Source organism: Columba livia, chromosome 2, assembly GCF_036013475.1.
Source record: "Columba livia isolate bColLiv1 breed racing homer chromosome 2, bColLiv1.pat.W.v2, whole genome shotgun sequence".
Classification (NCBI taxonomy): domain Eukaryota; kingdom Metazoa; phylum Chordata; class Aves; order Columbiformes; family Columbidae; genus Columba; species Columba livia.
The window spans coordinates 39,032,675-39,149,496 of record NC_088603.1 but is presented as its reverse complement, the minus strand read 5'-3'; the positions used below and the strand labels follow the sequence as shown (position 1 = coordinate 39,149,496).

At 39.6% G+C, this 116,822-nt stretch overlaps 1 protein-coding gene and 2 long non-coding RNA genes across 17 annotated transcripts; 1 reads left to right on the top strand and 2 right to left on the bottom strand.

The window, feature by feature from the left end:
• The first annotated feature begins 16,598 nt into the window (after positions 1-16,598).
• SATB1 (SATB homeobox 1) lies at positions 16,599-110,038 on the top strand. Of its 14 annotated transcripts, XM_065051517.1 has the most exons (13): positions 33,952-35,792; positions 35,885-35,954; positions 38,679-38,914; positions 42,688-42,864; positions 43,680-43,806; positions 44,528-44,651; positions 62,664-62,775; positions 65,388-65,842; positions 74,184-74,396; positions 82,727-82,882; positions 104,927-105,130; positions 105,630-105,725; positions 108,313-110,038. In XM_065051517.1, exons 3-13 carry the CDS (start codon positions 38,704-38,706, stop codon positions 108,802-108,804), a joined length of 2,367 nt encoding a protein of 788 aa, XP_064907589.1. In that variant the 5' UTR covers positions 33,952-35,792; positions 35,885-35,954; positions 38,679-38,703; the 3' UTR covers positions 108,805-110,038. The 14 variants fall into 14 exon arrangements, with proteins under 14 accessions (XP_064907590.1, XP_064907587.1, XP_064907595.1 ...); XM_065051518.1 differs by lacking the exons at positions 33,952-35,792; positions 35,885-35,954 and adding an exon at positions 16,599-16,775 and having other exon boundaries at positions 108,316-110,038; XM_065051515.1 differs by lacking the exons at positions 33,952-35,792; positions 35,885-35,954 and adding an exon at positions 16,599-16,775.
• Positions 17,081-34,051, bottom strand: LOC135578466 (uncharacterized). Of its 2 annotated transcripts, none has more exons than XR_010470107.1 (3): positions 33,922-34,051; positions 26,523-26,576; positions 17,081-17,686 (listed from the first exon to the last, which is right to left on the bottom strand). It is a non-coding gene; the product is annotated as an uncharacterized LOC135578466 (long non-coding RNA). The 2 variants fall into 2 exon arrangements; XR_010470106.1 differs by having other exon boundaries at positions 33,906-34,043.
• On the bottom strand, positions 88,930-89,769 carry LOC135578467 (uncharacterized). Its single transcript, XR_010470108.1, has 2 exons — positions 89,345-89,769; positions 88,930-89,244 (listed from the first exon to the last, which is right to left on the bottom strand). It is a non-coding gene; the product is annotated as an uncharacterized LOC135578467 (long non-coding RNA).
• Positions 110,039-116,822: the final 6,784 nt, after the last annotated feature.

Sequence of the window (116,822 nt, the reverse complement as noted above, 5' to 3'; positions counted from 1 at the left end):
TTTGAGAGATTCTTCTCAATACTGATTATTAGAATATTATTTATTCCTGCTTGCTGAGGGTGTCCTCTCAAACCAACTGGAATCAAAGGCATATCAATGCAAACTTCCCCCCATATTTTCCAGGGCGGCCATGGAGAACTGCAAGACCCTCTGCTGGCAGGAGACGATCTAATCCCTGGTGGTGCCTACACCTGTTGGTTATTGTCGCAGGAGCGAGTGAGGGTCCCAGGAGGCCGCACAGACATCTCTGCCACCCTGGTACAGGAGCCACCGAGATCCACATGCCGACTGTGCGTGTTGCTGAGCCCTGGAGTAGCTGAGGTGGCCAGGTAGTGGCTCATCACCATTGTCCGCAGAGAGAAGAGATGGAAGAAGATGCCTGAGCAGTTCCCAGGGCGAAATCAAAGAGAGGAGCAGGGGCCAGGGCTCTGGAGGAAGGCAGAGGCACAGGTGTCCGCAGCCGGAGCGCCGGAGGGAGGGTCACCTCGCCAGCGTGGGCCCAGATGGCACTGCACATGGCTCTCCCCTGGCCAGAGCCGTGACCACTGAGGCAGCACCTAAGGTCATGGCAAGGCTTGGCAGAGACTTGATAGAGCTCCCTCTCCCCACATAGTCACTTGTATTTGGAAGGCCGGTGAATTTGCAAATGTCAAGCTGCTCTCCTCTGATCCAGGGAGGGCTGCCTGGTAACCTTCCAGAAGATGGTGCCCACCAGCCTTTGCCCTGGTATGGACGACCTGCCTGCTCCAGGCAAAAAAAGCAAAAGCAAAACAAAACACAGTGGTGCTCTTCCACTTACCCCAAAACTGCAGGCGCAGGGTCAGTCATTCCTTGCCTGAGAGGCCACTGCAGCATTGTTTGGCTGGTGATAAATACCCATGGCAGCTGAGAAACATCAGACCTGGACTCAAGGTGCAGGTCTCACCAGCCAGGCACTGCATGCCAGTCATGGTGTTAATCTGGTGCTTGTCAGAAGTCCTTGGCTGGTAGATATGACACCTGGTCAACCGGTTTTGATGCTCCAAACAGAACTGGTGCTTTCTACCTCATGCTTGAACATTATGTTCTTCCCCAGCCACTTGAGTTGCCTGCAACATATCTTCTGCAGTTCATATTGGTGGACAGGGACTCTGGTGCTGGGCCACGTGTGGGACCAAGGGTTAGAAGGACTTTGCCAGGAATACCACAGCAACTGTGGGAGTGGGGACAAGTCCAACAGCATGTCACACAGTATGACCCAGGGACAAGATTGGGACACTCCAGGGATACTGTAAGGGTACCTCTGTCATGAAGATATGACAGGTGTCAGAGGAGATGTTCCTTTTGGGGTCATCCATAGTTAAGGAAGCCTTGAGAGTGACATAAAGTGGCAGGATAGTCAAACACCTGCCCAGGACCACAAACTCCAGGAATCTTGTGACTTATACATAGTTTCTGTGGTTTTTTTTACAAGTTCCAAGAGCATGAAAACATGACCTAAATATAATGAATACAGTTACAACTATATTCACTCTGCCTGAAGCAAGAGAGAGGGTGGACTGTGCTATGCATCTCAGTAAAGTGTACCAGCTCAGCTAATAAAACATTCTTCGTTCTTACCCTTGTGTTTAATTTGTTGTTGCAGCACATGCCAAAGGTTGAGCATTTCAGCTCATTTAAGAAGTTATGACCCAGCACTGTGCCAGAGCTACCGTATTCCAAAAGACTGAACATCGCTGTTAATCACACCTTTCTAGCAGATCCAAAGAGGGAATACCATAAAATTGCTTAGTAACAAGTGCATCTGCATTGAATAAAGACAAAAGCTCCATTTGAAATATTTGAAAGAAACTTTTAAAGGAAAAGGTGTGAATTCTTATGACACTTTTCCATAAAGGTCTTTTCTGCTGCTATTACAGTGTACCTTCCTGGGATAAATGTGTGGCATCAACATTACAATGTATAACTTTTAGCACTCACACTTTATGCCCTAACACATGCACAGACACATTTTTTTTCTCCTAGATCTTCTTTTGGATTTCTTAAGGCTTGTCTACATAGGGGAAGTTAAGCAGCATAGCAATTCTGGGATAACTACTCTGTGATAGCTCCCTGTGGACACTTCATTGCAATAAAAAAAAAGACTTTATTTGGAAATAATTACTCTGCATTGTGAGTGGAATAATTATTCTAGAATAAAAATCAGCCTGATTTCAAGATAAAGTTTATAAACCCATGCAGGACTTTTTGTCTGTTTCGGGTTTGGGGTTTTTACCCCAGAATATGAATATTGTACAAGAATAGCTGGAACTTTTTTTTCCCCTGGAATAGCTATGTTAGACCATCTTTCTTTACAGATAAAGTTGTTATATCTAGTTCAATAAAATGCCCATCACCTGGATTCTTGTTAGTTTCAAGTGCAGTTCTTCTCAGTCCAAAATATTTGTATTGGCAGCCAGTAAAGGTTGATGGGCCTTTCCTTGACATGGTTTTTCTGTTCCTTAGTAAAAAGGGACTTGTCCTCTTCAGCATATTCTTCAAACAGGGAATCTGTAGCTGGAAGCAAAAGTTTTATGGATTTCATTTTGTGGGATCATGCTTGAAAGTATCTTCTTTTTTTGTACATCTCTAGCAAAAGAGAGCAATTGTCTCTGGCCCTTAAATCCAGAAAAGTCAAATCACGGCTGGCAAACTCTTACCTAATAGTGTTTTGTCTCTCTCCCCAGATGCAACTGGCTATTTATTTTAAGCAGTTAGGTAACAGACAAAGATCAGAGAAGGCTGTGATGGTTTGCCTATTAAGCAAAGCTGAGATAGCTCTCCACCTGGCCAAGACACAGACCAACTACAGACAACTCTCCTGGTCTTTTATCATTGATCATTCTCCAAGTTCACTCAAGCATCCCTTACCTCCTGTATTTATGACCTCTCCTGCCTTTGTATTTTAACTGGCTCTGCTCTCGGGCTGTGGGTGGAGTGAAATGTGTAAAACCACCTGCCCATGATGCTGTGTTTCCATTCAGCTTCAGGAAAAAAAAGGTTTATTCAGTAATTAAAAACTCTTCTTCTGCCTTTAGATGTGTCTAAGTGTTTCTAGCAGAAACATAAGTCATGCAAACAAATCCATTCCTCATTCATCTTGCTGGCTCGCCTTTCTCTTTTAAAGACATATAATTCTGTTTGAAGGTGATCTTCAGGGTCCTTAGTCCTTTCATAATATGGCCTTTCATTTCCCTCCTTACCCTTTAGCATTTTTAAGGAGATCTGGCAGCAAAGGCTGTCTCAGATACAGAATGCGTTCATGATACTAATAGTGTTTAATGCATAGTCCAGTGGAGCTATTTAAAGCATCACATGAACCATAAGGAGTTAAATTCAACTGACTTCAATATGAATCAGTTTTATGCGCAAATAAATTGCCAGGAAAAGAGCAAACTGCAAATGTTGCTCCTGATTCTGTGTACACCAGCATTTTTGGTAATTTTTAAACATTCTATATTATCTTTTAAACAACAGATGGTGTTAATAAAATTATAAACCACACCCCATAAAAAGGCAAACAGCAATAGCATTTTCCACGGAAATAATACAAGGTATAGGATTTCTGCATTTATAAAAAGCTGAGCGTGAAAAACATTCACATTGAAAAAGATAAGACCCAAAATACTCCTTTTAATTTCTTTTTAATGCAGCTTCAGCATTTTAATTAGTATCAATTACTATGAATAGAGTTTTGGATGTGTTTTAACTTGTTCAAAAGTTTCAAAAAAAGAAAGTTTTTTATTTGTTTTGTATTAGTCTCTCACTGCAAGTTCAGATGTGCAATGCAATGTAAAAAAAAAACAAAACAAATCTACTTTAAGAAATGTGGAGTTTGCTTTGAATCAGTTAAAATGAAAGAGATGGATAGTATGTTAAGTTTTCTGCAAGCTCTGTGTATTAAATTACTTAATAAAGAAAAGTTAAATTTGGCAACGCTGGGTAAGTAATCAAAAAATAATGAAAACACTCTTAAATAGGTGACAAGTCAAAGCTCTATCAAGGGCCAATTCTTATTCCAGGAAAGCTCCCATTAACTTGGATTGAAGTGAGAGCTTTTGGTACTTCCACAGATGGAAAAGAACACAGACTAGTTCACGTAGAGATCTTTATTCTACCGACATTTTTCAGAAGTTTATAAACTAGATGGAAACAGACTGGCTTTCCCCTTCAGAGTAAACTTCCAGTCTGAATATCATGCCGGGAGAATGCTATGGTAGTTTCTCAGCTACAGTATGAAGACATATGGACAAAACAAGTGTCTTCGGTACACGCAGGAGAATGCCACCAAGCCTGTCATCACTTGGGTCACTCAGCACTTCCTCTGCCTATTTTGAGCCCAGCCTGCTGCCTTATCACATTATGCTGGAGGGAGAATCTGTTTCTTCTCTTCTCCATCTCTCTTTTTAATATTCACGAGGCAGTCTTCTTCCCCCCAAAAAGCCCAATTATCATGGCAGCCCTGCTACTTTTCTTAAGGAAACGAAAGCGAAGTGTGTTTGTTAGAGAGCTGGGCAAGAAGTCTGGTATTGAGAATCTGAGCATAGCTAGACTGCAGCATGATGAAGTGTGAACCCAGTCAGACTCTGCACTTAATTATGGAAAGCAGTGATTATGCAGGATGAAAGTCCCGTCTCAGCCAACTGCTGCCAGGTCTACCTGTCTTAAGGAGTTTCAGCAAGGCGTGTGGCTAAATCTTCATAGCTCCACCCTTCTTTTGCAGCCTCCTGTGGCATGTGTGCGTCTTCATCTTGTAGTCTTCAGGGCTAGTCCTCTGAGTGCAGTTTATATGAGTCAAGAGACTCACACTTGCATTACCAAGATCGGGATCTAGCCATTTGTATGTCTGAGCACATATTCTTGAAACAAGTTTGTGGTAGTATATTCAGGAATGTTTCACACTTGGGTTCAGATCTGGTTCCAGCTGGAGTTCCCTTGTAATGTTCCAAATCTCATTAAGTTAATGAGAGGGTTTTTTTTTTTCCAGCAATTTCAACGGGATTCCCTGTTTCTGTGCCCACATCCTCGGCTCAGCCTTGCATACGGGAAGCCAGAGCAAGTGTCAGGAAAGAGGAGGTCACGCTCCATCCCTGCTGCTCCCTTTGCAGCAGGACACTGAGCAGGGCCATCAGGGTGGACATGTCAGAGGTGACCAGTAGCCACTTTCACCTGCCTCCCTCATACCTTGTCTTTCCCTGTTCCCCAGTTTTCTCTGTGTTCTGGTATGGTCAGAGATTTGGATTTAGGAACTGGAGCAAGGAAAGTTGGACAAGTAAAGAAAAATTTAAAATTAAACAGGAATTGTGTCTGTGTTACCAAGCTTGGGGACTGCATGCTGACATTACAGTGATGGGCAACAGTGTGACTCCCACCTATAGGTCAAGTTCAATCATTTAACACATGCTTTCTTCCTTTTCAAGTATATTATCAAATTGACCTCTCGCATCTGGCTGCCCTGCTGGCCACCCAAAAAGAAAAGAAAAAAAAAAGAGAGACTGCAGACAGAAGAGAATGGCCTCAGATGAACTGAGGGATGGCTGGAAACCTTGCATAGCTGGTGACAAAGCTGCAGCAATCAGGACAGTCAAACCAGTATCTTTAATGAGAACCAGAGTCACCCACACAAACAAGTTGTATAGACTCAAAGATAGGTATCTTCTCATATCCAAATCATATACTTCCTATTAGCACTACAATTATTATATAGACTCACTAAGAGAAGACTATTTTCCTAAATATTTATTTAGTGTTGATAGAATTGCTTACAAAACCTCTCTCTCATTCTGAGACTCTCTTACAAGACTCCCTTGTTCCCAACTTCATTATAGCTACTTATATTATTACTGTAAATCTTTCTAATGCCTCAAATGTTTGGCTCTGAAGAACATTTTTATAATGAGGGTGGGGCAATGCAAAACTTTTCCTCTCCTAATTCATTGCTAAATTGTATTTGCAAGTTCAAATGCCAGAGTGATGAAATCACAATATTATTCATTGGATTTTGTTTGATTATTTGGTAGTGTTGTAGGAATGTATCTATAAAACTACATGAAAAGCAAAGCAACAGAGCTTTAGGGGTTTTCCGGAACTTCTCTTCCGCACACATCAATTTTACTGTATGACTGTCCTGAAAGATTTATGCTTTGTGTTTTGAGGGCCAGGTTTTAAATGGCTTCACAGAATAAAAATATTAAAATTTAAATGCAACTTTAAAAATGTGTGTTGGACCTTTGGGCCTTCTGAAGAGGTCAAGTTCAAGACACTTATAAAAAGACCATTCCCAGAGAGACTGCATGGGAAAGCCTATTAACATTACTGCTTTCCCTTTATTTCCCCTTTGATCATAAAATAAGGTTATGGGTGGCAAAAGCTGTAATGGTGGGAAGATCCCAAATAGGATAGTATGATTTAATCTACTGAATATAAAAAAAAACCAAACCACCAACAACAATGTGGTGGGGTACCAAGCAAGACTATGACTACAAAGTGCTTTGCTAAGGAGAAACAAAACCAAAACCAAAACCAAAACACATGAAAAAAAGCCCTGCACAACTCCACAATAGGAATGATTTTTTTTCCTTTTTTTTTTTTTTTTCAAAAAAGGGAGATGAAAAAAGCATTTACATTCTACTTCTCATTCTTTAATTAAATCTCATTTTGTCCGTATGATCAAAAACATAACTTTTTTTAAGATGAGTTCCTAAATCCTGAGTAAAAATAAACAAGCTCCACATCTGGCTTAAGAAATAACAAAGGACAATTATCTGTTTATGTTAGGGACATGCCTCGAAATCTCCATATTCCATAAGGAGAATATCAAAGCCCTCCTTTTCCTACTAATAGTGACAGTGACTGATTTAGGGGAAGAGAGAGAGAATATACAAGTATGCACGAGCAGTTCTGGTCCCAAATAAACTGGCTTTTGACTTGTTATATATATTTTATTCTAAAAGCTGAGGACTTTTTCTCAGTTTTAATGTGTGAGGTAAAATTCAGAAAATATACTATACAAACTGTCTTCCATTCCTGCTAAGGCCATTTTTTACTTACTATGTGGGTATCAAAAGGTCTCTAGCATGGAACAGGCACAATCTCATTGATTTTAAATAGTCCCATATAAATAAAAGCAAAATTTGGCTCTGAAGACCTCTAGCAGAAAACTCTGTTACTGTCATGAATATCTTAAATGTAATCGTTTTTCTTTTAATTAACATTCTAAAGAGAAGAGGAAGTTGGAAATCCAGATAAATGTGTTATGAGTCAATTAAGAAGCCAGGATTAGCATATGCAATCAAGATGGGTGAAGCAAGATTTCATGGAAGAGTTCATGAGGAAGCAACCAGGATGCAGCATTTGCATGGGCAACCTCCTTGGTTTGTGTTCTTCTCAACCTCAGTATTGTTGACTTGACTCACTGCATGAATATTGCCAAGCAGTAGCAAACCACAATTTCATTTTCCTGCTTGCACAGATACAGCTTACCTTGTCATGTGGTTTTAAAGAAGACAAATCGTACGAACTATGGCAAACAGTAGAGGTCCTTTTCTTCTTTCTGCAGATACCCTTTTTTTAATAAAATATCTTTCTAAACCCCAGTTGTATGAATATCATCAGTAGATACTGCAAACTGTCCTACTGTTCCTTGATCAGGTAGATCATATTGAATAGCCCTCAGGGACTAGAATTGGGGTACTTCACACATAGGTCACCTGGGCAAGTGAAGCCTTTATCAGGGGGTGACTAGTGGGAGATACAAAAGGAGGTGATGAACTCACACCAGTTACTGTCAGAGATGACCATTTATATTCTAAAACCAAAGTCAAATTTACAAGAGAATACAGATTTTTTTTTTTTTTTTTTTGTAGTAAAACAAAAAAATAAATTACCTTTATGGGTACAAAGCCTGAAATCTTCAACGTTTTTGAGCTGATCATTCTAGAGATGGGTCATCATGGACAGTCTTACAAATCTACTATTCATAGTGTATCTCTTCTACAAATAAACTGAAGGCGTGAGTCTCCTGGGATGAAAAGCTAATGTTTTCCTAACTTCACATTTCACAGAAAGAAGAATTCAAGGCTTTTAAAATATGATACTTGATGAAAATAAAAATAAGTTATTATGTATCTGTGATCTCAACTGTCCTGAAAAAAACTGTCCATGGCACTGCAGAACAATGCAAATTTAGCATAGCTGCTGAAGTACAGTCACTACTGAACTCATTTCCAACATATGGCATGGTTTTGCTTAGATCTACAGACTGAATATACCAATGTATATGAACAAATTAGGATAGAAGGGTGTGTTTCAGAAGCTTTTCAATGTGTGCACACTATTAAAATCTGTCTGAGATCTGTTTGGAGAAAGCAACAATTATATTTCTTATTAAAGAATATGCAATTACAGCCCTCTTTACACTTCCTGCTTCCTTCAACAATGAAGACCTGTCTGCATTGAAGATTACAAAGTCCTGCACTGTTTCACCAGGTCACCAGACTAAACAGGCCAATCCACTTTCACAGCAATTTATTCCAGATTTTCTCTTTTGGGCCAACTTCTTCTATAATAAAACTGGGCCTATATGGAGATTGACAACATTGTTACTGTAGGAGAGTGAGCCAATGTAAAATTAAATAAAATGCTCTTTAAACTTAAACAACAAAAGATTTTGTGAGGTCTCTAATGTATTAGTCTCATGTCTATTATCTTTAAAACCTTCATCAGACACTGAAAAATATGATCCTCAGCATTCCCAGTTTTCCATAAAAGTTACCACAGTCATAGCTGGTGCAAACACTCTATGTACTAACCATTATTTTAGTTCCTTTTTGTTTATGGTATTTGTCTGTCATCAGAAAAACCAGAAAGTCTACAGTTCAGATTTCTCAGGATCATAAATGGTTTGATTAAACTACAGATGTTAATTAAGACCCAAATCTGTATCTTCATGCATAGCCAGAATAACCAGCTTGTTAGCTAGGGAAAGCCCATGATATTTAGAATATTCCATATTGTAGGATGCAGATCACAAGTGGAAGGGTTCCAGGGCAGCTTTGTAACCTCCTCTTCAGTTGTATCAAGCAGGTTTGGGGAAGGAAACATGCATGGGACAGACTGTTTGAACTGTGCCCATACATCCTATACGTGTCAAAAGCTGTCAGCTATGCTGTGGCAGGGGAAATCTGTGCACTGGACTGCTGTCATGCTGTTACCTTTTTTTGGAGGAAAATATTGTCCCCTGATTTTGAAAGTTTGCAAGTAGGTAAAATGAAATTATTTTTAAAGGAGAAATATGCATCTCTTCCTAAAAAAGGTCAATTTTTTTTTGTATGTATTTTCATTTTAATTTACTTAAATTCCATAATTCTAACCTTGTATCCCACAGGACTCAAACCAATATGAGTGTCTAGCCATGCTAACCATTACAGCTTCTAATGGGAAACACAATAAGAATTTTCATTATAATATGCAACCAAACAGTTTCCTGTGCTGTCCTTTGCAATACAAAATAGAAATGGACCAGAAACTCTCTTGAGAGAAGAGTTACCAGCAGATACTAATACTGGTGTTAAAGTGAAACCAACAGTTATGAATAAACAGACACTGATTTATATGGTTTATGGCCTAATCCTATAAAGGATTCTGGTGCGGCAAAAACTTTGGTGCTCCAACATCGAATTTTTTGGCCCGTGGTCCCCTACCTGGTATCCAGAATCATACTTTAAAAGTGTGACTTTCCTGCGGTGTACATGGAGAGATACCTGGACAGCCTGGAAATCAGCCAGCACAGCGTGCCTTGACCTCAACATAAGCTGACTGGAATTAACCACGGAAAAAAGGAACTTTGTCCCAAATCTAAAATCTTGCTTCCCTCTAAAGCCAGGCCTCTACCTGAGGGTTACTTCTGAAGACAGGGCTCTACCCAGGGTTGTCTGAGAGATGCCTCCATCCACTCACTATCTACACCCTGATTCTTTTTATGAAAATAGGTTCCTGTGATCTTTCCTTCAAAACTTATGTTTTATTAAAACATAGCTGGAGGAGAAGGTAGCTTCCCATCTCCCTCTACATAACAACTCTGTGATTAGAGCACTCACGCAATCATGGGATTCATCTCTCCTGCCCTGAAAGGCCCCAATTCACAACTCCTTTCACCCCAGGGAGGACTCTGACCAACAGGCTGATGGTTATTTCAGAAAAGGCAGTCTCGACCCTTTTGCTGAAACAGTGCCCTTGAGCACAAGCAAAATCAAGATTCCTTAGATGATAATGTCATGTTTAGGTTATTCCCAAGGCTGGGACACACACTGAGTTTTCTTGGGATTATTTCTGTCTTTGCTTTAATTGTCAAATTCACACACCACCACTCCGCAAAACACTTTGCCAAGAAGCCAGTCATGTCAAGGAGTCTAGGGCATGTCCAGAAGTGGCCAGGAGGTCAAAGCCGACCAGGACACTTGGGTGGAGGAATGTCATGGTCCTGGGGGCCAGAGGAGTAGGGCATGAGCACTCCTGAAAGGCCACTTGGAAGTCCCAGGTGGAAAAGGAACTAACTCCAAGGTATGAATCATGAGAAGCAAAAGCAGTGCTTTGAGGTTTAGGCAACTGCTTAGCAGACATTTTCTGAATCACACCTGTTTGCTCACACGCTTAAGTTCCTCCAGTCTCACATTTCACACCATCTAGACCCTCTTATTGCCTGAAACACAAGTATTGACAGAGACATCTTTGTGCACAACAAAATATCTTTTTATTTGTGAAAAAACAGCACCAGTTGCCAAAGACAGTTATCATTGAACACATTGAGTTGCTACTTCCACAGCATAATCCTTGTCATAGCTCATCTGACAGATTGATTATTCAAGGTACAGTGTACCTACAGTTGGGAATCATATTGCAAGGCTTATGGCTTTACACTGTAACTGCCCTGTCTATAGATAAACCCTAAAGGAAAAATTGTGCTAAATACTATTTTCACTTCACAATATTCCTGAAGTGAAAATACATTTTCGCAGAAGTAAAAAACTTATTTTGACATTGTAACTGTCCCTCCTTGCCTGACAGAAGCATTAGAGGAAGACGTTACTAACAAGATGAGGTAAATACCAGACCAAAGACACATTTCTTTAAAACTTCCTCATTCTTGGCATGTTCTGTTTAGGTCTTTATAAAATCTCTAGATTTCTAGTAACAAGATATACGTGTGTTGCTAAACAGCTCAGTGCTCAGGGGTTTATATTATGACCTATAGCAGGAAAAGCCCTTCCAGTGGACTTACCAGGAACACAAGAAAAAAAGATTTTTTCTCTCATTTCTTATGTTTCCATAAGCCTATTTCCTAAGATCTAGTAGCACACCTTGTAACTCCTAGTTAGGTATTCAGAATAGCAACAGGACTGTAAGTTAAATATAATTTGTGAAATACATGCCGTATTTGATAAAAAATGCATGTAGTCAGAATCATATGATGACTTAATTTGCATAGATGTAAAACCTGAATTCATTATACACAACCTATATTCATAAAAGTAGACAGTCACCTGGTTTCTCTTCACTGGTTTAACCTGGCAGTCCCTCACTAGAGGCAACAGAATTTTTAAAAGCAGCCAAGACGAACCAGACACCAAGGGGAAGGAGAAAAGAAGAGCAGACAACATGCAGGAAAAGTGGTTCACACAAATATTAACACAACCCCCTCAACCCTTTCAAAAATTAAAATTTTAGACTGAGAAAAGGTGGAGAGAACAGTCACGCAAAGAGAAATCAATCTGATGCCATTGATGCACCTGCAACAAGCTGATCTTCTTTTCTATAATGCATAAGTTTTAAGGGGAAATCTACAGGATGCAGTTTAGGTTTTTAGCTAATCAAAAGATCTCCTGTAACAGAGATGTAGAACAGAAAGGAGTTACCATCTTGGAGAGAAGCTGAATGGATGCAGGTACTGTGTAGGGGCCTGGAAACGTGAACCTCTGATGAATGATTGGTAGAAACTTAAGCCAGCTTGGAGATGGATAGATGAAATTGTTATTACTGACATGATGCTCATTTCAGCAAACAAATTTTCAAGACAGACATTCAGGTAGTGAGGTGGCATAGGCCTAAGCCCAGGAGTTTGGTGACTAACCAGCGAAGAGTAGAATAGTCAAAAGACTGCAGAAATACACTGAAAGCAGCAGCCACGTTCAGAAAAAGTCATATGAGTGTCTTCCACTGAGTTACCAGTGAGATGAAACATCAGACAAGGTTATGGTACAGCTCATAATGGCCACTTGCATTTAAAGTATGCACAGAAGGCCACTCCAGCATGCTTGCATTTATTCACCATCATTTTCATCTACGACAGATAATGCTAATACCAGTTGGAACATAGTTACTCAAACCAAATCTTAACATTTCATCGAGCTGCTGAGAAAGCTACACGTAGACCATGCTAGTAAGCGGGTTTTATTGCTGTTTCACAAGTACTAACACACAAATAGATTACAAAACTTAGGCTGCTGTTTTTGTATGTTAAAAGAGAAAAAAAGACTCAAACATGTTATTTTCAGTTTCTGATGTGCTTAGCTTAAAGCAAGCCATGAAAAAGCAAGCAGTCACAAGAAGTGCCAGGTGGCATGTAGTGTTTCCACTGCTATAGCATTAGCCATACAGTACAAGTTGGAAACAAACCATACTTGGTAAGGTACATATTACTTGGGAACTACATAAGTATCTGAGCATTACTGAGAGTTCTGTTGATCATCTGCAATTTCAGGCAGATGATGGCCTTCTCAATCAACCATGGGTCAACATAACTCTCAAGTATTCATAAGTTCATGCAGCGTTTCTTCTTAATATTGAACATTTCGTGTCAAGCCCCAGCTAACATCGGATACTGAAAAGAAACCCACATGTATTTATTTGGTTCCCTAGATGCTTTGAACCCCACTCCACTCCTGGCTCTACTTCACTTCCCATCCCTCTCTACTCATGTCTAAACATGAAGATATTTACATGTCTGAAAGGAACTGGAAAGCATCTGTGATATTTCCCAGAGGATCCAATAGCTCTTCCCACACAAAAGCGTATTTCCACACCATTATGTCACAGTGGCACTTCAATAAGGGGCACCTCAGGAAGGACGCCTGACAGAGTTCCCATCAGCAGATTCACCACTTTCACTACCTCACTTGAAAGATTTGAACAGAAATCTTTTCAGTTAATATTGTCCTTCACTTGAATCAGTTATGTCTGCAGTCCTTATAGGATGGTTTATCTGGATAAAGGTACTTTTATACATTGTTTGAAGTCCCTAAAACTCATAGGACTTTGAAATCGTGGATTTCTGGCATATCTTGGCAGGTTCTAAATCCACAAATTCATGAGTAGCTTATTGTGATTCATATGCCACTTTCATTTTTGGCAGGTAATGCTAATGGTATTGGAGAATGATTATATGATGATCTGCAGCCACTTCCCTCAAATCTGGAGTGTAAAAAAGCTCAGAATGTAGCTGTCAGCATAAATACACAAAAATATACGTGAAAACATATACGCTTATTCTGTATAGGGTTTTGACTGTACAATTCCAGGCATCAAGGATGAGCAGGATGAGCAGGACTTTCTGCAGGTCCTGTAGAACACTGGGCAAGCAAACATCTGGAGGTGGACAATGAGGAAGAGGAAATATATACGTGTCAGTAATAAGAAAGTTACATTGTACACCTGCTTTTTAGGCATGCCATCTGTGCTCAGTCATACCATAATTCAGCTTTGATGACATGCCACAGCTAAAGGGCAGTCAATATACGTCTTGCTTCATTGACATGAATGACACAACTTGGTAAAACTCACTGCTTAGTGAGATACAGTATATGGTTGTCCTGTATGTTTTTCAATGTTTAGACACATGCTAAGTATTTTGATACTGATAGCACTGAAGAAGCATTATGGTGAAAACTGATGCACACTAGGTAAGCAATAGCAACTTAGCTATACCAATGCTGGACTTCTCATTATATTTTTTGGCCTGTAACTACATCGTAACATCCAGCAAACATTGTTTACAGTAACCTAATAACAAGTAATTCTGTTCCCATTACTGCTCGCAATCTCATATCAAATGTTGCTTGTTTCCAAAGTAAACTGCCCTATGTAGTTGAAAGGTATCACCACACGTTTTAAAAAGCTGGATAAATCTTATCTTTAGAAAAGTAAATGCTATCTGAAAAAAAGTGTGTGTATTTTGAATAACATACAAAATTAGTGAAAAATAAGGCTTATATTACATTTCTCTTTCAAAGAGGCATTTTCCACAGTGCACTTCAGGATCTTTAAGAGGGAGCTTGGTCTAAATTCCATTCCAGTCCTGCATCTACTCTTAAATCCATGTGTGGCCTCAGGCAAACATGTTAATTTTCCTGTTTCAGTTTCTCTGCCTTTAAAGTCAGGACAACACGACTAGACCAAATAGCTTAGCTGCAATTTGTGAGAGTAACTCAATTATTAGATTTCTGAGACATGAAACATGATTATTATTAGGATTCACTGACCAGCCAGTCAGAAGAGTGTGATACAAATAAAGGATACAGGTCTTTGACAACAGAGGGATGTTGGTTAGTCAGTCAGTCAGGCTGAGCAGCTGTGCAGGGAAGCAGCTCCAGGGAGCGGACAGTTTGACCTATGAAAGTGAGAATGCTCTCTTTGTACTGACTTTTTATTTATTACCCTGTGGTAACTAAGGTCCATAAAAAGCTAAGTCCTTTCTGATAAATAAATAGGTCCAAAGCATTACAACAAATCAGCTGCAGGCAAATAAATTTTTATCTGTGTAAGAGAGCTCAATGTTATTTTCTAGTGGAAATGTCGGAGTTGATTAAAGACTTAGCATTTCTATTTAAAATGAGAGAGTAGTGGATGATATATTCTAAAGGAAAAAAAAAAAAGGCGGAGTTCTGATAACATGGAGATAATGGGGTAAATAAATTTCTGGTGTTGCTGCAGTGACTTGGTACTCAACATACTGGGTCCGAATTTACACCACTGTACATAGTATACATAGCAGTGCCTTTTAGTAACTATGACAAAAATACTCTCCCCACTGGCAAGGTCAATATTATTAATTGTTATTCCTATTATTAACCTTTGATCTTGTGTATCCTCCACGGATTAATGATTATTCAATAATTGTGCTACAAGGTTACAGTTTCTAATAGCAATTAATAGTAGGGTGTACCACTGGTTAACTAGGAAAAGCATTGACATATCAACTGCATGGTCTTGGTCTTGTTTCTGAGACTTGCAAAGGTGCCTACAGGAATTGTACTTGTCAGTTCCCAGAACTGAAAGAGGAAATCTTCCTCAAAGTCAAAACAAATAAAAAACGGAGATTGGGCTGGCATCCAGGGTCCCCGCTCTTCTCAGTCTCCTAGGGAATAAGAAGCAGCCTCAGCTTTCAGGGAAACCTGCACTCATTGCCAGGTTCACTCTCCAGGAACTCCACTTTCAAACCCTGCGTCAGCGAAGATGGCAAAGAAGGTCTTAAAAACAAAAGAAGAGAGAACAAGTCCCTCCCCAAGGAAAAGTTACACGAATAAAGGCATTTCTCACCGTTTTTGAGCGGCACATGGTGCCAGTGAAGCACCAGGCGAGAGAAACAGAGGTGACGCGCAGCGGGACCCGGCCCCGCTACCAGCCCCGACGGGGCAGAGCGGCTGCCAGGCGGCGGCGGGCGGTCGGACAGCGACCCCGGGGGATGCCTGCCCTCACCTCGGGCATCCCCGGCCCGCGGGGTCTGCCAGCGCGGCCGCGGAGCGGCTGCCTCAGCTGCCCTAAATCGCTAGTGGCCGTGGGGAGCTGCCTGCCCGAACGGGGCCGACCGCCGGGGCGCAGGGAAATAAGCGGCGGGGGGCAAGTGTAGAAATAAAGGAGCGGGAGAGGGATGGAGAGAAGGGGAAACGCGGGGGAGCGGGGCAGACGCTGAGAAGCGCTGTGCCCGGGGAAGGCAACACGGGGGTGGCTTCTGGACCCTCTCGCAGGGCGGGGAGTGAGGGCGGCAAGAAGGGACACACACACCCCCCCGACACTTCCACCAAGTCAGCCCCACCGCCAAGCGTGGCCGGGAGCGGGCGGAGAGGAGAAGACGCCGCGCACACACACATACACACACAGCCGCCGTGTTCCAGCCGCCGCTCGGTCCCCCAACCTCCGCAGCCCCCCGCCGCCACGCAGGCAAGAAGCAGCAGGCGTGGAGCGGGCGACGGTGCAGGGCGCAGAGCCTCCCCACCCCCCACGGACGTAACCGGCCTCCCGCCGCCGTGCTGCCCCGACGGCACCGCCGCCCCTTCCCCGGGGGCAGCGCGCACCTCCCCGCCCGAAGAGGCTGTACGAGGCAACGGGCGGGGGGGGCGCAGGCACACACAGACACACGCACACACCGAGGCAGGGCTACCCCACGCCGGTACCTTGCTGCCCTGGTGTTTTCCGTCCGGGCTCCTCCTTGCTGAGGCAGCTCGGGAGCGGAGCCGAGCGGGCGGGTGTGTGTGTGCGTGTGTGCGCGCGCGCGCGTGTGTGTGTGCGTGTGTGTGTGTGTGTGTGTGCGCGAAAGCGATCGAGCGAGAGAGACTCTCCCCCCTCCCCCTCCTCCTCCTCGCTCTCCTTCCTTTAAACGCCCACTCCTGATGGGTGAAAAGACAACTTGAACTTCAGTGCAATTAACTTCGCCGGCGCCTCGGAAGCCGGAGGTGTCGCCGGCCTCGCCCGCCACGCTCCCATGAGTGAGTCGGTCCCGCTCCTTCGGCGTCGCTCCTCGGGGACTGGGGAGGGGGGGACGGGGCCATGCCGGGGGCAGCCGCCGTGGTGATTTACGAAGGCCGACGGTGCCGACCCGTGCGGGGGGAGGCGCGGTGCGGGGGGCTCCGCTGAACGCTGCCTCTGCCGGAGCCTCCTGGCCGGCACGGGCTCACACCTGCCGCCGCGCCGCTGGCGGCCGCCGGCCCCGCTCCGCTCCCCTGCCCGCCGCCGCCTCGCCCGCCACCGACACGGCGGGAACAGGAGGGTGGAGGCAGAAGTGGAGGGGAAAAAAAAGGCAAGAAAAAACCTAAAAGTTTGGCAAACTTCTTCCCGGCTCCGCGCGACTCCCGGCAGCGGCGGGCACTGGGAGACGAGGCGGCGGGACCCCCGACGGCGGGGGGCGCGGGGCGAAGTGGCGGGTCGGAGTGGGCATGGGGGGAGCAGGGCGAGGGGGGCTGGTGGGGTGGCGCTTCCGCGGGGCTCGGGGAGTGCGCGGGCGGCCGAGCAGCGGCGGCGGATCGACCCGCCGGGGGCGTCCCCGTGGCGGCGGGTGGCGCGTCCCCCCGCCCGGCCGCGGAACGGCCCGGCGCTGCCGCTGTCACAGGGAGAAGCGCCAGAAACTCGCCTCTGTCCTCTAGGATTTTATTTTTGATTTTTCCGCTTCGTCTCCAAACCGTCGTCCTTTTGTCGCCGTCTCCGCTCGGTGCTCGTGGGAGCTCCCCTGACAGGCACCTGCCCGGTCCCGGGTTTCCCTCCAGGCTTCTCTGGCTGCGAGAGAAACTTCGCTAAAATGCAAGTTCGGTGAAATACTTTGCATGAGTTCCTAAGCTGAGATGAGTTTAACCTGACGAAAGCTCTCCGCTGGTTTTAGTCAGTCCAACTGAGCGCAGCGCTTCTGTGAAAATAATACACAAATTCAGACCCAGAGACTCCAGGGCGTCTGATCTGGTAGTGCCCTTTCATTCTGGTCCATGCTACTTGTGTGCGAGTTAGCAGCAGTCCCTTATTTCTACTTTATATTATTTTGGTACAGTGCATTCATATATTTGTCTGCTGTAGTCTGCTGGCAAACATTAGCATTCAAGCTTACATTTTTGACAAATGTGCAGACAGGAATAGCATGAATAGGCATCTTAAATATTAACAACCTAAGCATCTGTTGTGAAACAAATATAATATATTTACTCTGTTTTTCTCACATTGTTAGAAAAGGTTACAATAAGTGTAAAATTTCAGCTGTAGTTAGCACAAGGAATGCTTGGATATTTCACTATCTCTTCAAGCACTTAACACAATCACCAGATAAAAATGTGTCAAATCAGGCGCACTATTCAAAAACAACTTGAAACAGCGTAAAGACATGAATGTAGGATGTTCTCTGCAATTTGTATTTTCTAATTACTCTGCAGCACTATTTGTAGAATTCTAGAGTGCTCAAGTGTATTCCTATATGCTCTTTAATACATTTATACATATACTCATTTTCTAATTCATTTTCTGTTTGAGAATGTTATTGGATATTACCTTGCTTTTCAAGTCGAAGGAATGGTTTGCACAGAAATGTGTAATGACATAGAGTAGATAACAAAACAAGCTGGCAGAAAATGTAACGTGTTCACGTATAAACGTGCATCTAAACAGAGAGCACATACACATAATAAGGCAATAGAAGAGAAATTAAAGTCACTGGCTGGTATGCTATGTATGCCCACTCTTGAATACAAACAGCTAGTGGAAAAGAAACAACTGACTCCAAGGAATTCCTCCGTCCCTGGAATAAAACTGTTCCGGGTAGAACAAGAGCACAGAAGAGTGAAGTCTCCAAAAAGACTGTAGAGTTATTTCAGGAATCAGTGCATTCCTTCCCTTTTTCCCACAAGTTCAAATATGTAATAAATAAGTCCTTTGTATGCAAAAGAGTTTACTGGAACCAAAAATATTTAAATGGAATGCTTTTTTTGTGCATACACTTTGCAAAACTGGCCGTTTCCTTTTTATATTCTTTGTTCTTAATACTTTTAAACAGGAAGGTAACTCTCGCAGTTTCTCCTCTCCTGTTATTTTAGCAATAATGCGTGAATCCTGACCTGCTGCTGTGCACCCCCAAGAAAGCACTGTAAAGCAGACAAAGTCGATATGGGACTCACTGATGGGATGTTCTGCTTTGGCAGAACAAGGGGCAGAGAGGAGGTTGCCCTGGCAGCCCGAGCGTGCAGGGGAACAGGGCACCTTTTCGGTTTGCAGCGTAGGCCCAGTGGGTCAGCTGATGAGCACCTGCCCTCTCCTTGCTGTCATTCCCAAGGCAGGGCAGACAGCGCCGGCCCTGCCTGCACCCCTGCCTGCAGCCCTGCCAGCATCCCACGGGCAGCCCCACGTTCAGTCCTGAAGGGAACGTGGGCTCATCCACCCCTTCAGCACAAAAACCTCTTTGAGAGTAGGAAAGTCCTGAATAAGCACTAACTCATGCTGCATTTCAGGTCTGAGGTAGAGAGGAGTTTGAATGTGTGCAACTGCCGTTTAGAAGATGATCAGCTGAAGACTAGTGTTGGAAAAAAAAAAAAACACCAAATCTTTTAATTGTATGAGCTACTCAATTTTTGGAAGTATTGTCACCTGCTTATTGTCACCTATTTTTAATCTAAGCATTGTCTGGTAAATTTCCTTCTTAAGGTTTCCAGCTGTATTTGGAAAAAAAAAAAAAAGTAATATTATTAATGAAATAGCTTCTGATATATAGAAAAATATATTAAAAGTAGATTTTCTGAATTAAGACTGGAGGAAATAAGACTTCTGAAATGTTTTAGTCATATCTCTAGAATTATGCTATTTTAACAGATACTACTGAAGGATTTTATTGCCCTCTTGTACATAACTGCCGTTGCTCTCTGTAGATATATTTAATATATATCCAATGAAGCCACAGACTTTCCTTCTACAACAGTTTAAACACATCTGGAACATTTTACTTTCTTATAATTTATGTTAATAGATGTAGAGTGTATATACAATCTTCTCAGAAATCATTGCTTTTTCCAAAGGGGATTTTTTTTAGTTTCAGTCAGGGAATATATTTATAAGAACAAAATAAGTCAAAGTATAGGCAATTCTATATATCATTTTATTTTCTGTTATATTAGGTTGATTATATAAAGCTTTCATTTAGAGCAATGGGATGATGAAATTACAGAGGAGTGATTGGCTTTTCTTTTTCCAAATGGTTCAAGTTGAGGGCTGCAAAAATGAATGGTTTTGGTAAAGTTCTTTGAGTATGTAATATTTTTCATAGAATTCTGACAAATTAATTTAATAGAAAAGCCACAAGTCTCTTAACACGGGAGGCTATATTTTCGGGTAAAATGGAAGTTCTGCTTTTGCCATTATAGGCATCAAGCTTCAGTAATCTGCTCCTCTTGTGGAATGAACACTTTCTACTTAAAGCTATCATGCACCTACTGTTTATTTACGCTGCATTAAACTGACAGCACAGCAATCAGAGGAAAAATATGACTTACTTTCCTGAAGTAAACACCAGTTTATAGGTTAGTGCATACATTTATATTCCTGTCGCCACTAAATAATGACTGTCTCCATTTAAATATCTACCTGTGGTGTTTTCCAGGGCAGCTGGCTCTTCCTTGTTTAAAATGAGCAAAAAAAGAAGGGGGGATGTGGGGGGGTGTGGGGGTGGTGAACAAGAAAAGAAAGTTTTGTTATCATTCCACTCCAAGAGGAACTTAATAGAAAAGTGATTCCGTATTCCTTTCTGTGGCATGCAGAAGCCAGTTTTAAAGACATAGTATTCAGTTTTACTTGATATATTTGAATTGCATCTCAAACAGGGAAAACAGAATTCCTTAACAGTATTTGTCTATCCAAGTCACTGAATTTGTATATTCAGGCAATGGCAGATTAAGGGCAGAAGCATTTTATTAATAACTGAAAGCACATATGTGTGTGTGATGAAAAATGTTCTGCAAATCTGTCACTATGCAATCAAGTGCATTTTTTAAACTTTAGTTGTCACAAAGTTGCTACTGATTCTAAAAAAAAAAAATAAAAAATAAAACAGTTTGACGGTTAAAGAGTAACTTACAGTTCTTATTGCTTGTTATACTGAAATTTTGCAACTTTATGAAGTCCATGTCAGAAAACTCCATTGATGTTACTTTTAATCTTGGACTAATGTATCCAAATAGCTGGTTTTTGAACTGAAGATAACCATGGAGAGAATAACCCACAGTTTGCAGAAGGCTTCCCTAAATTCTCCACCAGGGGATTCCATTAATAACCTCTATGCGAGAGGTCAATTTTTTCCTCAAATTCTGAAATTGTTACATTTAACATTAAGTTAGTTTATATGTCAGTTCCCATGTGAGCAGTGTAATGAACTCTCAGCAGCCCAGACCCCGACACGTAACTGTTACTTCAAAAAGGATATACTATAATGTTCCCTTCAAAGTGTAGGTATTTTCAAACATTTCCCATCCTGTGCCATTTAAGTTTACCATGGTTATCACCAGCACTTCATTACTTAATTGATAACCATTTTGTTGCGTTGCAAATATTGACTTTCTAATGGTATCTGCACTGTATTGCTCTCAGCAGGTATAAATCTTGACAGAGATTAGTTTTAAAGAGACTTGCCAGTACTTTTTGTGTCCATATGTTCTGATCTGGTCCTCGTACCCTGTACGGTCTGTAATCTACTCTTAATCTGAGTAATCTGGTGCAATATAGTAGGAATGACATAGTAATAGTAGAGTACAGTGTAGTAACATACCTCAGGCACTGTCTGAATTGTAAATAATCTCCTTTTAAACTTGCTGGGCTTGACTTTCCTCCCATGCACACTGGTGGATCACTGCAGAGGCTGGTAGACCTTCATTTTTACAGTTCTGATGAGGGATTGGTGTTAGGTGTTCAGACGGGTTGAGGGACACAGTAACACTTACTATTTATGCCAAGATCACTTTTATCCATTTATTTAGAATACCAATGTACAGCCATTTCTTTGGAGATCAATTTTCTTGTGAGACTATGTGCATTTGTGTATGCTGGGATTAGGACAGGCTGTATGAAGGCTTTCTTTCACTGGAGCATGGCTAGCTCCTCGCTCAGAGCAGTTGTAAAACATAGTTGGAAACACATTTCCACAGCTGTAGGTTCACAAGAGATAGCTCTCACCACCTTGTGCTTTTCTGTTCTGAACTGCAGGTTAGACAGGCAGAAGCATCTGCTCGCCTGCAGATGGACCTCAGTCACCCCAGCTGCACCTGGGTGCAGAACATCAGGATGGGCCACATCTATCAGCTGTGTTGGCCTTGCATAACTCCCAGCGACTATCTTCTCTATCTCTTTGCCTTGGCACATTATGACATGATATGACCTGAGGAGATGAGGGAGGTGCTTTAAACCTCGAGTGCATCTCATCTTCCCAGGATCCTGCTCTGACAGGATTTATTTGGCCAGCAGCAATCATTTGTATGTCATTCCACTTGCTGCTCGCTAGAAGTGGTGATGCACTCAGATCATATATACCTGGAGGATTGTCTCGTAATCTTGTCTGGAGTTCTGGTTCTGGTTTCAGCCCTGACAAAAACGTGCAGTCTTGCTTAAATAACTGACCATGCCGCATTTGTAGTGCTTAACGCCTTAAGCCTGATTTTGAAAATGCTCAGCACTCGCAACTTCATATGAAAGAGGAGGAAGCTCCAGCACACAATCCTTCTACAAATGAAGCCTTAATATGCTCCTGGTTTATTTACCCAGCTATAAAATCAGTAATATATATGTTTCATAGAACACTGAAGGATTAATTAATTTTTTATACTTGTAAATCAGTCCTAGAGTGGAAAACATTGTACAACACAAGTGCAAAGAATTGCTGCTCTGAGCTCAAACCCACATGCAAAGGTACGACAAAGGTATTTCCTTTTCAGTAACTGCACTTAGAATACATGTCTGCTTGTAACAGCCAGGTAATTAAAAACATTTGCAATGAACAGGATAAAATTCTAAATATCCTGCACTCCCTGTATTCCCAATTCTAATATGTTAAATAAAAGACAGAAAGAGAGGAGGGAAGAAAGTGAACAAGAGAGTGTACGTGCATGGAAAGTCATGGAAGAACCAAAGCCAAAAAATGAAGAGAAATTGCAGAGCGAGTTTTAAAATGTTTGTAATCAAAGATTAAATTAATATTTTTGCGGAGAGCTATATTAGAAAGATTTCAAATCATTAACGCTTTTCATCATAGGTGGGCTTCCTTGATAAATGTAAGAAGTCTCAAGAATAATTAAAGGCATCTTAAAACTTAAAAAATGACAGTTTTAGCTTCTAAGGATTCATTGTAGTATAATAATACTGTATGCTTTTTAGTGTTACATCTGCACTAGACATTTAATTACAGTCTTTGTGAGACATGTTATCTGTATAGTAACCAGTGCAGAAAAAGAATTATATATATACTTTTACATACAAGCTCTTGCTTGCCAGCTTTCTTTTTTAAGATTGTAGATTAAGATCTCAAATCCAGAATGTTTATGTCTTTAATGTAAACAGCTTAATTTTACACAATTTTGGGGAGGAATGGGGTATTTGTTGTAATAGTATTTCTTCTGTAGTTACACTTCTTTTTGCAACAATGCTGGAACTGTTGTTTAGTAGGGTTTTGTTGGTTTGGTTTTGTGTGTGTGTGTCGTTTTTTTTGGTGTTTTGTTGTTGCTGTTTGTTGGTTTTTTTTCTGTATATGGACCCAAACTCAGCATTTATTTGCTTTTTCAGATGATAGATTTTAGAATACCAAATGAAAAAGCATGTTTAAGTTGTAAATTGAGAAGAAAGATTCAAAAAAATCTAAGAGTAGTTTGGTAGGTTTTTCACGTGTACAGCTTAATGTTTAGAGGAAATGAGAAGCTTGCCTTTCCCATGTCAGATATTGAATATTGTCTGAAACATGTTCTGGATAACATCAATTTGTGGGATTCATAACTTGGTCCACACATTGCTGTGAAAAAAGTGAGTACATTTGCAAGAAAGATCAGGTGCATAAAATGAGATTTTTTTTCTTTCAATACATTTGCAGATTCCTGTGATTGTGCAGCTTGTGGAAAGTGCTTCTTCACATACTGAACTTCCCACAGTTCCCCCAGTTTTGCTCTGCAGTCATTGCAGGACAAGGCACAAGGGGAACCACATGCAAACATTTTAGAGCAGAGCTTTTCAATCAATCATATGTACATCTTCCTTCGGGTTTTGTTTTTCACTTCTCAACTAGCAGTGCTGTGCAGGAACGGTACAATATTCGTGTTGAGCCCCTAGTTTCAGTATGCTTTATAAGAAAATTTCACAGTAAAATCAGTCAATCAATCAGTCAATCAATCAATCTCTGTCCCATTGACTGTATTTTATTGACTTATTTCTCTTTCTTATTTTTCTTCACTTGACTTGCTGAATACCATAATCCTATTGGCCACTCTTAAAGAATTTTATTATCATTTTTTCAAGATAAGGGATGTAATAATTTTATAATAACATTTTAATCTTTGAAAGTTGTAATTCCACTACTTTCTTTATTTGGACTGCATGTCCTACAAGAAGCTGACTTCTGCATTGCCACTTGAAATGACAATTAGGATATTCCTAGGTATAGTTATTATTTTCTAAACATTCCAGGAGACTTTTATAGATACCATGCAAGAAAATTGAACCAGTGGAATCTTTTTGAATATGTGGCATGATGACAGATATGCCTTAAAAAGCATTATACTGTCTGATAAATTGCATTTTCAAGCAGTATTTCATATGGGTTCTGTCTCTTTAAAAATGCAGTCTCCTCTATTTGCCCTATTAATTGTTGATATGTTGCCATCCACGAGACAAAAATTAGAGCTGTAATTAAATAATCATGTGATGCTCCTTAGTGCCAGTGAGAGCAAACTCATTTTTCCAGGCCCTGATGGTCACTGATTATTGTATTACTACTGGCTTGCTTTATTTTTTTTTAATGGCTCTATATTGCTGGGTTACCTAACCACTGCCCTTCTTTTAAAATTAAAGGAATTGAAGAACATTAAGTCACTTAATTGGCCAGTGGTCTGTGGGGACACAAAGTAGTCATACCTTCTCTGCTTTTTGGTCACTCAATTGGTTCTACTGGGAGAACTACATCAGTGGTGTGGTTGCGTGCCATTTAATTTACACTGGTGTTTTGGCTGGAATGGATGCATATAGGGAATGCCAGGAGAATTACAAAAGGAGCAGGGTATTAAAATTCAGAAATGATTAAAATTGAAATAAAAGGATGCTGCTTCTTTGCCAGTACTCTGGCAGTCATAATGACACATAGAGATTAGTTTCCACCTTCATCTTTTCCTTCTTTCTCATTTCCTCTTGTTTATTGTTGACACATTTTCCTTATGTCTCTGCTTCTCAGTGCTTTTTTTTTACTGTTACATATTCCTACTTTTTCTCTTTCCTTAAGCATGGAGAAGCTTACTTAACCTTATTATAACAATAACAGAATAGGTTATTAATATTTAATATGCACATGATTAAAATTTCCCTCTTAAACATAGGTCAGCTCTATTATTAACTGACATGTTATTTTTCATTAAAAATTTTTTATTCTGCCCTTACGGTTTCTCAAACACCCTTTACTTTGGTGGTGATTTAACACATAATGTTTAGAAAACTGTGTTAGGCTAGTGAAAAAAAAGAACTTACCAGTCATGGATAATCAATTATGCATGAATTCAGATATAACAGATGGAAACTGGTGAGTTAAAGTTTCTCTTTAGCTTCGTGATTTTTTTTGTTTTGTTTTTGTGACACCTGTCTCTTATGTATAGATAAACATCTAACATAGCATACTGCTTTTCATGCATCTTTGTGTTTTTTGCTTGTTGGGTTTGGGCTTTTTTTGTTTCTTTTTGGTTTTGTCAGTGAGGCATAAACTCATTTTCTCCTGTTTCTAACTTAACTATTTTTAATCTGTTTGTCCAGTAGCTTTTCTATATTGCCTTCCTTTTCTAGAGTTAAATTGTCCTGTGATTAAGCCAGCATTTAATCTTCTAATAAATTACACAGTGTCATTTAACCTTAAAATTATGTCAGCATAATGTTTTAAATTATATGAGTTCACATCTGCCTTCACCTGCTCATGGCCTATAGTGTTGCGACATTAAAGCAACAGGGTAGACTGTGGTTGTACATGTACATTCATATGTGTGTATACGCACATTCTTATGATTGTGATACTTACATAGGCATTCCCTCCAAAGGCATTAATTAAATTTCTTTCAATAATCTCACAATGCAGCAGATTGCTTTACTGCTTTTTATTAAGAAGTTCAGTATGGACTGGGCATGATATTTCATTTGGTCATGGAAAGATTTTCACAAACCTGAATTAAGCAAAAAAGACGATAACCCTTTGCAATATGCCCACAGCAACAACCAATTGGTATTAAGTAAAAGAAGAGCTAAATATGTTTTCTCTCTCCTTACACAAACAAACAAACAAACAAAAATAAACTTAAAACCCCCACAAAATATCTTTAAGCATGGGCTTGGATACAATATGACACGGTTTTTGTGTAGTTGATTCATGGCAGTGTATTCTTGTATTTGAAGGCATCCCGTGTTTCAGAAACATGGGGATGAGTTGATTTGGACATTACTTTTCTATGACTGCAATAATTTGGAGTATTTCTTTGCCTGGCTCCACCCACCTTTGAAGCGGCACATTTTCAGATGAGGCGCAGAGAGAATTTTCATCTGTATACCTGTAAAAGAAAAACTAGTTGAGAGAATGCACCGCATCTCTTTCATGATCAGAATATTTCAAAATTTTTCATGAGCATCTTACCAACATTTCTGAAGAAAAAAATCTATACTACAGGAAGGAGTTTGTAGTATAACCTTCCAGAAACAAATTATATGGAAGAAATCCTAAGGAAATGAACATGGATCCTGCAAAAATAATTAGTTTTAAATGATATTTTATCACAGCTGAAGCTCTTCTAGAAAAATTCACATGTATGCCTCAGTTTCTTCTTATTTAGTTATTCTTATGTCAACATAAAATACAAACTTTTACCCAAAATATTTGTATTTAGTGCAGGAACTAATTTTTACACATTCATTCAGGCATTTCCTTCTAGTGCTTGCATGAGTATAAATAAACTATTGTAAATATTAACCTTATTTTGTCCTAAAAATATTGTATTCTACTGGGTTCCCAACTGCTGCTCTTCATCTCTGTTTCCACTGTAGTTACTTCAAAGAAAATCTAGAAATGCAGTTGTTTTAGCAAATAAATACAGTAAATAATTGAATATGTTTTTGTTAATTTCTCCCTTTTTGCTGTTTTTCTAAATCAGGATAAGTATTTTGGACATTTGCAGGGTACTTGGAGTCACATTTTGAAGTGACTTGTTTTTGCCTTATGTTGTTTGCATTTAAACCAAGCATACTCTGACACATGTATAAATGACCTTTATCTTTGTGACACTGCATATGCTAAACCTTGCACCTGAATGTTACCAGATACCTTGTTTCTTAAAAGAACTGTGAATATTAAGAGCTAATTGTTCCTGAAAAGAGCTGTGAAAAACTCATTCATTTAGTCTTTGTTATTGTGGAATCATCTGAGTTTGAGATTGGAAGGAGCCCTAGAAGAAAAAGCTAGTATGGCCAAAACCACCGACTTTCAATTTGTTTTCAACCAAAACCACACATTTTGCACATACTTTATGTACAATGAATATTGACTCCTGTCAAGTTTGTCCGTACTTAGACGCACAGTTTTACTTTAAAGGTTTTGAATCTTACGAAAAGTGTAGCAGAACCTGAGCGGAGTTCTGAGTTAACAATGAAACTGGAAACAGGACATTTCATGTGGTTTTGGGTTTCATAATGAAAGTTTGACATAGTTCAAGTCATCAATCAGTTCTAACCATTTCCTTAGACTTAAACTCTTCCATGTTTTCAATTTTTATCAGTAGATTTTATTCATACTGTCAGGTTAAAGAAAAAGATGATTGCTTGTCCTGGCGATGAAGTATTCATAAGTAACAAGTCGCTGCGGTTTGAGCTCAACAGTGCGAGTAGCTGAGCTATAGCTAATAATGCCTGAAAAATCCTTTTATAGTGCTAACCGCAATGGTTCAGGCTGTTTTCTGCCTTAATGTGCAGCTTTGCTTGGGCTGTGTGAAGTTCATCCTCATCTAGAATTGTTAAACTTATGTATTCCTACAAGCATCCTTTTTTTTTTTTCTTTTTGACTGTGAGAGAAATGCAGTGATAGGAAGCAGTCAGGAAAGGGAAGTGGAATCAGTTGACAATATTGCAAAACATTTCAGAGATAACTTGGCGTTACTTTGCTTTTAACAAGTAAGAATAACTGGAGCTCTACTGATTTATATGTCTGGGGATCATGGTTTACATACCATCAAATTAATAGAACTTCTATTCAGACACATCCCTAAAATAACTGCTTATCAACTGACTATTCTTTCAGGTAACAATTATATGCCTGTCTCATGCCTAGGAGTTATCTAGTACTTTAATGATCAGGGTTTTAACAGGAAACACTTTTTTTTTCCATCTCTCCATGTCCCATATTGAACATCTTCACATGACAGGCATATAAATTATACCTCTGGAGAGAAAACTGTGAAATTAGCGACCTGCTGAACTTACAACATAGGTAACTCGGTTGATCCTAAGATGCCAACTTTCCTCCTTTCTTCCAGCTGCCTAATTGCATTAAATATTATTATATAAAGTTCTATTACTTTTTTGTTGTTGTTCTTTTTCATGGAAGCAGTTGGCTGTAGCTGCCACATGGAAATTATGAGCATGACTCATCAAGGATCTAGTCTACTGTTATGGATGGAAGAGGATATGGTCCACAAAATGCCCTTTTTTTAAGCTGAAACTTTTTATTTGAAGTAGTTCTGAAATCCATAGTCATAAAAATATTGGCTTATATTAAATAATATATAGACAGTGTTTGTGGAAGTTGCAATGCTGATACAGTTAGGAAGTGGACTCAGCTTGTTCCACATAGCAAGTGGAGACTATGAAACTACAGAGTAAGATTTATGTGATTAATCCATTAATATGAACTTTTACAGTAAAAGGAACACCTGTCTGTTACAATTTCATCCATTTCAGGATTTCTCGTGGCAACCAGAGGTGAAAGACTTGCTGTTCTCATTAGTGGTCATGTCCATACTTCACTTCATCATGCAAAACAGTTTAGTTATGTTTTATTCCATAATTTTCTTCCAGCATTGTGCCTCTCTGTGACTCCTTTGGCATCAAGGGGCAAACTGAAATGACTGTCAGGGCCACATCAGCAAGTATATGTATGTACTTCAGTTGTGCAAGCATCTTAAGTCAAAATAGATGTGCAGCTATGAAAAGGACTTATGCAGAATGGTGTGGTAGTCTGACTAAAAGGAACTTGTTTCATTTAAACCCAAATTTTGCATATTCTTATTCAACTCTATTTTAAAAGAAGATTGCGTGATTGAAATACACTGCAGAAACTGTTTGCAGGAGTAAATGAGCCTCGTCACAGAGGCAATCAATAGGGAGATGTCTGTTTGTATATGATTTTACATATCTGCAAGCTAGCTGAGACATCCAACTACAAAATACTGCACCATGGGACACTGTGTAGATATCTGATACTTTCCAAGGGATTTGGGGTCTGTAAACTAATGAATGCACTACATGTAGCCATATATGTAGGTTTTTCACCTCTGACAAATATGGTAAGGATAATTTACTTCACTTAATAAGCAATTAAATGCAGTTCAATACAGCTGACTATTGTAAGTTAAATATTCATTTTACGTAACTGTTTCAGGACATCGTGTGTGAGAGAACACAAACGAGCAGAAATGGCTCATGCAAAATGTGAGAGGGGACGACAGCTTGTGTGTGATGCCTTTCAGTGCTATGAATTTCATTTCATAGCACTTTTGCTTCTTGACAGGCATCCTATCCAGGCTGGGGCAGGTTGCAGTAAAAAAAAAATCTAGGTTGGTATGTAACTTTTGAGTTCAGCGTGGGGGATGTCGCAGAATGCTGTGATTCACATCGGTGCGCGTCGGATACTTGGGTTGTATGTAAATCAAGATTGCCTCGATGAGGTTGGTTAAAGTGTCTGAGTGGTGTCAGGCAAGGATTATTGTTCAGGGCAAAATGGAAGGGAAGTCAGTCAGAGGAGACTGAAAAACAACTTCAATCCGAGGTACAAAACTTGTATGGCCGCAGGACTGTGTCTACACGGCAGTGGTGGCTGTGCCAAGTAGAGGTGGGAAAAGGACAGTAGGGCGCATCCTTCCCCTTAACCCACACTTCTAACCCATGCAGCAATTAGGCACAAGCCCATGGGGAATCGTCTACCTTTCGGCCATAGATGTTGACCTTCAGAAGGCCATGGATTGGTATTTTCATTGCCTTGCTGTCTAGCTGTTATCGTTAGCTGTAAACGAACATGCATCACCCCTTGCAGTGGGGAAAACGCATTCAAATCCCCACCGAAGTGAGTTTTCTGGCAGTCCCGCTGCCGCTGCACAGCTCTGTGTCACCCCTAGCCCAGGCTGGTACTTACGAGTCACCCAAGTGGCCACAGAGTTGTCAGAAGTATGTATGTATGTATGTATGTATAAAATGCAATCAGCCTGATCTTCCCCAAAGAAATCTGATAAAAGAGAATACACGGCCGTGTTGGTTTTGTCCTGCTGCCAGGTCAATTCTGTTTGCGTTGCACAAGAGCCAAGCCTCAAGATTTGGGCCCATATTCCCCAATTTATTTTGAACAAGAAAAGATTGGAATAGGGACCTTAGGAGGCACTGAAGCAGCATGCCACACTGGAGAATTTGTTTTGTTTTGCGGCTACTGAGACTGCTGCTCGAGAGTTAATTCACTGTGGGGTTGAAAAAACACAGTCCAACTTCTTAAGTATTTGTCTTATTTCAACACAACCTAGTGCAAAATGCATTTATATATCATAAACACAGCACTACAACTTTATTAAGGATTAGTAAGCTTTATTAAGCCTATATTTGTCTGTTGTATGTTGACTAGAAGCTATGAAAAATGTGGTTACTGTTGCCGCATGTTTAAATGATTGCCTGCAAATGTATCCATGACAATATATATTCATCTTCTGTTCTTTATATATGTTTTTATTATAAATATCTTTATTCTAGTGGAGCATTTCAATATCAAAGTTGACACAGTGCAGTGCAAATTGGAATAGGTCAAATGAAAATCAGATATCTGTATCTTGAATTTATTCCAAGTAGTTTGGTATTGATAAGAGAAATCTGATTGTTGCCTATATGTCAAGACATACCAGCCTTCAGTAATTCATGCATTCTAGTCAAAGCAAGGGCTCCATGCTCAGCCTTCCAAGCCTGTAGTAAATACCAGCATAAGTGATGTATGAGAATTAGATTAATCCATGTTGTAGGGAGTTTATAAGGTTTAGTACATATATACAGTTTCAAGAAGAGAGTTATTTTCCATAATTATTTATCTCAAGCATAGGAAGCATATGCATGATTATATAATTAACAGAATATTTGTTTGTCAGTGTTTGGTTAGTGTGCATAATAATATCATTATTAGGCCTTCTGTGCTCCTGTATGATCAGATTGTTATCTCCCTGCTCCTTTAATTCACTGTCTCTGCTTTTTAGATTAATCACTTTGTTTTAATCTGAACATTTTAAGGTTTTTTTGACCATGAAGGGAATGGTTTGTGAACACTAAAGCAAAACTTACTTCAGTACAGATTTTAACCCTTTTGGTTGATGTTAATGTTACATCTGCTAGTCGTTTTTTTAGTCCGAAATCTTGTTTCAAATCGTGTTTTTAAATATCTGCTCTAATCAGGTCTGCATCTCTCAAATTATCTTCACTGTGCTTTTCCTCCATCATACTGCAAGCAGCATACTGCCAGCTGAAACTCTCATCCTTCATGATTTTCTTCTTTAGCAGTCAGTCTTGCTCACTGCTAAAGTTTCCAGTATCAGGCTTTCCTGAAAAAGGATTAAGAATGATACAATGTTGATATTTTCCATTGTGCTCGCAAAGTTTCAATTTAACTAGTTAACACTGTTTTTCCTCCAAGTATTCAATCAAACATATTGGGAAATAATAATCTTTTTTTTTTCTTTTTTCTTTTTAATAATAGTCAATCTAGCTTGTTGCAAAAGGATTGGTTTCTAAACAAACAACCCGCTGGACAGTTATCAATTGATCATATGCTATGGTAGAGGTCATCTACATTTTCCCTTGTTTTTCTTTGTGAAACGTTTCTTGTTTCTTTTTTTTCCTTTTCAGTACTCTGGGTAACAATCTCAGTAACCTTTTTCAGGACATGCAACATATGTACAACTCTTCATGTTTCCTGTGTGTTCCACCTCCACATTCTCTGCTTTGAAAAATAGCATTATGCAACACCGCATTCATTTTCGAGCATTGCATTTCTTTGCTTCTGAGATTATAATCTATTTTGTGCATTGGTGAATATGATACATATTTTATGTATTTCACCCCATTACCATTTTCTTTTTCCTGCATGCCCTATATACTCTTTGTGCTTATTTCAGTAAACGTCAGCTTGTTTCTTTATCAAGTCTCAAATGCATTCCTCTTGTTTTATAGTAAGTAATATACAAGTAGTGATAATTCTGCTCTTCATAGATTTATTGATTGGCCTTTTCTTTGTTCAGAGGCCATGCTATTTTGTTTATTACAGAACTGGTAATAGTTGCCTACTTTTGCTGCTGCTTCAAGTTTGTATGTGCAGTTTGGTGTGGGTTTTTTTGTTGTTGTTTGGTTTTGGTTTTTAAAGTCGCTATCCTAAATATTTTGGCTATGTATCTGCCTGTGCAGTAATTCATGTTTGCTTTGGTTGATGATGCAACTTTCCTTTTAGACACACTATTCAAACACTACGCATTTTATCAATAAAGAAGTTTAATTTTTCTCTTATCTCACAGCTTGTACAAACTTGTTGCTTTCAAGTTTGTCTAGTTGGGTTACTTTTTCCCAACTGCATTGTGGGAAAAAGTTATGCCCGTCTCGCAGTTATTTATTTTGTCAGGATGTTACCACCTTTTAGTCTTCACCTTTTACAGGTGGCTTTCGATTCTGATCTGCACACACGATACAGGGACAGTTTGGCGACGTCCCGCATCGCGGTGGGGCCGTAGTATTTCACCGTTATGAGCATGGAGTGATTGATGACAGTGACCCGGGATACGCTGGTAGATGATTTAGGCGGCCACGGCGCCCACCGCCTCACCCTTATCGTGCCGATGATGCCCTCCACCGCACAGGGACTCTGTCACCAGCCTTTGCCGCCTTTTAAAAACCTGTCTGGTGCTTTTCTTTTACCTCCGCTGATATAAGGGAGAGGAAAAACTTCTTTCTCCCCAGGCGGCCTGCGGGCTTCTCGGGGGCTGCGCCCGCGGCGCGCCCCCACCTGCGGGTACGCGGGGCCGAGCGCCGCGGCTGCACCCCCCTCTCTCCACCCCGGCGCGGAAACTCCGCTCCCCAGCGCGCTCCCGTCGCCCTGGTGCACCTGCCCGCCGCGGCCCGACCCGCGCAGCCTCCGCGCGGAGGGGCGGGTGCTGCGCTAGTTGCGGCGCCCTCGGCATCGGCGGCAGGATATTGTTCAGCCTTCACGCCTGCTCCTCCTCCTCTTCCTCCCCCCCCTCCCCTTCCCCCGATTCCCCCCACACCCCGCTGCCGCCGGCTCGCCCCCTCCGCCGCAGGCCCCCATCTGCCATGTGCGTGCGTGCGCGCAGGGGGCGCGCTGCCTGCGCGGGGCGGCGGGCATTGTGCGCGGCGCAGGCAGGGCCGCCTCACCCGCACCCAGCTGGCTGCAAATTCGTGCGCGGCCGGAAGCCGCACGCCCTCTTCCCCCGGCTTCCCCCCCCCCGCTCACCTACCGGCGGCGGCTGCCACCCCCTCAACCCCCCCCGGCCCGGCGCCCCCTCCCCGCCCCTGGCTGCGGTCCCCTCTGCCACCTCTCTTCTCCCGACCCACCCCCCCAACTGCCGGCCTCCCCTCCCCCACACCTCTCTCCTTCACCACCTCCTCCTCCTCATCCTCCTCCTCTGCCACTTTCTCTCTCTCTCTCCCAGGACGCGTCGGATGATCCGGGGCCGCCGGGAAAGGGCTCCGGGCAGCAGCAGGGAGGCTGCGTCCTCCTCCCGTCTCGGGCTGTTTTAAAAAAAAAAAAAAAAAAAGGCAAAAAAAAAAAAAAAAAAAAGCCGGTGGCCTCGGTGTTATTTTGTATTAAAATGAGGAGGAGGAAGAAGCAGCAGCGGCAGCAGCAGCAGCGGCAGCGAGCGGTAGCGGAGAGGAGGCTGTGAGCAGGGGACGGCGGCGGCAGCAGCAGCGGGAGGAGGAGGAGTGATGAGTCAACTAATAATTTAATGGGGACAGAAACAGAGAGAGAGAGAGAGAAGGGGGGTGGGGGGGGGGGGGAAGAGAGCAGAGCAAGGCAGCTCCGTCCGGGGACCCGCACACATACACACACATACATATATCCGTGTAACATCCAGCAACAACCATCAAACCGGCCTAAATAACAACCATACTCAGCCAGCCAGGGGAAACGAGAATTAAAAAAAAAAAAAAAAGACAAAAAACCAAAGCCTACCATTATTATTCTTTTTCAATTATTATTGTTTTCTTTGCTGGCTTGGTTTTTGTTGTTGTTGGCTTTTTGCAACCTTTCTATTTTATATTTTTTTACCCCTTCTTGGGAGTAACTCTTCTCGGAGTTCCCAGATTTTCTTTTTTTTTTTTTTTTCTTTACAGAAGCAGAACCAGTTTTTTGTCGTTTGTTTTTTGGTTTTTGGGTTGTTTTTTTTATTTTTTTTTTTTGAGAGAGAGAGGGTTGGGTTGTGTGGGTTTTTTTTTTTTTTTTTTAATTATAATTTCTCCCGGTTTTGGACTCGGAGGGAGCGAAACCTCGTCACTTTTTGTAGTGGTGGTGTGTGCCTTGTTGTGTGTGTTTCCTTCCTCCCCTCTGTTCTTTTTCTCTCTCCCCTCCTCTCTCGCTCCCTCTCTCCCCCCTCACTCGCACAACAGCCCCCGGTAAATGAGAGGAGACAGGTCCTCTCTGCCTTTTTTTTTTTTCCTTTTTTTCTCCCCGGACCGCAAAGGCGAGATTAAAAGTGGCATTTTAGTGCCTTTTCCTGCAATTTTCTCTACACTTTTTTTTTTTTTTTTTTTTTATCTCCACTAGCGATCTCTGGGGCTGAGGTTTCTACAGAAAGTTTGGGGGCTGTTACGGTGTGTATTTTTGCGGAGGGGGAGGGGAGCGGGCTCCTTCTGTGTGTGCTGCTCCTCTGGGTGCCTATTGGAGAATAATAGTGTAAGTGACAACCTAGAAGTAGACTTTCTGCTCTTCACACTGGATAGAAAAGCTGCCTGCTTTTTTTTCTTTGCCTTTTTTTTTTTTTTTTAATAACCCCTTTTCTCACTTGCTTCTGTACGCATTGGTTTTATTTTTTAAAAGATAGCTAGACTTAAGTCACCCTCCACCTCAATTTAAACCTGCTACTTCATTTTTTTAATATTATTATGAATTCCTCGCTTTGAGCGTTACACTTGTCTGATCAATTTGATCTTCCTTCTGTTGCTAAACATCGAAAACTGTCTCTCTCGAAAGATATTTAATCTGTATTTTTTGTCCATTGCCATTTTTGCTCATGGCTACTCTGTTTCTCGCTATCTATTTTTGCCCCTCCCCGCCTAGGGGAAAATAGCAACAAGAAAAAAAGAGAAAAAATAAGAGAATATTAGGGGAAGTAGTCCTCAGGTCTGCTGCCCCCCCTCCAAAAAGGGGGGGACCTAGAAAACATCAGTCTTGAACTTCTTCCTCTTCAAGAGCTCGGGCTGCAAAGGAAACCTCCTTTGTTTTTATTATTTATATGCTGTCAAGTTTTGAAGTGGTGAGTTTCGGGTCGGTTTTGCTAATTTCACTCAGAAAACTGCAGTGTTTCTGTTTCTAGATAAGTACTTTGCTTCTTTGTCTCTTTAAAAGGTCACAGGGAAAGCTTGGCCTGGATTGTGAGAGCCATATGGAACGGATAAGTGCGGAGCCTCTCTCAAATGTGATTATGGGGTTTTATGGGGGAGGGAGGGAGGGAAGAGGAGGGGAAAGGCATGGGGAGGGGGCTGATTCAGGAGGAGAGAAAGAAATAATCTAATACCGGCGGCGTTACATCGCGACAAAAGGAGATACCGCACCGACTCTCATTCAGAAATTGCGCGGTGTGCCCGTACGTGTACGCTGTCTCTGGGAAACTGTGCCTTGAAATTGTGCTGTTCTCTCAGTGCCTGTGATGAAAACTTGTAGTTGTGAAAGATGCCTAAATGCGAAACCCGGGGAAACTCTTGGCCTGGAACCGGCGGAGATGATAGTTCTTCCCTGCAACCCTCTCCCTGGGCAGGCCACGCTGGTTCTTGCTCATCACTATTCCAAACTGAGGTTTCAGTGAACTTTAGCCTTGGGCATAGAGTTTAAATGAGTAAATTAGGTGTTTTATGTGCATGTAATTTTGCTTTGTAACATAAAGCTTTTTACAAGATGACTAAGCGGTGAAAGGATGCCGATGGGTGGGTATTCTCAGGCCAAGCGAAAATGACCCATTTGGTGTTTTGGTTATAGTCAGTGTATTAACTAAACTGCGATCTATCACTTTTATTCACTGTACATGATGTAGTGCAATTCTGACTCATGATGACTAGATACTTTTTGTAGCAAAGAACCTCGGTGCCTTAGAGTACTTCTGAAGTTGCCAAAAGTGACAAGGATTTTCTTGTTTCAGGCTTTTCTTAAAAACAAACAAACAAACAAACAAACAAAAAAACAACCCAAACCTGTTCCCCCCCCCCTTTATTTTTTTTTCTTTTTTTTTGTTAATCCTCTTGTTCTTGAGAGAGACCAGTCTCAAAAAAGCAGCCCTATTGTATGTTAGCATCACGAGAAACATCGGAAGATGTTAATGGTTTGAGTCTGTATTTCTTTTCTTAGATTGCAGTTAATACAGTAAAAAAAAAAAAAAAAAAAGATCTCTTTGAAAAGTGGCTAAAATAGGCAGGTTTACTGTTAAGGAGACACACGACCTAAAACAGGTGGGATCAAGATGAATGGTAAACCTTAGCCTGTCACCTTGCAGCATAAGGAAAAATAACGATTTTCTGAACTTTAGCTATTCAGTGGCATTCTTGAGGTTGCTTGTAAACATTCAGATTAATATATTACCTCTTTCTTCACCATACCGGGAAGAGCAGCACGGTGTTCAAACAGGAAAAAAATAGTTTACAGAATTGTCATTGGCATATATACCAACAACATAGCAGTACATAAAAAAATCCCAAGATGTTTAGGCTTTAATAGCTTTCCTATGAAATGTGCAGAAAATGTATTGAATTACTAGGCAACTGAAAGAAAGTAGCAATTATCAGATTCACAGTAGTCTTTCTAAATATGACTTCCCCAGTATTAGTGTTTGTGCTTGCTAATGTAAATAGTATTTCATAAATTAATGTCTAGTCACCTGTCCTTAGTGATTATATTACATATATAATTGTCAGTGTAGTCACACCTTTCTTAGTCAGAGAAAGGTAAAGTAAAATACTTAACAGTCTGAACAATATTGATGAATGAAATCACGTCTCTGTTCTTTGCAACTGATTTTTTTTTTTTAATGTACTTTGCAAAACATTCTGACGAGTGACAAAAAACTTCAAAACTTACTCCATTATGTGAGTAGAAAGGCTTTGGGAGATTTTTAGTGATTTAACTGGTATGGACAGAGGTTTCTAAAGTTTATAAAAAGGGAAATATAAGCATGCTAACACACACCTTTGCTTAATTTGCTATTGAAATTACTTCTGTGGGGTTTTTTGGTTCCAAATAGCTGTGCCAGAATGTAACTTAGCATCATCCAGGTTGTTTTTATATATGTATTTAAGGGCTTCAAAAGTACTGTAGAAATTGTGGGGTCTTTTTCCAGCATTATGTTTTGCGAGATGCTACATTCTCCTTTCATTTTTTTTCCCTTAATTGAATAAATTTTTCCACTCTTAAAGCTTAATATCTGAAAATTTTTGTATGCATATTTTCAACTTTGCAAAAGTTGATAGACTCTTTGTATAACATTGGTTAGGAAACTCAAAAGCAACCATCTCCCGCCACTGCTTTCTGAAGTTAAATGTTAAATTCTCTTCCAACTTTTATTCCTAAAGGGGGAGGAATTGTAAGGGGACAATATTCCACATCTCTAATAAATCTGTTGCTCCCTCAACTGAAGTTTTAACTATCTCTGTCATTATGCATCCATTTTTAAAATCAAGTAGATTGAGAAATGTTTCACTAGAATATTTTTCTCTGTCCATCTTTCTTTTAATACAATAAAAAATCCCGGGATTAATAACAAACCTGTGAGATTTGTAACAGTTGCTGTGTTGGAGAACGTACCTTGGCAATCACCATAATTTATACAAGTCTTAGTCTCTCTTAGATTTAGCAGAATATCTCTGAAGATTATTTTTTTTTTTAAAGGGATATTCCAGTTAGCTTTTAAAAAATAATTCCACCAGATTATGATGCGATCTCTCTATAAACTGGGGTGTGAGGTAATTTTTGAAGAATAAGTTTGTTTATTTTATGAAAGGCATCATCTTTCCAGTTAAAATAGTTATTTAATCTTCTTTATGAGCTTACGATACATATATATCTCCCTCTATACATGTGCGGGCTGTGTACGTATACATATGCGCACACGTGTACAACATATATATATATTTATTTTTTTTTTGAATCATGGCAGGTGATCTTTAGAGGCGGGACTGAGTATGGATCATTTGAACGAGGCAACTCAGGGGAAAGAACACTCAGAAATGTCTAACAATGTAAGCGATCCGAAGGGTCCACCAGCCAAAATTGCGCGCTTGGAACAGAATGGGAGCCCATTAGGAAGAGGAAGACTTGGAAGTACGGGAACTAAAATGCAAGGAGTGCCTTTGAAACACTCTGGACACCTGATGAAAACTAATATTAGAAAAGGTAATACTTTTGATAATTCTGAATTAAAGGAATGTGTTTCCTAATATTTGGGGAAGGGAAGGCAAACTTTTGCATACTACTTCATTTATATTTTAGGATTAAATCTCCATTCTAAAATACTATATATTCCCAACTCTGATATAAATCACATTTGGGAAATGTAAGCTTCATGCTTGGGTGGAGCATCTTGCTTTACAGGGTGGAGTCTGATTTTTGTTAAGGTAAAGGCTAGCTGCCCTGATTAAAGCAAATTCCTACATTGAAATCGAAGTAATATAATGCATTAGTTCTTTTGAGAATGCGTTGGGCTAAGAAACGCAAAAAAATGTAAGAGCAAATACTGAACCCCCAAAACAAATTCTCGCCTTTCCTCTTAATGATGGTCCAAGCTTGGAAGGGCAGCAGTATTTCCATAACAGTTGCAAGGTGGTTTAAAGGAGAGAGTGTAAATCTTTAGGTATCGCATTGGAAAAGTCATTTATGATGTCAATCTTCGCAGTTTATTTTCTTAAGTACAATTCATTATTGAACAATGAACAACTTGGGTGTCATATTTTTCAGTGGCTGGTTTGCTGTAATTAGACATTTACACAAGGAAAAGGCACATTTAGAATCATTCATGTTTGTATATGGATGGCTTTTGTTTGCATTGAAAATACTTTGAATGGACAATAATCTATAAATTTTGCTTATCAAAATGTGTAAGTCTTTTCGACCACGTCCTGCAGGCTTGTTAATTTAAATTAAAATATGCTGCATGTAATTTGGCATTTGTTTTAAAACAGCCTCTACTTTTCTCGGTATAATCGGTGTATGTTTATAATCCAGATTTTTCTTGCATTTGCTAAGCAAAGTGCAAAATGCAACCAAGACTATTAAATGCACAAAGTTAGAAGGCAGAGGAATTTCATTGTGTCCAATGCATAACATTTATCGTACAATCATTTATTTTTTCCTCGGTTTGGCGAAAACAAAGAATATATTGATCCTGAAATGAACAGACACAGCAGTCCGTATTGTTAGATCTTTATCTATTAAAAATGGAAAAACAGCACTTCAGCAAATTCTTTGGCCTCTGCTCATGATTACCCTATTTATTGATTGTTTGCCAAGAATGTATGCATCTTAAGAAAGCCAGGGTAAGAGCATTAAAAATATAATTTATTACGGCTTTTCAAGCAGAGTGCATTAATATTGTACAGTGAAGCAGTGGGGCTATATAAAAAGGACTTTCTGACGCCTGCAAACATATAAGTTCCATAAATTCCTAAATAGGAGATTTCAGCTGTCTCTGGTATTATGTGATATTTGCACAGCAAACTTTAATGCCAGGACAGTTTTAGACAAGGATTCTACAGACTTCAGTGCTCCGTATGGCAGACGTGCTGTTTACACAGACTCGTAAACCTTCAGCAAAAGCTCTAACACTGCCTTCAGGTTTAAATCATGCTGTATTTTTAGCAGCGAGCACTGACCAATGCTCTCCCCTTTAATACTAGAAGGTTATGAAGTTGCTGCACTTGGAGTTCTTGCCAAGTACTAGCAGGAGTGATCAGCCAGCTGAGATTGTGCTCTCCCGTATAACATTTTTCACATTAACAGAAGGACACTAGTGACAGTTTGCTAAAAGATTTAGTGGCTTGATTTGTAGTCAGATGATACCTGTGTCGCACTATCAGGATCCACCTCTGATTATCTATGCTGTACAACGCTGAACATCATCCCATGTTGTTTAAAGTACCACATTTTCCAGAACGCTGCAATTCACGAGATCGTGTACCTGGCAAAAAGTGTGCTGACGTGCAGCGAAGTACCTGTGCCTTGCTAGTTTTGTGTCTGATCATAGCTTAATTTGTAGGAGCTGATAAGGGAAAAAGCAAATAAGCTTTAGCTGTCTTTGAGTCTATCTGCACTGTTTGTTAAAATGAAGCTTTGTTTACATTTTATCTTCAGGTATTAATGGTGAAACTACTTAAGAATTTCAAGCCCTTACTCTAAGTCAGACAGTAGTAGGTCAAACATCAATTGTGAGAGACTGGAAGGGGAAAAAAAAATAAATCAAAAACACTACATTTTTTGCAGATGAAGCATGTGTGTGTTTTAGAAAGCTCTCCACAGCTTAATTAAAACCAAGAAGAAATCACCAATTTGCATGTACTGCTTTTGCTTTGGTCTTCTCTCCCTTCCTGACCAGTCTCACTTAGGTTTAAAAAAACAAGACAAAAAAAAAAAAAAAGGCTCCTTCCTGCACTACATAAATATTGGCAAGCTTTTAGTCTTGTCTTTCATGCCGAGCCTATTGGGCAAACTGGAGTGAGTTTGTGAGCTTTTCCAAGCGAGCCTGAAGGGGTTTGTTTGCCAGAGATTGACTCTCTGGTGAACAGATGTAGTTTAAACATACGTGCTTAAGAGGTATCTTTTTTATCATGATTTCTTGCTATACATTAGAGCACAAATCAACAGATGCAGTCTTTAAGCGTGTACCTATTGTCAAGAGTAAATCTCCTTTTTCGGCTACGGTATGTCTGGTGCACCTTAGCAGGTTTGGAGGTTTCTGCAAGTCTAGAGGGCAGTGATTATAGAGGCATTAACATTGTAGGACTAATTGGAGTTCCTGGGTGCCCTGTTAAAATAACCCTTGTCATCATTTATGCTAAAGATGATACCCCGCTGGCAGGCTGCCATAAGACAGTTCTGTACATCTGCTTTTAACCCTTTTGCTTTCTGTCATTAAGAGATCCTTACCTGCTCTGCTAGAGACAGCGGGACAGGACCAGGGCCTAAGACTGTGGGTCCGAGGTCATCGTGTCATCTGCATCTGTCTGGGAGGCAGGAAGGATTTTCACAAAGTCTAGAAATCTGATTGCCAGGAGAGACTTTGTCCCTAAACCGGCTTGGGTCATTTGTTACTTCTCTGTTGTCAAAAAGAAGTGGGGATGCAGGGGGGGGAAAGCCAAAGGAAAGGCAAAAAGGTTGTTTGCTTAATATTCTGTGCAGCATAGGGAAGCATTTGTCGTAGGATGCTACAAAACCAGAAATTAGTAATTACTTTCAGGCATACCAAAATAGCAATGAATGCCAGAAATGTGGAAAATAAAGTGCAGGAGGCAACAACAACAAAAAAGCCCAAACTGCAGGTACACTTCTGAAAAAGGCAGTGAAATCATGATTTGTTTCTTAAAGATGTGAGTGAAAGTAGTGCTCAAGTGCACTCAATGAATGAAGCATGAATTAGTGTTAACTTTTGCCTTGTTTTCTTGTGTACTCTCTTCGGAGCGAATGTATGACATGCAAGGTGATTTGTTGTTGATGTTGAAGGCAATTAAATATTTTTGGCAGGACTAAGAAAGTTTTAATGTTAACGAACAAAATTGTGTAGCTGGTACTAAAATGGCTCACAGTGAAGACATCTGCAGTATGTATTTAGGTTCTCATGCTGCCTGCTACTCACAACAAATCAGGCAGGACAGAGGGAATCAACTTCTCTTCACTCAACCTTGTTATTTCTATAGAAGGTAATTCTTTAATCTGTATCCGATCAAGCGAGATAAATTTGCATTTCTGCTTTTCAGAGAGGTGTATGCTTTGTGGAACTTTATCTTTTTTGGGGAGGGCGAGGGGAAAGGACTCAGGGAATATGTTTATCAAATATTTGTGATGATTCTTGATGCCTTCTCTGCCTGTTTGTACAGGTTTTATTTACATAACGCTGTACAGACCCACATACTCTGCCTCAAGTTTAATACGCTAAATTTATTTTTTTTTTTAAATAGGAAGTATGCTTCCAGTTTTCTGTGTAGTGGAACATTATGAAAATGCCATTGAGTATGATTCTAAGGAGGAGCATGCAGAATTTGTGTTGGTGAGGAAGGATATGCTTTTCAACCAACTGATTGAAATGGCATTGCTATCACTTGGATATTCTCACAGCTCTGCTGCCCAAGCAAAAGGTAAATAAGACTATGAAATTGTACAATGAATTATGTTTGTTTGTGGGGTCTTGGGGGAGGGGTAGGATTTCTTTCAGGAATGTGACGCAGGTTTTACTTTTTAAACTTCTTGCAGATTCTGTCTCTGTATTTTTTTTTTCTAATGTATTTTTGTTTAGTTAGTGCACATTTTGTTCATGGGGAATGTGGAGGTAGATTTTTTTGTTGTTGTTGTTTAAAGAAAAAAAAAAGACTTCAACTGAATCATTAGTATGCTTATTGACCTTAATAATCTGCTCCACTGAGGATCCACAAGGAAGTGTAAAGCATATTTGAGCAGATGGACTATTGAGAGTCAACTTGCATTTATGACTGAATATCCAGCTCTGTTTCTTTTATTTTGTTCCTGATGGTTTTATAGACTGCAAAGTATTTTTTTTTGTACTCAGTCCCTGCATTTGAAAATCCTTTCTCATCTATTGAGAGGAATGTTAACTATTATATCATGTCCTATTGAATTAATGGGAACTTAGGAAAATATGCTTCTATACATTTTAAAAAATCTCTAGTGTAAGGCATTTGTATAATTTCATAATAGAGATAAAGCGTATCCTTGGTGGTCTGTGGGTGGGTTTGTTTTTTTTTGTTTTTGGGGGGGTGTTCTTTTGTTTTGCCAGATTTAAGAGGCTAGAAACAAAGGTGGCGATTTTGTTAAAATCAGATATTTCTTTTGCCCACAGGGATTAGCAGGTAAATTACTTTTTTTTTTTTTTTTTCCAATTTTTCCTGCCTTTTTTCTCCCTACCCCCTCCCCTCAAAAAATAAAAATCCCACAGGGCTTATCCAGGTTGGGAAGTGGAATCCAGTTCCACTCTCCTATGTGACAGATGCCCCTGATGCTACAGTAGCAGACATGCTGCAAGATGTGTATCATGTGGTCACACTGAAAATCCAGTTACACAGGTAAGTTACATACCAGTTGTGGGACGTGAACTGTTACTTGTCTGCTCTTACTGTTAATATTACTTGTATTTAATTCCCACTGTGCTGTGTGCTCAAAGGCTTATCTAAATTCCTTTTTAGTTACTCTGGTTCTTCTTTAACTTACAGTATACTAGTGCAAAAAAACTTTTATAGCTCTGATACATAGATTTTCTTTGGATATCTCATTAAAACTATATTGCATTTTAGTCAATTAAATGATGCATTACAAGAAGGCATTTTACATAAAGTTTACTTAAGAGAAAAATATTTTTGCATATCATGAACAGTACCATCTGTGTGCATTTTGTAAAAGAATGACTTGCTCACACTTATTGTTGCTGTCTAGGTTCTTAAATTTCACAGTAACAAAAAAGAAAAAGACGGTTAATATATTAATGCTTTTCATGATCAGTCGTGAGAAAGCATTACACCTTAAATTGTTTTACCAAGCGCATCAGAGCAGGAAGGTAGAAGTAACATGAAAAAATAGTCGCCACATGCAGCTGATGTATAATTCATGCATCAATACAGCAGATGTGTTGTATAAAGTAATTAACTAATCGGAACAATCAGGAGACCGAGAGCAATCTCCAGATGCATCTGCTTGATGCGCAAAATGAAATCTGTCTGTCTTAAAGGAATGTTCTGCAGCAGGATGCAATCTTGTAATAATCCCTTTTCTAATCTGTGTTTCAAATAGTTGCCCTAAACTAGAAGACTTGCCTCCTGAACAATGGTCTCACACAACAGTAAGAAATGCTCTGAAGGACTTACTGAAGGATATGAACCAGAGTTCATTGGCCAAGGAATGTCCCCTTTCACAGGTACTTAGCATAACATGTAATAAATAATAAAGCACTATAGGCAACGCTGATGTGAGATTTGAGATTTCTACAGACTGTAGCAAGTAGTACCCGTGGAGTGAATCTGCCAAAAATGCAAATTCATTTGACCACTTCATGATCTTTATAAATATGCCTGATTCATTTCGAACGCAGTCTTACGACGTTTCCCATGGGGAGTCGTGAAAGGTTGTTTACACCACACTAAAATTGCCTCACAGCAAACTGGATTTTAACTGGTTTTTGTCTTCAGTCTTTGAACTGCTTTGATGTAACTACTTTTTTCAAACACATGTGTTCAACATGTTAAAAGGCTCTTTACTTACTGCTGTCAAAAGTACTATTGAATCTGAATGCTTGTTAGATAACCTACCGTAGTTTTAAATGCTAATTCATAAAATGAGACAGTCCTTGGCATGCTATATGAGAAGGGAATAAAGAATAAAGCTCTTTGGATGATGTGTTGTTGTTGCAAACAACCAAAGGAAAATCAGCCATTTATTAGTTCTAATCAAAATATACCTAAACAAAAATGAAACCTCAATTTATGCATTGCTAAATATTGAACTGATGTTTTGCTCAAGCCTTAGTCCTATTGTTCTTTTTTGTCATTCTTTTGTCAAATTACTGTGAAGGCGCAACTTATTTTTCTACACAGTACAGCGTCCAAAGATGCTGTGGTGGGGACATCATATTTATTTTTACCTTTTAAATTTTAAAATGTATTTTTTTGTGGTGCAGTGGAGACAAATTCAATGTACAAATAAGTGATGCAAGTTGTGTTAGGGAGGGAAAAATGTAAAATAAGGTAGTCAAGGTATTTTTATGGGGATTTGATTTTTCTTGCTCAGAATATCAGAGTCTTTGTTTCCAAAAGACTTCAGTTAATCTATAGAGGACCACTCGCTTTCTCTGTGCGTCTTTCCAGCAGATATATTAGCAGGCTGTTTTCCCATCGCTTTCTTTTCCCTGTGGTTAGATTGTTTGCAGTGATGTGGCTCCAGTATAGGAAGTTTTGAAGTGTAAATAATCAAAATTATCTTCACTGGTTGCAAACCATTCCAGTAATACGTCTGCAAAGTTATCTTGTATGTACCTACTATAAAAGCATGTGAGCTTTTGCAGTGCGGTCTTACGGAGGCTGCAGATAATTTGGCACTTTTCTCCATTTCAATCTAATAGTGCTAGTTTTTAATGGATGCTGGTGGAAAGCAAGTAAATTCTATCGAGATGGAATATTTCATTTCTATTTGGACATTGTGTTTCACGTGGCAGCTTCTGTATATATGTAGATGATGCAATGATAAAACAGAAAAAAAAAAGTTTTTAAAAATAATACTGCACTAGAGAAGGTATCATGTACTGGAGACAATTCAATAATTATACTCTTTTAAAAATTGTTTTTAAACTGTAGTGAATTTTTATATAATAATTTTAATGGACAAAAACAATCTTGCCTAACAACAGCTCTTGAAGTTAGCACTAGAGATGACCAAAACCCCAGATTACATAACTCTGATTTGGGGCTGTTTACTGTTCTGCACATCTTTATTTGTAAAATAAAGCTTTGAGCTTCTTTCTGCTGTTAAAAGCATGCTTATTGCTTTTGCCATCTTTATCTTCACCGGCGCTGCAGTAGCTGAGTTGCAAGAACTTAAGTAACTTCTGCTTTTCTTTTTTTCTTTGAAGACCAAATCATGTTGAGCTTAAAACACATTTATTTATTCTTAACTTTTGGAAAAACAAGCTGTTACAGTGGTTGATCAAGAGCCCATCAGTCAGTCTAAATCTCCCTATTTCCCTCCGGGAGCTTGAGGGAAGATGCGTTGATCTGATAGTGTCCTTTTCACATGACTAAATTGATCCAAATCCTTCCTCTATTTGCCTAACTGATAACTCATCATATATGGCTCCTATGGAAAGGACACCGATTTAACAGTATCTGTGTTTCGTTAAACGTATTAAATTTGGAAAATTGCCCTGCAGTGGTGTGCTGCTGCAACAGAGGTGAGAAGTAAGAGCAAGGCAGAGGTCAGGAGGCAATGTTTCCTTAGAGGGTCCATCAAAATGCCAGCATGGGAGACTCTTCTGAGAGCAGAGAAGTGGTCTCTCGTGTTTGTTATGTATTTCCACGGGCATAGGTAATGCCATATGAAGTGCTTCATCACAAATGCGAACTAATGCAGTGACACTGTACCATAACTTATTAACACTGTTATGGATATAATTTATTAACCACAGAAAAATGACTCAAAGTGGAAACGAGAGTAGTTATCGTTTTCTGTCACTGTCATTAGCAGTGCTTTATTTTGTGTAGGTGCGAAAGGTCTTGTTGTATTTAAGTTGCTGTGCTCAATGCATGGCATCTCCAAAGCCCGTGTAAGCGTGGAAAACTGAGAAGCATCATCCTCACACAGAATTTACGATATTTTCCTAATTAATATTTCATTTTGTGCATTAAAAATTGCTCATATATATTCAGAATACTGATATTCTGTGTACTGCAAAAAAACTCAAGCAAACCATTTTTATAGTTGGAGATATATTTAATAGCTTGAAAATATGTGAGCAAACAAACTTTGAGCTCCAGTTTATCTACCTGAGTGGCTTTGCTTTTTTTTTTTCCTTTTATCTTTTTTTCCCCATTTGCTTTCTTGTCCAACTAAAACCTTGGGGCGTACAGGTATGAGCTCTTCATGCCTTCCTCAGTAAAATATCACTGTGACTCTTGCTTTCATTAGGAGACTTGGATACATACTCTCTTTTGAAGTCTCTGTAATTGTCTCACTCTGTGACTGCTGTGGCCACCCCCAAAGGCAAGGATTTATTGCTCAGTATAAGAGCCTGCATCATAGGGAATCCCAGTCGATATAACCTGGAGTCCTCAGGATGGACTGGAGCAAATGCATGGTTCTGAATTGCCGTGGAATCGCAGGCGTCTGTCCAGAGATTTAGTCTCACATTTTTTGGTATCAAGCAGACAAGGTAAAAAATGCTGCAAACTTCATGTGGAAAAACCAAGCCTGTTCTGAATTATGCTCTGCAGTGTGTATTTTCGTGCTTTACCTCGGTTTGCAGATTTTATTGCTAGAGACTAGCAGCATATGCAGATGCTGGGTGAAAGACTTCTTGTGTTTGATACGCACGGCTCGCTGCATTTCTGCTTGCTCTCCAGACCTCTTTTAATGGGGAAGGCAACTTGGAATTTAATCTTGGGCTCAATTTTGGGACATCTTGTACATTCCATTAAATCAGTGCATCTTGCAAGTGGCCTAGATCTCATTTCCCTCCTGTTTTGGCTCTTCAGTCTCCAAAGGGTTGTAAAGAAATTGTTCTACCATCAATTCTTATTTCCAACCCCTTGCACATAAGCTCTACTCTACCTTAGTCTTTTGGGAGCTGCTCTAAAGTGATCAGGCAGGCCTGTTGCTCTCATTTATTTAATGTTAGTCCTTCCATCTCTCTACTCAGCCTTAGTCCTAGCACTTTCATACTTCATTTTCACAATTTTGCTTCATTTTGTTTTTTAGTGCGGGAGTCCCTTATTACTTCCACAGTTAACTGAAATACTACAGACCATATTTATACTGATATTAATAAGGCTGAGGGTTTTTTGGTGGTGTTTTATTTTTTTTCCCTGTTGAATTATAGTCTCTTACTCTCTCTCTGAGTGTATATATATAGTTGGATAAGCTTTTATGAGGGAGCAGGGATCAACATGGGCTGTTGGCCCAATAAAAGGCTGGAAATTATTTTGATAATTCTGGAACAAACTCAATGTGTGCTTTTGAACATTTGGATGTACCCCTGTGACCCCTGTTCCTGTGACCTTTTCTATGAAAGGAAGATAACAAGTCACCTACCAAACGGAGAGATTGTAAAGATTAATTAATATCTGGGCACTGCTTTGAAAATATGGCAGTGATCAAATGACATTGACTTTCCCACTGGTATTATCTCACCTGAATGTTTTCTACAAGAAGATTTTTCTAAATGATTGTGGTTAGTATTCACAAACAGGCTTGAGTTTTTAATTTTTTTTTTTTTTTCACTTTATCAAGCCACTGCAAAAGCACATCTGAAGCAAGGTATTCATTCTTTCTCTTCCCCCATAGTATAGCTAGCCTAACTTTCAGTACAGTCGGTAGCCACAGATGAGAAAAAAACCACGCCTGACGTATAGTAAAATCTCAAAACTCATGGTTTATTATGTATTACAATATTTTGTAGGGGATATGCAGTATTTTCATGGAATATATCCAGAATCTGTGATACTTACGGACATAGTAATTTACATGTATTGTATTATTATTTTTGAATTTTTTTGAAGATATTCGTGTGTACCATCACCCCTCCCCTCCTCCATGCCTTTAATGTCTTTTATAAAATTTTGCTCTTGATGATGAGGAAATCATATTCTTTTTCAGTTAGAGGGATATACACTTGCATTCTGTAAAATGTATGTGCACACAGCAAACGCTGATATAATACCGAAGTCTGAATAGTTTTGCACTTATGATAAATATATCTATTCTGACTGTATTTTGATCAAACTTCCATGCTGTGGTGAATGACTGTCTTCAGCTGACACGGGCACAGTATAGATCATATACCTTGCTTTTTCGTCAAATATCCTGCCCTGAATTTGCGTGCTGTTTTATGTAGACATTGTGCAGGCTTTATGTGATCTGGCAGAGATACCAGACAGAAAACTTTCTCAGAAGATGCGTGCTTCTCAGTTCACCTGATCTGAAGGCACCTGGCCATCATAGCAGCATAACAGAAATCCTCCGACATTTTCTTGTTACTGTTCTGACTCTCCCCACCTCTCAAAAATCCCAACCAAAAAAAAGTTACATTTGCTAAAATTAAAATTTTCAGACATATAAATAACCCAGGAATGAGCTATTAAGAGCTGCCAAAATGCATGCATTTTATGAGCAATTTTTAATTCATGCTTTACAAAACTGAAAGGTGTTTTTTGCCCTCCCCTTTCAATTTTACCTGCCTAGACCTGAGATCAAGTCCTTAGATTTCTTTGTAGCTTGTGATTCTCTTTTCTCCTCTTCTCTTCCTTCCCCCCTCCCCCAATAATTAATAACCTGAGTAAGGAATGCAGCTCCTTTTTTTTCACTTTAGAAGTTACTGTACTTTAGATTTTAAAGATGTCATTAATTATTTCAGGGGAGTAAATCCTTGAGGGCCTGGGCTCAGGTTTTGGCAGGCAGGGCCTTTCAACCCACCCCTCAGTTGCTCAAGAGCATTCACTCTGATGTCTCTTCAAGCTGACATGGTATCTGGATTTTTAAAACATTTTCAATTAACTGTTAAAATTTGCACCCGTGATTTTTAGTCATCCAGCTAGAATGGGCAGTACAAAGCCTGTTGCTGACAAGTTGGAGAGGATGAAATATGCGTGTTGGTAGAGCTGTGTGAGGACATTTGCAGGATACTCAACCTTTCAATTGCCCGATCTTTTGATCACTGATTTATGTTCTTTAAATGCATCTAATCGCTCTCAGTATTAAAGCTATGTCAGCCTAGAACTGTTTTATCTGGGCAGCACTCTATTAAAGGACAAAATATACATTCAAGGCTAGGCTGGATGGGGCTCTGAGAAACCTGATCTAGTTGAAGACATCCCTGCTCAGTGCAGGGGGGTTGTATTAGATGACATTTGAAGGTCCATTCCAACCCAAACTATTCTATGATTCCATAGCTATTTTTTTTTTTTTCTGCTTCTTCATTAGAATTAACTATGATGATGATGTCAAAGTCACTTTCCAAAACAATTATGGGGCCTGGACTTAACATGGGAAGGAGAAGGGGAGCATACCTTGTTTCTCGAATAAATGGAGTTTCTGACTTCAGAGGACTCTGTAAGGTGTCAACGTGTCCCTTCGTATCTGTTCTGTCATGAGGTCATGTGTTTCTGCTTCTGAAAAACTGTCAAGTGTCCAATAGAGAGATGGTGCTAATGTTGATTCCTTTTTTTTTTTCTCCTTACACCCATAAAGTCAGCTGTGTGGAGATTTCTGCCAGGATCTCCTAAGAACAAAATAGAAAATTCATGCTTTTTAGGGGAATAACATTTTTGGGACTGTGCTCCCTGCTTTGTGCACTAACCCCTTGGGATTGTACCTCAGAAATTTTGAGAACTGTGCCACGTCAACAATTATCTGCCTCATATAGACTTCAGGTTTTAGGGAAGTGACAAAGTGAAAAAGGAACACAGCACGGTTTCCTCTGGTACGTTTTCCTTCTAGAATATGCATGTGTTGTAGAACTGAGCCCTACTCGACTTCTGGTTTTACTCAGTGGTCATTAGAATGGTATCTAGAATAACTGCCACTTTAAATATTTGCAGTAATGTTCTTCTTAATAGATATAGAAAACATTTTTCTTTTTACATTTAGTGGGTTTTGAGGCAGTAAAGTAATGCACTGCTACAAAATTCTGTATTCATTCATTCATGTTTCTTGCATACTTCTTAACACAGTCATGGCCGAGTGCAACCCCTGATTTATTTATTTTTTTTCCATAACTTTATTAGAGGGATAACAAGCCACTCCTCCAGTGTTCTTTAAAGCAAGATTGCAAATAAGTCTTTTTTTTTTTTTCTCTTTTTTTTTTTTTTTTCTTCTTCTTCTTCTTATTGGCAAATTGTTGGCTGTAGAGTACTGCACAAGTATAAACAACATGAGAGATCCTTTAACATAACATGAGAGAGCCTTTAGTCGCTTTGCTCCCTAGCTTTGGAACTCATTGCCAATTGAAGTAAGGAAAGCTCTGGCTGTTGGGACTTTTAAATCTAGACTTAAAAGTTATTTGTTCTGTTTAGCATTTTTAAAATGATTCTATTAGGAATTGTATGTGCTTCAGTTTTAATTTTAACTCATAATGATTGTAAAGCACCCTGGGATGCTTGCATGAAGGGCGCTACAGAAACCCAAGATTGCATTGTACTGTGTTGTAATGTATTGTATTATTACATGGTGCTAGAGTTGGACCACGGACAATTCATATAGAAAGTATTTGAATACTTAGCTAAAGATAAGGAGTGCGTGTTGGGGGGGGTTACTGTCTCTTCTTGCTTCTTTTCCCCCTTTTCTGTCAGTTATTTTATTAAACTAAATTAACATGGCAGTTATTCCCTAAGAAATGCCAGCATAATTTACTGCTGCAAAGGGGCTCAAAATGTAAACCAGATGATAAACTAAAAATAAAAAAGTCCACATTAAGATTTAATTGCACTTCCCTTTCTATATTGCGTTCTTATGTAAAATACATTACAAAGCAGTACTTTCTTTATCATTTCCTTCACTTTTAACTGAATTTCATTAACAGTAAAGAAATATATTGTCTTTGTTTCAGTAATGTCACTTGACAGTTAATCCCTTAACTTGATCTACATGTCTTTAAGTTTGGGTTTGGTGGGTTTTTTTTCTTTTTTCTTTTTTTTTTTTTTTTTTAATAAAGAACATGATAGCACTGACTGGAGCCAAGTATTGCACAACCATGTGATTTACAAGTTTCCCAGCTCGCAGCTTTGCCAGTGCAGGTCAATTCACACCTGCCACACTTATGCCATTCTGGTCCTCATGTTGCTTTTCCGCAGTGATTGTCAGAGGTAAAGAGTTGTGCGTGTGGCTCCTTCCTTCCCCCCTCCCCGCTCCAAATGCGTGCTAAACCTTGTGCATTGGAAGTGTCTGTTCAGGAATTAAATGGAGTTTAATTTCTGTCCATTAGGAAGCTACTATCCACATCGCCAATTAAGCCTCCTATTTAAGGGGCGAGGAAATACGTATGTCTACCTTTTAATCACTGCTGTGACTGGCTTGCAGAGACCTTCCCTGACTGGTTCAGTTATTACTAGCAGTTGTGGGAGGCACAGAGATCAGAGTGGTTATAAAACCCACCCAAAAGCTGAGCAAATTCTATAGGTGCTGTAGTGTTACTGTCAGCAGATTGAAAGCTGAGGTGTGTCTGTGTTAGGGGATGCAGGGCTGTAGGCATAAAGATGTGTCTGGAGAGAATTACTTGAATTGGTAATGATCTTTTTACCTGACAGGAATGAAAGCAAAGCAGGACCCACTTATTGAGAGGCAATGCAAAGAGACCAGTAGCTCTCACCTTGTCAGACCAGACTCATTGCAGTTCTTGGCTCCGACCATAACTTAGAAGAAAAGAGATGCATTTCTCAAAAAGACCTTAAGCAAAACTCCTAAAGCTTTTACATTTTTTTTTTCTTTCTTTTTATATTAATGATTAGGTTCTTCCTTTTTATTTCCAAGAAACATTATTTCCAGGAAAACCTAAGGCAAGGGTGAGCTTTGTCTCTCTTTCTTTGGACACTTCTTTAAGAACAGAATAACTAGTATCAGATTCTCCCTGATACCTTGCAGCAATGATCAGAGAACAGGTTTTTCAGGACAGCAGCAACCTCAGACCTGCCTCACTCTAAGCCAGGGAACAAACTACTCAAAAGGGAAAACTTCTGTTGCCCAGGGGTGGGAACACATGAAAGTTTCTCATCATATACACCTGTCTCTTAATTATTTTTATTTTTTAAGTACCAAGATTTCCTACACTGAGAGTTGCAGTTCTTCCATAAGCTTGCACCAGAAGAGGGGAGAAAACTGCACTAAAGCATAAGGTGTGCCTGGCTGTGCTACCTTTCCAAAGAATTTGATGCTTCTTAGTAAACTGTCATGGAGAAGGATGAGTTTCACGATGATGAAAAACTGGGGCACACATGGAGGATATCGTGTCATTGGTCTTTGTGGAGATGGAGATTTCTGCTCCCTAAATCTACCAAGTGTGTTTGTATTGGAATCGGCATATCTAGGCTCTTCCAGAATATTGGGGAGATACGTTTGTGTGTGTGTGTGTGTATATGTATGTACACGTATCACAATAAAATCCCGCCAGCAGATACTTGCCAGCTAGTATGTCCCCAGGCTCTTATAGCTGTGCTCCCCATTCTGCACTTATTGTAATGAGGGTCTTTGTGTGCTAAACCTAGTCTATCTACATTTATTTATTTTAATATGAGGGGTAACTAAGAACAATCTTTTAATAAATAGACCCTCAAAGTGCATGTGCATATTCCACATGGAAAGCTAGCTGAAACATTTCTCTGTTGAGATATGTTTGAGTTTTGCATCTTTTTATGAATTCTTCAGAGTGTCTATACTTTTCACAAACTCTTGTCAGTGAAAGGCAGCAACACAGAGGGGAAACTAGTATCTTGGCTAACAAAGCTGCTTAAAATGTCACCTTCATATGATTTTACTTAGCAGAAGTGAAGAATCCATAGCAAATTTCTTGCTTTAACTCCTTTTTCTCCTGGCAAATTTTGGTGTTTTTCTTAGGACAGAAAGAAGTTTGTTCCTGTGCTTTTAGCAACATAAATATCCTCCCAGAATCTGGGTCTAAATGATTAAGAATGATCAGAAGTACAGGTGGCTCATAAAGAGGCACGGGGCCTGAAACAATAAATCTGACACTTAAACATTTAAACAAAGGATAGGCAGAGGATGTTACATTTGGCACTAGAGAAGTATTAAAGCAAGCAATCAGAGGCATGAGAGATGCACTAACTGGGAGCAGAAATCAATGAAGTTCAAAGTAAAAGCTAGTCATATATTAAAAAAAAAAAATGTATTTAGTGAAAGAGATTACTATGCGATGTGGTGAAAGATCCAGCACAAGAAGTCTTCAAATCAATATCAGATGTTTGCTCTAGCTCAGCCACAGGTAACTTGGCTGAATTCAGAAATCACTAGGTGAGCTTCTAGGCTGTCTTTTAATGTAGAGTCCAAATAGATGCTTAAAACGGTCCCTTTTGGTTTAAAAATCTGCAAAAACTTGTGTAGGAAAAGGTATCAAAGAAAGGATTTATCCTAAATAGCAAAAGAAATTCAGCAAGACAACTGTTAGTGCTACTGTGTCTGATGACTTCTTGTCTGGACATTGTGCCTTAGGGCTCAACTTCATGCCAGACATCTGACGCTTTGCCTAGCAGAACAGTGGAATCCGAGAAAAGACTCACTGAAAATCCTGTCCTATTTCCCAGCAAGGAGATATTCCTTAACGTGGTGGATAATGCTGAGCAATTTTTAAGAGCCTCTTACAAAAACTGTACTGGAAGACAACCTTTGTGGTTGGTTGAAGATAGAACAATTACAAACATCTCTATCAGGAGAATGTATATATTTCATTTTTGTGGAAAAGTTTTATGTGCCCAAAGCTGCATTTAATGCATTAAGATATCTAAAATGTCCCCTGTCACACAAAGCATTTGCATTAGGACAGCATTTGGAAGCACATGAATTAGGACTGGCTTTTCCAGATAGGAAACAAGTCAGAAGCGTTCTGACCTGACTGGAACAGAGTGCTTGGAAATAAAAACAATCCACCTGAGAGGATGACTGAAGGTGTCTTTTAGCTCCAGATTTTCACCAGATCAGTCTAGTGAGATCTCCAAGGTCCCTCCTACCCCAGCCTTTATTCCTGTACCAGAAATGCTGGTTTGTCCTCTCCCCATCCACAGCGCATGATCTGGATTGTCCTCCTGGGCTCCAGCTTCTCTTAGTCTTGTTCCTTGTGTCCTGAGGAAAAGTGAGCACAGGTGTGCAGGCTTCATCTAGAGCTCTGCCTGGCGTAGGAACAGCAGGAGCCTGGAGGGGGAAATGGTTGGGGCTGAGGATGCTGTCTCCACATTACAGGCCTAAGAAGGAGGGATGGAGCTTACCCTGGAGTAGCTGGTCCTGTGGACTGGAAGTCCAGCCACATTTGGAGCATGGCTTCTGCGTTTGGCTTCATCCAGTGCCTCAAGATGGGTTTGTGATGGGCACTGAGATAGGAGCAGTGGGGAGGGCCCTTGAAAATGTGCATTCCCCATGCAAGCTGAAAGAGCAGCTTAAAGCAATCTGGTTACTTCATAACAGCTTTTTCAAGCAGATTTTTGGCTAAAATGGATAGTGCTTTCCTTACCTATGGACCTGTCCTGTTTCAGAGCTCTTCTGGCAAAGGCACTTGAAGAATCAAAGTCTCAGGGTGCAATAATTCAGCCCTCAAATATGGGACCATTTTCACTCCATGAAGAAGAATTAACTTATTAAATATTGATTATTTTGCATTTTATATTTTATCCAGGTTGATTTTAGGAAGGGTTTACCCAGGACTTTTACTACTAAGTACCTGCCATTTATAGTGTGTGGTAAAAATCAGGATTCTTAAGAAGATTAGTGTTGGACATCTGACAACAAAGACAAAAATGACTTATGTCTCCTTATCTTTTATAGGTTTAGGTTATGACTTTTTTTCCCTCTTTTTTCTTTTTTTTTTTTTTTTTAAGTCTAAGGCACTATACCATAAAGCTTGTAAAGCAGTTATGAAGTTCTTCAAATCTGAATTAACGTTTCCAACCTACCTATCTTTTTCTCTTTTAAGCTTTTAACCTTTGTAGATCTAAGACTAGTATCTTGGGAAGCAGCTTTTTATTTTAGCTTTATTTATATCTGTCAGTGGGAGATGCTTGGAAAACATTGGGAGAATGCTGCTCCGTCATGCAGCAACTGGGGATTTATATTACAAAATGGTAAAAATAGTGCAAGGTTCAGTTCCTTCAGGTGCTGAATCCTCATTTCTGATTTTCCAAATCTTCTCATGTGCGGATATATTTCTATACATGTATAAATATATGTGTGTATATATATATATATATATATGTAGATATGATTTGGGTTGTTTTTGGTTTATATCTTCCCTCATTATATTCAATGTAGCTTTACGTTTATGTTAATATGTACATTTATAATACCTAAAGACAACAGAAGGCAGAAAAGGAGGAGAAGACGATTTAGGCTATACAAGGATAGGAAGAAAGACATGCTCATATATTGGAAGAAAAGCTTGTGCCGTCATTTTAAATCTGCCTATAAGCAGTTTTAACTTATATGACCAGCATTTGCCGTGCAGATCTTTATTTCTCCTGACCCTGGCAACAGTATGGAGGTCAGATAGCCATCCAAGTGCAATGCCAAAGGCACAAACAAAAGTTTTTTTTTCTTCTCTGTCCATCTGTGGGTTTTTCCCTTATCCTATGCGTTTATAGGGCATATGACAACAAATTCTCTTGCATTACTTGCTATAGTTCAAGGTAATGGACCCAGGAATTTAACATAATCCTTCATATGCAATTAAACTGCCCATTTCACGATTCCTTGTCCAAAAAACAGCTCGTGGCTGGATATATTTGATCTGCTTTTATTTGGAGTGGCAGATGATAATTCTCTGCCATACCAGAACACAAGGAACAACATTTTGCCCTGGTTGGGTTTTTGCAGTACGTGGGCTGGAGTAGGCTGAGGCAGGTTAAAATCTTTTGATTTGGGGATAATCTTGTGTTATCTGTTTGGGGCTTGAATGTTTGCTTCTCATTTGAAAAATGTTAATGTAGACCCTCCTGAGAAATAAGCACTCCTAAGAGTTTGGCTTGTATTAAAACTGATGCTCATGATTTCTCCACAAACAAAAGCCACTGATAGTGGCCAGGGTGGGGGAAACAAAGTTACTTTGTGCTTTATGAAAAGATCTCTCCCCGCTACCTGCCAAATCTTCAAGTTCTTTTCTGTTCTGCAACTTTTCAGTATTCAAACTAAGTCTAGGGACAAAGACTCATAGCTTTTTTTTTTCTTTTTTTTTTTAAATAAGGTGTGTTAGGGTTGCAGCACTGGAACATGCTACCCTGCTGGTGCCTAGGGGTGTAAAGCAGAGGATTTATGGAATGGAAAATAGAGTAGAGCCTTAAAAGTTTGGCTTTAAAAAATGGAGACAGTAGTTTGACAGATTGTTCAGTAAATGTTCATTTTATTGAGAATTATAAAAAAGGTGCTTAACGCCTCTGTGCCATTAATATAATACATTAAAAGGTTACTGTCAAGATTAGTGTTTCAGCTCTGAAAATTGACTGTAGGGTTTATGGGCAGCACTGTTCATATTCTGCTTGGAAGACGAGGTATCTTCTACTTACCACTTGACAAAACCATTATGTTGTTACAAGGCTTTATACTGAAAAACCTGATAAATAGTAAAACACAAAATCTCATTTGAAAAGCAGGAGAATAGTTCCTGTCAGTCTTATAGCCAGATTTAGCAGATGCGGGCTTGAATGTAAAACAGTTGTGAAAATAGCCAGTGTCAAACTAGTACAAAATTAAACTTGTGGGGTGTTCTGTTTTCAGTGTCTGTTATTGTTGAAGAACTCCATTTCAAAAGCATGCATTCCTTCCTACAGAAAAAAAAATCAGATTCCTTAGTTGAAATTAATTAGCATTCAGAAACCAGATAGCATGTTTTTGGGTATTCATGAGATCTCTGTTTGAAAAAATGTTTTTAACTTGTAGAAATGTGTTGCAACACACAGATGGGAAGAAAAAGAAAAAAAAAATCTCTTTAGCAAGCACTGTGTGTAAAAGGAATATTACATTTTGCACGCTCCTGATTACCCTGTGTAAACAGTTTTTGACATCTGTCTTTATAGTTTTCGAGGAGAGGAAGACTTTGTTAAAAGAACCATTTTTATACAGCAGTCACCATTTCAGTCTTGCTTTACCTGTATTATGAAAGCAGATGGTCTGCATGTCTTTTGAATATTTATAACTATCAAAAACAATCTCTTGCTATTCACCCTTAGGCTTATGAGATGTCAGGACTGTTCTGGTTGAAAAAAAAATCATCTTGGGTGTTTACAGAAAGAGGATTACATTAAGCTGAAATGACTATACATTTTCCAGTTTAATATTTGTCCATCAGCTGTTTAATCGTATTTAGATAATTGTGTAAATAAGTTGTTGCAGCCCTTGCCCCTTACACGAAGCAGGCTCGAAGCTTTAAACACCGATGAATGAGTTGCGAAAAAAGCTTGGATTTATTTTTTTCCTAGTTAAACAACCTGGAAGGCCCAAATAAGTTTTGGTTACAATGCTTATTTTGAGGGAAATGTTTCATTTGCAAAGGAATCCCTGATATCTAATTCAGCCAAGTTGTTTTAGGAAGCTGCTGTGTCTGTTACTCTCTGCTAAGTCTGTTAGCATGTGTTTGTTCTGTGTAAATACTGCAGCCCAACTACCCCTTCATGAGGCATGAAAACAACCTCATTCTGCCCATATAAAAATAATTTTAAGGTTATTTGGGGAAGTTTTGGGACTGTGGGGGTTAAAAGCTTTTTTGACTGGAAGCTGAGCAATCACTGATAACAGATTTTGCTGTGGTTGGTTGATTTGGCAGAAAAGCATGAACAGTTTTGGTTTAGATGATTGAATTAACCTGATTAACATTGTTTTTGTTGTTTTGCAAAAAGGACAACAGTATACTTTTAGCGTTTATAGAACAATACTTCACCTGGTTGGAAAGCAGCATTAGAGGCAATGGCTCAGAAATGCCTCCTGTGTAACATCTGCAGCAGTGGCTGCAGCGACCAGGTGGCACAAAAGTCTCAGGTCCTTCCTGGGTCTTGCAGGACACACCTTGCTGAAAGGTGTCCGATGCTACTGTTTTATTGGGTTTTATTTGATGGGCATGTGAAAAAAGTTCTGGTTGAGATTTATGATATTTCCCCAGGGTGTTCCTTAACTTCTTTGGGAAATGATGGTGTCTGGTTTTCAAATCTCTGGTATTTAATGTTCCTGAGAGAATGGGATTTGGTTCTGATTATGCTGGGTGAACCTCAGCTGAACTTCAGAACCAATTCTATCCCTACCTCCACACGGTTGTTGGATGCCTAATTTTAATTAACTTATTTGGCTAAAAAAAGAGCACTTGGGCTGCAGCAGATGGTATCATTCCAGAATAGTGGGATTTCTGTGAAGGTGGCACCATTTCAGATGACATCTCCTGATTCTGAGAACAGGACTGCAAGTGATGTGGTTGGGGGTAGGGAGGGATGGAGAGAGTGCAAAGAGGGAAACTTTGGATCTTGAGGTCTCACAACTTACTTTCAAGGATAAACTTTGAGGAGATACATCAAGATTGCAGATCTGTGACCAGTTTTCACGTTCTATCAGTTTTCTTTGCGACATGTGAAAAAGAAATCAGATCATGGGTGATGAATGTGATGCATTAGAATATTTGTATGATATATTTATATTCATCATTCTTATATGTAGAAGGCATCTGCCTGTGTGCCTCACAGATAAGGAATGCCTATGTACAGTATTACCTGAATATGATGTGCTTCAAATACAATAATTTTCATTTTGATTATTGAAAAGTGTAAGCCAAAACATGGGGAGCTCCTTACATATAATGACCTGGGAAACAAGAAAAACTTGAATATGCCTCCAGTCTAGATCGTGGATTTCTGAAGAGACCACTAACTCATATGGTTAATCTGTACTTTTGGGCCCTAAGCATAGTGGGCATTTGTATGTGTAGGTTGCCATTAAAATATACAGGAATTATATAGGAATTTCAATAGCAAAGTGCATCTTTCTGCACTGACGTGACTGCAGGTTTGATGACAACATAATGAATAAAGCATAGAAACAATGAAATTCAATGTTGTCAAGTTATTTTTCTGAGTTAACAAGGTAGTAATATTTTATCTGGCTTGTAAAATTTTGCCTTCAGTGAATTAGTAAATAAATCATTGTTTCTTCCTGATGAGGATTCTTAGAGTAGGTAATATCACTTGAATGTTTGCATGAAGTGTTCTCAAAGAAAAAGCAGGATAATTTTCATTTTAAAATGTGTGTTAATGTCTCTGTGTTAGTTTTTTTTATATCTACTTTGAAGCGCTAGAGTAAAATCTCAATATTAGCCATCAGAGCCTGAAATTCACATAGTGTCAAAGAAACTAAAATTCCTGGCAGTGTTATTTAAGTAGACCAGTCCCCTATTTGCTTGTAAAATAAAGTAACTACATTAAATTTATTCCTGAAGAAGCAAGTGATGTCACAAACTGCCACATCATTGACATATCTTTGTAAAATGACGTGGAAGGGAGGACTAGGAAATCCTAGACAAACACCTTCATCAACAATAGGTAACTTGCTAAAATTATTATTAATGTACACGTTTTTGTACTTACTAAAGTTATTTGGGCAGGAGAAGACATCTGAAAGGGGCAAAGTAAAATGAGAGAAAACTGCCCTGGAGTCGGAATGACATCCACAAAATATGCACAGGCTAATATGGGATGGTGGCCCATTACATGTGCAGTTCCCCATTTCACACGTGCAGGCCTGCAGGTTTTGCATGTACAGTAACTGTGAATTCATATAATTTACCAGTTCAGATCCAAAGCACTTGTGAAATCACACCTTATGTATCACGTTCCCTTGTTTAAAATCATTTAATCTGTAAAAGAGCTTAACCAATATTTTCGGAAGTGTTAGACATTAATGATACCACCGTTATATTGGAAATTGAAATTGGGTTCAGCTGAGCTTGGTTCAGGTCATTCAGGCTACAGTTGCAGTAGTCTATTAAGAGTTCATTCTCCTTTTATACCCCTGACAAAGGCTTCTAGCTAATTTCAGAAATGCCAGAGGAATATCAAGGAATGGTAAGAATTTTGGTGATTCAGAGAAACATTAAAATAGCTGCCTGGTGAGTAGAGGGTATCCACATTTGTCATAAATAATACTGCCTCACTCTAGCAATTCTGAGCCTCCACAAATAGCATGTTACTGAGTAATACGTTAGAATATAGTTATAATGAACTTCACTAAGATCAATAATCAAGGTACTTTTACTCAGAAGCTGAACTAGCCTTATAAAAGAAGACTTATAGTAATATTTATTGCATTTTTATTCCAAACTCTTTCTTCCAGTGGTTATAGCAGTTTGTGTAACAAAGGGTTGATGCTCTACATCGATTTTATGACAGCACAAATACAGCTAAGTGTTACATGCTGAATAGCGAAGAAACATAATAATAAAGGCTTTGTCTTCTTCACCATCGTTATTTTCTTAGTACACTGGACAATTCTTGTAGTTAAGCTAAAAGTAACTACTTTCCACATAGAAATCTAAAGGGTGGCAAAGTTCAGTCTATTGAAATTACATTTGCAAATTCTGTTGTTCATACTTCATATACTGAGTAGAATTTTAAAGTTGGAGCATTATCTCATTTTGCAAGGCTTAGTCTTAATTGATTTTGTAAAGGAATGTACTGGAACTGAAAATTTTATGCATTGTAAATTCCCCTATTTAAAAATTGGTCAAAACCGAGCAGAAGGTAAACTTCTCACTGTAGCTATCTGGTATCTTGAGAACCTTTGAGAAAAAAATATCTATATCATCCTTTAGTCTATTTTACAGCCAATATTCAGTTACAGAATTAAACATGACAATGAGAGCTCTTCTTAAGCCTGTTTCTGCAAATCACTTAAAATACCCTGTTTAGGAAAAGCAAGTCTAGGTTTGTTTTGTGTTGTTACATAAAAATTCTATTTTACTGTAAACCACCTTATTTTATCCTACTAGTAGGTCATTCAGATAAACTTTCATCCTATGATTTTCTGGGGTCTGCCCTGTGATAAGTGGCTCAAAGGGAGTGGGCAGGGATAACTTGGGGCATTGCTTGCATTTCTAGAGTCAGTGTAGGGTTTGGATACCTGTAAACTTGTGTGGGTGCACGAAGGGTGAATCAAATTTAAAAGCAGAAATAGTACAAATAACATGCGCTTTCAAGATCAGCATCGTCCGTCCAGAGCCCATCCCGTTACCTGATGTTTCTTGATCAATAACTTTGTTCTTCCCATAGTACACCTGCTTTTTCTGCTCCTGTTTACAATATACCTTGGTTTATTTTTATGCTCAATTAATGAGTTTTTTAAAAGGCTTTGGACGATAGGATTGAAAATGCAATATGGTTCTCAAACTCTAAAAATATAATGGTTTCAACATTTGAAATAATTTGTGCTTTGACTTGTACTGCTCTGTATTACAGATTTTTTTTTTTCTTCTCCCCTTTTCATACAGAGTATGATTTCTTCCATTGTGAACAGCACTTACTATGCAAATGTCTCAGCAGCAAAATGTCAGGAATTTGGAAGGTGGTATAAACATTTCAAGAAGGCAAAAGATATGATGGGTAAGCAAAAAAAAAAATTGCTGTGATGGTGGATACATACCATTATGTGTCACGTTGAGGTCTGTCATAGTCATATAAGAAGCCAGGTCCCTTCACGATAAGTTTAGGATGCTTTTGATGAGTAGATGTAGAAAGTACATATATAGTGAAAGAATTCATTTAAATAAATATTTGCTGTTGAAACAGCCAAACTGACTTGGGTTTCCAGAGATGTAAAGCTGTCATTCTGTAAATCTGATCTTCTACCATCCAGAATAATTGTTTAAAAAACCTGTTTCTGGAACTGTGATGGACTGATTTTTTTCATGTGTGTGTTTTTTTCTCACTCTGGCTAATGTATATTTAAAGAAACAGGCTTCTATAACTATCATTGCCTTCCAACAAGAATGCTGTGATTTTATAAATTCACATCTTTCTCTAACTTTGGGACAGTGATTTCAATTCATTTTAACAAATAGTTATTATGACAATTGTTTTCTTGTTGTAGGAAATATGAATAAATTAACAGAGAAAAAAATCCATCAGTGGGACATAATTGTTCAGTAATACCTTCATCTTTCTGTTATGTCCCTTTTTAAAACTATTTCTTAAACCTGTTAACATAATTTTGAACACTTTATGTCAGAAAATTTCTATGTAGGTTTCAACAGAATGAAGAAATGGGGCCTCAATTTGGACTGAATTTTGAGCTTGACTTAGCTTTCTGTATTTGAAGCAAATAATTCATCTACCAAAACAGGTTCTTTGCCTTTTATAGCTTAAGGCTGTAATGAAGACAATGCATCACTTTTGTGATAATTGCTTGAATTACTGTTCCAAGTGAATGCCCCACTTGGGTTAATCTCTACTTTCCGCTAGTGAAATAAGGCGACTTCTTTCCTTTATCTGTGTCGTACCTTCTGTACAACACCAAACCCTTCTTCTGAGACCACCAAAGTCGGTGGTGAGGTTTCACTTGGTTTCAGATGGTCCCTGTGCAGAGCACCTGCCTGGGGGGTGACCTTTCCGCAGCATCCTCTCCCACCTCCGTTGCTTCAGCGCTCCTGCTTTGGGCTAGCCCTGCAAAATTTGACTTATGTGACCTGCAAAGACAGGTTCACCATCCATTTTTCAGGGACAATGAAGCCAGTGCATAGGAAATATGCGTGTGCTTGTATATTCCTGTGTAACCTAATGCTGGAAGAAGAGGCAGCATTGTCCCCAAAGCCACATGGATGAGGAGCACTGGGTGCTCTGCTGGGGGACTGATCCACACTATGGGTTCCAGAACAGTGCAGTTTTTTGTTTTGTTTTGTTTTCTAATTTTCTGCCCATGATAGGATAGAGGAGAAAGGCAGTGCTGCAGGTGGGGATCCAGGTGCTGATTTCTGTTTCCAGCTCTCATCCGTGTGGAAGAAAGGGTGGTCTTGCACTGAATGACTGTTAGTGAAGATCATAATTACTATGAAAAGCTCATATGCTGCCTTTTTTAAAAAAAAAATATGTTTTACTAGTATAAGAAAAGAATTGCTGCACCACCTATGAAGATACTAGAGTTTTGGTTTCCAGATAAAGCATATTTTCTTAAAGCTATTTCCAGACCAGCATTGCTGAAGCTCTAGAACTGAGATTGATTAAAATGAAAGAGTGATATACATTGATAAAAAGGACACTCCTTTACTTCAGCCTAGGGTTATTTTATATTGTCTCATCATGCACAAGAGGGGAGCTGGGAGCACTCTTGTAGTTTAAAAAACTGTGTTGTTAATTAAAAAGGAGGGTGTGTCAAGGCAGATGAGTTAACATAAGAAAAAAATCAACCATGTTGCAAGTCACTGAAAAAAAACATGCATACATGGTTGCAAGATAAAGCAGCCCATCTGTGTAATTTACATAAATTATACTAGTTCCTAGCAGTCCTGTACAATTGATGCAGCATCTAGAAATTAGCAGAGCATGGGGAGGTCCACACCCCACCCTACTAGTTACAGATTTCCAGTGGCTGAGAACTGCAGATGTTGTAGTGGGGACACCAGGAGAGGAACAAACCAGTCACTGGGCGATTCTCTCTGTTTGGGGCACGCTTTCCTGTAATAGCCCTCCTTACTGTTTGCGCAGATGCATTTACTCTTTCACTTGCGTCTTCTGCAGTGCATGGAGTGGTTTCCCTTCTCTGGCTTTTGTCCCCTCTCATGTTGCTAACTGCCTTGTCAGAAGCCCCCTGCATCCATCACTACAGGGATGCGTTCTGCAGCCTCACGCTCATGGTTCAGTTGCATTGTGCTTTTGCAAAATTCTCAGGAAGTTCGTCGTATGTGATTTCCAGCACATAGTTTTGCCTCTGATGTTCTACTGGTTCCTCTAATGGCCCAGTGACGATCATGGGCAATTTGCTGGATTTTTTTTTTTTTTTGAAAAGTATTCACTACACCATTATTCATAGGTAAATTTTGAAGGCAAATAGCTGCAATAGGGATGTTATGGGCCTGCTGATCTAGGGTGGAGAGTACAGTAAGCTTGAACCTGAACACGGCATTTCATATTTATTTTTATTAACTCGTCTTACAGGGAGCACAAAGTTTGTGATTTTCAGTCTTAATGTTGGCTTTTTCAATGTTTCTTTTCCACCATAGTTGAGATGGATAGCCTTTCTGAACTGTCCCAGCAAGGTGCCAACCATGTCAACTTCGGTCAGCAGCCGGTCCCAGGGAACACAGCCGAACAGCCTCCATCCCCTGTTCAGCTTTCTCATGGTAGTCAACCATCAGTTCGGACCCCGCTTCCAAACCTGCACCCTGGACTTGTATCTACTCCCATTAGCCCTCAGCTGGTAAATCAGCAGCTGGTAATGGCCCAGTTGCTGAACCAGCAGTATGCAGTGAACAGACTTCTAGCCCAGCAGTCCTTAAACCAACAGTACTTGAACCACCCTCCTCCTGTCAGTAGATCCATGAACAAGCCGTTGGAGCAGCAGGTCTCTACAAACACAGAGGTGTCTTCCGAAATCTACCAGTGGGTCCGTGATGAACTGAAACGAGCAGGAATCTCACAGGCAGTATTTGCACGTGTGGCTTTTAACCGAACTCAGGTCAGTCCTCTTTTTCTTTTTTTTTTTAAACTTAAGAGTCTCTTCTTTTTCTCTCTCTTTAGTAAATATCACCTTTTAAGTCTGTCTTCTCATTTCTGCCTGTAACTTAGCTCCTATGAAGGAACCATGCTTCCTTGCAGGACCAGAGTCCATGTTGATACAGTACAGAAACCTTCAGTGATTGGTTTGTGGCAATACCCACTGTTCTTTCAGACACTTTGATTCCTCTCCAGTTGTGATCGTTTCTGAATATCTTAATCTTCCCTGGGAAAGACATGAGCAGCTCTACACAGAACCATTCACAAGGTCACTCAACAGGTTGCCTTTTGCATTGTGAAGGTATAACCTGTACTGACCACATGCATGTACTGAACAACCTGTTTTATTTCACAGTTATACTTGAGAATTATTTTTTTTTATTCATGTTTGCATTTATTTGTAATATTTTCTAGTGAAGGCCTTAATAACATCTTTTCAGGCTTCCAAAAAGATTTAAAAATAAAAGCTTTATTTTTAGGCCATCTACTATTTTCATGTATTTTTGTAGCTTGTGGCAAAAACATTAGTTGCTGAGATTGCTAATGTCCACATCAGAACATATACTTCAGCTCTTCAATGCAGAAAAAAACCTAGCCTTAGCAAAGCTGATAAGTAACACTAAAATGTGTTATTTTTTACACCTGTTTTCAAAGCTAACCCTGTTATAATTTATTCTGCTCTATGAATTTAACTTAATGCCATGTTGCATGGAATTTAATCAAGCAGAAATTATGGAGGAAATGTCAGTATATCCAATGCAAATAATAAGATCTCAAAATTTTAGAAGTCTGTTTTAACAGAAAATAAACCAAGAATTTTTTTAAAATGAAATATTTTTTAAAACATAAAGGTAAATTTGCTTTGGATTCCACATTTTTAAACTTAAGTAACAAATAATTGTCCATTGTAGAATACAGTTAAAAAAAAAATCATTATGTGGGCTTCTCTCGAAATGCTGATGTTTCTCCCTGCATAGTTTAAAGAATAAAAATTCCAGTTCAAATGCACTGTTACCAGGTTTGAATCAGCATATCATTTGTAATTGTTCTGTATTGTTATCACCTTTAAAATTTTACATCCCCCTTTAACTAAAAGAAAGTAGAGCTCTGTGTGTGTCGTTCCTCTTAACAGGAAAGGGGGTTTTCAAGATCTGGGTCTCTCATACCAGATTTCATGGGATACTTGAACTCATGCAAGGATTACTTTCCTAAGTTAGATTCAGGCAGTGTCAGTTGTTATATTTACAAATAAGTGACATAGAGTTTCATTTAATACAATGCTTAATATTTTAACTATTGATGCTATCAGGTATTGAAAAAAACATAATAGTAGCTTAAAGTCACCATGGTTTGCAGCTGCCATCTTACCTGGGAAAAAGGCCAAGTAAATAGTTTATTAGATACTTCTGAGAAAGACTTGCCTGAAAGCAGTTTGTTTTCTCACAGCTTCCTCCCTGCTCCAAAGTTGTTTGTTCATGTTTTTGTCAACTAGTTTTGCATGCGGCTTTTGGTCTCTACCATTTGTGCATGAACAGTATTTGTTGCCTCAAATACAAGGATGGTAGGTTCTGACTGAACATTGAATTTATATGACAAAATGTAGAGGATGCTCTTAGATGTGATGAATGCAACTGTAAAACCAGATTTCTAGTGTAAATACTGATTCCTGATTACTTTATATTTTTCTCACTGCAAATGTTATTAAATATTTGTTTGAAGTTAAATTCTTCCACAGATGTTGTGGTTAACCAGCTTGGTAAAATATGTTCAAAGTGACCCAAAACTGGGAGGAAACCCCAAAATGAACGTTGAAAACAACTACCGTTGAAAATATATGAAATATATGTAATATTTTTTGGCAATTTTCAACCAAATCTACTCGAAAGAACACAGAGTAGTATCCCTGTATCCTAAAATTATGTTAGCTAGTCATATTAGTATTTGCAGTTAGCTACCTAAGACTCTGCGGTACTTGTTATGTATTGTGGCAAACATAGGGAACAGAAAGGAAAAATACTGGGAGCCTAGGCAATATTAGCTTCAGTGTTGCCAAGAAATAGCTCCGCATATTTTTAATATGAAAAGGAGCCTCACTGAAATCCAGAGAAGTTTGTTGTAAGCACATTCACCTTAGCAAAACTGAAAATTGCTAATTGTACCCACAGTAACAGCTGATGTCCAAGTATAAATACAGATAGAGATACCAGTGATTCTTATAAGAAAGCCTTTGAATTTATTTTACTACTTGTACTTCAAAATTTATCTCAGGTTATTCAAGGATACATCACATTTAACAAAAATTAGGGCAGCACTTTAATAACTGATGATATTTTGATGTTATTTTCTAATATTAATATAATATCTTTTGTCTTTTTTTTTTTTTTTTTGGCTAGAGCAAGTGGAAATGCCTGTTTAAATTCATCTGCTGTTTTCTGAGATAAGAAGCTAACTCAGGCTTACCACTGACATTTTTTAAACTGTCATAAGCATATTTGAGCTGTGTCCAGGGACCATATCATGCCATCAGTTTCTGAAGGCAAAAGAGCTCACTGAAATTGGTTAGGAGTTCTGTGTTAAAAAAAAAAAAAAAACAAACAAACCCTGATGTCAAGATACCATCTCAGATGGGGGGAGAGATTTGCTTTCAGCATAAAAGTGAAGGAAGGAAGTGAACTATAAACTAAGAGTAATTTAGCTTCATATTTCGGCAATAAAAATGCACTTTGGTGGAATTGCTGAAGATGTTGGCATGTCTTGTTTTACAGACTTGTGCTCCACAGTATGAATGCAGAATTTAGTGGCATTTTTGGGTGCGATTGGGTGATTCTGAGTTTAGTGTGGTAATTCAACACTTGACCCTAATTTTTGAGACATTTTGATTTTTAGGTAAAACTGTTGACTAGAAATACTTCTACTTTTCTCAGCTCAAAGGAAAAATTTGGCAAAATTCTGAAAACTAAAGTGTCTTTTCTTTTAATTCTCATCTATTTATAAGGTAGAAAAAACCCTCAGCCACACCTAAGAAAACTGAAAGAGGATTCTTAATATTTTCTTGGATAACTTCCCCCCTACCCGTAACTTCAAAATGGTAGTTTCAAAAATGTGTAGTTCTCAGGAATATGCCTTGCAAAGTTTCATCAAAGAAGAGTCCAAAAACTTATAACTTGAATTAAAATTAGTATCTATGTGTGCACAATGGAACAATTGTTGTAGGCAGCAGAAGTGGTTCTGGAGGGTAGAGCACATCTCCCCATGAGAAACTGCACAATGGTCCTTCTAAGGAAGCCTTCAGATCTCAGTAGGGTCTGAAGTTGCATTTGTCCTTCAGCAGTGGCAATTCCAGCTCACTGGCTGTGAAGAAACAGATGGAATGCTGTTAGTGCCTCTTCGTGGAAAGGTTTGTTGGGTCAGGCCTTGTGCTACCAAACCTGAGTTTCGCCTCAAGCGTGGCTACCAAATGTGTCTACTGATCTCTCTGTTTGCTAGGGTAATTTTGGTAAATTGAGCTGCTTTTGTTCCAGTCGCCATTTGACCAAATTAATAAACATAGTATTTTTTCCAGCCGACGACAGTGCACCGTGCAGACACCTCTGCTCTCTTAAAAGGGCAAGTTAATTTTTTTTCCTGCACTTTGCTGGCTGGAAAATGGCATTTATGATCAGCTCTCTGGCCCTGGTGGCAGGAAGCAGCTGTGGGGTGATAGCACTGATGGAGAAGCCCCCTCAAAGCATGGTGCCCTACACCAGCCTCTGCCCCAGCCTTCTGTCAGCAGAGCGGCTCATCTGCCTCTGCAAATTTGCACTTAAACTGTGAGTATCTCTGCTCCGTTTTGTTCTTTTTGCCGTTTGTTCTGCTGAACCACCTTCGGAGCCGTAAACAAATAAACTCCTCCACTGTTTCTGTCATGTGTTTGTAAATGTAAACATGAGTCAGGGAACGGAAAGCTTGGGTTCCCACAATCAAGTCTGACATTTGACTTGAAGGTGTAGCTGAACCTGGTGCATGGCAGGGTGATGTGCACGTACTGCGCGAGCGAGGAATTGCGTTAGTCATGGTTGTGGTTGGAACTGTGGCTCCTTGGGGCTGCCGGTCTCTGTTTGTGTTCACTTTCAACCCCAACATTGACTGCGTGAACTCAGGTGCTCCTGCACGGAGGTGACCTCTCGGCTCCACCTTCGCGGAAGGAGTGGGAATGCTTTTTGCTGCTTTTTCCATGTCTGACCATTGTAATTTTTCTTCTTCCCAACAGTGGTGGTCTTTCACTTCAAGGTTTGGGAGTACTTCTCAGTGTTTCTGCCAGATACCTTTTCTCTCCCCTGCTTTCTACTTCACCTCCATGCTTGTTTAAAATATTAGCTGCCAGGATACATTGCCTTTCATTCATGTGTAACGCCTTTTCTCATACATGAAAACTTCTGTGTATTTAGGACTGTGCTCATGCTAATTCTGGGCAATTGCTGTTTCGAGAGAGAACGCTTAGATGCAGTAAACGGCTCCATGTAATTTTTTTAAAAAAATCTAAGTTTACACAAACCACCTTCTCAGCCACTTTTTTTTTTTCCTTCCACTTTGTCTTTGGCGCACTTTATTTTCCAGTAAAATGAAAAATGAAGATGGATTATTCAAAATTGATAACAGTAATGGACCATCATGTAATGTTTTATTGAATTTGAGTTCTGTAAATTATGTGGTAGAGAGAAATTTGCCTGCTTAAGTATAACAGAAATTGCCACTGTATTCATATAATTCTTCGTAGTGTAATTTAAGAAAAAGCACACTATCCATATCACTATTGAATAAAAGGTAAAAAGGTGCTATTACACTATCATGACAGCTCTCCTCTTGCTACTAAGCGACATAGATAAATGTGTCTGCTTATAACTTGCCTGGCAGGGATCCAGGCTTGTGTGTGGGGCTTGCAAATAATCTTCTGCCTGGACATGGGATGGGAACACCCTGCAATGGAGAGGAATAGCGTTCGGGGATGTTCTGTATGTTTTGGAGAGGTTTGGGCAAATTGCATTTTTCTTCTGGGAGCTTTGAAGTTCTATCAAGCTGATAAAATCTATTTCAATCAGTGATTACGTTCAAAGAGGAGACAAACTGGGGGCCAGACAGGCAGTGTTTTTGTTCATATTGGCAGACACTTTCATTTATCTCCATTTTTAAAGAATTCATAATTGGTTTTTGAAAGCCTTGATAATATTTATTGAACATTTTTGTGCAATTAGGAATAAATTATACTTGTGATGACATGTAAACTTTTTTTTCAGTAGGACCTGGTAACATTTTAAGAAAATACATTTTCAGTGCAAAAAGAATACAAGGGAGAAACACTGAGGAGAACTCTGATCCTAACAGTGTTTGTTATAAAATCTCAATGCAAAAGAGCATTTAGCTTTTATGCAACCTGAGGTACAATATCAGGACATCACACCAACACTTGTGTCTTGGCAAACCAGTTCAAGCCTGGTAAAACAATCAATAAATCTCTGCACGTCAGCTTGGGGCAGGATGTGAGAGCTCATATTTTCTTTCTAGGATTTTCCCATTTTACATCTTGTCAAACAATCTTTAGCTGAAGTTTTGTGCTCAGAAAATTGAAACAGTAGCAATGAAGTAATATTTGAAACAGGCAAACTGTATTGTAAAGCTTTGCCTGCACCTGGTACTACACCTTATTTTTTAATGTTATTTCCTCACATATTTTGACCTCTAGGCTCAAAGCTCCTAGAAGCAAACACTTCCTGCTTGTCTTCTCCTCACTCTCTCAACTCCCCTCCTCTGCTCTGCTCCCAGCTCATGCAAAGAGTCATGGCAGTGATGGGGGAAGGAGAGGGGAATTAGTACTTAATGGCATTTCTAATCACCAAGAGGTGTCCTGCAGCAATGGTTGTACTGACAAATGCAGGAAAAATACAAAAAACAATTTTCTTTGTTTACTAATTTCACTGACGGGGAAAGTTATACAAGAAAAACAGCCTTTTCTGCTTTTTTTAGCTGCTCACTATGTGGCAAAGGCTTGTACAAGCAAACATTTTCTATTATGGGCTAAAGTATTTTTCAAGGACATTTCCTGTGGCTAACAGTGGGCTGTCTGTTAGTAAGGAGTCTCCTCTCCTGCCAGTGATCACTCCACTCGAGTTTAGGTTTTTTTTCTTTTTAGTCCTGGTGGGGTTGTTTTCAGCACAGTAGCAGTCAGAAATCACATGTGTTTACACCTCCGTCATACATCCTGTGCTCTGCAGACAGCTTTGCCTTGTCTCCAGTGGCACAAAATCATTTTTTGCCTCCCTTGGAGGATGGGTCATGTAACCATATCACTGACAAACAATAGTAACTGTGAGTTTGAGAACTTAGAAGTGGAAAAAAATGTTAGGCGATAATTTAATTTTCGTATTTTCTCATAAGTAAATTTATTATTAGACTTATCGTTAAGAAAAAAAAAATCAAAACTTATACTCCTCTCAAATGCCACTTTTGTCTGTAACTCATTTCTTTACCTTCTGAGTAGTTTCTACCTGGATACCAGAGAAGAGGAGGGATGAAGAATAGTGGTAAGAAAGTATCCCTCAGGATTATTATTATTTTTTAATCCTCCTCCAAATTACTTTTCCTGCTTAGTGCTGGAGAGACTTTATGTTTTCCATCCCATTCCCTCTTGTGTGTGCAAGCACAGAAAGGGACAGGAGGATCACACTGGCCCCAGTGTAGTGGTAGCATCTCCATCCCCATTGCCTCTGGATGGAGGGGCAATGGGGCATATGAACAGCTCAGAACCATCCTGGGTGGGCTCTGACCCTGGCTAAGCACAGCTGAGAGCAGCAGCTTTGCAGCAGAACCTTTGTAAGGGGCTTTTGCCTGGTAGGATCAGACCTTTGAGAGAGGTGACAACTACCATAGGTGCTGTGAGCATCAGACTTCCCTACAGAGGAGGCTTGGGCCATAGCTTTCTGTTGCAATCTCTTAGGAATGGGTATCTACAGTCAGGATTGACTCTCTTAGTTCATTTTAGCTTTTTATTACGTGCCTCCTTCCCTCCCTTACCGCAGTTAACTTAAAACAATTCTTTAGGAAAGGAAACATTGAGTTCTGTTATTCCTTTAAAATCACAACCATGTTCCCTTGTCCTGCTAGCAATAAAACCCTCCTATACCAACCCTGTCCTTGTCCCAGCACGGCGACAGTATTTATTCTAAAAAGAAGTTTACATTTGCTTTTGCAAAAGTTAATTTTCATATCACCATCTTGTTGCTTCACGACAGTGGAGTATTTTGTAGCCTGGCATATTTAAAAGGACGATTTGGCAGGGGGCAGATTTCAAGAACCTGTTGGCATTAAAGTTCTAGTTGCACTCACAGGTTCATAAATATTTTATCTTTTAATTAGGTGTCCCAGACTGCCTGCCCTGCTCTATTGCTGAGAACCAAGATGAAATGATTACATAGGAAACCTGGTGTGGTCTGTATAAGCTACTGGCAGCACCCTATGGTCTGCAGCCTGCCCATCTTCGGCTCACTGCTACAGATGCCCTGTTTGCTGTTTTCCTCTCATTCCCCAGTGCTCGCTTTTGTCTGTTGTTGCTGGACTCTGGTCAAAGGACAGCGATGGCAAGTGGACTTAGGAAATTGAACCTGCACAGCAGGTACCCAAATAAATAGCCCAGGTAATGGACTAGGTGAGGATTAGGGTTGTCCTGGTGAGGGAACAAAGGGGAGCATCCAATAGTGAGTTTCCTTGTTTGTTGTTAAACTCCAATATACAACTCCAAAACCAAAATATTGACTTATAAAATCTAGGGACCTGCATCAGTTAACCAGTACTTTAGGAACGTTGTTAGTTTATCATCTCAGATTAGTTGTGAAATATCACTGTTTAAGTTGCTAGAAATGCAGAAAGACTGGTTGGTTTTTTTTAGATGGCTATGCATTTTTTCTGGGAAGCCTGAGAACACCCCAGTGTCATGCCTCTGGACTATCTGTATTTCACTTATTCTTCACGTCTTTGATTGTTGACTGTGAAAGATTTCATGGCAAGTTAAGCTAGTAAAAGGAAGGAGACCTATTAGGCAGATTCAGTTTATGTTGTATGTAAAACAGATGCTTAATAAAATTAAGGGTACAACTGAGGCTCTCTGCTACCTAAATTGCCATTAACATATTCCTATGTGGAGTGAACAGTGCATTTGCTGCTCTCATTTTCAGCCCAGTGGAAAGAAGAAGAGGACTGATAAGCAGGGCAGGGTTTTACAGGCGCTCACCTAGGCTAACTCTCCAGCCTATTTTTTTCTTCCCTCCCTACAGGGCTTGCTCTCAGAAATCCTCAGAAAGGAAGAGGATCCCAAGACTGCCTCGCAGTCCCTGCTGGTAAACCTTCGGGCTATGCAGAACTTCTTGCAGCTGCCAGAAGCCGAACGAGATCGGATTTACCAGGACGAAAGGGAAAGGAGCCTGAATGCAGCCTCCGCGATGGGCCCTGCGCCGCTCATAAGCACACCGCCCAGCCGGCCTCCACAAGTAAACCACTCTCTTTGTCTCTGAGATTTGCTCGTAGCGTTTTCTCGCTGTCCTGCTGGGTGGTACTTTTCTTAAAAAAAAAAGAAAGCTTTCACTGTTGCATTTTTAAATGCTCGTAGAATCATTATTTGAAGTGCATATCACAAATTTAATTTAAAAAAATATAATGGATGATGGTAGCAGTTTATTACTACCTATTTTCTAGTTTTAAGACAAATTCTATCCATTATGGCCCCTACTGAGTTGGTTTTTTTCCTTGTTTCACTGAGGCACAAGCTTTGCTGGGCCTGGAAGATGCTGGCTTTTAGTGAGGTATTTTTCCATATACTTCTCAAGTGTTGTTTTTAATGTTGGATGTTCAAATAGGGATTTTGAAGGATTTGGACTGCTAAAATGAGTGGGAACGAAAGCAGAAGTATGGGTACATCATATTGACTTAAAAAATTATCTTCCAGAAAACGAACAGGTGAAATTAAAGGGATGAGGGAAAGAAGACTCCATCCCAAAATGCAGGTCACACTTCCACCAGGTCAAATTACTGACAACTGGACAACATAACAGACTTGCTATATCCATTGCTCTGAAAGATTTGGATATGCTCACTAAAGCTTTGTTTAGTATTTGTTCAAATGAAACTCTATTGATTTCTGTAAAATTTAGTGGGACTAAATTATAAAGTTTGGGACTAAAGTGGGACTAAACTATAAAGTTTGATAGAGTGGAATCCAGAAATTCAATGGTATAGTCCTTGTGTCTGTCAAGGAAACTGATGGTGTGAGGACATGAGAAATACAGATGTGAGCCATAGGAATGCACAGGATATCCACAAAGAAGAAACACGGTTGTGAATTAAACACTCAAAAAAACTGTATCATTTCTGAAATACTCTGAATTGCTGTGGCTCAAGGTTGTGCCTATGCAAGGGAAAACCAAACTGATCTTCAGATATATGGGAATCATGCTGTATACACAGTCCAGATTTGCTTTACAAAGCAAGGCTTTAGGATTGTGGGAACTTTGTGGTGGTTGAATATATAAACACAGAGCAGATTTTTGCTAACCAAGCTTAGGCTTGTGTCTATGACTATATTTCTTACCCATTCTGAATGCTATAAATCCCTTGAGATTATTTTTCTAATTTTCCTGCAGCTAATGGATACTGAGGACCACACTAAAGTAATGAATAACAAAATTGTAGGAAAAGGGAGGACACAAGATCGCTTTAACCAGCTGCAGTGCTTTTCGCAAGAAGAGAAAAAAAGATTAGCAGAAAGAACAGACTGTGCTAATAGTCTAGTTTTGTTATCATTAACTGAGTTTAGTCTGTGAAATCCACTATAGATACTCTTCAAGATAAAAGATGAGAATCTATTCACATAGTAATGCTTTAGTGGAAAATAACTAAATATAGATAACGGTGTTTAAAATAACATTTGAGTTTGTTTTAATATCTCTACCTGCTCCCACAGCCCAAGTAATTCAGAGCAAATGCTAACCCTCCTTCTTAACTTATCTCTTTCTGCCAAGGTAATGTCTCACTCTGTCTCAAGTGGTCTTGGGCAATTTCACAGCTAAAGAACAGAGTTAATTACAGGACCTTCCAGAAGGATGTCAAGTCAGAGGTAGTCCTTGTATTGGTTTTAATTCACACTTTAAACTGTATAAATCCCTTGCAGCCAGAAAGAAAGTGAGACTTAGGGGTTTTCTTAACTGACAAAACATACTGTAAGTCCAAATTTAGGGGCTGGAGGGGGGGATCTATCTGTCTCTGCTGTGCTCTCCTTCATAATTACATTTCTTTTTTTTAGCGAGAGTCAGGAGTATAGTTAACCTAATTGCGACAGTTCGAAGTGGAAACAGCAAAAGGTTTTGTTATGATACTTTTCAAAAGGAAAAGAGATCAACAAGGAAACCTTACAGATTAATACTTGAGATCTACAGGACAAAATAGTTATTTTTCTACTTGTATTGTTCTCTGTCATTAAGCAAAACATATGCACTTTACTTAGTGGGTGGACCAAGGATGTAGAAACGTCTGAGTTGGGATTCTGTGTGACCTTTTTACACGTTGCCAGAGTAAACCACCTGTAAACATGTGTAGCATGTGCCACCTGCTACTAAATATTCAGAGCCCCAGGTTTGAAAATTGAAATATCTGTGTTGTTAATGTAAGTATAACACTTAATGGTAGAAATAATAATGAAATTATTCTAGTTGTTGCATTGGCAAGTATAACTTTACAAATTGTAGCAAAAATAAATTATAGTCAGGATACTGCAAAATTATTAATGCAGACTGCTACTTTGATACCCCCCTAAATGTCCACAGTTTATTGAATATTTGATACTAAGGAAATAAAAGTACTAGTGTCCTTACTACTAAGTTTATTATAAGCAATTATGCAAAGTTCATTATACAGGAATCCAGCACAATATTTTTCTATAGTTTAGCTGTGAGCTTCTTGGATAACTACTGAAAGACAAAACAGACCATTTATCCTGACAACAGAATTTACGCAAGAGCCAACATATTTAATATTAAATCTTAAGACTAGTGTAACGTTTGAAACAATTAAACTATGAAACCATGAAAAATGGGAGCTAATATGCCACACATGAAGGTTTATTTTGCAATTGCAAGTTATCAGTTTCAAGAGGATGTGAAAATAAACATCCTGAAAAGGATCTATTTTGCATTTTTGTGTTGCCAACTGGTGGCCAGACAGTAGAGCAAACTTAACCATTTAGCAGCTGAGCTTGTTCTGTGTGAATTTTGCATGCTGTTACGTACAAAAACAGAAAGCATGACCTTGGAGGTCTGATAGGATAGTAGGAACTCACCAAGCATATACCCTGGTGCCTGAGTTAGAAGGAACTGTGGTGAATTTATCTCATTTTTACAGCATTCTTACTAGTTGCTACTTGAGCTAATATATCTGGATTATTTCCAATTCTTTTTTGAAATCCTTTAAGAAACTCTTTGTCCCCCTTATTTCTCCCTTTCTCTCTGACTTAAACAAACCAGCATTTTTTTTAATTATTACTATTATTTTTTTAATTGAAATAATTAGCTTCTAATGCATGAATTTTTGGGATATTTGTATAACCCTCTAAGCTGGTCAAGTTGTAAGTCTGCTACTATCCTCACACTGGTGAACTGAGCACAAGGAGGTGGCATACACAAGAATTTTTCCCTTGGACATTGTTCATCTTGCCACATAAGGCAGTAGCCTGTCTGTCAGGCTCTTTCTTGGGGCAGTGGAATTCATAAATATTAACATCTCCATCAGGTAGGTACTGCATGGAGACATGGTTTAATTTCTCTTATTGTTTTGGTTTGTTTTTTTCCCTCTTCAAAACCTTTCTGGGTATTCCTAAAGTCAAGTTCAGAGAAGAAGTCTATTACATGTTGTGCAGGAATAAGAGCATGCCGAGTGTGGAGCTATGTTCAGGTTGGATGGAGCTCCCCGTGGAGGTGCTAGAGTTGTCCTCTCCCTCTGATCAGCGTAGCTTGGGATGTGGGGGAGAGAGGACTACTTAGCAGAGACTGGCAGGAGGATGGAGACAGGTGACTTTTATTTTCCAAGATATTCTGGTTAAAGCTCATTAGTCATCCTGCAGTTATGAACACTTCCTTCTCAGGACAAGTCATTTCCATTTCAGCAGGGCAGAGGAAGAAATCCTTCTCACCACCCAAATTACCAAATTACCAAAAGAAAATTTGTTCTAACTCTTGGGGCCCGTCATTCTGTGTTAAAACAGAGTATGTGTAACATCAGGAGCAGAATATAATTTTAAGAAGGCAATATTTTAAGAAGTATCCACAAATCTTGTGTGAGTCATGTTTCTGGGTACTCAATTGACAAAACCCTTCATTTTCATAAATGTAATCCTGGCCTCCCTCTGACTACAGATAAATTACAGTTCCTTCCTGCTAAAGCAATTTCAGCTTGGGTCCTAGAGATAGGTTGTCACTCTTGAAAGACTGGTCTTGGGGAGAATGCTGCCTTGCTGGGGGTTGAGGACCACTGAACCTGTATTGCAAGGAACTATGGATAACACCAGCTCTTGTAAAATTTGATAGTGGAGGCCTGGAGTTCAAACACACACACACACACATGCCATACATCACCACCAGCAAAATTTTAATTTTTGTGTCTGCAAAATTTGAGATTTAGGTTGATAGTCTTTGTGCCAAGTTACAATTTAATTAAAGTAAAAGTGAACAAAATAATACATGCAACCCTCTCGCCGCCCCCCCCTCGCAAGAACCACCATGGAGGAGAGTTAATGGAAACCCTGACACTTAACTATAACTGCACTTCCAGGCGCCACTGTAATAATGGAGTAGTAAACCTTGTCCTGATAAAAGCTGTTCTGAAAGCAACAGCATTTATTTTACCTCCTGTGCTATTTGCAGAGTAGAACTGAAAAGTAGTTTGTTTTGCCTGGAATGAACTACTTTATGAATTTTAATGTACGATGTAATATTAAAAGCTAAACCAGGATTAAAGAAGATTTTTGTTCCCAAGCTAAAACAGTACTTATGAGAATGTGTTATAGAAGATTTTTTTTCTTTCGGTTTCGATGGGGAAGAAGTAAGCTTCCATGTTTGTGAAAACCTCTTCATATTGGTTGTTCCTTCTATAACAACCTGTCCTGTGTTTAGGAAAATTGAATTAATCCTGAAGTTCTTGCTACTGTAATCAGTCTTGTTTGATGAGAAGATACATCTGGGCAGGCCAGGAAGGGATGGATGTGTCGTTTTTTTTCAAGTATCTTTAAAAGACTTAATTGATTTATGATAGGAAGATGGCCAAACAAATTTCTGATTCTCTGTGTGTTTCGTTTGTAAAAGAATGCTCCCCTGCTCAGTTAGTGGTTGAAAAATTTGGTTACTGTGAAAAAAAAAAAAAAAAAAAAAAAAAGTAGATGATGTATGGTTTCTTTCCTAAACAGAAAATGTGGCTAAAAGTGTGGGTGGGGTGGGAGGTTGTGCTTAAGTGTGGATGAGATAAGAGATTATGTTTTGTTTTGTTTTTCTCTCCAAAATGAATACTTTTTCCACCTCCTCTCCCAAGTCCTGAAGTTGCACCGTTGACGGCTTTTTTGTTTTCTGTTGGGTTTTTTTTGAGGAGGAGGGTGTTTTTTCAACCGAGCTTCAAACAGCCTCTGTCTTGAACTCAATTCTAAATTCAACACAACAGCCTAGATGCTTGCTATGTATAAATTATGAAACAGTTTTATGTATGGATATTCTCCAAGAGGTTAATTAGCATTATTGCATGGAATTCATCAGACCAGAGCAGACCAATGGTCCATCTAGTCCAGCCACAGTCTATACCTGATCTTTGAAGAGAAATTATTAAGAAGCGGGGGAAGAATTTTTATACTTGGCCAATGATGTAATTTGGAGAGGGAGAGGGCATGGCTGTGAACAACAACTCTTGATAATCCCCAAACCCATCATTTTATAGCTCCTGAAGCTCTTCAGACTAATATGGCTTTTTGATGCAAATATTAGTGTCTTCTGTTATTCACTTCCTAATTCAGTATCAACAGAAGGCAATAGGAATTTGGGGTTTTGTTTGTTAGTTTTAACTTCAGTGATATTTTAGATGCTGTTGAGTTTGTTGTACCTGTATAAAGACAGATGTGATTTGCTAACCAGAATGAGGTTTTTCAGTAATTCTTCTGGGTTAAATGCATATCTGTATTAAACTAGGCATTGAAAAGTGTGGACCAAGATGCACAGTTTAAGTTGCTTCCAACATGATATGTGAGTCTTGTTTTTCGATGATCCGGGCGTTCACAGCTCAGTTAAGTGGTCTGTGAGGCACTGCTACAATGTGAAGCTGTCTTTTGAAGCTGAGTAGCAATCAAAAAGGCAGTGCTTACAGAAGAGAGACATTTTGATCAAGATCACAAGAGCAAAGTGTTTCCTTCCCAAAAGATACTGTGGACTTCTGTATGCTAGCTGAATACCTTCATCTTCTCGTCTTCTCCTCAGGACCCTCAAAGATTAATTACAAGTTAGAAATATTTCTTCAGGAAGGAATGAAATAACTTTGCCAAAATTTAAACCCGAGGTCCGAGAAGGTGTGTTGACAAAACCAGCACTTTTTAATTTTCTAATTTAGCTTAGCGTGATTTTCACATGCAAGCTGAGAAGGCTGTCTCCAGTTGTATATTTAACATCCCTGTTGGTTATCAGTTATCTTTTACTGAGTCTTTTTTTTTATTTAAAGTTTATAAAATTACCACTGATTTTGCAGTTTTCAAATTATTTCACTGTATGGTGTTCAGTAGATGCACCTGCTCTTGTGGCTCCATGCAGATTTGCCCAGTGTGAGGCGTGTGTTTTCCTGCTCTGCGGTGCTGCTCCTCACGCTGCCCATAACCAGGTGCCTCAAATGTTTCTGAGCAGCTGGTGGCCCAGGCTTGGCCATCCTCTACTGCAGTGTCACCTGTAAAATGTCACTCTTCAGAAATGGAAACATCTGAACTCCAGGTCACGGCTGCAAAGTACTGGTTGTTTTCAGATGAAAGCAAATCACGTCATAAACTGTATTCCACATTCTAGGATTTTTTCTTCATTTCCCTTTTCTATTTAAGACTCCTGTTTTCAGACACCAGGAAATGTTAACGCCTGTGAGAAGGAGGCAAGTGGAAGTGTGTGCAGACGCCTTGTTCTTGCTGGGGTTTTGGCCCTCGCAGCTAATGGGCATGTGTTAGCACTGCTCCTGAAAAGCCTGATAGACAAATCAGGCTCAACAAAAGTGGCATGCGCTCCCAGTTCCTGGGCTAGATTATTTTATCTTAAAAGCACTATGGAGCATAGTTAACACAAATTGAGCGTGACATTTCTAGGCAAAAATGGGCTGATGATTTGCCTAAGTCTCTCACCCAAAACCTTTGACTCTCATAGCGTGAGACCTGTGACATATAAAAGCTCATAGAGAGTGAGATTAGAAAATGAATTATCATGTTATCGTGATTTCCTTTTGAACCTCAAGGGACTTCAGAGCATAGGAAGATGCTGACTTGCACTGGATTAAACTGATAGTGAAAGTGTGGTTTTAGACACATAGGCTGAATCATCCTCTGGAAGTGCCAAGTTCCATCCATTAGATTTAGAGGTAGCCTGAATGACTAACTTAGACTAGAAATGCAACTTCTGAATGGCTAAATTAATTCAGCTCTCAACAACATCAGGATGAACCAGTAGGTTTGAATTGAAATCTAAAGGTTTGATTTTGCATTATCACCTTGCAGCTTCTTGGCAGAAATCCAGTCTTTCCTTTCCTTTCCTATGGTCCACTTTAGGATTAGTAGTCCATTAGGTCCGCTGATCTTGGGCAAGCCTTGCAAGAGCAGCTGCTAAAGAAAGACAATCCCCTTAACTATTGAGAATATTGTAGGATGAGCTGAGTACCTGCTGATTTTTTGTGCCTCTCAACTGATATTGCAGAAACTACCCTGTAACCTTGGTGGTATGATTCTTGGTGTTGAAACATCACTTCCATCTTTTACAAGGGATGAAGGAAAGGATAGTCTTTGTCACATCATGACGCTACTGATGTATTTTTTTAATGGTTTTCCTTAATGTTACAGATGCAGCACAGAGATGGTAGTGTAATCATTCTGTCTTGTTTTCATCCTGCTTTGCTTGGGTTGTTTTAACCTGGACTGCAGGAAGAATAAATATTTTATGTATGTAAGTGAAATACAACTAGAATTGATAGTTTTAAGAAAGCCTTATCTTGATTTCATGAATGAGTGGTTAAAATATGCATTATTCTAAATTATCGCTTTTTTCAAAACAGCTTAAGAATTAAACTGATGAGATAATATTTTTAAAAGTTAAATCTAAAGCCACGACTTTTCTACATTATCATGCATTTGACTGTACTGGACTTAAAGCATGAATCAAGATGTATCTGTCAGGTTTCTATTTCATTAAAAATTCTTTTATGCTGCACTTATATTTTTCGCTTGATTTACGTGGGGCAAGGAAATCGTGTAAAGATTCACAAGTCTCTACAAGTCTGTTTGACAAGTTTCCACCTAATTTGTTTTATGACATTGAAATTCACAGTGGTCAGTTAATGAAAACTCGAATTTCAGATGCACTCACCTTTTACAATATGCTGAATTTTCTTGTTTCCCAGTTGCCTGAACCATGGATAACTTATAACATTAAGTCTCTGAAAAGCTGAAGGAATATCAGAGCAAGATTGAATAAAATGGAAAAGGGAACTGCTTGGGGAGGGAAACAGAAGAAAATAACATTTTCATAATGAAAAATGTCTCATAAAATGTATTTTTTAGGTCAAAACTGCTACGATTGCTACAGAGAGGAATGGAAAAACAGAAAATAATTCCATGAACATTAATGCTTCCATTTACGATGAGATTCAGCAGGAGATGAAGAGAGCCAAGGTGTCCCAAGCACTGTTTGCAAAGGTTGCAGCAACCAAAAGCCAGGTAAAGTTACCAGGGCGCACCGGCCTCCCTGTCCTGCGTGATTATTTCCCTGCCTCCCCGGTTTTGATCTGTTTCCCTGTGAGTTACAATGAGCAGCCGGGCTAGCACACCAGCCACAACTCAGAGCTCCTTGCTGAGTCCAGAGGAAACCTCTGGTTTCCTTGACCAGGCAGGGGTGAGAAGCGGCTTCCCGTGACATGTCCCTCCCTCTTCCCCAGCAGCAAGATGCCTTTGCTGTGCTCCCATGGGTCTTGGGTGGTTCGGAGAGCATCAGGTTCATCAATTCTTAGCTGGCATGGATATGGCAAAAGCTGTGGGCAAGCTCTGTTTATTGCTGCCAAATTCATCTCAAGGCTTTGGTGTTTTGCAATTACATACGTTGCAACACGGAACACAACGTTTCTCTTTTTTTTTTGCAAAAATATTTAGTCAGACCCACTGGTGAGGCTGTCCGTGAGAAGTGGGGCAGCACAGTCCGCATCAAAAACAAAGCAAAACTAAACCCAACAAATTAGTTATACAAGTTGCATCTGAGAAAATATGTGTGATCTTTGTGGAATATGATAGCTGCATGGTTACTTGTGTGCGTGCACACAATATTGCATGTTCAGTTTTAAGCCTTTGTTGTGTGGTTTCCTATTCTGTTTTCTTCAACTGAAGAATTTCTGTCAAGTATAGTGGCAAGAGGACGAAATCAGCAGGCACTTGTTGGGTTTGATTATCATAAGCAACAGTCTTCTGAGAAAGATCACTGGACTATGCAAACCATTGATTTGAGTGAGAATGTACTCAAGAAGTAAGTAAAGGAAAAACATATAGAAAAATGGGAAAGACTACATACAGTTATATCAATGCTTGAAAGAAGTGGTAGAGGCACCAATGTTTGCAATCTTGAATTTCCAGGTTAGATTAAATGTTAAGTCCACTAGTCATTCTTCCTTTTCTAAAATAGCTTCATAGAAAAATACATCTTCCACAGAAAGCTGATAATGATCAGTTAGACCAATGAATGTTTCTTGGGCTGTCAGCATTTTAGTGCTGGTTTTCTTTTAATAGACTTTAACTTTTGACTTCTGTGTTGTTCACATTTTGGAGTTTGCTGCATTTCTTTGTACAGAAAGGATGTTGTCTCTTAAGTTATATGCTGTAAGGAGCACTTAAAGGGATATTTTGGAAATGTTATATCAAAATGATTAAACTCAAGCTGTGGACTGTAAAAATTACAGCTTTATAGGCCACATGCCTGCCTACCCTTCAATCACTGTCAAAGTGATAATTTCTACAATAATATGTTTCTTTTATTGTGGGATTCTAAACACCAAGTGCTGTTTAAACATTAAACTGAATTGTTTATGTTAGTGCTGTACTCAGTGTGTCATACATCAGGCCACTATAATCTCCCATGAAATGTAAAAATTCTGTCATGAATCATGGCTTGTATATCGGAAATTACTGTAATTTTGATTGGAAATTACAGGGCTCTTGAAATGTTTCTAATTATGATAGAATGTTACAGCAGCTTCCAACCTGTGTGCTCCTCAGATGTCTTTATGTACATGTCAAGACTCGGGGTTAGAGAACTGTCCATTTTCTACACCTTCACCTTTCCATTTCAGTTCTCTGCAAAACTAAGTTATGAAGCCAATCTATCAGTCCATGTAATTTTGATCTGATCTGTGTGATAGTGTATTTAAGTGCATAGTCTAAAAACTTCTAGGCGGGACAGCTCTTCCAATGCTGACTTTAAAAGGGACGGGTAGTCAAAGTGAAGCACAGAAACTTCCAGAGGATGCAGTGCAGTTTTTTTAGAGTATTGGTATAAATTTTAGATTCTTGTACAAACTTTGCTAGCAAGTATAGAAAACAAACAACACCAAACACATAGTTCTTCTCCCTTTTATTGTGGAGATTATGTCTGTATTCTCAGAGGTTTTCTCCCCGGTTTGAGCAATGCAGTGTTAATTTATGTCTTAAGCAAACTTTCAGGTCTGTAGTTAGCCTAAGTGCTATTTGTAATAGAAAGCTGCTTCAGAGAAGTAACCTCTTAGGTAAACTGAATGTGTTGAGTCTTCTCTAACCAGTTGACTACTAGTCAGCCAATTAATAAGCTTTAAATACGTAGCAAAAGCCACGTATATTAAAGGAGATATCTGTATTGTAAAAATTTCTGCATTGGAGCTTGTGAATGGTACTGAGAAACATTTCATGAGGCAAAGAAGTCTCCCTTGCACAAAAAAAGAAGAGGCTTGCCCAAACTTATTCTTTAAAAGAACCTCTCTTGAGAGAGCTCCTTTGTTGTTTTTTTTTTCATTTAATTTGGGGATATTGGTTTCCTGCTCAGAACTGGAAATCCTGGGATAATCACTTCAGGTACAGTGAAAAGTCTGGAGGACACATAATATAAAATGACATGTTGGTTGACAGCTTTGGTTTTAAAATCTCTAAAAAACTGAACATTGCTGCTCTTATATTATTTTGGATATAAAAACATGATTAACTCCTGAGCGTAGTCTGGAGTTATGGTATAAGGCAGTATGTGACCTAAAACAGCTCTGCCAATGGACAAAGATAGTTGTTTGCTGGAGGGCCTTTTTTTTTGTTTTTTTTAAGGAACTGATTTGAGTCAACATTAAATTGGGTGTCTAAGCAGCCGGCATCTGCAAGGTGGCTGGGCTTGCCTGAGCCAGGAGACTGCAGATAATGTTTTGCTGACTAGAGCACTTTGTGCAGAGAGCTGTTAAATGATGCGCCACGGAGGTTTCTATTTAGGTAGCGCCGAGGCAAAAAACGAGCATCCTCCCTTGCGCTGTGTTAGTGCCTTTGGCGAGAGTTACCTGATTGACAGAGGACCTGATGCTCAATGAACCCACTGCCTACAGGGGCTTGGTGCAGCAGAGGTCATAGCGCAGGGCAAGGGAAGGGTGACAGGGGCAGGAGGAGATGGCAGTGGTGTTGGTAAGACCATGCCCTGGCTTAGGTGAGAGATGATTTGTGTACCCGTAGTTTCACGGTGCACTTGGCTGGCAGTTTGTTGGCTTTCCTGCAGAGAAAGGGCTACAGCTGGCACATGGGTTTGCACAAGTTTGGAGACTTAGCTAGAAGATTCTTTCAAATGTTGAATTATTTTTGCATATAGGAATGTATACATTCTGTACACTTTAAAATTTCTATGTTTTTAAGGATCAATATATAATCTGCAGAATAAATTCAAATTCTGCTGAATTCAAAATATATACTTTAAAAGTTACTATGGTTATACTGAGGAGCTGAGGAAGATATTATAATTCAAGTTGCTTGAATACATCGTGCCTTTGGGGAGTTTTAGAATTATAATTGGCAAAACACCTAACGTCAGTATTTAAAATCTTACATTTTTATTGCAAGTTGTCTGCCTAATGTATGTTTTGGTAAGTTAAGTTAAAAAGAGCTTTAGAGAAATACGGGCAAATGGAAGACGGAAAGGTTTACCAAGTGCTTTCTGGCTGCTCCCAGGTTGGTGTTTTTTAGTGCTAGAAGAGCAATACTAACAATATTGTTTACTAAGATCTAATCAGCACACCTGAATAAGTAAAAATGAAAAGAATCCACACATATATAAATTTGTGTGTTATGCTTTACTTTTACAATTTAATCATATTGGGTTTTATTAGATTTATAACCTGACAGTCTGATTCCAGTAATTATGAAAGCATATTCTTGATTTTGTTATTTCAAACAAAAAAAAAAGTTGATTTGTATAATGATCATTAAGGCATCATGGCTCAGTAGCTGTGCATTGGTTACAATGTTTTCATGTGGGAGCCGGGGATGAGTTTTTTTCTTGATGGTGGTGACAGATGCTGAAATCTAATTTTATTCCATAAAAACAAACAAACAAATAAACAAAACCCCAAACCTAAGATCCCCAAGAGATAAGGCAAGTGGGGACTTGTAGCGCTCCTGTATGTTTGCTGTATTTTAAGCAGTTACGTTTATGTTAATGGTTTGTCCTGAAAAGCTGCAGGCTTCACATGATACTATGAAGTAGAGAAGAAAGCAAAACTTTGCTGAAAATCAGCTTACATTGCTAAAGCTTTCTTAAATTTAAGAAATTACAATTTGCAAAAATTGAAGTAATATCAACCTCTGTACTTCTGAGAGCACCATGTGCTATGGTGTAAGGCCATCAGCCTACAGTATTATACCTAAGTAAGTTTGCTTTATAGTAGAATAATTAGGTAAAATCAGTACTTTTCTGCAACATCAATCCTGACGATCAGTATGTTATGGCCAGGTAGGTGCTGAATGCTCTCCCTTCTTATCAAGTCAAAATGCCTGTATGTTGAAGGTGAGACACTTGGCACTCACAGAATCATGCCCAATTTTAATTTTACTATAAAACCGATGGAATACTACCCACACCTCCATAAATTTCATCTAATTACAGAGAGTTTTGACCCGTTACTTCTGAGCTGTTGCACCGTGTTGCCCAATTTCCTGTCCTTCTGTCCCTGTCTTTCCCTTTGGTTAGGCAGTTAGCCCCTTGGAAATTAGTAGTTTCGCGTGCAAAGCATGGAGGTAAAATCAGTGGTTCAGACCATTGCTAGAGATTCTATCCTAAGCCATCAGGCAAGTATTTTGTGCAGTGGTATTTTATTAGAAGTGTGTGACTATTTGCCTTGGTATGCACTTGGAGCACCCTGAAAGGCTGCATGGAGAGATATGCTGGGTAGGTGTTAGGCAGAGTATCTAACACTCTAGAGTAGACAGGAAGGAGTTAAATGGGAAGGGAATGCTAAACATTGGCACTAAAATTGCTTTTGGCATGCAAATACCATGCTTTTTCTGACATAAATATTTTCAGAATAGGCCATTAGAGTTCAGGTATATAAAACCCTGCTTTTACTGGAAATTTTAATGTTGTAGTAAACCCAGAGATTTATAGTGAAAAATTGATGTCTGTTATCTCACTTTTATCTTTTTAACCAGCAGTTTTATAAATGCTATATCTTTGATCTGGCTTTTTCCATCTAGAGACTGAGCTATATACTCTAATAGGAAAGTCATTTTTAAACAGCTTCCCACACTGAACAAGCGTGGTATTGTGGATCTGGCACGAAGATGTAACATGCCATTACCGCAGATATAGAACGATCTATTCAACAATTTTTCAGCGGGGCGGGGGGAAAGAAACCTTTTTATCACCAAGAGTAACCCTCTGATAACAATGTGGCTTTAAAAATCGGGTCTTGAAATTTGTTTCCAAAGCTGTTTCCTCAGGGCACTGCACCTCAGACTGCCCTGGTGGGGTCCAGCCTGGGGGACAGGCAAGGGCTCGATCCTTTGCCTATCACTCTGTGTGTCCATCAAGTTGTCTCCTGCCTTTGTCTTTCTCGGAGCAGCTGAGCCACATCCTGGGTTTAAATCTTGGCTTAAAAACCTTTTCCCCTCTCACCATGAGTGTACAGTGGATTGACTGTGAAGCAGGGAGGGATACTGCATGGGGAGACACAAGGTGGGAAAAAAAGTGCTCTGAGGTCTGCCATCATTTCATGGGTCCACCTGGAAATAAACTCCTTGCCCTCATGGGAAGGTGAGATACAGTAGTCAGAAAACATTAACTGCAGCAGTACACCACACAACAGCCTCTATTTTTTAAATTTTATTTTATAATTTTCGTTTCCTCCCCTCCCCGCTACCCCGACGTGATTACTCTGGCAGTTGAAGAGGTGCCATGAGCAGCATGAGTCAGGACAGGATCAGGTGTCAGCGGGAATGGGAAAGGGAGAGCGTGAACTGAGAAAGCAAGATGGGCTTCTGTGCGCGATCAAGAATTGCCCCATAAAGCAGCGTGTCATTCAGTGAAACTGTGAAACTTGGCAGATAGAACTGATTTGTTTCTTTCACAAAATATCATGTTGCAGAGTCATAGTGTGTTCTGTCTTGCCTGAGTCGCAGGGAAAGAGATTTTTGGGTTTCTGTTGCGAGAACAAAAGGAATGCTTAGAGCCCTCCAGGTCCTTCCTCTACTCTATCTCTACTCTATGTCTTAATTTCTTTTATGTCACGTTTTCTTGTAAATAAAGGCTAAAACCTCAGGAAATTTCCTTTTTTTTTTTTTTTTTAATAAATTCTCAGAAAGGAGGTAGAAAAATCAAGTTCAGTTTATCTCACTTATTGCTTGATCTGGGTAGACCTGGAGAAGCAATGATCCTGGCCATATCCCACATTATTGGTATGACCTAGGTGAAGTGGGTTGACTTCAGTGAGTCCTGCTAGTAAAAAGTAGACTGCAACTTCTTGAATCAACAAAGATGCATTGAAGAGAAACTGCCTTAAAATCTCCGAGGTTGCTCATATCAGTATGCAATGGCCCATGGAAATCTGCATAGAGGGGAAAAAAAATATAACATTAAAACCTGAAATAGTTCAAGCCCAAGAAAAAGGACGGAAAATACTTAATTGGTAAGAGGCTTATATTTACCTCTTCATAGAGATCTTTGGGGCTGGGCAGCCCTTTCAGCACGTAAGGCGAAGGCCAGGTTTGTTGATAGATGGATGAAAAAGTGTGCCCCCTGAGCTCGCTTTACTTGTGGGGTCACATCGGTTCCAGCTAGAGGCTCCGAGCACGGGCTGTTCAAACACCGCTTACAATCCGCGTAGAGGCTGTTTGAACTGGTAGCAGCTTCAGGAAAGGCTGTATGTTTGAGCCCTGAGGAGAGCTTCCCTTGGGGGGTGCGGCGCACACCTGCCCTACATTGTCGAGGGTTAATGCTTAACGCTCGCGTGGCCTCAGCCTGCAGCGCGGCCCCAGGAGGTGCTGGGACTGCTGAGCACTTGGCAGGATGCGGCCCCGCAGGTGGCCAGAAACAGCAAAGGGGGGTTTCTTAGTTGGAAGATTTTTGTCTGGTGGAAGGGGCGCAAATGTGTGGGAGAAGGTAGGAGAAGTGCAAGTTCAAGTCATTAAATGTACAAATGAAAAAAAGAGAGCCAAGTAGAGAAAGCTCTTTACAAAATATAAAATTCTGTTAAAGCAGCAAGACAGTACAACATAAGGAATGTTTGGTACATGTTATTGAAACTGAAAAATCAGAGTATGGAATGAATTATAATTTAGCATAATCCATAATTTTACAGTTTTCATTTTGAATTATTTATCTTATATGATTTGATTAAAGCTAAAACTGACTGACAAGATCTTGAACATCTCTGAATATCTTAATGACAAATGAAGAAAGTCCTCATTATAACTTCACCATTTAAAAATTTTTATTTGTATTGTTTCTATATAGCTCCATTTTATTTTTAAAGCATATTTTAGATACGCATTGTGTACACGCGATTCCACAACCCATCAGGCTTCAGTGTTGCCTCAGTACCTCTGATTCAGTAAATCAGATCATAGGCAGCATGCTGTCATATAATAAGGTGTCTGATCCTTATTACCAGTTTGTTGATGCACAGACTCCTTCAAATTGACCATTGCAACACATGGTTTCCCCTGAAACTAGCTGTGATAATTAGCGTGGCTCTAATGAGACAGAATGTCACTGATCTTGTGCTGAACTGTCGAGTATCGACGCTACGGATGGGAACTGTCAAAGCTTGCCATCTGTGACAGAGCTTGGCATATTCCATTTGCAAGGTAGAGCATGCTCAATAGACTGTTTTTAAACAAATGGTCCATTTCTTGATTAGGGCTCTGTGTTCTGTTACCGTGGAAGACTTTATATCATAGTTAAACTTTTTTTTTTTTTTCTTTTTTTTTGCTGGGGTAAGCTCGTTAGCAAATGAAAATGTTACTAATTCTCAAGCCAGTGCCTTCAATGTTCTGTTATCTTTTGGGGGAGATGTAAGGAGTTGCTGATCACGTATTTATTCTTCTTCCTTCCCCCTGTATGTAGCTCTTCTAAGGTTAGCACTTCCACGAGGCTTTTATCTGGGGTTTTTTGTTTGTTTTTAAGCAGCGAGGGATAGGGACGCATAGTTTTGAAGGACAGAGGAACAAAAATTTAGAAGTCTTAGATGACACGCAGCGGGAGCACGTGCGCCTGGGATGAAAGATGGAATCGGTCAGGAGAGTCGGGCGCCCAGGCTCCCGAGACCGGCCCTGCAAAATGCCGTGCAAAAAGTCCAGTGCTGCTTATCATTCCAAAATATGCTTTGTTGCTTTTTATTTCCTCCTTCTCTGGCAGACCACACAGGGCTTGTTCTGAAGAACATTTTCACTAATCTGATCAGGCAGCCAAATACGCCGGGAAAACTGCTTTAATGATCCCACTAATTACCTCAAGTCAATATGAACTGTATTATTAGACTGAGGGAAAATATTCCATTAGGTCTCCCCCTTGGGAGTTTCTCCGCTTTGTGATGTCACTGAAGCCTTCGCCCTCTCGCTTGTAATTAATTTTATTTACACACGCAGGCACGCACAAGGTCACACCTGCACAACCGGAGCTGGCCAGGGAGCTAGTGGCACTCAGGCTTAATCAGATCTGTCATAATTACCATTCTGCATGTTTCTGACACACGCTGTGAAATATTTCAATTTAACTGCCGCTACCAGCACAACCAGATGTAGTGTGAGTGTGGCTGCATTGGAAATATTATTCCTCAGGATAAACTCTCTCCTCCTCCTTTTTCCTCCCACCCCCTCTCCCTTTTACAGCTAATGTGGCACAGAAGCTGATGTATCCTGTAAATCTTGAATGCAGCGCTAGATTGATAACAGCAGATTAGACAGTTTAACCACAAACAGCTTGTTCATTTTTCACAAATGAAAACCACATGTGGTGTAACTAAAATTTCAGGCTCTTTTTTTTTTTTTTTCCTTTTTTTTTTTTTTTTTCCTCCCCTTTGGTTGTTGTTTCCTTTTGTGTGTGCATGTGTGGTGTATGCGCGCGTGTTAAGGTCTGCCTTTCACTGTAAAGGAACGAAATAAAAGAGTAAACATTTAGGGGGAAAGAGACACTGCTGTCTTTGAAGATTGTTTCTCTGTGACCTTTATTAAAAACCTTCCTTGCTTTGGCAAAGAAATCAGATATCGCACGGGGGGTTTGTCTCTCGCTCTGAGACTTTCTAATCTGTGGGTTTTATGCCCACTTATTAAAGAAGTCATCCTACTGTGCTCTCTTTCAAATAATACGCCAGCAAACTCCTTGCTTTAAGAAGAGCTCCTAACCAAAAATGTAGTGTTCACTGCTACCTGAATTTAGCAGAAATAAAATTTTCTGCCAAAGTTTTTCACCACTAATTTTGTCTCTTTGATAACTCTTCCCTCTCCCTCTTCCTTTGGGGAAAAGATTATTTTTAAAAAAGAATCCTCAAAGTGTCTAGAATTTTGGCAAATGGAAAATTGGTTTTTTTTTTTTTTTAATTAAAACATTCCAGTTTACAGTTAGTTTTTAGGAAACTAAATATTGCTGGAAATCGGTTTGCTTTTTTAGAAATGATTTTTTTTCAGTTAAATTGTTCATCTTGCCCTAATTAAACAGCCTTCAATACTTAGTAAGAGGTTTATTTTTTGAAACCATCTACTCTTTAGTAGATCATTGTTGGCTACTTTTCCTACACAGAGAAAAAATAATGCAGTTTTGCTAGAAAGTTTTAATTATAAGGTTCTATAACAATTCTTAAAGCAAGGAAAAAAAATGTAAGTGTGTAGAATGCCACTGAGCAGATTCCCCAAAGCTATTGAAGGTATTGTCAGGTGAGAGGAGTGGTGCAGTGCATCTGATAGAAATTCATCAAATATAATCTGTAATAAGGTTTCCAGGGGAGGTTTACAAAAAAAAAAAGAAAGTAAGAGGCTGTTTTATCCTTTGCCAGTGATTTGTGATGCGGTGGCAATATCAAAAGTGCAGGCAAGAGGGAACTAAGACTCAGTGCTCAAAGTTGGTCAGGAGGAGGTGAGCAGGATAGTTTTGAAAGCCACTGAAGGCACAAATCATAGCAGAAAATTTGGCTGCATACATGGCCCCAGAGACTGTTGCAGAGAGGCTTAAAAACCGCACAATCTTACCATTGGGCCAGCAGTTATTGCCTGTGTTACTAGTTCCCCCGGAGCTGGAGTAGGTCACTGCAGGTGTACTATCAGCATCCTTTGCTGCACGGCAGTGCCACCTCTGTTACTGACTCATCCTGGGTCTGTGTAGACCCCAGACAAAGTGGAAATCCTATCCCTGAGGTGCAGCTGAAGTCCTGGAAGTGCTATGGCTGCAGATATCTCAAAAATGAGTCTGGAGTAAGGCGAAGAGGAGGGCAAGATGGGTTTGTGTTGGAAGAGATAATGTTGAATTGAATCATAAGGATTCTTGAAAGGGTCTGGAAATCCAGCTCTCCTTTCTTGGCAAAAGTATTCAAAAAATGTCATGCAGTCGGGAAGCACTGGATTGCCGAAGGAAAAAAAGCACGGCACCCTCTCCCACCTCCTTTGAGTCTTTATTTTTAGATTTTCTTTCTTAGGTAAGGGTGTTTTGGTTCTTACACTCCAGATGCATGAATCAGCTCTTCCCCAGGCAGCACCTGCTGTCTGCCTGACAAGAGGCGCTGTTTCTGGCAGGATGGATTTTCTTAATCTCTCTTCCCGCTTTCTGTGTTGTTTTCCTCTCACTACTTTCACTAATTCCGCTCTTTACAACTCTCCCGTTAGCGCTCCTTTGACTTTTTCCTGCCCCACTTCCCTCCCATATGCACCCTCCCCATCCACTCTTGCTCCATCTTCCGCTTTCTCCTGTCCTACTGCTGTCTCCTGCATGCTGAAGTGCACACTGGACATCCCACCATTTCTCAGGTTCCTTGTGCCTGCTGTGGGCAGATCACTCATTTCAGAGGCTTTTGAAGATTCGGCATATTGGTGTTTTAATGTGAAGAAACTAAAGCACTGTTAAAAAATTGAAAAGTGGGGGGGAAAGTCTGAGTGAGCTGTACGAGAGTTAATGACATAGGGAAATGAAAACAAAGCTGTAATGCCAGAGCCGAGGAGGAGGCTGAGGAGTTAGCGAGCAGCCCGTGGTTCCTGGCAATGGGGGAAGGAGGGTACCGAGCAAACAGCACAGAAAACAAAAGCGAGCTGAACCCGTAACTAAACAGGAAATGGTCGGGTAAAATTCCTCCTGAAAAACCGAGAGCTGCCAAACACGTTACTGCAAAGAATAAAGGCATCTTGTGCAAACACAAATATACAGTAACGGTCTGAGAAGCGGTTTGTCAAAGGAGTGACTGATTACAATTCAGGTGAAGGGTTGCTGGATGAAGGGAGGAATAAGAAATAACAGATAACTGTGTTTTCTCCCTTAATGTTAAACTGGATAGTTCAAAACGTTCACCACCTGAAAGAATGTTGCAGGATTTCTAGGTGCAAGGTGGGAAAGGAGACGATGTTTTGCTGCAGATACTTCTTAATTTCACTATTCCTAATAATTTCTCATTATGTCCATTTTTTCATTTTCCTCAAATTTAACCTCCAAGTCAGACTTCAGATTTCTGGTTACGAATTACCCCAAGCTGCTGGCATACAATGAACAGACCAGGGCAAACGTGCAGCTAGCTGAGTGGGGAAGAATTCCAATTTGCAAATATTTATCTCATTCCAAATCTGCCAAATTTTATCTGAATCCACATTGTTATTCAGCGGTCATCTGGGTTTTATTCCTGTGCAGTGTCACGTTCCCTTACTTCAGGGTGGCATTCGAGAAGCAAATGAAAATAGTCCTCAGGGTCTTTGTGAAGTAAAGGCATTTGGACTGAGTTGTCCTTAGCAGAATTCCCCAAAGTTTTGGACCTCAACTGAGCAAGATTTGCACGCTTATCAGTTACATCTTTGGGTTTACTAGGTGACTAGGTATCTTACTGAGCCCGGTGCTTGGCATCTCTGCTATGTGTAACATGCAAGAGAAAGCTCTGCAGATATAGGAACATTCCACTGTTTATATAAAAAGAGTTATTTTCTTTAAAAAGCTATCAGGGGAATAAATGAGATTATTTCGGGGGCAGCCACTTTGCTTCACCTCTGAGAAATCATTTGCCACTCTTATTTAACACGAGGAGAGAGCCCAACTAAAGGGATTGATCTTTTTCACCTGGGAAAGCAGGGTGAGGGCAGGAAGAAGCGTGCCTGCTCCACGCAGCGCCTGATCTAAGGGCAGAAGCTGCTGGCTGGTGTTCAGCTTGGCTGGTGTTTTTCTTGGCTGGTGAGGAAAACTGTAATGCTAAGTACTGGTCTCCCCAGGAACTTTTCCTTTGTGGCTGTTCTTGTCCCCATCCGGAAGGCAAAAACAACCTGGAAACACTCTTGTGTTGCTTCCCATCCTCAGCCAGCCAGGAGGGAGAAACATGATCTCCGCAGCTTCCCTTTTGATCCGGCTTTCCTGTTCTTTCCAGTCTATTCCCCAGGCGAAAGTACTGCAGTAAGGGTATTTTAGCTTCGTAATGGCTTCACTGCTGTTATTTATCCATAGGTGAGATAAATGCTTGTGGTTTACTCCTTTCTAACTTGCTGGGAAGTGTCTGTCTTTAACAGGTGTGGATTTAAAATATATAGATTTTTCTTTAACTGCAATGAGGTTATATGCGTTATTAATTTTCTGACTGTTTCAGTGGTTAATAAAATCTAGAGGAAAGTTAGGGAAAAGTGACTTCTTAATTTCTGTAAGGCTGCCCTCAGCCTTGGCATTATCAGAATATTAAGCATTCTTCACTATGAAACCGAGAGCCACAGAGCCAGCTGAACTGCAAGAGACAAGTTAGAAGAAATTTTCTCAGAATATTTAAATATCTAAATTCAAATCTATATAGAAACATTTAGGCCATAAAAATGTGAAGGGATGCCTGAGAATGGATTTGAGCTATGTATGTTTTGGAATGATGTTGCTTGTTGGAACATCTTGTCAGCTGAACTGAATTTACAGTGAAGTCCAAATATCTATGAGCTTGTGATTCCTCAGTGTGTGGTACAACTTCCTCTGATCCAAAATGAATTCTGGAAAGAAAAAGCATATGACAAGAAGCCATGGATTTAAATTAGTCCCTCTGGGAAATTATAATCCTTTTAAAAACAAAATAAATCTAACAACGTGATGTACACACATATAAGTAATTACGGAAGTGACATTTTGGCCCTATGGCCTTTTTAGTGGGGGTCTTTCCCCCAAAGCAAATGTTAAATCTCTGTAAGCAATGGAATAATAAGCATTTGCTGTCCACTTGTAAATTGATAGTCATAAAAAAGATTTTAAAAATTGCGAGTCTTTCTATTAAAGACTCTAACTAAACTGCTGCCATACAAAAATTGATTGCATGTTTAAGTATAAATATATATGGGCTATTAAGGGTCATGGTTGGATTTAGAATTGTATTTACTTTCAAGGGAAGCATCAATATTGCAGTGAAATCAGTAATTCTCTCTACTTAGATAAAAGATAAAGGGATAAAAAGATTAAAAAAAATAAAAAGATAAAAAGTAAAAGATATTACCAGTCACCCCCTGTGAAACTCACTGGCCCATTTCATCTGTACGGACTTTAAAATTAATGTGCCAGACTGAGACTGACTTATTTAATAATTAACAGTTGTTTTTTTGTTGTTGTTGTTGGTTTGGTTTGGTTTGGTTTTTTATCATTAAGTCAATTTTTGTCACACGTATCTCGTGGTTACAATGCCAATTGAATCGTGTGTGTGAAAGAGGAAGGATCTGGAGTAGAAGAAGGCAGAATAAAGCTTCACCCACTGTTTTTTTGCATCTGTTACTTTTTTACCTTCTTTTTACATACAAATGTAGTTGCATTTATGTAAGATTTTCAAAGGCATGCATATTATGTTTTTGATTAGGGCTTGTGCCTATCTATCATTTCTAGGCAATTGAAGGCAATACTGTAAAAAAGATACATGTGAACACGGGAAAGGAAAGGTGGAGGAGGCTGAGAGCAGTGAAACCAAGCCGCAGAGAAGCCCTTCATTTAGATTATTCAATTCTCTCTGTACACAACTAAAAAGTAATGATACTTAGGTTTTCAGTCCATTTTAGAGTAATGGGATTTTTCTTTCCGTGAGCTGGTGGTGCGTCTTAAGTACTCATACACAGGGAATGTACCCACCAGATTTGATGCATCCTCAGCCCTTAATTCAACAAGTTTTCAGCAGCGCTGGCTCCGAGCCGCTCACTGTGGCTCCGCATAGAGGGACAGGTTTCGTACGACAGATGAGGGTGCAGGAGCAGGACCACAGCTCTCCAGGCTGCTTTGGTTTTGTACCTCGTTTGCTGCGTGTCACCGAATGTTGCAAGTTGCTTTAGCAAGTCTCATTTTCCTATTTATTTGTTTGGATGTTTACAAGAATAGAAATATGTGTTTAATTTTTAAGTGCTGCAGCTAGAGAGGAGAAAAAGCGGAGCGAACGAGAGACATTAAGAATCCTTTTCCCCTACAATATCACACACACACAAAAAAATTGCACTGAAATACTGTCAGTATGACTGTTAGCTGTTTGGTCATATTTTATGGTTTTTTTTCCCCACAACCCAGGGAAAAGGTGGCGATAACATCCAGACAGATGGTGCAGCTGAATAATGGGTTTGATAAGAAATTTAAGGAAATGGCATAATCTGTTTCAGTATTCTTCAAAGGAAGTTTTTCCTGCTAGTGAAGTTTACCTTTCTTCTGAAAAGCCCTATGAGGTTGTGGGCTTTTCAGTTTGTTTGTTTTGCTAAATCTCATCTATTATGACGGCAGATAGAGATTTACTTAAAATTCACATCTGGCTTCCCCTTTCAATGCTCTAGTAATGAAAGCCAGTGAAATAGATAAACCAGAAATACCTGGAGATAAAGGACAGCTTCAGGTTTCAAACTTTCTCTGATTTAGGGGAATGCTCAAAGGCAGAGCCTGAAACTTAAGGCTGATTACTGTAAATAAAATAGTAAGGTGACCATCTTTCTGGAGACATTTATTATCACTTTAGGCCACATCTCAGGAAGAGGCGTTCCTATTCCAGTAATTCAGCTTGTTTTCTGGAGCAGGCTGAAAAACAGCTTTTGCTTCTTGAATTAAAGATGCACAGGTTTGTGAGTAAAATTGGGAAATCCCAAAGTATTGAACGCTGTCAGCAGTTTTTAAAATTATTTGGAGGTATGTACCTCACAAGTCAGTTCTTAAAATTACTTGAAAATATAAGCTAAATTGAACAGATTTTCACTAACAAATGTGTGGTTTGGTGTGAAAAAACTACTAAGTCTGGTAGATGATTAGTTTTCCTAAAATTTTGTAAAAATACACAGTGGCCCTTCTTTTAATAGGTTTCGTTTCTTTTGTGAAGCATTTAGGTCTACTCAGCTTTGCATGGAAGATAACCAGGACAATTTATGTATTTTAGGAAAGATAAACCTGCAGTCAAAATAAATTTTCCTGCAGTCAGGAAATTCCAGAAGAACATTTAAAGCAAAAAAGGACTGCTTTCATCATCTAGGCTCGTTCCCATATCTGAACCCACAGGTATTTCACCCAGAAAGAAGTCAGATTTAAGTAACCTCAGCCTGAAAATGGATTTTGAATTGCATGTTCTGTTCTTACCTTGTGGTGGGTGCTCCCTACTGTATTTTGCCAGATAAGACAAGTATAACACAAACCACGTTTCATAGATAAATTAAAGCAGTGTCAATTGTTACTTATTTGTTGTATTTGTTTGTGCTGAAGTGACATTTGTTTATTTTGCTTCTCAATGCCATATGCATGAGCTTACTGATTTCAGAACTCCCTGAATTTTCAGTCCTGTTGAACACTGTGAGAAATCTCAGTTGAAGAGTTTAATGCGTTTTCCAGTCAATGTGTAGGGGAAATTTGGCCTTATCAATTTAAATGCTGGAGATCCTTTCATTGCATTATGGAAGAATCTTCTCTAAGCAGAGATTATTCTTAAGAACTTCATAACATTTAAAGGTTAATATGTTAGGTAAAGAACAATATCTTAAGACAAACATTTTTATTACAGGACATGAAGGGATAGTTCTGATTAAATTACATGATTATTTGAATGGGAAAGAAGACAAAGTGCATCGTTTCTTGCCCTCAACTTTAATGCCTTTAATCAAATAATGACCTTCTGGAAATAGTTAATTTTAAGCATTTGGAAAGATCAATACCACTTTGCCACCAAAAAATGGCCCAGATGATGAAATTTGATGTATTTAAAGTACCATTTCACCCTTTTAACCTAGTAAATAATTTAAAATGCTTTCAGTACTCCTTTGCTACCATTATGTATCTCATTCAAAGTATTATGACTTTTCCAAAAGCAACCTTTCTGTACAATGAGCAGCTTACAAGTTTAATACTAAAGACTAAGACTTAGTGCATATACTGGAGTGGTGATGTCAGCCTTTTTTTCTTCTCTTTTATATGTGGATTCTGTTTTGAAAAGAAATGGAAATACCTATGATGAATGCAGCCGATTGGAACAAAAATGAGATTTGTAAAGCGAGTTGGATGGCTTTTGAAAGGGAAAAAGTCAATATTTAAAGTTTAGTTCATGAGTTCTTTCCTTTGTTTTGTCTATAAGCTTTTGTGTTAAAGGTGAGGGATTTGGGTTGCTCAGACAATTAAGAGCCCATTTTACCAAGTGTAATTTCATATCTGTGTTTTATAAACTGGAGTGCCTTCAGCATTGTAAATAAAAAAAATGCCCTCTATTAGCATGTTTGTGGGCAGATTAAACAGAGTCTTCATTAGCATAAGTAACACTTACTGATTCTTTTAAAAGTAGAAAATTATTTACTGAATGATAAATTGCTAGCTTTATAGTTAGTTGCTGAAAACATGCTCATTCAAAATGCCTACTTTAGTTTAGTTGACAATACTCAAATTTTTGAGCTAGAAGTACTGTTTAATGGATTATGTACTTAGTCTTTGTTCACAGTAGATGCTCAAATGCTATTCACACTTTTTGCTAAAATGTTTGTATCAAATACCTCCCTATTTAGACTGATTTCTAACACCATATATTTTTATTATACTATATGCCCCAGAGAAGGATACAAAATAATCTTAGATATACTACACCAAAGAAAAATTGTTCGTATCTTGGTATTGTTACTCTAAAATGTTTTGCCTATTTAAATTCAAAATACAGCTCTTTTAAAAAAATGGTGGAGTCTTTGTTACTTATTCTGTAAGATATTCATCATTTGACAAATTATTATCACAATAACAAATTCACCAAACAACAGAGTTCAGTTGCTCCACCTCAATCCCTTTCTTCCCAGACTACTAGATGTGTTTATTGCTGATTTGGAAAGCCCAGCGTTCATGATTGTAGTGCTGCCCTCTTTGATCTAGTTAGGATTGGTATTTACACCTTAAGCGCAGATTTCAATTATCTTTTTTTTTTTTCTTTTGATAAGAAATGCAGGAATAGTTTGTTAGAAACTCCATGTAAAAGAGTAGGAGATTTGATTTAAACACAGCACAGGTCAGACTGAATGAAATAGCATTTGGATATGTGGATAAAATGCATAGATGCTTTCTTCAAAATAAGCATGTTCATGGGTCTTGCAGAGTCTAATGTTTGGCAGTTATCCTCTTTGCGCTTTTTCTGCAATAGTTTGGCAGTTCAGCTTTCACAGGTTTTTTTCCTCTAATGTCTTATGTTTCTTTACTAAATCTCTATCAGAAAACCAAGCAGAAGACTCTTATTTATTTTAAATATCTTAGGTTTAGCATCTTTTTTTTTTTCACCATTTTCTTGCTTACTGTAGCAAGACCTTTGCAGATGGTACTTGGTTACTTGAAAGTGCATAACAGTATTTTCTTCATAGCAGATGGATTTAAGACTTTTAGTTCCCAATAAATGTAGGTTTACAATACATAACTTTACAGGATTTGTGTTGTATATAACAGGTTTGAACATATTATCTCAGAATTCATCTGCATGGCATTTTCAGCTTATCCAGGGCCCATGCCAGTATTTTAAGTAATAGGGAGAGCGTAGTGATTGATAGCAGCTAAAGGCGTGATTTTGAATAGAAACAAAGGTTTTAGAACAGAAGGTGTCAAATTAAACTTTGTCAGTTTGAAAAGTAGTAACATCCTGAAAGTTCTCCAAACATATTTACATGTGGCTAATGTTTATATTTTGCTTTGTACTCTCTTTATATTCAGTGTAATGTTGCCTGGCAAATTTACTCTGTTTTAAAATGAAGGTTGTTCCCAATGTCACTGCAGAGTTTTGGGGGGTTTGCCTTGCTGCATAGATAAATCAGCTTAATTATTTTAAGGTTGTTTTTTTAACAAGGCACTATATATGCTGCGTAAGCCAGTTGTGATCTAATCTGAGTTATAAATATTTACTTATTATTTTGTGGTACTTTCCACTTCCTGTAAGACTATAAAGACATAAAAAAACACTGGTCCAAGCCTTCCTTCAGCATAAATTGCTTGAACTAGACAGAAATCATTCTAGACTTAAATGAGTGTAAGAGGATAAAAATCAGCCTTGTTAGGTTCACTCGGAAGTTCAACTGCATTAACTACAGCAGTTCCTACTTCTTTAGATCAAAAGGAACCAAAACTTACAAATTTTAACTAACTTAAAATTTGTCATTAGAAAAGCCTGTATGATTACTTTTCCTAATATTTACAAAACATTTCATACATTCTCATTTAGTTGGCTTTTATGAATGATCTTTAGGTCAGATACAGAATTCTGAACCTGAAACTGAATGAAATAAATAGGTTTTTGTTTGTTTCCTTTGAACCAAAAGAAAGCGTATTTGTATAAAGTTTGTGATCTCCTAATAAAGCAAAGCCCTATAGCCTCTGTAAATGACCATTTACTGTCTCTCCTGAGAATATTTCTGAGAATATTTCCATAAATATTTCCAGAAATAAACCATTTACACCAAAACGTTGTCTCTATCCTTGTAATTTTAGAAGAATTCAGTTGGTTGTTTCCACATTGCCCATCATATGTTTTACATCAGAGTATGTCTACTTTTTTAAAAACGTGAAGAACCCAGTGCAAAAGAGACATTTAGGTAGAATAGCAGTCTTATTGTGTGTACCATGTCAGAAGCATCTGATTTCAATATTTCAAAATCACTGCTTCCCTGAAAGACTAGCACAGGCATGCTTCAGGTTACAATTCATCAAATCATTTTTAGATAAGGAATTAGAAATACTACTTCAGTGAGTGCAAAAATAATAAATGGATAAAAAAATACTGGGAATATGATGCTAGTTATCAGTGATTAATAAAAATAAGGTCTGACCTATTAAATATAGAAACACAGCAACGGGAGAAGGAATTTCTTAGTTGTTGTGAAATATGTTTAATCAGCATAAAATGTCATTGGTTAGGAATTATTTTTACTACTGGACTTCTTTTTTTTTTTTTCCCAAAAAAATCTGTGGTTCACATGGTCACCAGACAAAATATGTGCAGCTTCTAAATGTGTGGTGCAATTTCTTTTCCAGTCTGTCTGTACACCTTAGAGAGCTGTCATAGGAGAAGACAAGTTTTCTTGGGTCAGTTGGTTGGTTTGTTTGTTTGTTTTTTACTTCTACCAAACTGCCGTGAAAGTCAGTTCTGCTCTCTGGTTCACCACCACTAGAAAGAGGACCAACAACTGCAATGTGCAGCAGTGCAGACTCCAGACAACCAAAGGGCTCTTTTTATGCTTCAGGGCAGGCTGCTTTGTTTGTTTTGGATTTTTGTTTTGTTGGCGTTTTGTTTGTTTGTTTGTTGGGGTTTTCTTTGTCTTGGTTTTGTTTTGGTTTGATTTTTTGCTTGTTTTTTTATGTTTGGGGGGGTTTATTTTGTTTTGGTCTTGTGGGGGGCTTTTTGTTTGGGTTTTTGGAGTTGGTGTTTAGGCTTTTTGTTTGGTTGTTTTGTGTTGGTTTCTGGTAGGTTTTCTTAGCTAGAAATTTTAGAACTGCATTTCAATTAAAAATATCTAGATTTGTGTCTCTTCATCTTCTTCTCCCCTACATCCCCAGCAAACTACCTGTGTTTTCTGATTGCCCATCATTTAACTTGCTGCAGAAAACTAATACTGCTGTTGGGCATAATCCGGCGTTGTAACCCCATGTGAGCGAGGTAGGCAGAGTACCACGAGCAACGTGTTGATTTGGTTAGTGATCAAGGAGAGTTCATACACTAACCTGCTAATGGGTCCCAGGGCACCTTAGGATGAGGAGGGAGAATTCACAGACCCTTGCCACTGCTTTAAAAACATGACATATGATTCCAGCTGGGGCAGGCTGTATGTTCTGTACTCTATATGAAGGTGTTTGGCCCAGCTTGCTAAGCCCTGGGGCAATACCCAGCGTCTGTGTGGTTAAGGAATGGGTTGCAGGGGGGCCCATCCCTGGGTCCATCCCAGGGATGCAGGGGGCCCTTTCTGCTTCCCCTCCCTCCCTAGGATACCTGATGAGGACCCAGCAGATTTTTGCCCCATTTACATTTTTTTGCTTTCTCAACTCTGCTACCATCATCTTTCTAACATTTGTCATTTTGGTTATTTCTGTTTCTTGGGGGCATTTTCTCCTGTGACATTTGTTCATTTTTCCACTTACACCAAACCGAATACAATTCAAATTTGTATCTATAATTCACTAAATATTTTTGTATACAATGTGAATGAATTAAGATTATTTGTTTACTTTCACTTCTTCCTATCATGGCAATATTTTTACACTGCATTTATTAACTGCTAGCTGAAGATATGAATGTCTTCAAGAAAATACATATCTACATTGTGTCTATGTATCTATTGTATCTAGTAGTAAACTAGTCTGGATAAACCATTTTTCTACTACCAGTATATATAAAAAGGATCTAAAAGCTTCTGCACATTTATATTATTTGTTGATTCAATAAAATGTCACATTATCTTTCCTACAGTACTAAGAAATAAAATCGCATGGACCTAGTTTTGAAAACAGATCCTTGAAGCTGAAAGAAAGGAAGTGTGCATGTTTTATACATGTAATATTTTATTTCTAAATTTTAATATACAAAAAAATTGCTGCTGATGCACACTGTACTAGCTAGAGCATTTGCACTCTTATTTTAAAACTATCAGTGCGTAATTAAGAAAAAAATCCTCGACTAAATTTTAAGGCAGCGTGAGAGAACAATTTTTAACTTTTCAAGATTAACTTGTATGTCTCTTTTAGCAGCAAATTAGCAACCGCTGCAGTTCTTGCAGGGGATTCTGTAGCTGACTTTGTAGTACGTATCCCAAAACCACGTGTGAATTAGAGTAGGTAAGCTCTTAGGCAACTTGCTGTCCTATGATGTGGAAACGGTATAAAGCATGTAATCAGAAGCCTGATCATATCTTGTTCCCCCCCATGCCCTAATAGTGCACGTAAAACTGAGACTGTTTTGTTCGGGGTTTTTTTCTGGGTTTATGAGAAAAATCCTGAAGGAGATAATCATCTATCACTTGAAATAAGTTCACCTGCAGAGGCACCACTACTTGTAGCAGATAAGAAGAAAATATTACTTGACTGCAGGATTCCTGTCTTTTGAAAGGACATTAGGGAGCTCCACTGCTATGATTTACATTAGGCAGCCCTACAGTCAAGGTAGATATTTGAAGTACTTTCTTGTTTTGAGTAGTAGTACCAGGATTTTAAGAATTGCTCAGCAGATGATCTGACAGCTCCTGAAACACAGTGTAGATGCTCTCGGGTGGGTGCAGCCTGGCATAAAAAAAAGAGACAGCAGAGAGAATACCTTGGCATCAGTGAAACCCCTGTCCTGCAGAGGGGATCGTGGAAGGGATTCTGTCTTCATCCACCGGTTTCTTTCTAAGCAAACAGCAGCACTGTGGTGCAGGACCAAGGGGAAGGTGCTTTCCAAAATGCTCATGGTTGGTGAGGGTTTGTGAAACAGCGCAGCAGCCTTCGGTGTGTCGGTGTTTGCCTTGAGCCCAGCCTGTGCAGTGAAAGCCCTTTCCTAACAGGGCAGAGCATGAGAAGAATGCAGCACCGTTAAAGTACATGTTTCACCATCATTTTGCCCCTCATGAAGTGAGGAAAAAAACTAATGTTTTGCTGGTGTTATCTTCAAGGGGTGGCTCTGTGAGCTGTTACGTTGGAAAGAAGATCCCTCACCAGAGAACAGGACCCTCTGGGAGAATCTCTCCATGATCCGAAGGTTCCTCAGTCTTCCTCAGCCTGAACGTGATGCCATTTATGAACAAGAAAGCAATGCAGTTCATCACCATGGTGACAGGCCTTCCCACATTATCCATGTGCCAGCAGAACAGATTCAGGTTAGTTTACCTTGGCCAATCCTGCAGAGCGCTAAGTAAATAAAGCTTTAAACGGAGCAAAGGAAATTAGTGTTTCTTTCCTCCCGGCCAGGCTAAACGCAGGTCTCCTGGTAGCAGATAAGAGCACGCTGCCATCCGCCACCAGAGTTCAAAGGAGAACGTGTGACTACCCACGGTTTTTGTTTCGGTTTGGTGGTTTTTTGCAAACGTGCATGGCCATGGTGGCGCAGCGGCAGCTGTGTGCCGGGCATGGCAAAGCCACCGTGCTGGTTGTCCCTGGTAAGACAGGTGGCAGGACCCAAAGGCGTTTGGCACCCGTTGTCAAACACCTGACCAGCAGCAAAGCCTGGACCTCGTTGCGCTGCTGTGCAAAAGCTAAGCTCAAACCCTCAACAGCGGCGGCTCGACCCGGGCAGGAGTGAAGGGAAGGGGATTCCTCATCCCACTTTAACCCCAGTCGAGGCTGGGGTGAGTCAATGTTTGTTTGTTTTTCCTTCAGAGCCCCTCTCCCACCACCCTTGGGAAAGGAGAGCATAGAGGCGCTTTCTTACCAGGCCTGCTGACCACTGGACCTTGGCTGGGTGCTGCTCCGCAGGTGAGCTGGCACAAGGGACAGAGAGGAGGGGATGCAGAACCCACGCCACGGGGCTCGGAAACAGCCACCCTGCACCCTGGGGCAGCACTGGCGGTGCCCCCTCCTCCAGGGACTGCGCTCACCCATTGCTCACACGGGCACCACAAGCCAGGAGTGTGGCTGGCTGTTTTGCTAAATATTGTAGCCCAGGTCAGCTGTTGTCTCTCTGAGCTGGGAACTCTTTAATCCCTTCTCATGAAAGACCTGAGGTCAGTCTTTTAACTGCTCCCTCTTAAAGGGCAGGTATTACCCCGTGCTTTCCCAACCTCAGCTGAGAGCCAGTGTATCATTTGTACTACCTATACAGAAAAATATTTACAAAGCTAGGAAGGATAGAGTTATCTCACAGCCAGAAACAACACAAGTGTATATTAAAGATAAAGCAAACTGAATAAGACAATCCCTTAGGATATCAAGTACTAAAATAATTGTGAAAGCCTGGAAACTTGCTGTTTGATTTAGCAAAAAGAGAGAGAAAGATCTATATTAAGTAATAAAACAGCACTTGTTTGAAAATGTACATTGTTTTTAATAAAATCACTTCTTAAGGGGATAAAAGGAGAAGCTTATGCACAGTATAAACATTCAGCCATTATGGTACTTACTTAGATTTTCTTGCCTTGTTGATAAAAGTTGTGTGTTTGATCTTACAAATATTATTCACATAAGCAGTTGCATTGTAATCTCTTAATATGACTTGTAAGAGTAAGGATTGGGAGATTTGGCCTGAGTTTTGTCTCTGCTCTTCTACATGGTAATTGTAGATGCATAAATATGTAGCTAAGACACAAGTTTTCAAACTGTATGTACAAAGCCTCCAGTCTTGTAAGAATTTAATGTGCTGGGAGTAGTCTTGAATCTCTTTGGGACTGAAGCCTTAAACGGGACTGCTCACAGACCATAAAACATGAAAGGATGTGAACAGGGATGAGGCAAGAGCCCTAATTCCACTAGCATTTGTGTCAGATCTTACAATAAGAAGATCACTTAAAGCAGTGGCTTCTAAACCGGGTGTTGAGACCTATGCAAAGTCTCTACAACCACAAGTGGCACTGCGAAGTGGGCAGAATTGTACTGCTCATACAGTGTTTTGTGCTTCTTAGGATCTGCTGCAACTGGAAGCTTGGGAACAACTACCAACACACAAAAAATTGTCGAGGGGAGACTTGCAAAGGGAAATGAAATGTAGTGATAGCAACTGCTTGTTTTGCTGCTGTTGTTTTTTAATAATAACTGGTGGTTTGTACCATATGACAAGAAATTTGCTGATCCAAAATATCTTACTAACCAGTGCTTCCTGTGCTGTGAAGCAAAAGAATTGTCAACAAAAACAGTAGCTGATAAATTTACTTTTGATTTTAAACATGATCTTATGGTGTACTGTACTCCGGTGGTAGATGAGAAAAACATTTCTATCCCTGGGGCTCAGTGCCTCACCTTTTAAGAAGGTTTCTGAATCCATGCTTGCAAAACTTCATTTTAAGTTCTTGTTAATTATTTACATCATGATTTGCTTTATCTTATTCTTCTGATGTGCATACTGGCTCATTTTTATTGCCTCAGTTTTTGGAATGCAGCATATTCCCTTCTAATAATAATAGTGCAACTTATTTAGAGCTTTGCATCACAGTGCTTTATAAATATTAACTAAATAATCCCCATCACAAACACAGAACCGGGTAAATATGTTTATTCCCTGTTTATACATTGGGGTACTTGAACACAGGCAAGACAGACCCTCTCTGAGACCACAGGCAAGAGGGTCAGAGCCGAAAGGAGAAATACAGATTTCCTACCTCCAGATCTCTTTGTCATTGCCGAGGCTGGGTTTGACAGCGTGATGTTGGGTGCTTTCAGCTAACGTAACATTTGCAAGCTTGATGAGACTTCAGTGCATGCTAAGGTCGGATCAGCAGTGGCATGTTTCCTCACTTAAGCTAAAATGCACTTCTTCACCCAGATTCCCCTAGTCCCTTAGTTTAGCTGTTGCTAGATTTGCAGCCCTTGTTTTTGGGCAGCAGCTGCTGCTGCTGGCAGAGCTCCTGTGCGTTTGCCCTCATCTGGCATTTTTCTCACTTTGCCCTTGCTACAGTTCTGGCTAAGCTGGTGAAGTTAATCCTATACTATGTCACCTACTTAGCATTTTGCCTTGTCTGCACTTGACTCATGGAGCATGTTCATTAAAATTTGTCAGCTAAACCACACCAATGTCACGTCATCAGTGCTTTCAGTCAGACAAAGCCAGAGTTTTCCTGCCTCCTCTCTGTCCATGTCTTACAGACCCTTTATCCCTGGTCTCTGCTCACAGACATTACAGATGCATGGGAGGTGTACAGAGAGTTACTAACTCATATTTTAATTCTGGTTCAGCAATAATGGGCCTTTTTTTTTCTTTTTTTTTTTCTTTTCTCTTTCCTTTTTATTCTTTAAACTCACTAAGCCTTTGTTTATAGCTTTGCAATTTCCCCCCCAACCCTGGATTTTCTCGGTAACACAAATTATGAGCAAGAATACATGTACAAAAAAAATGCTATGCTTTGTCTTGCAGCAGCAGCAGCAACAACAGCAACAGCAACAACAACAACAGCAGCAGCAGCAACAGCAACCAGGTCCCAGGCTACCCCCAAGGCAACCGACAGTGGCATCACCAGCTGAATCTGAGGATGAAAATCGTCAGAAACCCCGACCACGAACAAAGATTTCTGTTGAAGCCCTAGGGATCCTACAGAGTTTCATACAAGACGTAGGCCTGTATCCAGATGAAGAAGCAATCCAGACTCTCTCTGCTCAGCTTGACCTGCCCAAGTACACCATTATCAAGTTCTTTCAGAACCAGCGATATTATCTCAAGCACCATGGGAAGCTGAAGGACAATTCTGGTTTGGAGGTGGATGTTGCAGAGTACAAGGAAGAAGAGTTGCTCAAGGATTTAGAAGACAGCATCCAAGACAAAAATGCAAACACACTTTTTTCAGTTAAACTAGAAGACGAGTTATCGGTAGAAGGGAACACAGAGATTAATGCTGAGTTGAAAGACTGATCTAAAAGTATTATTTTGTTTCAACAGTGCCACTGGTATTTAGTAATGAAATGAAAATTCCATCTTGCGTTTTGTCAAAAACCTTTATTATTCATTGTTTGGCCAATGAATCTTCCAAAACTTGCACAAAAGTTGAAAAAAAGGATAATGCAGACTGCACTAGATGTTTTACTCTGTTTTACAAACTGCTTCACAGCAACAGTTGAAGCGTTGAGGATTGTTTGATATTAATTTGTGTTCACTGGATACACTGCGAGTGTACCCAATAAGCATGATACCAGTGATTTTGATTCTGGAGCCTTCAGACAAGCATTACAACTTTTGTGATTTACTGTTTTTCGTTTCTGTTTTGTTCTTGTTTTTTAATTATTACTGTAGCACTCCACACTTGATCTTTGGAAACTCACATTTATTTAAAAAAATAAAATAAAAAAAGAGTTTGTTACTCTTGTTCTATTGTATGTTACAAAAGAACTATAGACTGTGGAATGCAGTTTAAAGATAACATATGCCAACAAATGCCTTGTATTATATGGCACTGCCGTAATTCAGATTTGTTTTCTTTTGGAAATAAAGATCACTGTATTTTTTTTTCCATTCTCATTGTTACATGGTTTTAAACAAAATGAAAAGGAAAATGTGAAACACAATTTAGTCCTCATTATTTATTTGTAGATCCTGCAGCATCATGTTGTAATTAATTTTTTGGAAGTTTCCGTTAAATGTAATATTGCTTCTCTTGTTATCATACTGATTTTTTTTCTATTTATAAATGTATTTTGATGGGCAGTAAAACAAAGTGTCTTAAAAGTTTTAAATAGAGAAAATGTGCTTTACACAGTTGCCTATAAAAAGTGCTCTATGTTATCCAAGCAATTCATACTATAAGCTTCACTCTTATTGTTGTATGCAATTTTTACTATCATGCAAATAAGCTTAGGTAAATAAAACTAATAGATCACCTTAGAAACTTATGCAATTAATGTGAAAATAATTGATGTTTGCAATGTGTCTTCCTTTGGTTTACAATCAATTTTAAAGCTACAGCTGTATAAATTTTCTGTATAAAGGTGTATTTCTTTTTTATGAGTTTATTGCTATGAAAACACCAGTTATTTTGTTACAGCTGGCTGTTTTTATAAGTGTATCACAATTTTCTTTATGCAGAAATGTTCTGACTAGGAGTGGTTATTGACTGTAACTACACAATTAAAATTGTTTGTATGGTATGATATGGCAGGGTTTGTCTGCGTATGTGTGTATCTGGGAGGAATAACTTGTTCTTAGTGCGCATTGTACCTTCTTGCCACCACTTTGAAGATGACATTTCAATTGTTCTCCTTTAAAATCACAGGCAGATTTTTTTAATGACCGCCTTAAAAATTGAATTTAGATAACATACTTCAAAAAGAAACACAGTTTGGTTATAAAAATCATAACCTGTCTTTTCTTGGTTTAAAAACTTGCCTGCCCAACAGAGATAGCAGGATATTATTGAGTCAAAAGGCTATCAGGCATAAACATATTTACAGTTCCTGGCAGTAATGCACTTATAATGGATACAGCTGGTTTTATTTTACACTAGAATTATGCTAACACTATTCCTTGCACTAATGTATAAGCATTAAAAAAAACATTAATAGTCACAAAGCAAATAGGAATGATGGGCTTTGCATATAGCAGTCACCTTCTAAGCAAGTTTATTTTTAATGATCACTAATAAGGTTCTTGATAAAGCCATAATAATTGGTGAGGTCTGAATTTATGCAAGACTCGTGTCTAGGCTAAAGAAAAGTCTGCAGCTGAAAGTTGTGGAATACACACTGTTCTCCTTTCATAGGAGAGAAACAAGTTGCACTCCATGTGATTCAGGATTCAAATTCTGCTCAGTTCTTCTAAAATGACTAAAAGTTTGGAAAACTCAAGGTGGACTTCAAAGGCACAAATGACTTTTAGGCTGCAGCAAATTTCTCATTTTTGTTCCATTAAGTTCTTTACGAGGATACATATTAGGCAACAAAGCGAGTTTTTGTTCTACAGGTTTAAAAGTGCCACAGTTTGCCCAGGTTCTCTGCGCCTTTGGGGGGTCATTGAGCAGCTCCCAGCTGCAGCACCTCTTAGCTGCCCCAGGGTCTGTGTTGGGGCTGCACAGTTATTTGGGCTTGGTATACAGTCCACTTAAAAGAAAAGATGAGGAAAGGGAGGTGGGGGGAAGGGAGGTTATTAAGCCTTAGAAGGGACATGGACATGTAATTTGGCATTGCATTCCAAGGAAAGGACAGTCAAACTATGCTCTTGCTTAAGGGACTTGTAGTAGCTATAAAGCTGTTGATACCCAAAGCTATGCTGCTGGCAAAAGGACAAAGCTTAAGCCTGGTCCAGGGAAGCCACTGCAGTCACCGTTGGATTTCTTCACTCATTTCAAATGGGATCATTGCTTTGTATGGCCACGCAGCCACTCAAGGCTAGGGCAGAGCCCTGTTCACAGCCATGGGGCAGGATGAAAAGTGGCCCATGCAGTGCAAGCTGGTGTGACCTGCAGGACACCACCACTGGTACCCTCAAGCTGGCTGAATTGCCAAGCGACCATTACAATAGGGCTGCTTAAGAAAAAAAAATACGCTTTTAAACTAATATGCATGCATATGCAGTATAGAAGGGAACGAAGGAAAGACTTTCCTGGAATACACCTCTCTACATGCTAAAGGCTGGTACACGCAGCTCTCCTAATAAAAGAAACAGGGCAACAAATCCAACAGCCTATAGAAGCATAAGGAAAAATGTTTATAAAATTGTTTTTGCTGTTTTGAAAGCAATTTCCTTTTATTTTATTGGGTTTGCATGACAAGGTTTTGGTAGCAGGGGGGCTACAGGGGTGAATTCTGTGAGAAGCTGCTAGAAGCTTCCCCCATGTTCGACAGAGCCAATGCCAGACGGACCTGCCGCTGGCCAAAGCCAAGCTCATCAGTGACAGTGGTAGCATGTCTGAGGTAACACTTATAAAGGGAAAAAAAATGGGCAGCAGCAGCTGGAGAAAGTGAGAATATGTGAGAGAAACAGCTCTGCAGATGCCAAGATCAGTGAAGGAGGGCAGGAGGTGCTTTGGGTGCTGGAGCAGAGGTTCCCCTGCAGCCCGTGGTGCACACCATGGTGAGGCTGGCTGTCCCTCTGCAGCCCGTGGGGGTCCACAGTGGAGATGAGATCCACCTGCATCCTGTGGGAGTCCATGGTAGAGCAAATACCCACCTGCAGCCTGTGGAGGACCCGATACCAGAGTAGGTGAATGCACCAGGAGGCTGTGACCCTGAGAGAAGCCCGTGCTGGAGCAGGCTTCTGGCAGGACCTGTGGCCCTGTGGAAAGAGTAGCCCACCCCGTGGAAGGCACCCACACTAGAGCAGTTTGTGAGGAACTGCAGTCTGTGCGAAGGACTCACACTGGAGAAGTTCCTGGAGAGCAGTCTCCTGGGGAAGGAATCCCACACTGGAGCAGGGGAAGGGTGTGAGGAGTCCTCCCCTGAGGAGGAAGGAGCGGCAGAAACAACATGGGATGAACCGACTACAACCCCCTTTCCCTGTCCCCCTGCACCACTTGCGGGGAGGAGCTGGAGAATTCAGGTTTGAATTTATTTCTCATTACCCTACTCTGATTTGATTGGTAATAAATTAAACTAATTTCCCCAAGTTGAATCTGGTTTGCCCATGACAGTAATTGGAGACTGATCTCTATCCCTGTCCTTATCTCAACTCATGGGCCTTTTGTTATATTTTCTCTCCCCTCTCCAGCTGAGGAGGGCAGTGATAGAGCATCTTGGTGGGCTTCGGTGTCCACCCAGTGTCAACCCACCATATTTATCCTTTTAAGTTTTGGGGGTGCTGAAGTAGAGGTTATATGTGCTTGCAGGTGGTTACTATAGCTGTTTCTTTTCTGTTATCTTCATTTTTCTTTCTCCTAGCTTAGCTGAGGTTATCTTCCCAAGTAGTTCACCTTCTGTAGTCATATATTACCTGCACAGGGGTTTGAATCGGTGCATTTTTTTGTCCCAGTGGATGGACTGCAAGTACAGTCTTTTAACTTGGCCTAAGTGACAAAAACCATTTTTTCTTATATCCTTAGCAGCGTTTCTAAAGGTGATATGTGTATTAAGGATCCCAACTTCATGGGGTTGTGAGACATTTATACTTTTAGGAACTAAGATACTACAAGCATATGCCACCTTGCCCCATGGACTATGTTAGACTACCTAGAAAATTACCCTGTATCCTTTTCTGTTCCTTCATCTTGCCATCTGACATAATCCTACAAAAAAAAATAAAAGCCTTTCCATTTCTGCAAAGATTAAGAAGTCAGACTAAACTTCTGTAGTGAATAACACAAACTGAAACATCAAAACACTAATAGTTGGGAAGCTGCTTGTAAAACTCACTGAGGAGGACTCCACTGAGCATGTATGAAATGAGTATTTCTTATATACTTAGGGAAGTATGGAGAAAGAATATTGCTTACTAGAAATAAAATGTAAGCTGCAAAGAAAACCAAATGCCTAGAAAAGAGGGAACTGAGTGCTGGGTGAGGATGGCAGGACAGTTTTTGCAATAAACCTAAGTATTTACCATGTTTTATAGTGTTTACCATTAAAAGTGGAGTATTTCTACTCCCTGCCGGTTCCCATTAATCTACATTTAACTGGCAGGATTTATGTGTATATGCTAGAGTCCCCTTAAAGTCTGAAAAAAAACAAAGAGGCCCCAGATTCCAAGAAGTCCATGGCTTGGGGACAGTCTCAAGCCCCAGTCACACATACAAATGTTGCTTATCATTATAAGGACTCCCTACCCTACAATGCAGGACTTTATATTTGTGGTTTGTATAGCTACTCTAAATTGCTCGGATGATGCCTAAAAAATGTGCAGTAAATTATTTCACTTAATTTTTTCTTTAAGTCAGGAAGGAGCAGCAATGGAGAACGGTTCCCCCAAACCCGTGATTTTGTTTGAGTGATTTACTGAGTCAGGACTTTGGTTGTGGGCTGGGAAACATTGCTAAGTTCATTTGCCAAAGCAAATGCCCCATATGTTAAGAGCAGTATAAATTAGATACTACAGAAGATCTACTTGAGCATCAAATATTAGCAGTTCTGCTTAACTTATTGAACTTGTGCTTTGATGTCAAGTACGTTGCAGAGACCAAAGTTATTTTGATTTTTACATAATGATTTATATTGTGCTTTGATAACAGTCCCATAGCAAAGTAGGGATGTAAGTATACTCCCAGGTCCTTTTTTGCACACAGATGTAATTTTAGTTTGGTCCCCTCACAGCACCTTGCGTCCACACAGTCTTTTACTACAACAAATGAGCTAATAATTCAAACTGCAATAAGTGATTCTCCTTGGAGCAGGAGTAGCGCTACTTGGCAGCGAGTTTGTTTGCTTTCAGGTTCATATGGGAGCCTTCTCACCCACCCTGCTGCTGGCAGTCTTCCTGCCATCCCATGCCGCATTGTTTCGCACTGGCCTGGCCCAGATGCCCTTCCTGCTCTGGGTCATCTTGCCCAAATGTCATCTCTCCTGGTTACATGCCAGTGCTCAGGTATATGTGTTGCAGTTTAATATGAGGCAGCAAGGACTGAATGTAACCCACCTGGACGCCTTCCTGTGTAACCTCATCTAGGTGTTCCTGCTCTGGCGGGGCGATTGGACTAGATGATCTTTCGAGGTTCCTTCCAATTCCTAACATTCTGTGATTCTGTGTGATTCAGTGTATCTGATGTCACCTACCCTTTGTCATCACCATTCTCACTGTGAGCCCTGCAGAGTTGCTGGAATAGGCCACTTGCGTTGGAAAGAGAGCGACAACTGGAGTGAACCTACCAGCAGGCAAGTAGTTTCTGAGCTGATGGAGTAGAGGGGGCAAAGGGACATACATCCCAGGAAGGAGCAATAAAAAGAATGAGGAAGGCGCCAGAGAAAGATGGGAGCATCAGTAAAATCACAATAGCTACCCTTGCTTGGAGGAATTGACTCTTTTTGCAAGCTGGGCTACACTGACACCAGGAAATGCTGCAAGGTACTGTCAAGACTCCTTGGAAAATGTTCCTGATCTGAAATTTGCAGTGGTCTCCAATCATGGAATTTACCTTGGCAGGCAATACCTAGGGTAAGACAAAAGCCTCCTCAGCTGTCCATAGCAAAAGAGGTCCCCTAGAACTTTGTCCTCTGGTACTATCCCCATGTGTAGGATATGCAGGATTCCTTTCATCAGCTGCAGACTGACAGCTACCATGGCAGATGCAGTTAGGACTCACTTTCTAGACTATTTGCTTACCCGCACAACGTGCTAAATCAATATCCAGGCTGTAAACACCCTAATTTTCCTCCAGGATAACATCCAACCACAAGCAGTATGTTTGCAGCCTCAAACCTACATTTCTGAGCTGTCTCCTACAGCTCTGCTCCTCCTCAGACCAGATGTGCCACGAGTTAAAAAAAAAAGAGGAAAAAAAAAAAAAGTGTTGTGTGGCACAGATGTTTATTATAGTGAAAGAGAACAGAATAAAACATGACTTCTGTGGGCACACAGAGTTGTACAAGAACACACAGTTCTGAAGTTTTGGAGCAACTGAGTTGCCCCAAGAGGCTTCGGAGAGAGATTTCATACTGCTATAATCATTTTAAAGCATCAGTTGCAATGATTTGAAATTGTTGGGGACAGAAAAATTCCTGCAGAATCACACTAACTTTGCAGGGAACTTTCTCCCAGAACAGAATTTAAAGCAGAGAACACTCTGGTTTGTTATTCACATTACCAAATAAACAGTCTTTGCGGGACCAACCTTACAAACATCACTGTTCTTCCACATCCACATTAAAGACGGATGCCATCCTGACAACTAGCAGCACTGCCCACAGCTGTGTGTCACTTCTTGCCCCATCTTGAGGGGGCTTCCCTGCGTGTAGCACGCCCCAAAATGGCTTAACTCTTCTTTATTCTCCCATCATCAGCCTAAACATGGCTTTTCATCCACAGTCAACATTTTTACCTGAGGAAAGACAACTTATCTTAGATCAAACTATGGCAGGGAAAGGTAAATGAGGATGTCATTTCAGAAGTGTAGGAAAAGTGATTATTTATCACTATCAACATGACAGCTTGGACTGGGGAATAAGTACAGGTAGTGGTGTTGGCTTGCCTTAGTAGGCAAACAGCTATATCCCCAGCCGAACAAGGATTTAATATCAGCTGAGCCACTGAAGGAGACAGAAAAAGAGGAGAAGTGAGAAGAAATATCTAAATAAAAACTTATTGGAGTCAGTCATGCTTAGCGCTGACTGGAGAATTGCAACACTAGTTAAAATTGAAGGAGATCTGAGGTAGCCACCAGGAAAAACTAAGTGAGGAGCATTTTGTGTCCTGCAAAAATACAGAAAGAGTGAACAAAGTAACAGAGTTGTTTCAGAGGAAAGATTAAACAGAGAAGGCTTGCAAAAAGGTAGTTGAGAGCTTGCTCTTTTAGCAAATACCTGCAAAATCATTAACTAGCAGGATGAAAAAGCAGCAAAAGGGAGCAGTTTTCCGCACATTTAACTGCTGAACTCACTGCTATACACACCCCTTCATATCAAAAGCAAAAACAGCTTAAAAAAAAGTTCAAAGAATTTCTGAAAGCAAAGGTTAAATCTGACCTTCTTTTAAAGAGACCAAGGATTGTTTCCACTCGGTAGTGCCAGACAACATGTGCATATTACACTGTATGTTGTTTTTTTCTGTGGCCCAGTGATGGTATCCACACGGACAACGTCCAGCACCCAGTCAGGGACATCGTTGCTTCGAGTTGTCCATAGCCACAAGTGAGATGAATTTGAGTGGGCTGAGATTTGTACTGTGTTCTTGGTCAGATATGCTAAATGCAGTTTGTGTACTTAATTCCGTATCTTGTTCATAACTAGATTTTAAAACAACTGATCTGAATAATTTCATTGAGGAGTAGGTCGCCTCATATTTACAAAACATTCCCTCCC

What these genes read in the sequence shown, in the direction of transcription:
- SATB1 (XM_065051515.1), top strand. Translation starts at nt 38,704, where the DNA reads ATGGATCATTTGAACGAGGCAACTCAGGGGAAAGAACACTCAGAAATG. An exon ending in TGCCAGCAGAACAGATTCAG is followed by an intron (nt 105,131 to 105,629) that starts GTTAGTTTACCT and finishes TTTTTCCTTCAG; the next exon opens with AGCCCCTCTCCCACCACCCT. An exon ending in GGCTGGGTGCTGCTCCGCAG is followed by an intron (nt 105,726 to 108,312) that starts GTGAGCTGGCAC and finishes TTTGTCTTGCAG; the next exon opens with CAGCAGCAGCAACAACAGCA.